This window comes from Carettochelys insculpta, chromosome 10 (genome assembly GCF_033958435.1).
Source record: "Carettochelys insculpta isolate YL-2023 chromosome 10, ASM3395843v1, whole genome shotgun sequence".
Lineage (NCBI taxonomy): Eukaryota > Metazoa > Chordata > Testudines > Carettochelyidae > Carettochelys > Carettochelys insculpta.
In genome coordinates this window covers 9300847-9429976 of record NC_134146.1, presented here as the reverse complement: position 1 = coordinate 9429976, position 129130 = coordinate 9300847, and the positions used below count along the sequence as shown (strand labels likewise).

Genomic DNA, 129130 nt, shown 5'->3' with positions numbered 1-129130 from the left:
CTGCGGCTGCAGCACCGGGCTGCTCGCCCTCTGCGGCCTCACCAACAAGCGGGTGAGGTGAGACGTCCTGCTCGTTATCCAGTGGCCGCCAAGAGAGGGAAGGGAACCCGCTAAGTTCGTGCGGGCAGTAAACTTCTGGGCTTCCCCAGACACTTGATGCCTGGTTCCTCCCTTTTAACGCTGCCACCTTCCTTGGGGCTGAGCTACTGCAGCTCAGACAGCGACGGAGGGAAACGCTCCCTTTGAAATGAGGGCTCCAGTCTTGCCATACGGGTTTTTTATTCTGCAAGCTAGAGATGCTGAGGCGAGCAAGAGGGACTCAGCTGGAACGGGCCGGAAGGACCAGGGTATTTGGGGATTCTTTGTCAGAAAGGTGAGGTTGGCTCCTTCGCAGGGCTGCCAACTTGACAGACATCGGATGCTGATCCGTCCCGTGACTAATCCATCTTTCCTTGTTGGGTTCGCGCTACAATCATACAGTCAGTGGCTCTTTTACTTGCAGCTATTAATCTCTCTGTATAGGCTGCAGCTTGGCTGGACCGAAACATAAATCAAACTAATCTTTTCTTTTGAGAAGTGACTCTGATTGGTTTATTAATGGTTCAGGCTGGAAAGGGCTGGCCTACAGTAGAACATGAGGTCAACCTAACTATGTTGTTCAGGGGAGTCTGAAGACTTAGGTCTTGACTACACAGGCAAGTTATAGTGCAGTAAGCCAGCTCTCAGGGCTGAAAGTCCTGATGTGTCCACACTGGCAAGGCACTTAGTGCACACTAACTCCACAGTTGCCACACTGTATGTAAAACACCTTGGTGAGTGGCATAGAGCTTGCTGTGCAGTGACTGGCTCCCACCCAGTTGAACCTGGACCAGCCCCAGCCTGGGGCACAAGTACCCCTTCCTCATCTATGCCCACTGGAACTGCAGGGGCCATGTAGATGGCCCCAAGATGCTGTGGTGAGAGAGGGCTGGAGCTTGTCCTCTCTCTCCAGGACCACTTACACCCCAACCCCTTATCCCTGGCCCCACTCCAGAGCCTGCACCCCTAGCCAGAGCCCTCACACCCCTGAACCCAAACCCTCCACCTCTGGCCTGAGCTCCCTCCCATACTCAGAACCCATCCCCGCCACATGAATTTTGTTATGTGCACCAATATGAAATCACCTCTATATTGATGCATGTAATAAAATGTTTTCTGCTCAGATTTAGGAAAAATGAGAGGGAACACTGCTGAGGTGCAAGTCCAAAGTGGACTGAGCCAGGAGAAGACAATCCTAAATGAGGGTGCCAAGTGGGAGAGGCACCCAGAGCCAGAGGATGGCTCAGTATCTCCAGAAGAGACTAGTCAGTCACTGCCATCGGAGGTTAGGGATGTAGAGGATGCACCTGGTAAGAAGCTTTGATTTCAGGCTGAAGTGAGTTGTTTGGGTTGGGAGAGTTGCAGAAAGCAGGCATGGGTTTGTGTGGTCCTGGTACTGCAATAGATGTGGAAGAGGGTGTTGATGGACTCTTATCACTGCCCAGTAATTAGCTTCACACATCAATCAGAAGTGCTATGCAGGTATGGGGCAATCCACCTGCGCAGGTTCCTTGGCAGAGCTGCTGTGTTTATTGCTCATTGTCCCACACCACTGTGCCTAAGAGGGGTGGGGACACAATGGCTGCAACCCTTCCACCCCCAACAACTCGCTTCAGTCTCACAGAAGACCCTCTCTTGCTTCACTTTTCACTCTCTGCAGCGAAGTATCTTCCAGGAGGAGCACAGCCTACAGAAAATGTGCAGATGTAATAAATTATAGGGCTCCCTTGTAACGCTGAATCTCCCCTGGACACATACCTAGATTACAGTGAGGCCCTGCAACAGTCATCCTGCCAAGAGGGCAGGGAACTTGCCTCGATGACACCTCGAGGTCCCTTCCAGTTCTATGATTCTAAGATTAACAATGACTTCCCCTGCTCTAATGGTTAACTCACCATTTTGGGGGATGATCTTGTGTGCGCCCCCCCGAGACAGCCAGTCAGTGATAGATATGGGAACAGTGCTTGTGTTTACAGTGGTTCATGTCCGTGCTCAGTCTAGCCTTAAAATGGTCCCTCTGTAAAGTGCTGCATTTTAGCTTCACAGATCTAACCTTAGGATCCCAGCTTTCCTTGTTATCGAGGGCTGAACAGCTGCACAGGGAAAGGAAGTAGCCTCAGAAAAGTAAAAGTGACTATGTGGGAAGTTATGCTCCAGGCTGCTGCTCAGAAGAAATCACTGAAGGAGTGGCAGGACAATGAGAGGTGGGAACAGGACAGCGTCAGCATGAAGCCACAGAACAACTCTTAAACATTATGGAGCACCAAACTGACAAGTTTCATGTGCTGCCAGCACTTCAAATGGAGCAGTTCCTTGATGACTCTCCCTCTCCACCCCACCCCACCAAGGGTGTCCCAAAACTGTCTTCCATGCGCCCCCCTGTGACCAGCAACACATATTGGCCACACTCCTGTCCCCAGTCAGCATCTGCTGCACTCCACATGTATCCCGTCACATCTAGTCTTGCAGATTACCATAGGCACCCAATGTACTCAGCCCCATGCACTTTAGCCCTGCTATTCTGCAGCACCCTTTGGAGCACATCAGATGTCAGGGTTCCATATGATACCTGTGTGATGGGGTGCAGTTCTCCGTGTGCGGATCAGGCCGGTGACACTTGCCTTGCTTTCTGAGGCTCCCTACCACTCTCCTGCGGCGCCAGATCCTCTGGTCGCCCCCAACAAGGCACAGAGATGGAGTTACCACCCCGTCAAGAGCAATGTGGATAGTGTTTAACCACAGTGCTCGGTGGATGCAGGTCTAGGGCAGATCACCCAGGAAATCAGTCCCCAGAAGGTATCAAACCCCCAAACAAATCCGTCTCTGTGCAAAAAAATTTCATGGGGGCTCAAGGGAGTGTGGCTCATTAGGTAAGCTATGTGAATCATGTTGCTGAAATCAACGTACTTACTACAGTACCACTGACACTCTCCTATCAACTCCACTTCTCATTTTGGTAGAGTACCAGAGTTGAGGAGAGAGCACTTGGTAGTTGATTTGTCATGCCTATGCTAGACGTGATGGATCAACCCCTCAGGATCTATCGCTGTCCATCAATCTAGCCCATAGTAAAGACATGCCACAAGAAGTGTTAGCTAGGTCAGCAGAATTCTTCCATCGACTTAGTGATGGCCACGCTGGGGCTTAGGTCAATTTATATTGCTGAGGACTGTGAAAAATGTCATGCCCTGTCCAGTCTAGTTAATCTCACCTAACTTTGTAGCTTAGACTAACCCTCAATATCTGCATCTCTGAGATCTCTGCTGCTTCTTTTGCCCTGCACTTTCCCCTGGCATAGCTGCTGGCTTGTGACTCCTCTGGCTGACAGACCTGCCCAGCCTTCTCTTTCCAGCCCTCAGAAGAGTTTTGTTCTGTGCCATTGCTTCCCACAGGCTGGCTGTCACTCCCACGATCAGTTTTAGTTTAACTCACATGTAAGTAATAGTCCTTTTACTTAGGTTATCTTAAAATTACAGCACGTCATGGACTTAAAATAAATATTTCAAGAGTTCATACTAAGCCTTTAAGACTGGCTCCAAATGCAAAAAGGGAACACACAAAGAAAAGTCATTTTGAGAAGCTCGTTAAGTGAGTTTAGCACTGACTGGATAGGGTTTTTTCTTTAACATAATCGGCAGCACATAGACTAGAATCTACTGAAATTGATGTACTGAGAGGTAGGGGAGGCAAATGACACAGTTGAGACCACGACAGTATTTTATGTTTTTTTAACCAAAAGGCAGGATTGGTGGAGATCAGGTCCATCCTTAGTCATATGCATCATACACAACTGCATATGGCATGTGGTGCCCTCTGCAGTGCATTCCTAGGGATAGGATGTTAAGCAGCTTTGTATAGCACCAGTTCCTCCCACCCCCACAGCTGTTCCCCCCATGGTCTCAGTACTGGGGCTCCAGCAGTTCTCACCCCCAGCCCTCAGCTGCTGCCCCAGCCCCCAAGTTCCCCTCTCAGTAGGTTGCACCCAGTTCCTACTCGCTAGTTAGTGGCAAGCAGTATGAGCACAGGCTGGAGGACTCCTGAAGAGCAGAGGGCAGCCATGTATCTGTGGCAGCTGGACAGAAGTGGTGGTTTCCCCTTCAAAGCACTACGACTCTCTAGCTGTCAGTGCAGCTGCTCTTTGCTCCTTTGGCTTGTGCTTGTGCCACTTACCACTGCCTGCTCCTCCCATCTGCTGCCCTGAGGTCACAGGCAACCATCCCTCCCTGCCTTGCTCCAGAGTTGCCAATTCTCCTGGACCAGATAGATTGGATGACATTGCAACAAAATGGTCCGGCAGAATTGGCAACCCTGCCTCTGTCCACATAGCCCTCTTCTTCCCCTGGTCCCTATTCACCTACCTTCTGTTCCCCAGGGATCTGTGTAGGGCACCAGCAGTGGTAGGGACCGCCCTGGTAAAAATAGCCTGCAGCACAAAGGTTTCCACCATCTTGGAAAATGCATTTATTGGGGCTATCAGATTATTTTAAATATTGTGATTAAGTGCACAGCTGAACAATAAATAAAATGCCAACATATTTTGGATGATTTCTACATTTTCAGATACACTGATTTCAATGACAAAGCTGAATACCAAGTGTACAGTGTTCAGTTTATTATTGAATACAAATGCTTGCACTTTAAAAAGCAAAAGAAATAGCATTTATTTATTTATTACAAGTACTGTAGTGCAATCCCTTTGTCATGGAATTTGAACTCACAAAGACCAGAGAGGTAGCCCTGTTAGTCTGTATCTTCAAAAACAACAAGAAGTCCTGTGGTACCTTATAGATTAACAAATATTTTGGAGCATAAGCTTTCATGGGCAAAGACTCACTTTGTCCTACAAAGAATTATTGCATTAACAAATAAAACAATGTAAAACTTTAGAGACTACCAGTCCACTCAGTCCTACTTCTTGTTCAGCCAGTCACTGACACAGACAAGTTTGGTTACATTTACAGTAGATAATGCTGCCTACTTCTTGTTTCCAGTGTCACCTGAAAGTGAGAGAGAGAAATTACTCACCTTTGTGCAGTAACGATTGTTCTTCAAGATGTATTTCCACAGGTGCTCCACATCTGGTGTTGGACTTGCGCCGACACCGCAGTTCGGAGACTTTTACAGCCATGGTCAGCCAAGACTACACATGTATGCCCAGCGTGAGCCTCCTTTCGCACTCTTATAGTCATGTACATGGTCTGGATGGAAACAGTTCCTGGACACTGCCTCAGAATCTGAAAGATATGAAAGGAGAAAAATTCCAGAGTGGGGAGGAAGGGTGGGTTGTAGAGCACCCACAGGTACACATCTTGAAGAACAAAGGAGAGTAACTCTCCTTCTTCTTCAAGTGATCCCCATGGGTGCTCCACATCTAGTGACTGAGTAGCAGTACTCCCCCCACAAAGAAAACATGGAGGAGGTAGCGGAGTTAGTGCTTGCCAGCCACAAAGAGCACAATTGTTGAGAGCAGAGCATCCCTTGTCAGCTGGTGCTGAATGGTGTAGTGTTTGAAAGTGTCGTGCAATGACCATGTCGCTGCACGGCAGATGTTCTTCAGTGGGACACCTTTGAAGAAGGTTGTGGAAGCTGCCATTGCTCTCATGGAATGGACTTTAAGTTGGCTAATTAAAGGCATATGGCTGATAGAGCAGCAAGTGGTGATACAAAAAGTGATGAGGCTGGAGAGCCTCTGAGATGATATGGCTTCCCTTTTGGTGTGATCAGCAACTGATACTATCAACCTATCCATCTTACAGAAAGGTCTGGTTCTGTCAGTGTGAAAGGCCAAAGCCCTTCATACATCCAGTGAGCGTAACCTTGCCTCATGAGCAGATGCATGAGGCTTCAGGTAAAACAAGGGCAGGATTACAGGGTCATTGATGTGAGAGTCAAACGAGACCTTGGGGATGAATGCTGGGCGAAGTCTGAGTACACTCCCTCCTTAATACCACCCCCTCTTGTTCTTGGTCAGGAAATAGTGAAAATAAAATCCTCTTCCTCTGAACTCCTCTGGTACTTGCTCCACAGCTCCTATGGGAAGGAGGTGATCCAACTCTTCTCTTGTAATAGTCTCATGAGAGGATCCCTGAAAAGGGATGGGGTGGGAGGTAGAACGGAGAGGAGGGGGATGGTGCACCCTGACGTAATTATTTCCAAGACCCAACGATCTGATGTGATCTCAGTCCAACAATTGTAAAACGAGTGGAGACGGTGTTGGAACATGGGTGTGGAGGTTGGTGAGACAATGGGAATTCACAGAATCACAGGGCTGGAAGGGACCTCAGGAGGTCATCTAGTCCAGCCCACTGCTTCAAGCAGGATCAACCCCCACTAAGTCATCCCAACCAGGACCTTGTCCAGCCGGGACTTAAAAACCTCAAGGGATGGAGAATCCACCACCTCTTTAGGCAATGCATTCCAATGCTTCACCACCCGCCTGGTGAAGTAGTTTTTCCTAATATCTAACCTATACCTCTCCCTCTTCAATTGTCAGGCAGTCCTCAACCAACCCGTCAAACCTGATGTCTTGTGGGTTGGGCTGGCTGGTTACGGGTTGGTTGGTTACGGCGTCTGCCTGTTGCGATTTTGATCAAAACCCTTCTGTTCACACTGCGGGCAATGGAAGGAGTAATATCTGCTTTGGAAGGGATGATAGCGTCTTTGGTGGTATGGCAGTGTGTATGTATCCAACATACAGAGAGTCACTTGAGAGTCCTTACTTGAGTGGAGGATATTATCTGTGGTCGCAGCAAAGAGCATGAGTTTATCAAAGGGTAAATCTTCCACTTTATTTTGTAGCTCTTTCAGCATTCCTGAAGACTGTAACCAGGATGCACGACACATAACGATTGCTGTTGCTGTGGAACGTGCTGCGGTATCAGCAACGTCCAGCACGATCTGAACATCGGTTCTGATTGCCACATATCCCTCCTGCACAATAGACTTTAGTACTGGTTTTTTGTTTGTGGGAGGTAGTCCATTAATCAATTTTGTGTAATTGTTGAAATTGTGATTCAACAAGTGGGCCAAGTAGTTAGCCATTCTGAGCAGAAGAGCAGAGGAGGAATAAACCTACATGCCAAACAAATCCAGTCTCTTTGTGCCTTTGTCTGATCCAGTAGCTCTATACTGAGGTGTTTTTGCCCTCTGTTGAACCACCTGTACCACTAAGGAGTTGGGTTGATGATGGTTGAAAAGAAAGTCCATGCCCCTGGATGGAACAAAATACTTTTTATCCACCCTCTTATTGGTGGGCAGGGCTGAAGCTGGATTCTGCCATATGTCATCTATAGCTTCTTTGTTATGGTGTCATCCAGGGGTATTTGAATCTTTGAGGAGGTGGCAGGCCTTAGATTTTTCAAAAGGCGGTGCTGCTTTTGTTGCACCTCTGCTACCTGAATGTCCTGGCTGGATGTGACCCTTTTAAACAGCTCTTGAAACTGCTTTACATCATCAGTTGGTGAAAGGTCACCTGGAATCACTGCCTTGTCTGTGACGAGGATGACAGGTGAGGCCTGGGGTGGCTCATTGGTGAAAGGTCACCTGGAATCACTGCCTCATCTGTGAGGAGGATGAGCAGGTGAGGCCTGGGGTGGTTCGTCCTCAGGTTCTGGAATCTGACTCTCCTCTGGCTCAGATGGAGGGGGCCTGTATAGAGTGGGTGGAATGCCTGGGGGACTAATAAATAGAGGACCACTCCAGGGATCTAGTAGAACACCGGTAGTCATGAAAATAGTGACAGTCATGAGGGTGACGGTGTAGATGGTGGTAGTGATACCTGTGAGGTGATGAATACTCGCAGTATATTGGTAATCATGACCATGGTGGCAAGGTGAACAGAGCGCACAGGACGATCTAGAGGAGGGTGGAAGAGACAAAGATATACATTGTGAGTGAGGAAAGGCTCGGTCAGGCTGATCCGAAAATGGAGAGGGTAGCCTGTGAGAAGGAGAAGGAATGGATGGAGGCCATTGAGAAAGAGCAGGAGAATGTAGTGGAGGTGGAAAAGAAGAGTGCTTAGGAGAAAAGGTCAACTCGGGTAGGACTACGGTGCTGTCGTTATGAAGCGGACTTGTGTCGTGGAGGGGAAGACGGGTCTCTTTGTGGTGCCAATGAGGTGCCTCTGGTTCCATTGAGTCTCCTGCCAGTGCCTGGAGTACTGGTGCTGAGGGTTGGATTGCCAGCGTCAGGTCTGTCAGTGCTGATGGTTTTGTGGCCGCTGGTCTGACCAGTGCCGATGTTTTGGGCGGTGCCGCAGAATACACAGGTGGTGCTTGCAGGGCCTGGCTAGTTCCATTGGAGATTTTGTTGACAGAACTGTAGTCAAAGGCTCTTTGGATTTTGGCCACTTTTCCAACGAGCTGGATGCAGCGGTGTCGTTGTCCTCTGTGACACTCATCCTGCCTCTAAGTAACACAGGCAAGGATGGAGCGGGTAAAGATCTTGCCTTTTTATGAGACCCCATGTCAGTAGAGGAGGCTCTGCACTTGGGAGTAGGTTCTGGTTGGGTAGGCGTGACTGGAGGCTGAAGCACCTTATCCAAAAGATCAGGGGGTAGCTGAGTTAGTTTGTATCTTCAAGAGCAACAGAAAGACCTGTGGCACCTTATAGACTAACAGATATTTTGGAGCATAAGCTTTCGTGGGCAAAGACCCACTTTGTCAGATGCATGAGCAGGGGGGTTCCAGAGGAGGGTTTAAAGAGGGAGGCTCAGTCAAGGGGAGGGCCAAAGCTGACATGCATGCATCTGATGAAGTGGGTCTTTGCCCACGAAAACTTATGCTCCAAAATACCTGTTAGTCTATAAGGTGCCACAGGTCTTTTTGTCCTTTATCAAAAATAATAATTTTTAGGTGCATCTCCCTATCCTTATGAGCTCTGGCTGTGAGCTTGGAACAGCGGGGACACTTTCGTGGTACATATCACACACACAAACAGCAGATACATCTTGAGTGTCCATTCAAGGCAGGCATAGCCTCGTGGCACAAATCACATTTTTTAAATCCGTGTGACCCTGGCATGATTAGGAATGGTTAACTCCAACAAGTTGGTTTTTTTTTCTTTAGACGGGGAACTAAACAACTACTGAGTAATCACCTAACACTAACAACTATGATAAGAATAATAGGAAAAATTAACAGCAATTTAACAGGTATTTAACAGACCTGAGGAGAGAGAACAAGAGCCCCAACAGCATCTGCAGGTGGTTGGAAGGAACTGGTTCCAGCTGGACTATGCATGTGACTAAAAGCATGAAAGGAGCCTCACGCTGGCTTTGCGTGCACAGTCTGGCCAACCACGTCTGTAAAAGTCTCAAAACTGCGGCGCTGGAATGAGTCCGACACCAGATGTGCAGCACCCCTGGGTACCACTCAAAGAAGAACAGGTGTTTGCATGGCCTTGTTGTAGCCAGCAGCATAAGATATTTATGTGCTTGATGCACTAGAGATTCATGTGTTCCTTTATGCTTCAACCACCATTCACTGATGTTGGGTTCTGCTCAATAATGATAGAAAGCAAAATGAACCTATGTATGTTCATTGTCCTCATCTGAGTCAGATGCCACCAGCACAAGGTTGACTTTCTTTTTTGGTGGTTCAGGTTCAATAGTTTCCTCATTGGAGTATTGCTCTTTTAAGACTTCTGAAAGAATGTACCACACATTGTTCCTTAGATATTGGAAGGTATTTCAGATTCTTAAATGCTGGGCTGAATGTTGTAGCTATTTTTAGACTTCTTACATTGGTATCTTCTTAGTGTTTTGTCTAATATGCTGTGAAAGTGTTCTTAAAATGAGCATGTGCTGGGGCATCATGAGTCTGCTGTAACATGAAATCTATGGCAGAATGTGGGTAAACAGAGCAGGAGACATACAATTCTCCCTCATGGAGTTCATTCAAAACTTTAATTAATCCACTATTTTTTCTTACAAATCATCATCAGTATGGAAGCATGTTTCTGGAACATTGGCTGAAGCATAAAGGGACATAATTTTTAGTGTATCTTGTATGTAAATATCTTGCAATGCCAGCTACAGAAGTGCCATGCAAACATATTTTCTCACATTATCTCCCATAAATGTATACAAATTTCTTTGTCCTAGTGATTTGATAGAAGTAGGACTGAGTGGGCCTGTAGGCTCAAAAGTTTTGCATTGTTTTGTTTTTGAGTGCAGTCATGTAACAAAAACATCTACATACATATATTACACTTTTCAGAACAGATGGCACTGCAGAGTTGTCATGAGGTGATTGAAAAAATCTGTTTCTCATTTTACAGTGTATTTGTACAGATAATATAAAGTGAGCCGTGTGCATTTTGTACTCTGTGTTGTAATACAAATCAATATATTTGAAAATATAGAAAAAAATCCTAAATTTAATAAATTTCAATTGGTATTCTATGGTCAAACATGTCATGATAAATCATGATTAACTGCAGTTAATTTTTTGAGTTAATTGCATGAGTTAACTGCAATTGACAGCCCTTGTATTTATCTACGCAGGAGTAGGTCAAATTAGAGGAGGCTTATATTTCTGCACCGCAAGTTCTGTGTGAAGAAAAACTTCAGACCTTTCTGCTGTCTCCCATACAGGGGAGGCATGCTCCTATAAACATCTGCTAAGTTATCGCATTGTCTTTCCAATACGTCCTCAAACTGTCTTCTGACATGAAATATAAAACCTAGGACAGTGGTTTAGGTGTCTGCTGTGTTGTGACCACTGCTTTTCATTGCTGACCACTGTTGTCTCACTGTTACCTTGTGTGACACTTGCCTCATTGATGTAACCACTTGTTTCTTTATGGCAGGAATAGTTTCTTTGTTCTGTACTTATAATACACCACGGTTGCTATCACAATACATGTGAGAAGGGACAAATGTTAACACAGCCAAAATGCATAAGGTATCTGGCAGCTTCTACTACAGAATAAAAACAAGCAGTCCTGTGGCACCTTATAGATTAACAGATATTTTGGAGCCTAAGATTTGGTGGGCAAATACCTGCTTCGTCATTTCCTTAGTACAGAATAAATACCTTTAATAAGGAAATGGTATTCACCTCATAATATGTCACCCGTGCTTTTCTTTGAAAAAAAAAAAAGAGGAGCCAGTACAGCTCCTCACCCCCCATCTTTCCACCCCACCGGATTTCCATGGCTTAGGCTGCCAGAGGGGCAGAGGGAGCTTCAGCTCCTAGTCCCTGTGCTGCTGTGGGACCGCGGGGGCGGGGACTCCAAGCCCTGCTATGAAAAAAGGTGATGGTGCACTGTACTGACGAGTACCTTATGCCACAGTTCAAGACCAGAAGCGTCAACCTGCATTCATACTGTCAAAAAATACCACAGACACCCTGAGCTGGAGGCGAGTTCTAGAATTAAATTTCACCAACCCAGTAACAAATGTGAACTGGATCACAGTAACAGTTTTATTTTGTAGTCATAACAAGGAGTCTGGTGGAACCTTAAGGATTAACAATTTTGTTATGGCATAAGCTTTTGCCAGTAGCAGCTCACTTTGTCAGGTGCATGAAGTGAAAGAAAAAAAAAACTTGATAGTAGGGGCATAGATCAGAGCTAATTCAAGCAGGGTGGGTGTGGATAAGAAGATGAGAATACCTAAAGTGGGAAATTACTTTCAGTAATGAGTGACCATTCCAAGTCCCTATTCCAAGATTGTTAAATTTGCATATGCATTCCTGCTCAGCAGTTTCATGTTGCAACCTGTTTTTGAAATTTCTGTTGCTTGAGGATGGCAATTTTCAAGTTTGTAACTGTGTCCAGGGAGTTTAACGTATTCTCCCACTGGTTTTTGTATGTTACCCTTCTTGATGTCTGATTTCTGCCCATTTATTCTGTTGTACCCAGAGTGTCCGGGCTGTCCAGTGTACATGGCAGAGGGGAACTGCTGGCACATGATGGCATCTGTCACATTAGCAGATGTACAGGTGAACAAATGGTATGTCTGATGTGGTTAGGTTCTATAAATGTATTGCTAGGTAAATGTGTGGACAGAGCTGGCTATGGGGGTTATTGCAGGACAAGAGTAGGTAAAAACTATTCTGTAGCATAATAAATATCATTGAAGAGCAGAAAAAGGAAAGTAAAAAATAAATATTTGGTTTGGATATTTTACACATAAGCATAATTTCAAAAACATCAATTTTGTTTTTTTAAACACAGAAAATAGTGAAAGAACATAACTGTTAATGCATGATTATTACAGAAAAGTAGGTCACAAAATAAAATGTAAACAGATCAAGCTGCAAGACAGAAAACCACTTAGGATATGAACAGTAAAACCTTGTTATTTCACTCATTATAAATTTCTCAAAAAGTAGGTTTCTAGTTTGTCTGCAAAGATTTATTAGCAGCAAGTTGCAATAAACTCAGATTACAAAGATTTGTTTCCTTGAAAAATATGCTACACAATGGCCGTGTCTACACTACAAAATACGTTTGAAGGTGAGAGTCTCCACGCACCCTACTTCTAAGTTAAAATATCCAAACCAAGTAGACTTATTATTTTTACTTTACTTTTTCTGGTCTTGAATGATAATTATTATGCTGCAGAATAGTTTTTATCTACTCTTGTCCTGCAATAACCCACACTGCCAACTTTGAAGTAGGATAATACTACTCCATTCCAGGAAATGAAGTAAGGACTTCAAAGTTGGACTCCCTTAACTTCGAAGTAAGGGAAAAGTGTGCGGATGACCTGCAGGCTCCTTCAAAGTACCCCCTAACTTCAAACTTAACTTTGAAGTTAGTTCCTAGTGTAGATGCATCCTATGTTTACTAGTTTTAGTATTTCATGATACACTAAATCACAACTTAAATCACCAAAATAAATCAAGGTTAACATTGCCACATCCTCTTCTTTCTTTCACCTAGGACCAGGTTCCAATACCCACAATCATGTCAAACAGTAATCTTGCTTCACCAATAGTCCCACCAATAGTCCCAACAGCACTAAAGGAATGAGTATCAGGACCTTGTTTGCTAATTTGCAATGGGGATCAGCAAAGGTTCTGCTCCTTAGAGCCTGACCTGGAAACCTTTCATCTAGGCCAAATGTTTTTTTTTAAGTTCCGGCCCTTAGGCCCTGATCCGGCAATCATTCATGTGATTATTCCCTATGAAGTCAGTCAAGGTTAATGGGACAACTTACATGAACAAATGTTTCCAGGATGGTCTTTTTTCAAGTTTCAGAGAAGAAGCCGTGCTAGTCTGTATCTGCAAAAACAATGAGAAGTCCTATGGCACCTTACAGAGTAACAGATATAGTGGAGCATAAGCTTTCGTGGGCAAAGACCCACTTTAGCTGTGTCTACACATGCACGCTACTTCGAAGTAGCGGCACTAACTTCGAAATAGCGCCCGTCGCGGCTACACGCGTCGGGCGCTATTTCGAAGTTAACTTCGACGTTAGGCGGCGAGACGTCGAAGTCGCTAACCCCATGAGGGGATAGGAATAGCGCCCTACTTCGACGTTCAACGTCGAAGTAGGGACAGTGTAGACGATCCGCGTCCCGCAACGTCGAAATTGCTGGGTCCTCCATGGCGGCCATCAGCTGGGGGGTTGAGAGACGCTCTCTCCAGCCCCTCAGCTCACTGGTGGCCGCGTGGAGCGGCCCCTTAAAGGTTCCCTCCCGCTCCCTTCCTCTGCAGGAAGCTGAGGCAACGTGCAGGCTGCAGCCTGCACACGCGGGCAGCCTGCAGCACCCTCAGCCCCACAGAGCGGCGATGGCTGGCCAGCAGCCCCCCCAGCGCCCCCAGGGGACCCCCCCCAAGGGGAGCCAGGGCAGCCAGGCTGGGAAGCTGCAGCGGGGCCCCTTCTGGACGGAGGCCGAGCTGCGGGACCTGCTGGGGCTCTGGAGCGAGGAGGAGGCGCTCCAGGTAATGGGGAGCAAGAGGCGGAACGCGGATGCGTTCGCTCGGCTGGCCGACGGCCTGGCTGCCCGGGGTCACCCTGCCCGCACTCCTGACCACGTCAGGAGTAAGGTCAAGGAGCTGCGGCAGGGTTACGCCCGGGCCCGGGATGCGGCCAGCCGATCTGGGGCCGCCCCCGTTACTTGCCCCTTTCACAGGGAGCTCAGGGACATCCTGGGCTCTCGGCACACCTCCTCCCCTCTGGCCACCCTTGACACCTCGGCTGACGAGCCCCAGCAGGCCCTGCAGCCGGAGTCCGCCCCAGAGGCAAGCCCCGCACCCCGGGGGCCCCCCCCGGAGGCCATCCCCGGGACATCGCGGCAGGAGGAGGAAGAGGAGGAGGAGGGGGGCTCCTCCTCCGCAGAATCCAGCCTGCAGATCCTCCTCCTGCCATCCCGGAGCAGCAGCAGGGCCTCCAACCCCCGGGGATCTCCGGACCGTGGGAGCGGACCAACAGGTAGGTACCCCTCTCTGGTGGACACCTCTGGGCTTGAGGGGTGGGGGTAAGAGAGATGTGTCCAGGGCCCCCCACATGCTCACATGGCCATGGCCCCAAGGACACCAGGGCCATGGCCCTCACAGCACTGCAGCCATCAGCCCCTGCCCGCCCCCACCCTGCACGACAGTGCCATGCCCCATCCCCGGGCCAGGGGGGAGCGGAACCTCGAGGGGCCCCCGGGAGGAGGGGGTGGGACACCCCGCAGCAGCAGCATGTGATGGAGTGGGGGGAGTGCCAAAGGGAGACTCAGGCTACATATGAGCCACAAGAGCCGAAGAGCTCCCAGGGCCAAAGGAGGATCCTGGCGCTACAGCTGGCAGGTGACACCTCTGCCCTGAACAAACAGGAGGGAGGAGCCGAGCTGGCTTGGAATTGGGGGGCGAGGGCGGGGGCCACAGGTAGAGGCTAGGGGAAGGGAGAGCTGGTAGGCAGCCAGCCTGAGGAGGGGGAAAGCTGCATCCCAGAGGGGCCCCCCTTGGGGTCTTCTCCCCACGACGGGTTGGAAGGACTGTCTCTTCCGACAGCTGGTGCTGTCACTCCTGCCAGAAACTGGGCATCTGTGGCCTAAGAAACCTCTCCTGCTCTCAGACCCTGCGGGGTGAAGTGAGAGTCGCTCCCACCAGGGGACGGGGTGCAGGGCAGGGGGACCCCTGAACCCCATCCATCACAGCAGCATCTCCCGGGGACGGGGATGGGCAACCAGCAGCACAGGGCTGGGGGGACAAAGGCCACGGCTCGGGGCCCACACTAACGCCTGTCTCCATTCTTCTTCCCCCCCTCCTCTCCTGTGTCCTGCACCTGCACCTGAACCATCCGAAGGACCGGAAGAGAGCGCCGGCGAGGCGTCAGTCATCCCGGAGAGCCCTCCGGGACCATCGCTCCAGGGCAGCCCCTCGGCCGAGGACCGACCGGCCCCGCGGCGGGTTAGACGGCGGACCCCGCACCTCCAACCGCCGCCGGCGACGGACCCCCAGCTGCTGGCCATCCTCCGCCGGCAGCTGGAGGTCTCGGAGCAGCACCTCCAGCTGCAGGAGCGGGCGCTGGCCTGGCGCCAGGAGGCATGGGGGGCCTATATGCAGACATTTAACCGCCTGGTGGACTACCTGGCCCCCCATGCCGCACCGGCCGACCCATCGCCCGCCCTGCCTGCTCCTGCAGCCCCACCACCAGCTGCTCCACCCGTCGCTGGCCCGTCTGCCGTCGCCCCGCCACCCACCCGCGAGGGCCAGAGCGCTGAGGGACCCCTGGAGCCACCTGACACTCGCTGGCCCCCATACCTTCCGGTCCAGCCCGCTCCCACCCAGCCACGGACCAGGCTGCGAGCGTGGCGGGGCTCCCGGCCGGCCACGCCCAGTGCGGGCTATAGGGGCGAGGGGCCCAGGACGTGGCCCCCCCCTTGTATATAGTTGCACCCTGTTTTTTTGGTCCCCCCGTTTGCCCCATCCCCCCCATGTAAATAGTTCTCCCCTTTCTCCTCCCTGGTTTTCTTTTTATTACTTATGGCACACAGTTGTTTCTTTGGATTGTTTTATTTTTGTACATATTGCTTTTGTTGAACGTTTGTACCTAGTTTTCTGTTTGTGGTTCACATATTTATTTACACCCCAAAAAAAAAAGGTTCGGCAAGAAAAAAAAAGTTTACGTTCAGCCACAAGTGCGTGCTGTCATTTGTCCAGGACAAGTGGGGGGGGGGCGGTGGGGTGCTCCATGGTGTGGGCGGTGGGGCAGGAGTGTGGGGGAGGAAGGGGCGGGCAGTAGGGGGCCTGGGCAGAGTTCACCCCGCGGCCTGTTCGTCAAAGTGGGCCCGCAGGGCCTCCCGGACCCGGGTCCCCTTGGGGTCCACCTGCCGACTGGGGGCAGCAGGTGGCTGGACGTGTGCCCTGCCGGCCTCCGCAGCCCAGCCCTGCAGAAAGGTCTCCCCCTTGCTCTCGACCAAATTGTGCAGGGCGCAGCAGGCACCCACAATCTGGGGGATGTTGTCTCCTGACCCGCCTGGATGCGGGCCCCAACATCTCCAGCGTCCCTTCAGGTGGCCAAATGAGCGCTCCACCACCTGGCGCGCACGGTTCAGGCGCTTGTTGAAGCGCTCCTGGCTAGCGGAGAGATGGCCCGTGTAGGGGTGCATGAGCCACAGCCGGAGGGGGTAGGCCGCATCTGCGATGACGCAGAAGGGCATGGTGGTGTCCCCCAGAGGGATCTCCCGCTAGGGGATGTAGGTCCCCGCCTCCAGCCGGCGGCACAGGCCCGAGTTCCGGAAAACCCGGGCGTCGTGGGTGCTGCCAGGCCAGCCCACGTAAATGTCCTGGAAACGTCCCCGGCTGTCCACCAAGGCCTGCAGGACGACAGAATGGTAGCCCTTGCGATTGAGGTATCATCCGCCACTGTGATGCGGGGCGCGGATGGGGATGTGAGTCCCATCCAGAGCCCCGAAGCAGTTGGGGAAGCCCAGGGTGGCAAAGGCGGCGATGGTGGCATCTGGGTCCCCCAGCCTCACGAGCCTGTGCAGGAGCATGGCGTTGATGGCACGCACAACCTGCAGAGAAAGCACATGGGACAGCACCAATGAGGGGTGAGCAGGGTGTGCGTGGCCCTGCCCTGCCCTGGCCCCCCTGCCCTGCCCTGCCCTGGCCCCCCTGCCCTGCCCTGGCCTCCCCCTGTGGGTTCGCTTACCTCCATGAAGACAGCCCCGACGGTGGCCTTTCCGACACCAAACTGCTGCCCCACGGATCGGTAGCTGTCCGGAGTGGCCAGCTTCCAGACAGCGATGCCGACCCGTTTCTGCACTGTGAGGGCATGCCGCATGGCAGTGTCCTGGTGCCTGAGTGCGGGGGTGAGCCACTGGCACAGCTCCAGGAATGTCTGCCGCGTCATCCTGAAGTTCCTGAGCCAGTGGTCGTCATCCCACTCCCCAAGCACCAGCCGCTCCCACCAGTCGGTGCTGGTGGGGTAGCTCCACAGCCGCCGGCGTGTGAGGCGGGGGGTGGAGCGGGGTGCTGCAGGGATAGGGGTTGAGCCCTGCTGCCCTGGGGGCATCTCCTCCCCTGGGGCAAGGAGGTGCTCAGCTGCCTCCCACATGGCATGGGTCAGGGCAAGCCCTGCTCCTGCCAGGAGGGCTGGGTGGACCTCTAGCAGCTGCTGCTGCTGCTGCTGCTGCTGCTGCTGCTGCTGGGGGTCCATGACTGCGGCGCCCAGGGTCTGTGTGCCTATGGCTCCTCAGACCGCGTGCTGTGCAGGCTGTGTGTGTCTGGGAGGGGCCCTTTAAGGGAGCAGCTAGCTGTTGCCCCGGAAGCGCTAGTCCGCCCTGTGACCCTGTGTGCAGCTGTGCCTGGCATCCCTATTTCGATGTGTGCTACTTTGGCGTGTAGACGTTCCCTCGCTGCGCCTATTTCAATGTTGGGCTGCGCAACGTCGAAGTTGAACATCGACGTTGCCGGCCCTGGAGGACGTGTAGACGCTATTCATCGAAATAGCCTATTTCGATGTCGCAACATCTAAATAGGCTACTTCGATGTAGGCTTCACGTGTAGACGTAGCCTTTGTCAGATGGATTGGAGTGGAAATTTCAGAGGTAGGTATAAACATAAAGGCATGTGAAAAGAAGGGGGTACCAATCAAAAGGAAGGCCAGAGATGATGAGGTTAATTCAGTCAGGGAGGATGTGGCCCACTGCCAGCAGCTGATGTGAAGGTGTGAACACCAAGAGAGGAGAAACTGTGTTTGTTGTTGCCCAGCTATTTGCAGTCTGTTCAGTCCTGAACTGATGGTGGCAAATTTGTAAATGAATTGTAGCTCTGCAGTTATTCTTTGGAGTCAGTTTTTTGAGTTCTTTGAATGATTGTTCATGTGTATTTCAAGTTGGGCGTGCGCTGGTGCATGCCCAGTTGCTGGGAGCTTTTTGCCCTAGCGAGTAGCCATAGGGGCGGTGTGACGCCCCTTGGAGTAGTGCCGATATGGCAACCAATATATGCACTGCCCGCTCTGCCCCCCGCTCAGTTCCTTCTTGCCTGTAGTTTAAGTAGTAGTAATTAGTGTAAATACTTTTAGATAGCTGTAATTAGCTGTAAATAGTTAGTATTCAATTGCGAGACAGCCAGGGTAGGACTTCTACCCCTCTCAGTGCTTTGGCACCAGGGGATGCCCGGCTCTCCATGTTTTAAGAACTGTTCAAAATGCGGCAAACGGATGCCCAAAAGTGACCCACATTGAACTTGTTTGAGTTGCCTCAGTGAAGGGCACCTAGGAGAATGTTGTTCCATCTGCAAGACCTTCAAACCTAGGACTCTCAAAGACAGACCACAGCACGTAAAAATCTTGCTCATGGAAGCGGCCTTGTAGCCAGACATGTCTGCAGTGGGAGCTCAGAGCGGTACATCTTCAGGGCAGAGCACTCCGGCACTATGGGTGCCATCGGAAAGCTCCCTGCACTGGGACCAGACGGCGGCACCCAGCGTTCTAAGATGACATAAGAGCCAGTCCCTGGTGCCTCGTGAGGAAAAAAGGCAAGATCGGGGCAGGTCCCCAGAGAGGGTTGAACACTGGGAGTCCTCCAAGGTGTCTGCCAGGTCATGCCATGAACTGGGTCATGAAGCATGGGGATCAACACTGGCATGAGGTGGGAGCCCCTGCTCTCCAAGTTTGCCCTCAACACAATAAGCTTTTAGCACAGCGCAGGACCTCTTACAAATTAGCATGGTGGGCCTGGCACTGGAGGAGGAGACTGCACCACTGCCTGAGGCGCTGCGCAGGCGCAAGTGCGAGGCACCGTGCAAGCACCTCCATTCACGGCATGAACATAATTCCTGGTGCTGAACCAACTTCAACAAGCCAGTCTGCTGGTGCTGACCCTGCTTTGCCTGTCTTACCAAATGGCGGAAGGGTATGAGCAAGAGTCCGTGCAGGCTCCAGGTCCTATGGCACTGCCCTGGTCGTCAGCTTTGGAATCGGCATTGGAGTCGGACTCGTGTCACTCCAGCTCAGTGAGGAGTGGGAGCACAAGGATGTCATACTGCAGCCATCATAGGCACTGGAGCTGACATTCTGTGGACGATAGGTGGCAGATGTCCTCACAAGGGGCACCACAACGGCTCTTCTGGACCCCAGGGGCGTTTCACAAAATGCAGGGGCAAGTCGCAGGACTCCTGTCCAGGGCATCCAGCACTCCCCAGGTCCCACGTTCAACACTGTTGGCTTCTTTGGGGGTGCCCCTTCTGGAACAGTTACAAGGGCTTATCGTGTTGGAGGCCCCCTCAGTATTGGTGCTGACAATGGCACTGTCCCAACTGGCACCATCCCAACTGTGGGTGCCACCCTCACAGACTCCAGGACCTATGACACCATCATTTCCATCACTGGTGGGTCAGGTGCCGAGCCACGTTTCACTCCACCAAGACTCACCCCAATTCAGCCTGCCACGATTCCAGGCAGAACCAGAGCCCGGGCTCTTCGGCAGACCTGTTCAGCATCTCCTTGTCAGGCCCTCTGCTTTACACTTTTTCTCTGGTGCCATTCATCCACAGGACCCCTCATCCACAGGACCATCCTCAAGATTTGGTCAGACCGGGCATCGGTCATCCTAGTGGCTCCAGTGTGGGCCCAGCAGCACTGGTATTCAATCCTCCTGGAACTGTCCATCTGCAATCCAATGACACTCCCATTACACCCGGACCTGCTGACACAAGAGGAGCAGAGGCTGCAGCACCCAACCTTTGCTCCCTGAACCTTTTAGCTTGGAAAGTACATGACTGAAAGTTGTGGAGCTCTCATGCCTGGAACCTGTGAGGGAGGTGCCGCTGAACAGCAGGAAGGGCACCGTATAGAAATGGCCAAATAGAAAAGGTTCTCTATGTGGGCATCTCAGAATGGGTTATCCCCAGTACCGACTCTGATACCTGTTATTTTGGACTACTCACTGTTCTTGAGTCAAGATCAGTTGTCACTATCCTCCACCAAGGTGCACTTAGCAACTTCATGGCTATCTCAGCCTTTCCCCCTGGTCCAGGTATGTTGTCAGTTTTTACAGACCCAGTGGTAAAAAGGTTTATGAAAGGCCTGGAGAGGGTCAGACCACAGGTGCGAGCCCCTTTGCTAGTCTGGGACCTTAACCTGGTATTGTCAAGACTTATGGTGGCCCCCTTTGAACCCCTTGTTTCCTGCTATTTCTTAGTTACAAAACAGCATTCTTGGTGGCCATTACCTCAGCCAGGAGGGTGTCTGAATTGAGAGCACTGATGGTGGACCCACTCTGTACAGTGTTCCCCAAAGACAAGGTCAGACTGAGACTCCAGCCGGCATTTTTCATATCAACCAGAGTATTTCTCTACCAGTCTTTTACCCAAAATCTCATGCCTCCCCTAGGGAACAGAGCTTGCACACCCTGAATGTCCGAAGGACACTAGCCTTCAATATGGACAGGACAAAACCTTTTAGAAAGTGTTTGCAGTTGCTCGTAGTGGTGGCAGACAGGATGAAGGGCTTTCCAGTCTCCTCCCAGCGGATCTCCTCCTGGATAGTGGCCTGTATTAAGGAATGCTATACGCTGGCCGGGGTCCTCCTTCCCCCATTCAGAGCTCACTCTACCAGAGTCCAAGCTTCCTCAGTGGCATTTTTGGCCCAGGTTCCCATCCAGGACATCAGAAGGGAGGCCACCTGGTCCTATCCACATGTTTTTGGCCCACTACACGCTGACACAGCATGCTAGGGACAGCACTGCAGTAACAGGGCTGTCTTACATTCCATCCAGAGCACTGACCCCGCCTCTTGGGCACTGGCTTGTATTCATCCCACTTGGAATGCGCATGAGCAATCACTTGTAGAAGAAAAGACAGCTACCTGTTTTGGTACTGGTGTTCTTCGAGATGTGTTGCTCATATCCTTCCCCACTGTTGGAGTACCCAGCAAGAAGGAACTGAGCCGGGGGGTGGGTCAGGCAGTGCATATATTGGTTGCCGTATCAGCGCCACTCTAGAGGGTGCTGCACTGACCCTATGGCTACTGGCTAGGGCAAAAAGCTTCCAGCAAATGGGCATGCACCAGTGCACACCCAACTTGGAATGCACACGAGCAACACATTTTGAAGAACACCAATTACGAAACAGGTAACTTGGTTTTTGTTGCAGGATGGCTACTTTTAAATCTACTGAGTGTACAGGGAGATTGAAGTGTTCTCCTGCAGGATTTTGTTGTTACCATTCCTAATATCTGATGTGTCCATTTATTCTTTTATGTAGAGACTGTCCAGTTTGGCCAATGTATATGGCAGGAGGGGCATTGCTGGCACATGATGGCATGTATTACACTAGTAGATATGCAGGTAAATGAGCTCCCAATGGTGTGCTTGATGTGGTCCGGTCATGTGGTTAGGCTGATGTGTTTTTTTAAGTTTATACCTTTTCCCTCAATGTTATGTATACATTTTAGTTTGGTTTTATTCTATTCCTATTCTTTGCTTACAGGAGAAGGACGGGGAAATACAGTGCATGTTGAAATTATTAATATTGTGAGCCTGCCATTTTCAAGGTTTAAGGTATTCTCAGAGCAGTTCCCAGATGCCTTAAGATATATTTACTTTCCTTTCTTTGTAGTCTGCTCTTTCATACAAGATTACTTTGGCCAACATAGTGCTCACTCATTTTTGGAAGGTTTTAACCCATTTTCAGTGTCTGAGTAAAATTAATTTGGCCCTTACAAATGATACAGGAAATGCTTTGGCCCTATTGTGAAACACAGAAGGGGCAGCTAGACTGCTGACACGGCAAACTTTACAGTCCCATTTCAAAACATTTATTTCAATATGCTATTTACCTGAAGGGTAAAATAGTCTCACACATTGTTAGAGGGCCTGATTCAGCTCCACAGAAAAAAATGAGAATATTTAAATTTTCTTTGAGGTAAGTTTGGATCAGGCCCTTTATCTGCTCATGGGTGTGTGGACGCTCTCTATAGAAAGAGTGGATCGATCTTTCAATCTGATTTTTCATGCGTGCACTCTTCGAAAGAAGATTTTTCAGCAAAGATCTTCTGGAAGAATTTCTTTTGAAAGATCACCATTGTAGACGTAGCCCAAGTGATCCCTCTCCTTTCATCTATATCCGGCATCTAACAAACCAAGGCCAGGGATACCATTCCTACCCATCCTGGCCAATAGCCATTGATGGACCTAACCTCCATGAATTTATCTAGCTGTTTCTGGAATTCTGTTAGAGTGCTCGTCTTCACAGCATCCTCTGGCAAGGAATCCCATAGGTTGACTGTGTGTTGCACGAAGAAAATACTTCTGTCTATAAAGCTGCTACCTATTAATTTAATTTCATGACCCCTAGTTCTTGTGTAATAGAAGAGAGTAACTATGTTTTCCTTAGTAACAGAGAGGTATCTTTTCCTTGTTGTACCTTAGTTCAACGTTAGTAATATAATCTGCATCCTCCTGGAATCAGTCATTCTTAAGGCAGTATCTCCCATTTGCAGATGAGGGCTAAGCCTCAGAGCTCCTCTTACTCACAAAGGCACAGGGCGTCATTTGCGTTTGCACCCTGGTCTCTGAGCAGATGGGGTATGGAGCTGCACTGACTTTTCTTTGCTCACTCCCTTTTACGTGTGTGTGTGAGTGAGTGAGAGAGAGGCCAAGTACTGCAAGGAAAGTCATCCTGCTAGGGAGACTGAAAAGAGGAGGGACTCAGAGATGGTTGACCATCACACTAAACAAGCAATGGGCAACTACGAGTCAGTGGGTTACATGAGTGGCTCTCCATCTCAGTGGGGTGAAACAGCTCATTTGTGGTGTTTAGCTCTTGTGGGGGGGGTGGACAAGTGGGGACAGAGTCTGAACCAGCCATTAATGCCACTTTGAAATTGCTGGGAGGGAGGGTGAGGAGTAAAAAATGCAGAGCTCCAGCACCCCAGTGTGCGACAGGCAGGGTAGGGAGGGGGCAGACAAGAGGTCTTTAGGCTGCAGATGGATTCCCAGTGGGTCTCGTGGCCCATGGGTCACAGGTGCACACTGCTGTACTGAACAAATTTGAGATAAATTCTACCAGTGAGATCTGCAGTTTCTTCCCTCCCTAGCCAAGCCCCACCTGCGCTTTCTTCATTGGGTTAAGAACAACGCACAAAGCAATATTCAAAAGACAAGTGTTTATTAGATACACTGAACTTAAATTTTTAAAAAAGGATTATCCAAGAAATACCCTTAAATATAACAAGTACGTACAATGTTACTAAAATTCTGTGCTACATAATAAAACAGGCATCTTTTTTTCCATTGCCAATGTACAGTGATGATCTCTAAAACTGGCTTTCTGCAAGATAATACTCAGCTGGTACACGTTAAGTGGTCTGCACTTTTGTTCAAATCTGATTTGTGCTGTACCAATTTGTTCCTGAAAACGACATTAGCTCTTAATGGAACAAAATGTTTGAATATTCTGTACATAAGAAAACTGGCCAAAATGCCCCACTCCCTGCAAATCCAACCCAAGCCCCCAAACCTAACAACCACCTGCTTCCAAAAAAGAAAAAAGCTAAACAATCCCAGGTGAGGAAAGCATGCCTGTTGTTAGTGGGTGTATTCCTTTTCACTGAAGACATAACACCTATTAACATGATTTAAAGTTATTATATGGGTTATTATATGGGTGTGCACTGAAAGGAAAATGCTCACCCATGCAAAATGGATACCAATACATGCTATTCAAGTCTCTTGGTCTCATTTATTGCCCTGCTGGATTATACAGTTGTTTGTTCCTATATACTGGGGTTCATGGATGATATAGTTATCATTGAGGAAGATGAGGAGAAGCTAGCGAAAACGGCGCGGGTGTTAAACGAAGAAGGGAAGCGGTACGGACTGATTAGGAACATAGATAAAAACAATGGTATTTGGAAATAAGGAAATAGGAAGGAAAATCAGTGTCAATGGTATTGAACTAGAAAATATAGAGAAGTTCACATATCTGGGAAGCAACATAACGTATGATCTAGACTGTAAGAAGGAAACAGCGAAAACGAGCGAGTTTGAAGGCAATGGATAAGATCTGGAAAAGCAAAGCAATTAGCTTAAGAACGAAGCTGGGCATCTGGAAAAGGTGTGTATTCAGCAGCATGTTGTATGGATGTGACACATGGGTGATAACAAAAGATTCAAAAAGAAGAATATTGGCATTCGAAAGGCATTGTTATAGAAAGATTCTGAGAATAGGATAGATGCAGAAGGTCACCAATGAGGAATTATATAGGAAGATACAGCTGAAAGAGAACCTGCCGCAGAAGGTTATAAAACGGAAGCTACAACGATTTGGACATATTTGCAGAATGAACGATGAATGAAAAATCAAAACTCTAGTATTAGGCATAATGGATGGTTCGAATAGGAGAGGCAGACCCCCACAGAGAATGGACAGATGATATAGTAGAAACTAAGCCACTCTGCACTGGATAGGGAAAGATGGAAAGAAATAGTGAGAGAGGCATCAGACACCAACGGGCGCTGAGCCCAATGATGATGATGATGATGTACTGGGGTTGGGGGACAATGTGTTGCCCTAAATAAGATATTTCTGACAGCCAAGGCAATGTCCTAAACCAGGATACTAACAAAAACTAGAGATGCACAGTGCATACTACAAATAATTGGCTAAAACAGCAACATTACAGTTTCCTTTTCACAAGGGGATATTCTAGAAACAGAGAATTGAGAAAGCAGACAATTACATCCCCCCATCAATTATATCATATATCGCTTTAAAAAACGTTACATATTCTGCATGAATTGATTTAATTGTGCTTTAAATTAATAAATGTAGAGATTGTTGTTATTGATAAGGACATTACTGTTCGGTGCAGAAAACATGACCTTTATAAAAGATTCAACAAAAGCAATACAAACTCACTACGTCTACGCTAGAGAGTTTTGTAGATAAAACTGGGGTTTTGTCAACAAAACTCATGGATCATCTACACACAATATGCGTTTTGTCAACAAACTCAACAAAAAAGCCATGTAGATGCTCCAGAAGGCCCTTCTGTTGACAGAGCAGATCACAAGGTCAATCTGCTTTAATGTGTACACACCATCTGTTGACAGAAGTTTTGTTGGAACATCTCTTCTGACAGTAACTTCTGTAGGCAGATGCTTCTAGTGTAGATGTAGCCATAGAAATTAGATGACATATTATTGAGTGCAAGGCACAAAAATTTTGGCAACATTAAACACGTTTTTAGTTTGCAACCAGAGGTACAAAAGAAGCTGCAATTACACACCTGCCATCATTACATAAGTACAGCTACCTACATGCTGCAAACAGTTGCTTTATCATTTTTGTAAAAGATGGTCATGAACACTAGCACAAAATAAGCAAAAAATTTAATCACACACATAATACATACACACAAATAATTAAAGATATTGACTGAAGCATTATGATATGATAAGGAGATTTTTGTAAATCAAATTTTAAGGTAATGTTATCTGAGGATACACACACTGTAGGTTACCTGGACTCTTGTACATAACATCAGTTATCAAAAACTGCTTCTATGCATTGTCAGTGCATTGAGAAACCTTGTTGTTGGCATATCTGAACTGCACGGACAATCGAAGGTGCACTACTATTTTTGTAATCATGTTGATTGTAGCTAGACATTCAGAAAAAGCTAAAATTGCAGAGAATTTTTACTGAGGCTACTTGAAATGTACACTGTGTAAAAACAAAACAAAAACCACTAAAAGCAACTTGTATGCCCAGATGTGAATATAAATATTTGGCTCCATGCCAGACTGTTAAATGAAGGAGGGAAAGCATAAGCAGGACTCAATGGACACTGCTACCCAAAATCTCATTAGAGGCACAGGGGCACACATACACCTACAGTGGAGCACCCACAGGGACACTACTCGAAGAACCTGACTAATCACACAAGATAAGCTCAGTCTGTCTACCAAATAGCTCACAATCATCAGTGCATCCTGCCTGTAGCACAGAAGTCCAAAGTTTCCTCTTTGAACTACTCCTCTGTGAAGGTGAACACTTCATTTTCGTCCATCATCAGCCTCTCACTGTTCAGAGGGAAAAGAGTGCTTAATCCTTGGAGCATACAGGATATGTACAATGCAAGTTGAGCTATCCAATGGTACAAATGGAAAATGTCCCACAAGCTCAGCCTACTCTGACGGCCTATGGAGTTTGAGGGAATCAACTGGAAAATGAGTAGCTACTAAAGCAAATATAATATACTGATGTCTTTAAAACTTATGGCATGCACTGTGTGTATAAAAAGCAAAAGGTTGTATGAATCTCTCTAGGGCCGTGTCTACACTTGGGCAAAAATTCTGAAATGGCCGTGCTAATGGCCAAAATCGGAGAACACTAATGAGGTGCTGAAATGAATATACAGAGGCTCACAAGCAGGCTGCCAGCTGCAGCACTTCAAAAGTGTCGCATTTTGTTCATGTGCGGCTCGTCTACATGGGGGTCCTTGTTGAAAGGATCCCCATGTAGATGAGCCACGCGCGAGCAAAACGTGGCATGTTCAAAGTGCTGCGGCCATTATCATAGCCATTTCGAAGTTTTGCCCAAGTGTAGACGGAGCCTAGGATGCACTACTCAAAATGCTCAGATGGTACCGTGGACAGATGAGTTGCAAGCAAGTACTAATTTTTTTCAGCAATGCTAGGATTCCAAAAAGAGTGGCATGACAAAGCTTATGAACATCAAAACTCAGAAGGAAAACATTCACTTTCTTTTAAAGCTATGATAATTAAGGAAATTACTTTTCTCTGTTAACTATTAGGTAAATCTTAACAGTGAGTTCTTAGATGGATGCAACAAATAGAAAACATTTTACTCTGCTTCATAAACATGGCTATTTTGAAATTACATACTTGAGCAGATCTCATTCCTTGGGAGCTTGCACAGATTGTGACGTTTCATCATGAACATCTTTTGATTACAATGAATAGCCCTCCAGTATATTTTCCCTCAAGGAATCAGGGCACAAAGGATCCAAACAAATGGGGTTGCATCACTGTGGAAGTCTTAAGTCTTTTACTCCATCTGTCCCGAAATAAAATATCTTGAAGAATAAGAGACCAGCAAAGTGGTTCCACACATAATAGATGGCTCTAGAACATGTTACACTTTCAATAACAAGTAGTTTGCATCTACATTTAAAAAATATTATTTTGACACCATGTGTGATAACAAACCATATGTACTGAGTCAAAAATACAAAACATTGACCATTCTCTTTAAAAGAAATGGCTGTGTAAATAATGTCTACAACTTAGGCTATATTGAACACAAACGCTTCCATTACTGGTACAGGATCTAATGAACTGCATGCAAAAATGCTTCTTCTACAGCTAAATGTCAGCATTTACTGGTACAGTAAACAGCTACTTTCAAAATTAATATGTAACAGTAACAAGATACACGTAAATAGTTAACATAGAAAAGACGACATTCAAGACTATAAACCAACTTTTCAGACACACAGAAAGCAATGTATTTACAAATAGGCACAGAATCTTGTGAACAAAAATCAAAAATAACCATCACACAAATGACATTATATATCTATAAAAAACAATTCAGAACAGCTTACTATAAGGATCAACATTAAATATATTAATACAAAAGGGAAGGAAGTCAGGGAAAAATGGAAATTAGCATCTTATTAGAAATTAGGTGCTCCTTCCATAATTACATTTTCACTTACCATAATGGCACAAGCTAGTGACCATGTTACTATATACAGGTACTGTGCAACTATCACTGATCTCTATGGACCTTATTCGCAGGTGCTGGAATTACATTTTCAAAGTCAGGTTTGGTGAACAGAGGCCCAAGAAATCCAGAAAAGAATTAATTTATCTGATTCACTTCTCTTACTCCATTTCTTCCCAGTTGGGTGTACACACTCCGGGACTGATTTGCTAGCTACCTCAGTAATATGCATATGTTTTTATTTTGCATATATCTAATATACACTGTCAATGTTTGGAATTTAGCTAGAAATTAAAATCTGCATACATTCCTGAGGTTACAAATAAACTGGGGGAGAATGTACAGTTAATGCTCAAAGCTTCTTTACAAAGTCACCATTACTCTGTAGTGAAAATAATGACTCTCTAAGGCCAAGTCTGAAGGGGGCATAGTAATCAGGCTGATGGGAGATTACTAATAAAATGCTGCGATGAATATGCAGAACTTCATTCAGCTAACTCTCCCCCACAGCAACTTTGAAGTGTCAAACTTCAAAGTGCCAGCATGCCAACTCTCCTTTAGGGAGTGAAGACACTTCAAAGTACCGCGGCTACATAGCATGCTGGCACTTTGAAGTTTCCACGGGGGGAGTCTTAGCCTAATGAAGTGCTGCATATTCACCGCAGCACTTCATTAGTAATCTCCCATCAGCCTGATTACTCTGCCCCTTTCAAAGAACGGGGTAAGTGTAGACATAGCCTAAAGGCATCATATCCACACCAACAGCCAGAATGCCCACTTTATAGAAAAACTTCTGGGCAGGAGATGGAGAAGAAATTCCAAGGGGAACAGATTATGTTCCAGACATGCAGTTTGCTGTTTTTCCCTACAGACTAAACAAGGGCTTCAGTACCAATAAAACTCCTGGGTCTGCTACAATTGTCCTTGAAGAGGCCCTTTGTGTTCATCTGCATCAGTACTGACTGCTTTCCTTGCTGGCAGCTATCTTCATGGTATGGACAGGCTTAATAGGATAGAGGATATGATGTCACTCCATGCTTTCTGGTAGGACACTGATGTATGGAGCAAGCATCCCTTCCTCATGCAAACTCTGAAGTTCTATGTACAGTGTCATGAATTTGTGCCCCAACTGTACAAGTGTATATTGGGTGCAAGATGTCCTGTTTCAGAGATCAAAACAGGAATGGGAGAAACATATTCCTCAAGATTTTCAGCTTCACTGATAACCAGTGGGCCAAAATGAAGCCATTCAATTTGTGACCTTACAGAGTCACATAGCTAAATGGACAACTCCCTCTATAGCATTTTGGGGAGACGGGTGAATTGTCAGTTCTACACATGTCCCCTGTGTGATTTACAGCTCAACAGCACTGAAAAAAAAGTGACTGTCTCCAGAAATCTGTAGAAGCAGAGCTGGTAGATATCCTGAAACTTTGCATAATGAGGTACTGAACAATCAACTCAAACAGCAGAGTTAGGCCTGTGGTCCTTAGCCCTTTCTACCAATGGAGAATTTACATTATGGTATTAATAGAATTAGAAGATCTCCTTGACCAGTGGATCTCTATTTATGCAGTAGAATTATGGATGATACATCACAGTTAGCAAAGAATGATACCAGGAATTAGCAGATGTCAGCTTTACAATTCAAGGTGGTCAGAACTGGGATAGAAAACCACTTCACAGTGTGCCTATGCTGTAGGGTCATTATTTTTCCAAATGCAGACACAGTCCCATATTTGTAGGGCTTCTAATCAATAACTGGCAACACTGTGAGTAAGGTCCACAGTGAAATGTTAGGTCTGATACTACAAAAAATATAGTTACTGCAACTTTTTGCAGTAGCTCAGTGAACAACCATGACACCAGTGTATTCCCCTGTCCATTTTCAGAGGAAAATTATATCTCAAAGATATTAATCTTCTGGTAAAAGATCAGGCCTGTGAGATAAGAGGTAATGGAATATCTTCTACTGGACCAACTTCCCATAGTAAGAGAAACAAGTTTTCAAGCTTCTACAGAGCTCTTCTTCAGCTCTGTGTAATCTCAAAATCTTGTTGCTCTCACCAACAGAAGTTTACCCACTAGAGTCTACCACCTGCACCCACCCAGTCTCTCTAATATCCTAGGATCTGTACGGCTACAACATCACTGCATCATGACGTTAATCAGAATGATATGTACTCTTTTAAACCAACATATTTTTGTAGGTTGACTTGGTTAAATGTTTTCAACTACTAGACACTGAAATAGTTGAAAAAAATAATACAGATAATCCTTAAGATCTAGGCAAAACTACTTCTGAAGGCAGATTCCCTACACAACATCCAAGATCTTAATTGCCAATCACAAGGAGGTGGAAACAGTGTAAATAATATGAGTTCACCGTTATTGCACCAGAAATGACTGAACAATAGTTATTGGATATGTTTGTAGATTTTTTTTTTTTTTTTTTTTTTTTTTTTTTACATTTGAATTAATTGAAAACAGTTTGTTTTAAAAGGCACATGGTTGTTTAGTTTCATATGGCATGGAGGGAAAAGTCAGTTTCCCACGTTAGGAATCTCTGAAATCCTGTCTTGTATCAGGGCACTGCAGCTATTCATATGATTTCCCTTCTTTACAGTTTAAAGCCTTTTTCATTGTATCTGTGAATAGTCACACAGCCATGATATGATACTGGCCTGGGCATGGCTGCTACTCCTGTGATGATGCCTGTTGCAGGGTCATAACAAAGAATGGTGTCTGTGGCTTCTCCGTTTTCTCGTCTTCCACCAAGTATATAGATTTTGCCATTACATACAGACATGCCACAGTTTTCCTGTTTGTCAAATATACAAACAAATGAATTAATATATACCAAATCCAAGCCCTATTCAAGGTTGGCGAGATGGTGCAAGATTTTGACCATCAAAAAGAGATAGTTCAGAGCTGTACTATTTCCTTCTGGTACTACCACTGGAGAAAACAGAATATTGCTCCTCTGGGTCAACCCTGGGACATGCTAATCCTAGCGGCATAATAATCCTGAAGACTTGGGCTACTCCAGCATAAGGCTCTCTACGGGTTAAAGCAGCTAAGCATAGCTTTTTCAGAACCTGTCGATCCAGTGTTTGGGAACTGTACAATTAAGCAGCTGAGATGATGAAGAGAGTTTTCTAGAAGAGAGAAAAGTGGAATGACTAAATGCAACAAATATAGAATGGAATATGGAGAGGGAGGTTAAGAGAACAAAAGAAGGTAACAAGTAGTGGTTAGAGAAAGGGGAAGGAAGACAGAGCAAGGCACAGAATAAATAACAAAGAAAGGAGATGTGTGCTAGTGGAAAAAAGGGAGGCTCTGAGTTATTTTTTCCTAAAGGAGAGGGAGTCATAATGAAAACACTACCCAGAAAATTGTAAGAGGAAAAGATAGAAAATGAGGGGACAGGGTAGGACTAAATATCTTTTAGGGCAAAATTTTTAATTTCATAGTATTGTATTAGCAATTTTTTTTAAAAACAACATACAAAGTGAAATTTATTGCTATCGGATGACATACAAATAGCATACCATGGGAACGCCCATGTCACTGAAATTCTGCTTACCAGGGCTTACTTCACACATTCGTATAGAACTCTGCTTTCTGCCGTTTTTCATTCTACACTGACCAATTTCATACTGTGTTTAAAACATTTTCCTACAATATTGTCTAAAGACTTTAATTACGTTCAATCAAATAATGTGATTAAACAAACGAATCCAAAGGAATTTAGCAGAAATCCATATTTTGGATGTGTTAAATTGGAATAGTGATAATTTTCTCATAAATAGACTGCTCATATTAGCACACTGGCGCTCACCTGAAAAGTTATTTTTAGATGTTTCTCTGTTTTTGAATGTCTACATATAGGAGAGTAAAGATATGATTTTGTCACAGAGGTAATGGATTCTGTGACTTGAACAGACCTCCATGACTTCTTTGGCTTCAGTGGTCACCAGAGCAGAGGGGAGCAAAGCAGTTCCCTGGCCTTGCTGCAGGAGCACCACCAGAGTTGGAGCAGCAGCCAGGGCATTTCCCAGGACAGGAGCAGAGACTGGGGTAGAGTCTAAGCTGGAGAGGGAGAGCAGCAGTGTTGTCTGGTCCGGGAGCAGAGCAGTGGCGAAGTCTGGGTCCAGAGGAGGAGCAGCTGCCTTGTGGTTGAGTCAGCCCACAGGACTGGGGCAGTGGCAAGGGATAGAGCAGTAGCAGTCAGTCCCCACCGGAGGAGCAGCAGCAAGGCTACAGCAGAGGCCCAGCCATTAGCACTGCTGCCATATAGTTTTAGTAAAAGTCAGGGGAAGGTTGAGGGCTTCCATGAATTTTTGTTTGCCTGCAACCACTCCATGACTTTTACTAAAAGTACCCATGACAAAATTTGCATCTTAATAAATGTCACGTAAGAGCTAATAATCTGAAGGTTGCAATTTAAAATATCAAACTTATTTCATATCACATTATTAATACGAGGAAGATAAAATACATTTTTAGAGGCTTCCAAGCATTGTTAGTGTTTATTACCTGTCTGCTGAATGTATTTTGTACATGCATCCAATAATCCTCAACTGGATCGTAGCAGTAAATTGCCTTGGTGAGCCCTCCCGCAACATAGATTAGATTGTTTAGAGATACAGCTGTTATGCATCTCTTTGCAATAGGGATAGTTGCACGGAGCAACCAAGAATTAGTATCAGGATCATATGATTGAACCTGAAAACAAGTAAACACATTTAAAGTTTTAACACCCCATGTAAATAAAAATCAAACTTATTACCTAAAGTCCATATAGAAGTTTGATGCAAAGAGATTAAAAGTAACACTACCTATCTGGAGTGCCTCACAACGCGCACCCCCCCAAAGTAACAATATATTGCAATGTCATATACCTTGTTCCTACTGTACATCTCCAACATTAAAACCAAGAAATACTAAACAGCAGCAGTTTATATAAAAATTATAGTTTTACATTATTTTCTTAAATATACTGTTTCATTGAGTACTTGTATAGCTCCTAATGCACAAAACCAAAGATGATACAACTATGATAAAGCCTATACTAACAGCATAAGTATGCCTGATTTCTACTATGAGACATATTCTTTGCATTCAGGCAATAGACTGGGTTTGGGGGGTTGTAAACCAGCCCAAAAATCTCTCTGTATGATTTATTTACATTTTCAGCAGTATTATTAAGATACATAAAAGGAAAATAAATATGGTTAACTGACCTTGTCAGAGCACGTGTTGTCATCAGGACCTCCACCAATCACAAACAATTTGCCTATGCAGCTGGTTACTGCTGGAGAACTCACTGCTTCTTTAAGTGGAGCTACCTCTGTCCATCGATTCGAAAATGAATCATAACATTCTACACTACTGAGTCGGTTTTGTCCATCATATCCTCCAACCACATACACCTATTCAAAACACAGAGAAAATAAATCTTTCTTCAGTTTTAATTAAGCAAGTATAGGAACAAATTCACTGAAAGCTTCAGAGCCTCACTTTTGATTTGCTGTATTTCTGATTACATAGGTTTTCCGCCCAAGAAAATGTCTATGCAGAAGAATAGTGCCCTTTGAGAGACTCGGTTAAAAAAAAAATCTCAAAGGAACAATCAAGCACTAGTATGCAGGGATATAGGAGCCAACACACAGACACTTGAGCATACATTATAAAAAGGACATTGGATTTACTTTTTACTTGAACATGTTCTATAAGACATCTCTATGAGTCTCTTCACTGACCATTACAAACTATAGTCAAAAATAAAAACTTAAACAGTCTTCTCAATTTTTTAATTCTCAACTTCCTGTTGTCTAAAATGACATTCTTTCCCCTAGTTTACTTTTTGGTCATGCTGATCATATTTTTTAAAAATCTGGTTACCTATTATACAAGTTACAGTTTAAGATAAAGCAACTCAAACATATTACCACTGGAAAAGTGACATATATGCCATCTTTGCTCAATTTGTTCACCGCAGATCAAATCCACTTTAAAGAAGGTGCTGTTATCTCTAAGAAGCTATATACTACAGTTAATTGGTGTGTTTAAATCCACTTACACTCATGAATGAAAACTGTGGGGATCACTGATCTCTTTTATTGTATTTGTACAGAATATTAAAATAGGGTTTTGGAAATGTAGCAAGAATAAAAGTTTCTTTATTGATTTGTATTTTGACTGCAATGTTCAATATGCATGTGGAATGTTAAATAAAAAGGCTCAGGTATGCAGCTAAGCTCACAATCGAGTTAGCGGATGCGTAAGTACAGGACTTGCCAATAAAAGGTGTCTGTGGCCAAATTTGGGATATGTGCTTAACCTTTGTATTTAGTAAAAGGTGTAATTTTCTACTTGTTTGTACCTTTGTCTCCCTTCAGATCTGAAGGGAGACAAAGGTACAAACAAGTAGAAAATTATCAGAACAGTGCTCTATTGCAAAGAAACAAAATCAAAGTGATGTAACATCAGTTTAACTTCTATGGACACTGCCAAGGTCAAAATTCATTGACTATTTAAAGCAACAGAAGTTGATGAGGAATGCAGTCTGAACTTTAAATAGTTACATCTGACTTTACACTTAAGTTTTGCTTATGATTGGGAAATATATTAGACACAATAAGTAATAAAATACTTCTCTTACTTTACCAAGAAGGACAGCCATTTTATGACGCCATCTGCCTTTGTTTAGAGAAGCAACTCTGATCCAAATGTTAAGTTGAGAGTTGTAAATCCACACATCACGGCTGTTAATTCTTCCACCTTTAAAATTACAAAAAAAAAAGGGCAGAAAAAGAGGAACAATGTCTCTTTCATGAAGGGAATTATTAAGTTATTAAATAAGAGATTCATACACCTCTTCAATAGGCCAAAGAGAAGGTCACATCTTTTACCTCTGAGATAGAGTCTTCTCTAAGTATAGGAACTTCTTTAGATAGAGGGTCACTCACTGTGCAGAAAAAGTGGTAATAAATAGTGCATCTCTTTTGAACTAAGGCAGAGGTGGGCAATAATTTCTGATGGGGTCAGCCACACTAAGAATTTGGAAAGTGATCTAGGGCTGCACTCTTCCATGATATTAATGAAGGAGGTGCAGGGTCTTAGAGGGAGATTGGGTGAAGTCTGGGATGTAGGAGGGGGTGAAGAGGTCTGGGGTATGACTTAGCACAGGAGGGGGCTGGGATGTGGGGCAGAGGATTGTGTTGCAGTGTCTGATAGGTGGTAGGGGTGCAGGAGGAGAGACAGAGGGTTAGGGTTATGTGGGGCAGAGGGTTGGGGAGAGGGAGGGACAGGGGTAGCAGAGACAGGTTCTGGCCAGGAGACTTACCTGGGTAGCTCCCAGACAGCAGCCCTGTGGCAGGCTCTCTACCTGCTGCAGCACCAGACCACTCAAACTGCTGCCTGTTCCAGGTAGCTCTCCGCTCTAGACGCTGGATGGGAGGGGAAAGTTTTGTGTGTTGCTCTCTCCCTTCAGCAAAATTTCTGACCTCCTATTTGCTGGAACCCATAAATCAGTCAATGGGAGCCGAGACATTTTGCAAGGGAGTGGGTCCAGCACACCAAGCCTTCCCCTCCCTCCTGACCTCCCAAGTAGAGAGCTACAGGGAGCAGGAAGGCACTTAAAGCAGAGTCTGGCTGGTCTCCACGTGAGGCAGACTGTGGGCTGGATCCAACAGCTTGGCTGCCAGGGTCTGGCCCATGGGCTGTATCTTCCCCACTCCTGAACTAAGGTCACCTAAAACAATAATGGCTTTCTATGCGCCCCGCCCCCAAATACCATCTACCATAGTGATCTACACCAGGGGTTTCAAACTCCCAATCCACAGGTCAGCCTCACCTGGAGCAGTTTTGCAATCTCACCCAGGAGTACTGGTGGGCTGGGGGAAAAATGGGGACTATCCATGCCCATCACCCAAGTCACGTCTCTATCTGCCACTGCCCCACCCTCTCCCCACCACGGCATGCCAACACCCAAGGGACCCAGCCTCAGGGATTATTGGGGGGGGCCTACATGGTCAGACCCCCTTGCATTCCCTATGGAAGCAAAAGCTACAGGGAGGTGTGGTGCTCTCTCTGAGCGTGCTTGTTCTGCTTTGCCCTGCCTCCCAGTGGCTCCTGCTGCTGTGGGGAATGCAGGGGGGGGCCAAATGCTGCTTCTGCTCAATGCCATCCCCTCCTCCCCAGTAAACCCTGAGGTTGGGGTATCCCTAGGGGCGAGTGCAGTAGTGGCAAGAGGTGAGGGTTGGGCGACAGGAACAGACAGATTTCACAGAGGAAGCCGTATTAGTCTGTGTCTTCGAGAACAGCAAGAAGTCCTGTGGCACCCTATAGACTAACCGATATTTTGGAGCAGAAGCTTTCATGGGCAAAGACCCGCTTCTTCAGATGAGTCAGGACTTCTTGTTGTTCAGGAACAGACAGAGTCACCCACCACACCATACTCCTGGGCCAGATTGCAAAACTCTTTTGTCTCGGAATGGCCTATGGGTGGCGAATTTGAGACTCCTGATCTACACCATTTTTCTTCCCACCCGCTACAAACCACATCTATCTTATATAAGCCACCCATTGCTGTGGTGTCTTCATGCTACACAAAAGTTGTAGAGATGGCAATTCTCAAAGCTACTTTTGTTCCTTATGTTCATGTTTATTTCCTATTGCCTTTTATTCAGTAGTTGCTGGTTGTTCCTTAGAAGACATCACTACTGAGGAAAAGTCCAGCTTAAGAGCCAGGCTTGCATTTTAATCTAAATAATCACTGTCTTCATTTTCAGATAACAGATCTTTTATTAATTATAACTTAGACAAAGAAAAAAGCAGTCAAGTAGCACTTCAAAAAGACTAACAAAATAATTTATTAGGTGAGCTTTTGTGGGACAGACCCACTTCTTCAGACCATAGCCATACCAGAACAGACTCAATATTTAAGGCATAGAGAACCAAAAACAGTAATCAAAGTTGACAAATCAGAAAAAAATTATCAAGGTTAGCAAATCAGAGAGCAGAGGGGCGGGAGGGGATGGAAGTCAAGAATTAGATTAAGCCAAGTATGCCAAAGAGCCCTTATAGGCTACGTCTACACGTGAAGCCTACATCGAAATAGCTTATTTCGATGTAGCAACATCGAAATAGGCTATTTCGATGAATAACGTCTACACGTCCTCCAGGGCTGGCAATATCGATGTTCAACTTCGACGTTGCGCGGCACCACATCGAAATAGGCGCTGCGAGGGTACGTCTACACGCCAAAGTAGCACACATCGAAATAAGGGTGCCAGGCACAGCTGCAGACAGGGTCACAGGGCGGACTCAATAGCAAGCCGCTCCCTTAAAGGGCCCCTCCCAGACACAGTTGCACTAAACACCACAAGATACACAGAGCCTACAACTGGTTGCAGACCCTGTGCCTGCAGCATGGATCCCCAGCTGCCGCAGCAGCAGCCAGAAGCCCTGGGCTAAGGGCTGCTGCACACGGTGACCATAGAGCCCCGCAGGGGCTGGAGAGAGAGCATCTCTCAAACCCCCAGCTGATGGCCGCCATGGAGGACCCGGCAATTTCGACGTTGCGGGACGCGGATCGTCTACACAGTCCCTACTTCGACATTGAACGTCGAAGTAGGGCGCTATTCCGATACCCTCATGAGGTTAGCGACTTCAACGTCTCGCCGCCTAACGTCGAAGTTAACTTCGAAATAGCGCCCGACGCGTGTAGCCACGACGGGCGCTATTTCGAAGTTAGTGCCGCTACTTCGAAGTAGCGTACACGTGTAGACACAGCTATAATGTCCCAGAAAATTTGCATCCCAGTTCAAACCACGTGTTAATGGGTCGAATTTGAATATGAAAGAGAGTTCAGCAGCTTCTCTTTCTAAAGCAGACTGAAAATTCCTCTTCAGTAAAACCCAAACTCTTAAGTCATTAACAGAATGGCCCACTCCATTAAAATGTAGACTAACTGGTTTGTGGATCACGAATGTTTGGATGTCTGTTTTGTGCACATTAACTCTTTGTCTGAGAGAGTTTGAAGTCTGTCCAATATACAAAGCATCTGGGCATTGTTGGCACATGATGGCATATATGATGTCAGCTGAGAACATGAGAATGTGCCCACGATTCTGTGAATAACCTGGTTAGGTCCAGTGATGGTATCACCAGAATAGATATGTGGACAAAGCTGGCAGCAGGCTTTGTTGCAAGGAAAAGTCTGAGGACTGGTATTCCTGCGGTATAGACTGTGGCTATTGGTTAGAATCCTCATAAGGTTGGGAGGTTGTCTGTAGGAGAGAACAGGCCTGTCACCTAGGGCCTTCTGGAGTGTGGCATCCTGATTAAGGATAGGCTGTAGGTCTTAAAGACAACCTCTTTCAAACTCTCTCAGACAAAGAGTTAATGGGCACAAAACAGACATCAAAACATTCCTGACCCACAAACCACCCCTCAACCTTCTGCTCTCTGATTTACTCACCTTGATTATTTTTTTCTGATTTGTCAACTTTGATTACTGTGTTTGGTTCTCTATGCCTTAAATATTGAGTCTGTTCTGGTATGGCTATGGTCTGAAGAAGTGGGTCTTTCCCACAAAAGCTCACCTAATAAATTATTTTGTTAGTCTTTAAAGTACCACTTGACTGCTCTTTTGTTTTGATAGTATACAGACTACCACAGCTCCCTCTCTGTTACTATTAGACTTAAAGAGTTCTAATAAGTCTCTCAAAGATAGTTAATAATAAAGAGTAACACTTTTCACTTAATTGTTAAGTCAGTAACAGGAGAATATCAGCTATTTTTGAAACTGGATCTCATTCTGCTGGGTCATGTATCACCACATTTCAATAGGGCAGTTGTTCAGGAGTAGACTTACAGGTAGACTCAGAAATGCTACATTATGTGGCATGTACCCAACATTGGCCATTTCTATGAGGCAGCCCGGAAGATGCTAATGAGGTGCAGATGTAAATTTTCCACACCTCATTAGTACATAGCCACATGATTTGGAGTCCAGAAGAAGCTCTTCTGGACTCCAAAATAGCTGTGTAGACATGCGGCCCATGGGGATCCCCCGAAGGAAATCTCCTTTCTGGAAGCCTCCTCTTCCTCAAAATTACATGGCTATTCTGGAGTCCAGAAGAGCTCCTTCCAGACTCTGAATCACATGGCCATATGTTAACCAGGTGCGGAAAATTTACATCCATGCCTTATTAGCATTTTCTGGGCTGTTTATTACAAGCGGACACTGTGTAGTTTCCTTCACATAGGCTCATGCCTGCCTCCCCATCAGTTCCACTGACTGCTGAAATGAATAAGGATGATATATACATAGATAGATAGATAGAGTGCCCATTTACAAAAAGAGGAACAAGAATAACCCAGGAAACTACAGGCCAGTCAGCTTAACTTCTGTGCCAGGAAAGATAATGGAGCAGGTAATTAAAGAAATCATCTGCAAGCATTTGGAAGGTGGTAAGGTGATAGGGAACAGCCAGCATGGTTTTGTTAAAAACAGATCATGTCAAACCAATCTAATAGCTTTCTTTGGTAGAATAACGAGCCTTGTGGATAAGGGAGAAGCGGTGGATGTGGTATACCTAGACTTCACTAAAGCATTTGACACGGTCTCACATAACGTACTTATCAATAAACTATGCAACTTAGATGGGGCTACTATAAGGTGGGTGAACAACTGGCTGGATAACCGTACCCAGAGAGTAGTTATTAATGGTTTTCAATCCTGCTGGAAAAGTATAACTAGTGGGGTTCCACAGGGGTCTGTTTTAGGACCGGTTCTGTTCAATATCTTCATTAACGATTTAGATATTGACATAGAAAGTACACTTATTAAGTTTGCAGATGATACCAAGCTGGGAGGGGTTTCAACTTCTTTGGAGGATAGGGTCATAATTCAAAAGGATCTGGATAAACTGGAGAAATGGTCTGAGATAAACAGGATGAAGTTTAATAAGGACAAATGCAAAGTGCTCCACTTAGGAAGGAACAATCAGTGTCACACATACAGAATGGGAAAGGACCGCCTAGGAATGAGTACAGCAGAAAGGGATCTAGGGGTTATAGTGGACCACAAGCTAAATATGAGTCAGTGTGATGGTGTTGCAAAAAAAGCAAACATGATTCTAGGATGCATTAACAGGTGTGTTGTGAACAAGACACAAGAAGTCATTCTCCCGCTCTACCCTGTGCTGGTTAGGCCTCAGCTGGAGTATTGTGTCCAGTTCTGGGCACCGCAGTTCAGGAAGGATGTGGAGAAATTGGAAAGGGTCCAGAGGAGAGCAATGAGAATGATCAAAGGTCTAGAGAACATGACCTATGAAGAAAGGCTGAAAGAACTGGGCTTGTTTAGTTTGGAAAAGAGAAAATTGAGGGGGGACATGACAGCAGTTTTCAGGTATCTAAAAGGGTGTCATAAGGCAGAGGGAGGGAACTTGTTCTTCCTTGCCTCTGAGGATAGAACAAGAAGCTATGGACTGAAATTGCAGCAGGGGAGGTTCAGGTTGGACATTAGGAAAAAGTTCCTAACTGTCAGGGTGATCAAACACTGGAACAAATTTCCAAGTGAGGTGGTAGAATCTCCATCACTGGAGATATTTAAGAAGAGGTTAAATAGATGGCTTTCAGGGATGGTCTAGAACGTGCTTGGTCCTGCCATGAGGGCAGGGTGCTGGACTCGACGGCCTCTCGAGGTCCCTTCTAGTCCTACTCTTCTATGATTGTACGATTTTACACTTGGAAAGGTTGCCACTTTGGCTAGATCTACACTAGGGCAGAAAGTCATTTTCTGATACACAATTCTAGCTATGCCATTAGTATACTCTAGGCCTTTTTAGGCTCACACAGATGTCCGTTACTCCATGCGATAGTTTAGAGTATGGGGTTGATGGCCGAATCCAGAAAGGTCGATTTAATTAAATTTTTGAAGATCAACTGTGGAGCAATGTGGTCGATCTTCTCTTAAGTACAGATCAGCCCTTTGACTAAACAAGCAACTGTAATGGGGGAAATAAGTCATTCCAGGACAGGAGTTAATATTTAGTTAAGTCTGTCACCATTGGATCCAGATGACAGACACTGGATCCAAATAATTTTATTTTCTAAAGGTCTTAGACTGAGAGATGCTGTGCATCCATGACTGCCACTGATCTCAGTGGAAGATGAAGCTGCTCAACATTTCCAAGCCATGATTTAAGGGCAAGATTTTGAGTCTTATTTGCATTTCTATGGTGAAAAGCTTTGATCTGTTTTTGCTGCAGAATCTTGTACTAATATTTAAAAGTTACTTACTTAACTGGTGTGCAGGAGGACATACTGGATCATGGGTCAGGTCATATAGTCATTTGGCCAGAAACACCATTCATATCAATATTACATCCCAAAGCTTCCTTCAACTCAGATGACACTTCAGCCATTTTTGTAATGATTAATGGTTTTTTTTGTTTGTTTGTTTTTTTTAAAAGAGAGAGAAATGTTTGTGGATACCAAACTATACACATAGGTTTATGCTCAACGCATACTGAGGGAGGTAATTTGGTAAGCCACACAGAGGCTAGAGGGGGCAAACCTCATGAAATTTTCATTGCAGCAGGTTCTGGAAGTTAAAAGAGCAACCATCTCCCAAAGTACTGTAAATTACCCAAGGATATTACTGCTACCACCACCCTATTTAAGCTTGCTGGAATTTACCTGAAACAAGAATATCATTCCGAAGAGCACACACTGCATATTCAGACTTGGTAAATTCTGGGAGTTTAGCCAGGGACTTCCATTCTCCTGTCACAGGATCATAGCATTCTGTGTATGGCAGATTAAACCCCCCCACTCGTTCACAGCCTCCGACAATGACTATCACCTCAGAATAACCAGTCGATCTAGAAGAATGAAAACAAAGACAAAACAGACGTTTATTTAAGTACACATAGCAATCAATAGCAGCTTATAAAACAAAGATTGTGTAGCTTTAAAATCTATTATTTAATGAGACACTGACTTCTACAGCAATAATTATTTCCTTATAAAATGATCCAGGGTTCTCACAATATTTCCAACTGTCCCATTGTGTGCCAGGTAACTGTGCCTTAAATAAGTAACCATTTTGTATAAAAGATGAGGTTACATTATAAGAGAGTGTAAAAAGCTAATTTTAAAAACAAAGCCCTTCAACTTTAACATTCCTCTGACTGAAAAATGCAGACATATCAGAGGAAAAGCTGAAGCCATGTGTGAGAAATTTATTTTGGAAGTTTTATATAAAATGCAATTACGGTGAAAGGAGTCTTCTACAAATTATAAATCTCAAAGATTCTTATGACAGTTTACACCCATAATATTTCACAAATCTAGAATTAAACATCGTCAGAGTGTTACAAGAAATTTCATTTAAGAAAAGTTTATGACCTATGAATCTCTCAAAATCTTCGATAGACAGGACATACGGTTGTAAATGTGTATCAGTAATATAAAACAGAATACAATAATGGAGGAAAACTTACAGAAATTTGAAATAAAGTAAGTGCCAAGACAGCAAATTCAAAGTTATGTTACATATAGACAAAAAACAACACAAAATCCAGTATCAAATCTAAACATCCAAAAATATGGAAACAGAATTAAAGCTAAGACATTAACTCTTCCATATTCCTGCTCACATTCCACTCAGACTCATAAAATATCCTTGCAGATTATGCTTCTTCAATATGTATAATATAAGCCACATACTTCTCACTACAATATATCATTCAATGTATGAATGCACAGAATGAACCAACCAGTTACTGCATATGAGCCTACCTCATAAATCCCTGCCTCAAATTCACCTTTGCTCATAAGCCACCTATAAAAACCTCTCTCCATTTAGGGGTTTTCCAGTTTAGGGAAATTTACACCTATTTAATTACATCAATGCACTGGTGTAACTAACCACATCAAGATACATATGAAATGATCATTATATTTCAAAAAGGGGCAGCCCCATCAACATGGGGCAGGAACCATATGGCAGCCCAGGGAGCCTGGAGTCGCAGGGCAGTTGGAGGCTGACGCCACATGGGATCATGTCAACTGGCCATCCAACCTCCCAAATACCAAACCGCCCCACAACGCCAATTAAATCTGGGGAGCCCCATCCCCCATTCCTCGTGTTGGCAATGCCTGTGTAGTGAAGAAGAAAAACAAAAATCTTTTTTTCCTAACTTTTTCTATACTCTTTCTTTTAACTTTGAAAACCTTCATGCAGAGAACAGTGGGTGGAGAACCAGTTGAAAATACAGACTGTTTATAAAAGATGTGTAATGGACTGGGAACCCAAAGCCCTCCCCTCAGCAACTCTCTTTTTTCCCAAATCTTAATATTATCACATCTTTCTTCATGCTTCTCATTGTTCCTGTATTATTTTCAGGGATCACATATAATCACGAGTGGGGAAACAGTCAGTGGTGGGCCAGTTGAGAAGACACAGTTATAGCTACAATTTTAAAAAATAATTGAGTTATTGAGGAAAGATTTCTGTGCCTTTGGTGATCTTTGTTGATGCACTAGTTTTCCTTCCTTCCACCTGGAAAAATGGACCTTTGTTTACCACAGAAGGGAAATGAGGACAATGAAATGTGGGAAGATTATGTCAAATACGAGTGAAAATACCCAGCCTGCTACAGGGATGAGGGAACTGTGGGACAGGTTCCCATAAAGCACTGCTGCAACAGTCAATGTTTGCTCATTGAGTGCGAGAGCAAAAAGATGACTTTGTGAGACACATGGGAGGTGAGAATAGACAAATTTGAATGTATACATTACAAAATCAATATTAATAAATTCAAATTTCTCTTTCAGTGTAGACATAGCCTTTAAAGAGTATCACCTGGCATTTAGGCCATACACAGAGGTCAAAAGATCAAATTTCGGCAGTCCGCCTCAGAAAGATTGCTGATCACGGTTCTATAGCAACTGCATGATCTGTTCTCAACTTTGTTTATACGTGACAAAATGTCTTTAGGCATTTGCTTAAAAACACATTTTTTCACATTGTGAGGCACCGTAAGTAAAAACTATTTCTGTCCTCTTGTTACTGAAGTCTATACACAAAAATTCTTTTTACTCTAAATATTTTAGAAAAAGCAAAGACAATGATAAATGTGAATGTATCATGAAATTTCATGATATAAATACTTCTCTTAAGAACTATGTTTATAAATTAGGGTACTTTGATGAAATGTCTTCAGTTACTTTCTCAAAGTCTTCAAAAAATCCCAAAGACGACATCCCTTCAGCTGCTCCAACCTAGAAGTGATGTCAGGGCCTGCTTTTTATGTTTTTAACATTTAGCTATCTAAGTTTCTTTGAGGAATTAATCTTGGAAAGAAAACCCTTAAAGGACAGAGGGAAGAAATTTTATCTAGAAAGCATTATTCAGAAAAAGAAACTGGTTTCCTTCAACAGCTAATTATTTGTCTCTCTCACTTTTTCCCTTATATCCAAACACAAGTATATGTACCAAGGATATCTACAAGGGAGAAGATCTGGCTACAGATTTTTTTAAAGACTGCTTTCACGACCTTCCACCAACTAAGAAGCTTGTTGTGCACGACTGCCAATCTTTTTTAAAATTAAGAAATAAATGAGCCAACATCAATAGATGGAAAATGCTGCCTGAGAATAATGATCTTTCTGAAGGAGAATCAATTACCTAAAAGACTTTAAATTCAGAACTGGATTTAAAAACAAACCACAATTCTGGACAGTCATACATGTGAAGATTAAGGTCTGGTCTACAATAGGAAAATTACATTAGAATAACTACGTCACATAATAGCATGAAAAATCCAAACCCCTTACTGGCAGAGATAAGCCAATCTACAGTCCAGCATTTCTGTACACTTAAAATGCTAGAGTGGCACAGCTGCAACACTTCAGTGCAGACACCTCAGCAGAAGGGGTTCTCCCATCAGTGCAGGTTGTCTGTCTATTAATCACAGTAAATTCCAGTTTTAAACACACTGTTAAACGACAGAATCTGAATTGAATTTTATTAAATCTTTTTTGATTTCCTTCTACATTTTCAAATATATTGATTTTAATTACAACAAAGAATACGAAGTGTATTGTGCTCATGTTAAGCTATTGCTTTTATTACAAATATTTGTACTGTAAAAATAAAAGTATTAGGCTATGTCTACACTAGCCAAAAACTTCGAAATGGCCATGCAAATGGCCATTTCGAAGTTTACTAATGAAGCGCTGGAATACATATTCAGTGCCTCATTAGCATGCGGGCGGCCGCGGCACTGCGAAATTGACGCGCCTCGCCGCTGTGCAGCTCATCCAGACGGGGCTCCTTTTCTAAAGGACCCCGGCTACTTCAAAGTGCCCTTATTCCTATGAGCAGATGGGAATAAGGGGACTTCAAAGTAGGCGGGGTCCTTTCGAAAAGGAGCCCTGTCGGGACGAGCTGCACAGCAGCGAGCCGCGTCAATTTCGAAGTGCCACGGCTGCCCGCATGCTAATGAGGCGCTGAATATGTATTTCAGTGCTTCATCAGTAAACTTCGAAATGGCCATTTCGAACTTTGAGCTAGTGTAGACGTGGCCTTAGTGTTTTTCAGCTCACATCATACAAGTTTTGTAGTGCAATCTCTTTGTCTTGAAAGTGCAAATTACAAATGTATACATTTTGTGATATAATTGCACTCAGAAACAAAACAGTATAAAACTTGAGAGCCTACAAGTCCACTGTCCTACTTCTTGTTCAGCTAACCATTAAGACAAGTTCGTTTACATTTTCGGGAGATACTGCTGCCCAAGTCTACAGGCTAACCTGAAGGTGAGAACAAGTGTTTACCTGGCACTTTGGTAGTCAGCACTGCAAAGTATTTATCTGCCAGATATGTTATACATGTGTGTGTAGGTGCCAGATATGTTAAACCCACCTTTCCAGAAGAAATATTTCAATGCTGATGATCCTCATTAAAAAATGTGTTAGTTATATTTGACACTGAACTCCTAGGAGAAGAACTGTATGCCTCCTGCTCTGTTTTATCAGTATTCTTCTGCCATATATTTCATATTATAGCAACTTCAGCTGGCAACCCAGCACATATTGTTCATGTAAAGAACAACTTTATGGCAGATTTGACAAAATTAAAAGTGCCATTATGAGATTTTTAGAGTGATACTGCACCCAAACCAAGTTTTAAAGAATCTGTAGAGCCACCCCAAATCTGAGAGGGTGGAATTGTAGAATATGCTTTCAGGCACTGCAGAACCCCAACCACTGGAAAGGAAAATCAGTCTTCTGCTGATGGCATCTGACTCAGATGACAAAAATGAACATATATATTGGGCCACACTGTTCCAGATCATAATTCAGCAGAACCCATCATCAGCATGGAGGCATATCTTCTGGAATGTAGTTGAAGAATGAAGTGGAATAGGAATCTTTAGCACATTTGTCGCAAACATTTTTGATGCTGGTTTTGACAGTGCCATGCTAACGCATGGTCTCTCTTTCAGGTGAAATGTAAACAAGAAGCAGGCAGCATTCTCTCTTGCAAATGTACATAAATTAGTTTGTCTGAGCAACTGACTGAACAAGAAGTAGGACTGAATGGACTTGTAAACTCTACAGTTTCACACTATTATTTTAAATGCTATTATTTTTATACAGTTGTATATTTGTAGTTCAGAAATTGCACTACAGTACTTGTAATGGGGAACTAAAATATTATTTATTTTGTAATTCTAAGATGGAAATATTTGTAATAAAAATAAATTTAAAATGAGCATTGTATGTTTTGTTTTTGGTATTGTAATAGAAATCAATATGTAGAAAACAAATATTTAAATAAATGGCATTCTATTATTGTTTAACATTAAAATTGATCACAATTAATTTTTTAAAAATTGCTTGGCTTGACACAGACCTTTCATTTGGTCCTCTGCTTTTCCCTCAGTGATCAAATTTACATAAAAATAAAGCAGGAGAAAGAAGAGGCAACAAAACGTGGAACATAGGAATGAAATGCAGCTATCAAACCCCCTATTTAGAAGAAATGACAGAGGAAACCAAAGAAGACAGGGAAGAATCTGGTAACTGTTATAAAACAGTTTTTGCAACAGAATCAAATGACAAGGAACTATTCCTTGAATTTAATAATAGATACAAGGCAAAAATCATTGCTGGGAAACCATCTAGCTTCTCTCTTTAAAAATTACTCCTCTTGCTGCTCCATCCATGGATTCAGAATTTAGTTTCTCCTTAAGTTTAGGAGCAAACGCCCTGCTCAGAAAATGTCTATGTTAAACAGAGGCAGTGGATTGCGTAGTGTGTCTCCTTTTTTCCACTAATGCTCCACTGCAGCATTACAGCTAGTCAACTGAACTTCTCAAGTTCCTATACTATTTTTGTTTGGCAGAATTTCAAGGGTTAAACATCTTAGTTTTCCTTAGTTATTCTTTCAAGAATGTAATGTTTTTAGAAATTACGTGGGAAGGTATATGGCAGAATTCAGAAGAAATGTACCATAACCAACATTTCCCACAAATACCAGCATTGGCATTTTTTCTCATTTTCTACTGGAGCTTCCAGTAGCCATTTCCAGTTGTAGTATGGACAAAGCAATATTTTTGGATTTTAAAAGCCATGTTACAATACTTAAGTTTAACATATTTTCTATAGTATATGTGTTTTGTTATGTCATCTCTGGATCTGTTATATAAATGCAAGAACTTTAAACCAATAAAGTGTTTTGTGCAGTAAGAGTGAGGTTCTCAAAAGCAGATGCTGCTGCACCCAACTCCCTGATAAGTGTACAATACACTATCATATCACACCGTAAAACTTAAATAGTCAAACTATGAAACGTAGTGGATTAATGGCTGCATTACAATGAACCAGAAATAAAGCTGTTGCAATCCTGTAGCTGAACTGGGAAACTATTGGAAAGGGTTTAGGATTTCATCCTGTCAATCTACACTTGTGACTAACTTCCTGATGTAAGAGTCCTTCCTAGGGAATTCAAGGGGACTATTCATATTAGTATAGTTACATATATGTGGGGATAAGATTATTCAAAGGTCAGCTTAAAGTTAAGCATATGCGGTCACTGGACTTTTGTGTGAAGAGAAGGCTGTATTACTGCAGCACTCAGTAACATAAAACAAAAGACACTTGCAAAATTTTCATCTCTGTGTTGGATTCTTGGTTATAGTTTACATCTGCTAGACAAAACAGGTAAAAATCAGGAAACAAAATTATGTTCTTCCAGGACATATGAGAAAAACTGTAAAAAAACAAAAAAAACCTCTTACCTGCGTGGCCTTGTTCGTGGGGACATCATTTCATTTCCAAGGATATGGTATCTTCTTGCTTCATGCAGCAGCTGATAACACTCTGGAGATGTTTGAATCAGCTGGTCCACTTCCACTGTCTGAACAAAGTAGTTAGGATGTAATAAAGGGAGTCTCACATGTGTCAGAAGTTCCTGTAACATTGGCCTCCTCAGTTCAACAGCACGGTAAACCCAGCGCATGACTGCTTCAAAAACCATCTCTTCTTTACTGATCACTAACTCATCACTACAGATATAATCAATGAGTTCATCTTTCCCAAGCTCAAGAAATTCTTCATGCTGAGAAACATCCTCAAATGTCTGCAGTGCAAAATTCCTGCATTTGGTGAAGAGTGTCTTTAGTGAGTGTGTATCAGCAAAACGCTGGATTCCCAGGCAGTTACAAGGATCCAGCTGCTCTTCCAGGAACTTGGCACAAGCATCACGCAGAACACTAATTTGAAAGAGACTTGATGTTTCAAAGAGATATTGTACATTCTCTGTAGTGATTTTCACCTTGCCAGTATATACGTACTGTAAAAAGCAATCCATAGCTTCAGCAAAAATACCGTTGATCTCCACCAACATTTCTCTGCTTTCTCTGTGATCATTGCAAAACATAGCTCTGAAATAGCTACTGCAGGCTGAGAGTACAGCTCGGTGGCAGGGAAATTCTTTTCCTTCCACACAGATAATGACATCTGTGAACAAACAGCTGTCTCTAAACTCGTTGAAGATCTGGAGTATGTTTTCGGCATGGGATGATCCTGAAGAGAAGTCAAAAAACTCATGACCTGATAAGGACTTTGGGTCCATTTCAAAAACTTTACGTTTGGTTGCAGGGGAATCACGGACCCCGCTATCCTCTCTATTCAGTCTGCGTCCCAGTATTAGTACCATTGTTACATCCGTTGACTATAGAATCATTGAGAAAAGATTTCTGTGTGTCTTCTTTACGGTGTTATGGCTAAAAGAAGCAAAACATTTCAGTACCTAATAAATCAATTCTGACACTTAATGAAGTGAAAGAATTAAAACAATTATGAAACTTACATAACATAATACAAATAGCCTGATTAGTCTAAAATCAGTGTAACCCTAGTTCTCGTGGTCCAAACTTATTTAACACATGATATGTAACACCATGTAATGGAATGAAACACAATCTGCTGTAATGAATAAACATAAGGGGTAGAGTTAAGATTTCTGAGGGAAACAATTACAAATACCCTAAACTTTGTTTAAGTAAATTATCACCTTTTTATCACACTTAAAATATCACAAAGCTATATACTAAAATCCTTTCTGTAGAAAACCTCTCAATTGCTATCAGCAGGAGTTTGCCTGAGCAAAGCCCTCAGGATTTTGCAATATAGTTTTTTAAACTACCTCTTACTTTTTCTGCACAGCCCCTACAATGTAACTTTGATCTCAGTTAGGGTTTATAGGTACTCCTGTAAAACAATAAAAGCAATGTTAAAGAAGATTGAAATTTTAAAACTAGACCAACTGTAGAGAGAGGGGTTTAGGGTTGCCAGGTCTCAACTGGAATAGAGAGTCAAAAAGGACCCTAATGGTTTTGGTCATCACAGCTGACTTGGCCACAAAAAAAATCCAATTAGTAGTACAGGACTTGCAGGTTCCATACCCAGCTCTGTATGGCTCCCCAAAAGTGGTGAAAATCTCTCCAGCTCCTAAGCACAGGCTCTATGCACTTCCCCTGTCCTAAGTGTCAACACCTTTGCTCCCATTCCTCATTCACGATATCTCTACAATATCCTGACACTGAGACAACTATAACTAAAATGCATACACAGGTAACCAAATATCAAATTAAATTACATGTAGATGAATGCAAAATAATGTGCACTGGAAAACATAATCCCAACTATATTTACAAAATGATGAAATCTAAATAGCTGATAGCATTCAAGAAAGAGTTCTTGGAGCCATTGTGGTTAGCTCTCTGATAAACACTGCTTAAAATGTAACGACAGTCAAAAAAGCTAATGGAATGTTACGAATCATTGGGAAAAGGATAGAAAATAAGACAGAAAATATCATAATGTCACTATATAAATCCATGGCATGTCCACACCTTGAATACTGCCTGCAGTACTGGTTGCCACTTCTCAAATAAGGATACATTAGAATTGTAAAAATTACAGAGAAAGGCAATAAAAATTATTAAGATATGGAATAGCTTTCAAACCAAGAGAAATTAAAAAGACTGAACTTTCACCTTAGAAAAGAGAAATATGCTAGAAATCTATAAACTCTTGGGCTGCGTCTACACTAGCAAGTTCTATACTAATACCACTCCCAATGTCTTAGTTCATTGGGATTTCCTTGTCACATTTAGTTTAAAATCAGCGGGAGTTTTGACCATGTAACAATGGCAGGACTGGTTTTATACATATGTTTATTCATTCAAATATTTCCATATTAAAAAGATCCCATAAAAACAAAGAAATAAACATAAAAAGCTTCACTGAAAACTGAAAAAACTGGACAAAAGCCAGGAAATTTAAGGCTGATATTTTCCTTCATTTACACTGTTGACTTTTTTCCTGTTTGCAGCCACCTGAGTCAATGGCAGACTCAGGTTACTGGCTTTAGTTTGATTACATCACAGCCCTAATGTTATTTACATATAGATTTTGCATGTTATAAACCAATCGCTACTTCATCTGGTACTGTCAGAAAGATTCTATTTATATCTGTGTGGGGGGGCTAAATGTCTATTAGCACAATTATAATCCAAAAGTGTTTTAAGATTCTTGTGGTATATGAAAGGATTTCAAGGGGTACACATCAGAAAATAAATTACTAAAAGTCAGGAGATAACCACGGGGATGGCACTGGGAGAGGAGATAAACCAATAAGGCTGAAGTCCCAAAAGGGGTATGTTTATATTTCAAGTTTGTAAAACTTGCCAAAGACATTCAGTGTGGGACAAAAAACATTTAAGGATACATCTACACTTACCAGATTAACTGATACAGGATTCACCTTCTGTGGTTTGATTTCTCACCAAGTGAGAACATGTAGCTGCCCAAAGGCAGACTTTAACCTGAGACCTCTGCAGCTTAGTGCAGGCACCTGTACAGCTGGAACTAAAAGTTAGCTGTCTCTCAATTTAGGCTCTAGAAGACACTTATTCTTTCCCTTTGAGGTGGTCTAGGTATCAGTACATGGGACAGTTCATAGAATCACAGAGCTGGAAGGGACCTCAAGAGGTCATCGAGTCCAGCCCCCTAGGTGTGTGGGTTGCAGATCCAGGAAATCAAACTATCTGAGGTTGACAGTTGACCCTTGTACGCTTCATTCTCATGAGAAGCAAGGGAGGCCGAGGGAGACTTTCTCACACTGATATCCCTCAGCCACAGCAGCCAGGTAAGTGGACCATAGGGATATCAGTCACAGGTAGGTAACTGCTGTAGCTGGACTTGTGTACCCAGGAGAGACTTTAATGTCTCGCATAGACCTATCCTTAGTGCTTTGAGAAGTGATGCCCTAGCGAACACAGGTCCTCAAAAGCGGCGAGACGGGAACCCCCGGGGCCGTTTTCTGGCCATTGCCCCTCAGCCCACCTGGCGCACCACGTACAAGGCAGGCTCAGCCGCCACCGAGCTGCTGCAGGTCCAAGCAGCCCGGTGTGACGCTCCTCCCATTTTTACCTCAGGGCACCTGCGACCTGGCGGCACGACCCCCGAGCACCCGCCAGGCCCTCGATGGGCGGCACAAAGGGGGCAGCTCAGCCGAGTCGGTCCCTCCCGAGCCCACTCCCTCCCCAACACCACTCCAGACGGCATGGACGACATTCCCACTCCGGAATCAGACTGCGAACACCGGGAGGTGGTGGGGGGGCTCAGTCTAGCGCCGAACACGACACCGATCGACAGGCGCGAGGCAGCGCCAGTTATGCGCATGCGCTTTCATCCAACCGGCGGCCACGTGCGCACGCGCACGCGCACGCCCTCCAGCTCACCTTCAGCCGGGGCAGCCTTAGCGACAAGCCGCCTTGCCGGCCAAATATTACTGCCCAATCAGACCGAGGCATCACCGAAAGAAGTCCCGCCCCCTGCGCCCTGATAGCCAATCGCCACTGCCTTTCACTCCCTTCCCCCCACCCCATAGCGTTGTTGTTATTAAGAATTGGAGGATGAGGAAGGAAGGACTAAAATTACGAAATACGGGGGTAGTGGGCAGCATCACCCCTCGGTCCCTCCCTTGCGGTTTGCTGCGGGGAGCACACTACTGCCCGGCCTAGGCCTTGCAGTGCCTCGCCGCTGGGGGGGTGTCATGCGATGGGGGGCAGTTCCCTCCCTACAGACGGGGTCACCCCGCTGTGCTCAGACAGTCCCAGGAACGTCCCCCGACCCGTATCGCTGACGGGACGCGCCGCGGCTCACAGCCAGCGCGGTGCGAGCACCCCGCGGGAAGCCCCGTTCTCTGTGGGGTCGGCCTGGCGGCTGAGCCCCGCGCCCCCTCAGCCAGCTCCCCCCAGGCTGGGGATCCATCCGCTCCTGGGCACCGCAGAGGGGCAGGATGGGGAAGGTGACCCCCACCTGTGGAGAAGCGGGGACTGGGAGATCACCCCGCGCCCAGAGATCCGTCACCTCGGCCTCCTGCCTTGGCCCTGAGCGGTGCGGCAGGGTTCTTGGATGTACCACGGACAGATCAGACTAGATGACCATGAAGATCCCTAATATCTATGATCTCTGGACTGCTTCACACTCATCCAGGTTGGCAGCTGGCAAGCCGGTGTCTTCTGGCTTCATCCCTTGGAGCTTCCCCTGCTCCCCAAGGCGCCGGGTGAGTGTGAGTCCCTTACAGCCAAGCAGCGGCAGCCCTTACCTCTCAGTCCAGGCTCCTGTGGATTTCCTGGTGCTGGGACGCTGGGCTGCCCCAGCTCTTGCTCTGCCTTTTTTTGTTTTTAGGTCTGGGTTCTTACCTCCTGCTCAGCTCAAAACAAAGGAGACCCTGAGAGACATGTGACCTGCCAAAGCCAAAACACATGATGTCAGTGACACGCCAGCCAGTGGGAGCCCAGAGGCAGAAGCACTTGGGAAATGTAGTTCAAAGAAACCACAGCTGGGCAAACATCCGTGTCACGTTTGCCTGCCCATTTTAGTCCATGGTCAGTGTTGAAGTTGCTATTTTAAGCCATTAGCATCTGTTAAGGGCCAATTTTCCAAAAAACAATTGCACCATTCACCTAAAGTGGAGATACATCCAGTCATTTGTTGGGAGGAATAATTTACTCATGAATTTTCTGAATGGACCTAGAACTGAATAGTCTTAACTGCAGGGAAAAACTTAGTCCTTAGTTGTGACTGGAGATAACGTTTTCAGGAAGATGGCTCCAAAAATGAGCTTTATCTTGGTGACTGCAAGCACCAATACTCACACATGCTGTGATTTCTAGGTGTGGGCGCTTTTTTCATTTATTCACCCTTTTTAACACATGGAGGAGGCCTTCAGTTATTTGGCCTGTTCTGTCCATTAAAAAGCTACTGGTAGTGTTGAAGACATTATATAAATGATTAATACATGAATTTTTTAAACTAGATTTCTTGTGTGATTGTCAAATTTTCAATACTGGTTTATTTAAAAGAAGAAAAAGAAACTAGTGAAAAGTAAATTGGAAACAGAAGAGGCAAGAAGAAAATATTCTCCAATAGTCATTGATATCCAATACAGCATCCTCACAAAATTATCATATAATTTTAGCAGCCTAAATAAGGCTACTCAGCTCCCTTTACCAAGAATGAGCCCTCACTCTGAGTGAGTATAATTTTGTGACCGGACAGTACAGTATTTTTCAAGTTAAAGCACTGTTTGCAGCTGTTGCATTTTGCATCTGATACTCTGTTTGCTTTTTGAGGCCTAGCCTGTATACATTAAGAAAATGCACATCTCACTAAGGAAAATGACAATGTCTGTACAATCCTCATCTCATAAATAGGCCCCCAAACAGGAAATGGGTTAAAAAAATGAAAAACAAAGAGGACCTTTACTTATCTACTCTAATGTTATCAGTAACCTCCATTTAATTTTGTTTAATGCAAATTTCAGGACTTTTCCTTCTTGGTCACTTTAGGCAAATCTGTAATTTTGGCAAGATTGGCCCAAGGACAGTATGAAAATAACACTGCTCTGACACTAGTGGATTTCTAAGGCATCTGACTACACAGCTAGTTCACTGGGTGAGAAAAATGGACCAAGATACCCCTCCCATTCTGTAGAGATGCAGAGAAGAGGAAGTACAGTAAGCCATCAAAAGGTGCCATTTTGAGTTGCGCTTAACTCGTATTAGTAAAAGTCAAGTGCAACTCAAAATCCCACTCCCCCACCTCCAGTTCAAAACCCCCACCCTGCACAGCTCCAGGTCATCTGGCTCCAGCTCACCCCTGCTCCCCTGTGACCAGCTCTGGCTCGACTCCCCCGCATGGCCCTGGCTCACCACCCATCCTGCAGCCCAAACTCACCCCAGGTTAACCCCCCACCCCCTTCCCATGGCCCTAACCCACTGCCAGGCTTAACCCTCAACAGCTGCCCCCACAAGCCCAGGACTTACCTTTCAAAAGGAGCTCCAGGTGCTGCTGCTGCTTCCTCAACTGCAGAACGTGCGTTGCACTGGGGAAAAAAAGCCTCCATCCTGACTTACATGAAATTTGAGTTACACGAGGGTGTGTGGGAATGCAATGCTTGCATAACTCAAGGGACTACTGTAGTATAATTCCTGGTGATATTTAGGTAATGGTTATCTCTCTGCATGTGCAGCTTCTCACAATCTGAAAAGTCCTCAACTGCTACCAGTGCCATTGAACCAGAAACAGGTGATGGAAGCAGCAGCAGAGGAAGCATAGACCTATGAACATTCATTTCTCTTGGGCTGAAGAAAGCAGTAATGGGTGGGGCTGTTGCAATAATTAGGCCTACAAATTTACTTTAATTGTGATGTCAGCTGTAAACGTATGTAAAGGTTCATAGTCACAATAACCTATAATCATTAGTGTTGATGGGATGAGGTACTACAAGGAAACAGAAAAAACTGAATACGTTTAAATTAAAAGGCCTACTGTGATAGGTTGAAAGACTATGTTAAAGTCATGACTGATGCAAACAGAAGATGTGGAATCAGAAATCATCAAACCAAAATTAGTGTGGCAGAAACAAGGCCTGCTGGTGGAGTGAGGAAATGGTCTGTGTACCAGTCACTTCCTTTTGGGGATCATAAGCAAAGAGTTGATGAGGCGGGCAAATAAAAGAACTAATGGGGCAACAGGAGTGAACTTCCCCATTGCGGCTTCCATCGTCACTGTCTCAGTGCAGACTTAGCATTCAGAGGTGCATTCACAGAGTTCACCTCATCCTGAGTGGGAGGATGGTGGGTAAAGTGGCACCTTACTTACTCCGTTGGATATGTGAAGTGGACATTTGCTGGATTTAAGAACCTGAGAGGAAAAGGGAAACTGCCCAACCTACTCAGAGTGGGACTTATATTCATAGTTATGTTTATGAACCCTGCTTGTGGTGTTTTCCCAAACGAATGCCAAGTTACTTCCCTCCCTTTCATTTAAAGTTCCCTTTCTACTCTCAGACTCTGTGTTTGTGAGTGGGGAAGTATGACCTCACAGAGATGTGCAACGGAGGTGTGTGAATTTCCCAGGTTACGTGGTGGGGGCTTGAGATAATTCTGTGTTGGATGGATGGAGAGGAAACTCGAGATATTGAAACCAGTCCCAGCTGCTGCTGGATCCACCTGGCAGAAGGGTTATAGTGTTAATTCATAATGCTTTTATTGTTTGCAAACTATTTAATCTAGAAGTCCTGTGGCACCTTCTAGACTAACAGATATTTTGGAGCATAAGCTTTCGTGAGCAAAGACCCGCTTCATCAGATGCATGATGCATCTGATGAAGTGGGTCTTTGCTCACGAAAGCTTATGCTCCAAAATATCTATTAGTCTAGAAGGTGCCACAGGTCTTCTTGTTGTTTTTGAAGATACAGACTAACTCAGCTATCTCTCTGATATTTAATCCAGATAAGTGGCTTGTTTCAGTGATCCAGGAGAAGTCCGTTGATGTAGTGAACTGTAGAAGCTTTTGGGATTGGGCTAGTTTTCATGTTTCATTTCTTTATTATACCATAACTTTTTTAGTGTCTTAATGACTACTGGTCATTAAGTCTTAGTCTTAGCTACTGCTTCTCATTCTGCAGGGACATATGCGGGGTCTGCAATCAAAATAGGGAGAAGAGCCATTTTTTTCAAATTGAGCTACAAAATCAATACTTCAAGAGCTACAATGCATGTGAATACAAGGCAGTCCTTAATAAATATCATCAAACTGTACTTTTTGTAACCCTATTTTAAGAACAGCCCACACACAATGATTTGCACCAGTTGGAAAGTTTAAGTTACTTTCACCCCTTGACTGCAGAGTAAATGACAACAAGGAAAGTGCTTAGGGATAGGCTCTTAAGCTGGAAGCCCAATGTTTGCATCATCCTTTCCCACACCCCATTCCCAGGCTGTACCACCTTGGCCCACAAACCTGCCCCGAATCTCCAGGCTTCACCTGCCACAGTCCCCAAATCCACCATCCCATCCCCAAGCTTTATCCCCCTGTCCCACAAACCCACCCCCCTCATCCTTGGGTTTAACCCCTCTCGGCTCCAAAATTGGTCCCCCATCCCCAGGATTAACCCACCTCAGCCAAAGAGCTCCTCCAACTGTGTGCACTGATACTTCTCCTCTGTGGCTGCAACCTCTTTTTTAGCAGGGCTGCACAGCTCCAGCAGGGGCAGACTCAGGGTCTCCTGCCGGCCATTAAACCAATTACATTTAGTTCCATTATTTCAGTGGCAGCAGCACCTGAAGCCGTAAACAACTCCTTAAAGAGCTGCATGGGGCTCAGGAGCTGCAGGTTGCTGATCCTGGGCATGTGTCATGGTGCCCTCTGTCTGTGAAGCTGTATGTCCAGTATGTGGAGCCAAGCCTGTACCTCCTTAGAAGCTGTTTATCTGGCTTGTCTTTGCTAGGGATGCTGGATGCCAGATGATTTCCTGCTTTATCTCTTGGCCTGCGCTGATGATGGCTTGGTTTTCATCATGTCTCAAGGTGACATGCAGTCACTTTGCGCTTGTTCACAGGTGTCCAAGCAATTTCTGTCTGCTAAAATTACCTGGACTAAATAACTTTATGGGGCTCTTGGCAATGCAGCAATCCCCTACTGCTGCTCAACAATTAAAAAGAGGCATGTGTGCGATTATAACATTGGAGATTTTGTTTGGACCTGAACAATGCGTGTCAAGGGACTGGAAAGGGGTTGAGGAGAAGGTGCATGCTTCTTGCTCTGGTTCCTTTCTGGGCTTTCTTTTTTGGGATGGGTTTTGGTTGTTAACAGCTTGAGGCCTCCCCCAAGTCTCCTACTCTGGTTTTAGAAGCACATGAATCACATTTTGGAATGTTTACCACTGCTTACACCCTACTTTGGTGTTCCTACCACTGTAGGTAGTCCGTCGTGTCCGACAATGACGTTTTGAGCTTGCACAGGCTCATTGGTTCTGGACTCTCATGTCGCTGAGGAGTCCAAGCTTTGAATGGCATGGGCGTTCACAGTGGGAGAAAGGGAATTGTCCTGGCTCTGTTGGTGAGGCTGCTGCTCTTGCTCCTACCACTAGATGAGGCTCATTCACCTAACCACGAGGGTGGTGGCGTTTTACCTGTGGTTTTCTTGCACAGTTTCTGTGCTCTGACTTTCTTGCCCTCTCTCTCCTCCACTGTGCTTGCAGGGGTTGGGCTTTGTCCTTCATTTGTTTTTGTAGGCACTTGGCCAAGTATAGAGTTTAGGTTTGCCTCCATTCTTTTTTTAGCCTGTTGTCCTTGGAAAAGACACTCTTTTTAATCCACTTTTCCCCCTCTAAATCTCCTTCCTCCAGGACCTTGCCTTTTTACGTTTTACTCAAGCTGGTTTGACCAAACCATCCCAACTTAATATTACATGTGAGTCATGCTGGAAATAAGCAGCAGCTTTTGCTGCTCAGACCTGAATCCAGTTTGTGTGGGTTTGTTGGTTAAGGTTCTCACTGAATTCCAGGCAGTGCACCCTCAGTGGGCTGCTCCATATTTGCAGGGACTATGCTTTTGTGGGGAATCCTTTGTTCCCCTCACTGTTTTTTCCCACCTTCCATGCGGAGATCCTTGTGCCGCAAGGCAGAGTGTTGTCCTAAAGTGTCTGGTAAATGTTCCTTGTCTGTGATGACGAAGCCACAGCTCCGTGATGTGTGTGCGAGGTGTAGCATTATGCCATCCTGCAGGATGGCTCCATCTGTGGTGGTTCCACAGCTGTGGCTTCAAGGATATTGTAACAACCCGCCTTTGTCTAAGTGCTCTGGTGGCTTGCACTGGAGGGTCCTGCACATCATTGTTGCAACCAAATGTTTTTGAACCGTAGTAATCAACAGCTCAATGTCTGGTTGGTGGTTGTTGTCAAGCTGAGTGTCCCAAGGATTGGTTTTGGGGCTGGTTTTCGTCAATATCTTTATTAATGACCTGGACCAGGGGATGAATGGTACTCTCAGCAAGTTTAAGTTAAGGAGAGAGGTAGAAACACTGAAGGCTAGGGATAGGGTCCAGAGTGACCTAGACAAATTGGAAGATTGGGCCAAAAGAAATTTTATGAGGTTCAACAAGGACTAGTGGGACAGAAGTATCCCAAGCACTGCTACTGGCTAGGGACTGACTGGATAAGCAGTAGTTCTGCAGAAGAGGACATTGGGATTACAGTGGATGAGAAGCTGGATATAAGTGAATGGTGTGCCTTTGTAGCCAAGAAGGCATCTTGGGGTCCATTAGTAGCAGCATTGCCAGCAGATCTAGGGAAGAGATTATTCCCCTTTATTTGACACTGTTAAGGCCACATCTGTCCAATTCTGGGGCCCCCATTACAGAATGGATGTATCCCATTGGAGAGAGTCCAGTAGAGGGTGACAAAAATGAATAGGGGGTTGGAGCACATGACTCATAAGGAGAAGCTGAGGGATTTGAGCTTATTTAGCCTGCAGAAGAGAAGAGAGAGGGGATTTGATAGCAGCCTTCAACTACATGAAGAGTGTTTTCAAAGAGGATGGAGAGAGGCTGATTTAAGAGGTGACAGATGATAAAATGAGAAGGAGCAATGGTCTCAAGTTGCAGTGGGGGAGGTCTAGGGTAGGTATTAGGAAAAACTGTATCACTAGAAGAGTAATGAAGCGCTGGAATGGATTATCTAGGGACATGGTGGAATCTCCATCCCTAGAGGTTTTTAAGTCCCAGCTTGACAAATCCCTGGCTGGGATGACATAGCTGAGACTGGCCCTACTTTAGCAGGGGGTCAGACTTGATGGCCTCCTGAGGTCTCTTCTAGCCCTAGGATTCTGTGATTCTGTATCATCCCAGAGGTGTCCAAGTAGCCACCTTTCTGTTCATCTTCAGACACTGTGTTTCATTTTTGACTTCACTGTTCACATTTGATTCCTCTGATCTGTTTGTTCTGGGAGCGAGGTATGGTGCTGGTTTCCTTCCTGGCTAACTTTCTTCTGGGTCAGGCACAACCAGCTCGTCTGAAATCTCATCAAAACAAGGGCAGAGATATGTGACATACTACCATTGATCCATACAATGATCATGGCCTGGCTGTGAATTGATTACTCCTTTTATAAGCTGGCCACTTTTCATTTGACTTGTATCTTAATATTTGAGTAAGCTCAGTGATGGTGGTGCTTCAGTGACCCATGTTGAATGTTTACTTAATATGTGTTTTATTTTGTTTCAGATTTATCATTGTGTGTGTGTGTGTATGTATATATATATATATAGATAGATAGATAGATATATTGTGATTTTATAACATTTAAAATAATTTTAATATGATTTTATATGAACAAAGATGACTTTATGTCCACACATGTCCTGGGAGGCTGTCTGAAGTTACAGATGCTTCTTCTGCAGTAAATATCTTGTTGGGTTAATATTAGCTGCTGATGGCCTTTATTATTGCATTACCAAGCTTGTTTGACATTTCCCAAGCTGTCTTTAGCTTTTCTCTCAAAATAAATTTTTGTATGTTGCCTAAGAGGTTGAAGCCAATGATTAATAATTACTCATTTCTATAATGCTTCATAAACTATTATTTTTCAATGATCTAAGTAGGTGCTAAGCATGTAGGCCAATATTTTTAGGAGTGACCACTGGTTTTGTGGCTGGCCAGCTTGAGACATCTACTCAAGAAAAAAACAAAACAAAACAAAAAAGCATAGCACATTAATGATACTCCTTTAGCATTTTTTTTCTGGGTAATTAGCTGAACCCAATACTTACTGCTTTTGCACAACAGTATAATTGGTTGGCTCACATAAGCATGATAAACAGATACTTCCAAATGAAACAAAATTAGCAGTCTGACCTAGTTTGAGGGTACAGTTAGGGTCAAGAAGTACATTGAAATAGTAGGATTTAAGCATCCGCTTTGCTGAATTTAGGCCTCTATTTAATTTCCTGGATCTAAAATATTTCCAAAGAAAACAATGATTTGCTTCCCTCAGCTGATTTCAAAATGTAATGCCAGACCCTAGTCACTTCTGGACTTTGCTCTTGAATAAAGTTTTGTAATATAGAGAAAAGAAAATAGCAGTTCTATTGATCCTAGAAACACATTTAACAAAAGTGTAGATAAGTCAGTGCGTCTTGCTGCCTTTAATATACTATGGATTTTGTGTTTTACTCTCTAATTCTATTTAGCCTTTGGATCTGTCAGATAAAGAAGCAACCTGTTTAGGCAGAAAAAGTGGTAAAAATAGGATCGGTGAGACGAAATGGATTTCTGACAAAAAAACACTACTTTGTGCTAGCATGTTGTTCACTGAATGGCTTTTCTAATATAAATCTAATCACTGTGTTGCTGACCCTGTACAAGGAAATGGAAGATCAATTTTTTTAATGGGTAGGCATCATAGAATTCCTTGGCCATTTAAGCTATAGAATATTAACTTTCATGTACAGGTGAGACAGGAGTTTGTATTAATTTTAGAAGGACAGGGGAAGTGAAATGAGGAACAGGTCATTAGTGTAGACAGGAAGCAATAGAAAGGCAAATAAATTGCTTTGGTGTGTCTACTTTCTTTAGATGGTTGGAGTTATATTTTTATTTCTACCAGTGTATTTCTGAAAAAACAAAATATTAAAAAGCCTAATAGTAGTCATCTCTTCCCCAATAAGAAAGGGTAAAGAGGTTATGTGTCAAGGTAAGAGTCTCAGGTTTTTCAGGTTTTTTTGTAGACAGCGTGGAAACAGAACAGCCATTAAAAGACTCTCTTACTTTTCACTGGGAAGAGTAGAGTGGTATTATTTTTGTAAATCAATTTAAGATGGGAGGAGAATTTTTGTAGCATTTTAAGTGTGATACACAGATTAGAAGTGACGAGCCATCAAATATTAAAAACATTTTCAAGCCTCTCGTGATACTTCAGTCATCATTCTCTCTGGAATGAAACGTCTCAAAACCACACCTAGTCACACCTCTGATCTCTTCAGAGCATCAACAGCACTTGGCATAGCCAGCTGGGCTCCATCTTCATGGCCCTCGTGATTCCTGTACTGTTGGAGGGATCCTAAATTCAGTGTACTGAGAGTTCCTAAACTCCATAATCTTTCCTTTACTTCACAGCCCTTCTAGTGCCCCAGTTTACCTTCCTATGGGCTTCTTGAATGCACAAGATCTGGGGAACCTGAACCTGTGGACTTCAGAAGGTCCACAAGGAAACCAAGGTGGGCAGGAGGTATAACAAGAATTAACCTGTGGCACTTATGAGTAGGCATTCTCATGATAGTGGTCTCTTCTAGCACTGGAATCTATGAGTCTATATTCCATAGGATAAAAGCCACTTATAATGAGCTAAGGTTACTGTAATCAAATTAAAATATTTAAATCATGCCTTACAATCTGAGGAATATAAAGTGAAGGAATTCTCCCATAATTTTCTTATGACAAGAAATGGTTCAACCATTTTTAGCAATTCTCCCTCTCATTTTTGTACCATTACACTTCCACCACCAGTGGTTCTAAACTATTGAATTATATATATTCCGTGATCAACAGAAAATCAGAATTATGTATCAAGATATTAACATTTCTATTATTTTGATAATTGGTAAGATTTACATTATTTAATTAGTGTACTTAGATTTCTCTTGAGACTTTGGATCTATGGAGTTATGAAGTACTGCAGTTACTCAGTACTTTGTTCCACTGTTTTCCAATGGTATGTCTTCACTACAGGGAAGCTCAAACCTGCCTTGGTCAATCTTCTGGTGTTTGTTTCAGTGTGCCAAGTAGGGACATGCTAAATTGAACTTACAGGGCGCTTATGTTGTCGCTGTTACTCCTGGCCCCGTTAGGAATAAGGGAAGTCGACACGAGCACATGCGTCCCTTGACCTCCCTTAATGGAGACAGTGCACAAGCCCGAATTAAGGTACATTGACTCTAGCTATGTAAGTAATATAGCTAGAATTGTGTACCTTAATTCAACCTTCTGCTATAGTTTAGACCTGCCCTGAGTGCAGAGTCAGAGTTAGGACGATAGGCTGAAATCCACAAAGGTATTTCAGGAGTGAATGGAAATCAGGAGTTAAAATACTTTGAGTATCTGTCTACAGATACCATGGATGCATATAATATTCAAGCACATGAGGAGCAACAGTGTAATCCAAGGTGTAGTCTCAAGCGAAAACACTTATTTTTCAACAGACTATTATAAACCTTCTGGAACTTTTTCCTTCTAGAAGTTGTATAACTAAAACAACAAAAATCCACAATTATCCATGGATTGTCTGTTTTCATTGCACTAAGTTGTTATTTGTATTTTCATAGTGCCATCAGTGGCCCATGGACTATTCTGTTCACCATCAAGTTGAATGTCTTAAACGCATAACATTGTGCTAAATAAAATAGCTTTACAGGTGAAAAGAAAGGAAAATAAACCATAAGAGTAGGGGTTGAGAGAGAAAGAGAAACACAACATCAAAGCACAAAACCAGTGGTTCTAGTTTATAGTTTAAAATATTTTAATTTAGGCTCCATGGCAGGGGACACATTCCTTCTTTGCTCCTGTACTTTTCCCTAGCAATGACACCCCTACAGCTTTCAACAGTCAGTCACCACAGTTAGGAATCTTGCAGTTTTCACTCTTAATTAAACCAAAAAGGAAAACCTGGAACATTAAAAAGCCAAAAAAACCCATAAAAACCTGTGTAATAGAAACAGATCAGGCACTTTAATGTTCAGAGTACGAGGCTGGAATTATGTGACCCCCCCAAGTTCATTAGCACCATGAGTTAACTTCACTCCTACTGGGGATGGCTAAACTTATAAGTTATCATTAGTCACAGGGGCTTATGGTTTTCCTGTTGCTATTCTTGCAGAATAAGAACACTTCCATTTGGCTTTCGCAGTGCATGATTGGGCTCCATATTACCTTTTTCTCTGGTTTTGATACATGTTTGTTTGCACCAAGGCAGATTCAAGCATATACAGTAGTGTGCCTGAGATGAGGTAGTCACTGGTGTTCCAGCCTAGATTTTGGTAAGTGTGATGTTCTGATAGCAAATGGAGCATTGTACTGGCCTCCCCTCTTCGTGTTTCCTCAGCAAGTCAAGGCTGTGTCTAAACAGCCTGAATGAGCTGGAAAGTCTTGTTATAAACTTCTGAAATTCTGTCATCAGGGAACAACAGGTCCAGCATGTCTGGGACACCACTTGAGCTTGTGGTCTCACCTCCCAGCCAAATGAACCCTGCAAATCTAAGCAATTTGCAGGCAAAGCTTCTGAGTTTCACTTTGATACAAACTCATTTGTCAGGTCAATTTGCTCAGAACAGGCTGAGGTTTACAAACAGCAATGCAATAGTAAAATGCAGCACAGGATTAATTCTTCAGGTCTGCCATGAAATCTGAAACTGGGTGTGTTTCCTGTAGTTTGGGATTCCATTGCCAACCTTTCACATAGCTGTTTATCTTACAATAGAAGAGACTCACCTATTGACGTTTTAGTGCCACCGGTATCTCTTCCCCTCATTTATAGCACACGTCATCTTTTATTCACCTAAAGAGCTGCTATCCCTGGTCTGGTGGTTACGTTCTAGTGAGCCACAAAACAGATGACGAAGCTATACTTACTCTCCTCACTGGAGCTGTCTTCCTGCAAGTGAACTCTTGGGTCCAGAGCCAGCCTTCAATGAGAGTGTGAGGTGCACAAGGAATGCACAGTAAAATTGTTCTTGAGAACAAGAGTCCTTGATTTTTCCAGCATGGCCTCAGCACCTATCCATTTACAGCAATTAGAGGTGTCATTTATTTGGAGGTCAGGCTATTCATGCACAAATGGGCCTGCTCCAGCAACCAGGAGAGAAAGAACTGCTTAGAAATCCAAATAGATGGCATGGCAGGTAGCACTAGCCAAGTGTTCAGGCGTGCCAGTTTTGATTGGATGTATTCCTGGAGGTTTTGTTGCATGATAATATTTAATACCTGAGCCCTCCAGGACAAGCCCTACAAGTGTCCTGTACAACTTGCTGTTTGTTTGTTTATTTCAATAAAGGAAAGCAGGATGGAGCTGGATGTTGAAGAGAGGTCCTGTCTGTGACTCACAGAGTGCAGAGATTGTTAGACCCACCTTAACACTGAGGACTGGTTTAAAGCAAGAGACACACTTTTTTTTAATGTAATCCTTGCTTTAAGGGTCTCATTTCTCTTCCTGTTTGCAAGTACAAGGCTCGTTTAGCCTGTCGTATGAGAGGGTCGGGATAACAGCTGCTATTCCTTCACTTTTAAAGACCCAGTGCTGTACAACAAGTGTGCAAAGTGGTAGTGTGGGTCCCCTTGGGGGGGGCATGAAATTTCATAAGGAGAGTGCAGCATGATTACCTTCTAGGTCTCCTACTCATCCATCTCATTACAAATGTTGAATGATGTGACTGTTTTTATGTCTGTCTATTCAAATTTGTATACCAATTAATAAAGCATTTACATTCTACAGACTTATTTTCTTACACGTGCCAAAAGGATTTTTTTAAATGACCATAGCTGAAATTTCCATTGGGTTGGATTACATTAGAGGGGCTGGGGAGTGGGGCTGCTAATTGCAAGGATGAAAAATGGTGCCCAACGTAAAAAGTTTGCTTATCCCTGCTCTAAGAGACCCACGGCAGGGGAGCATCCATGTATCCTTCTTAAGAATCTGTAGAAATCAAAGGAATAGAGAACATAACCTCCTGTTCCCAGGAGAAGGGACAGACTAGTCTAAATGAGGAAGGCTAGTCAACAAGGACCTCTGCTATCATATATTTTGCCTATATTGGAACATTTCTTGTGACCATTTCCCTGATCTACGCCCCCAAACCCTTGTTACACTGACGCAATTGCTGCATCTTCTCTGGGATGGTAAATGCTTCAAACACAGGGAAGACTCCCAACTGCATAGCATTGAGCACAATGGTCCTGGCCCTGAATGTGGCTTCTGAGAACTGCTATGTGGCTGATACAGCAACTAATAACGCTATTCTGCTTCTTTAAATGTTTGAAGTTTGAAGCCGTGTATTTTATTTCAAGAGCAGCTTTTCTCCCCACCCAAAGTGCTCTGCATGCCGTACGACTGAATAAAACAAATACTGTGGAATAAAAGCTCTTGAAATACACACAGAAACAAACAGGTGGTAGGACTGGCTGTGCTAATTGACACTTTCTAAAAAGCTGTGTGCTTTTCAAAAGTGAGGCAGAGAGGCCCAAAATGAGGTGCAAGTTAGGGCCCACCCCGCCAAAGCACTATTGCCTGACAACTTCACACAATGGCCACAGCTGTAGCTGGGCCAGGGAAAGGTGCAGAAACTCTCTCAGTCTATGGCTGCATTGCAGCTTATCTTAGACGGTTGTTTCAGTCGTCACTTTTAGCCATGGTGAAAAGAAGCGGCCACACCTGTTGGATGCTAACTCTCATATAAGGCCACCCAGAAGCAGTTCAGGCAGGGCATCAGCCTGGCAGTTCCTTCCTGTGCTTGCTGCTTTAGGCTATCTGAGGCTTGTGCTTAAAGGGACTCCCCGCCACTCCAGACAGCCACTCCTCAGGTTTTCCTGCTTACTTGCCTACCTCCTCAAGGGACAGCCAAGCATTCTCATCACCTGCTGTGGTTGCCCTGCCCCAGGACGGCATAGCAGCTTCTGTTATGGAGCCCCAGCTGGTCTCCCCCTCCTACTGCAACTGCTGCAAGCTGTGGGGGACATGCTGCTGCCCGACTCCCAGGACCTGCAGGATCCCCACCCCAAGCCCATATTGCAGACTCTACTCCCCCAACTGGGAGCTGATCCACTAGCTGGGGATCGCCCTCCAAGAACTGGTCCCTGTGCCCCACTGCATATGGCAGCTGGACACCAATGCAGACTGGTGGGATCACATCATTCTGGAGCAGTGGGGAGACCAGCAATGGTACAGAACTTCAAACTTACAAAAACCACCTTCCTGGAGCTCTGCAACTGGCTTGCCCCTGCCCTGGGACACGCACCTGAGGCCCACCATCTCCCTCCACAAGCAGGTACCCATTGCACTGTGGAAACTCGCTACACTGGACAGCTATTGATCCATGAGGAATCAGTTCGGCCTGGGGAAGTCAACTGTCGGGATCCTGCTTATGCAGGTAGGGTGCGCCCAGCCCAGCAGGATGCACTGCAGAGAGGTGGGGGATAGGATAGGTGGTTCTGGAGAACAGGGTGGGCGTGTTGCAAGCCCCTACCCCGGTAGGGTTCCCTCCATGCTGTCCCCACAAAGCCTGGCCGGGGTGGGTACAACTGCTGGGACTTGCTCTTGGTGACAGGCAGGAAGGGGACAGAGGAGAGCTTGCAGGTGCCCAGGGAGCCCTGTGATACCCACTCCAACTTTGCTTCTGCAGGCCTTCAACACCTGGCTGGCCAGAGCCGACATAGCATTTGAGAGGCGGCTATTGAAATAAAATACACTGCTTCCACATTTAAAGAAGCAGACCAGTGTTATTAGTTGCTGTATGAGTTGCCTTTGGCCACCCCAAGGGACATTTCCGGTGCCTCCTCACCTGCCTGGACCTCAGGGAGCACTTGCATCCCACAGGTAGTGGCTGTATGCTTTCTCCTCCATAACCTGTGTGAGACAAAGAGGGAGGCCTTCCTGCCTGTGGGAGGCCAAGGCCGAGCACCTAGCCAGGGTGTATGAACAGCTACTCATGGCTGCCATCTAGGATGCCCAATGAGAGGCCATGCGCATCCAGGAGGATCTGAGGGAGAGCTTTACCCTGGGAGAGAAATGATGCTGTTCCCTAGGCTGGCCCACCGGGGGCTTCAGCTACACTCATCCATGCCATCCTTCCATCCTGCCCCCACACCCCACTTCCCAAAGAAGCAATAAACAGTCTGTAATTGAAAAAAAAAATAGGTATCTTTATTTACAAGGGTGGGATAGGGAAAATGGGGAGGGGGTGTGGAGGCGACTGGGGAGGGAAGAGGGCAGGATGGGGGGTGCTATTAACTACAGTGGATGGGGGAGCTACAAAAAGGGGCCAGGGGGCGGGATGGTCTGGGGGTGTGCCATGCTGTCTCGAGTACAGGGGCCTCAGCGCTCTCAGCGGGGGGAAGGGGAGCTCAGGGGGAGCAAGGGAGTAGGGGGAGGAGCAGGGTGGGTGAGGGGGTGAAGCCTGTGCTGGGCTGGGACACCAGAGTATGCACCAGCAGGGCCCATCTATGCTCCTGCTGCATCTGCAGGGTCTTGCAGCAGATGCCCTCGGCCACCCAATCCCACAGCATGCTGTGCATGGCCTGGAGCTGCAGGAGGTTCTCAGTGTCCTGGGTGCCTGGTCAGGCTGTGGAGAGCAAGGATAGGTTGTCAGTCATCCGAGGCAACGTGGTGCCTGGAACCTGGTCCCCATGTACGAGCTGAGAATCACAGTTCCCGGCTCTGCCACAGCCATTGTGTGGAAAGCCAGGCTGTGTGTGCACATGCTGCTGGCCCCTGGTGTCCTGTGGAGTGGGATCTGGCACAGGGTTGCACGCATGCCCATGTGCAGGACTGCTGGGTGTATGTGCATTATGCTGCCCTTTGCCTCCCTCCCATGGTGGCCTGTGGGAGCAAGGTGTCCTACTCAGGGGCTGGGGGTATGGCAGGCCTCTCCAGCCACCCTGTGCCCAGTAGCCCAGGAGCTGCACACCAGGGAGCAGCACAGCATGTGGTCCCATGTGCTCTGCGTGCACCACAACCAGTGGGGTACAGATATGGGGGTGAGGGGTTCCTCCACCTGTCCAGACCTTCCACTCATGTTATGGGGAAAGGAAGTGGCACTTACTGGATGACAAGTATCAGAGAGGTAGCTATGTTAGTCTGTAGCTTTGAGAACAACAAGAAGTCTTGTGGCACCTTATAGACTAACATATTTTGGAGCATAAGCTTTCGTGGGCAAAGACCCGCTTCACCAGATGCATGAGTGGGGGTGGTGGTTTCAGAGGGGTATTTAAAGAATGGGGTCCCAGTAAGAGGGAGGGCCACTTACTGGCTGATCTCTCTCCCACGTTATGTGACTCCTTGGATGGCTCCATGGACAGGGCCCCTAGCGGCTGGCAGCTGTTCCCCAGTTCCTGGTCCGGATCCTCCAGTAGCTCCTCCTCATCCCTGCTGTCCAGTTCCAGCTCCATGGTGGGCAAGTCACAGCTGGCCTCCACCAGGAGTGGGGAGGGCACTGCCCTGCCCCCTCCCCCAGGATGCACTACAGGTCCTCATAGTAGGGACACTGCCCTGGACCTGCCCTCCCTGGCCCTGGCATAGGCCTGGCGGAGCTCCTTGACCTTCATGCACATCTGCTCCTGGATGCACATGTGGCCATGGGCCACCAGACCCTCCATCATGTGGCCAAAGACAGCTGATTCCTGTGCTGGGTGTGGACATTCTGAGAGATGGTCTCATCCCCACTAGACTGCAATGAGGTCCTGGATCTCCGCCCCTGACCAGGAAGGTGCCCACCTCTTCTGGGCCAGGGCAGGTTCCTGGGGTGCTCAGGCACACTCCAGGCGAGCTGTTGAGGGAGGTTGGGGCCCTCCCTGTGGCTTATGTCTGGCTCCATGCTGCTGCACAGGAGCAGGCTCTTGGCTGTGCAGGAGGCCCCAAGCACAAACCCTTTCTGCCAACGGTTTGAGTTGTGCCTTTAAGGGCTGGGAGAGCGGGGAACCATGGAGGGTTCCCTGATTGTGGCCAATGAGACCTACTGGACAGAGCAGGGCACCCTGGGGGTCTGGAGGCCCCTTAACTCAAAATAACACATATATCCCGGCCTAACACAGATTAGTTTGAAATATCTAATTTGAGCTAAGTGTTATTCCTGGTGGAATGAGAGTTACAAATTTCAAACACACCCACTATTGCAAAGTTATTTCAAAATAGCACGTGCGCAGTCTAGACGCCAGCAAAGGTATTTGTAGTGTAGCCCTAGCCCCAGTGTATGGCTCAAGAATCAGGTCATGAAATGGACAGTAATTCCAGGTTGCAAAGAGTAGGCTATAAAAGGCCACCAGGAGGAATCAGCAAAGGCTCTTTACTATTAGTTCATTTAAAGCTTAGTCCACAAGTTAATGGAGTAATTTTAATCCCCCCACCCCGCAGCTCCCCAAGACAATCCCATCAGTTTCCTCCTGGTTTAAATGGAGATTTCCTATTTTCAGCTAGTGGATGTTGGACCAAACCTTCTGAAAACACAGGCAAGGATTCCATTCAGTTCTCCACTAACAAGACCATCTCAGTTTCTGCTGAATTAACAGGTTAATTTAGATGGCAATTAGTTAATTCATTCATGGCAAAAGGACAGCTAGCAGAGCAAGTTATGAAGAAGAGAGAGAGAGAGAGAGAGAGAGAACACTCTTTTTGGAAGCCATTACTAGAAAGTAACCACACAATGAATGGACCAAGATTAAGGCATGTATTGCTGTAGTAGTCTAGGACTTTTTACATCAGGTCTCACTTTTTGTCCTTGCAGTTAGCAAGGTCCCCACAACCTGCCTAATGTAATCCAAACTGACAGACCTTTTGGTTATGTTCATGTGGAAAAAAAAAACCTTTTGGCATGTGTAAGAAAATAAGTGTGTAGAATTTTAAAACTTTATTAACTGGTAAATGAATGTGAGTACACAGATGTAAAAACAATGACCTATTTCAACATTTGTAATGAGATGGATAAGTCTGAGACCTAGCAGCTGATCATGCTGCACCCCACCTTATGAAATTTCACAAACCCCCTGGGGGTGCGCCCCCCACTTTGCGCACTCCTGGTCTAGGATGACCTAAAGGGTCTCTTGCATTTAAGTTACTGGTGGTCTATTAAAACGTTAATAACCAGCCTGTTTTAAAGAGATCAAAGTAAAAACAAGTGCATGGGTGACTTCAAATACTTTAAAATAGCTCCCTGATTATTTTGTTCCATTAGCTGACTGCCATCTGAATACACTGCACTTGCCTCAGCTCTACATTTACTGCCAGTTGATGCTAAAGCCCATGCGAATAATGACAAATCACCAATAACCAACCACTTGATTTGCTACAAGTCTTTCCTTATGGATCAAGTGATTCTGGCAGTACAGGTTGAACCTCTCTAATGCAGAACTCTCTCGTCTGGCAAACTCCATAATCCAGCATGATTATAGTTAGCTGGATGACCACTTATCTTGGCATGGCCAAGTTTCCTGTGGTCCCATAAAGGTTGTTTCCAGCCACCAGTCCTGGCTCTCATTGTTCTGTGCTGTTATATAGCTTTAATTTACCCCTAACTGTGTTACAAGACCCTAGTAAGCAGTGGAAGTGTTGGTAATGTGCTAACACCATGAAGTCCTGTGGCACCTTATAGACCAACAGATATTTTGGAGCATAAGCTTTTGTGGCCAAAGACCTGCTTCATCAGATGTCTTTGCCCACGAAGGCTTATGCTCCAAAATATCTGTTATTTTATAAAGTGCCACAGGACTTCTTGTTGTTCTCGAAGATACAGACTAACACGGTTATCTCTCTGGTAATGTGTTAGTCAATTTTGACTTCCTGTGGTCCAGCAAATTCTCTCGTTTGGCACTGGTGAGGTCCCGAGGATGCTGGATGAGAGAGGTTCAACCTGTATTAGGCAGCTGGAACCGTGAGGAGGAAATAGAGGAGAGCTGCTCGGAAGAAAAGATAAGATTTGTAAGAGTTCAAGATAAACAGGGTTGGCAACAGCACAGGCAGAGATAAGAATGGAGATAGTGATCAACATTAGTGCAATTCAAAACAGCAGAAGCTACTAGGGCATTCCCCAGGTCTCCCCTAATGGCTGGTGAGCTAGTAACATCACAACTGTCCGCTGACATAGTTATGGCATGATTTTATTTTGTAATGTTAATAGGACCCAAACCCAAAGGTTGTATTCACCGGTACCCAGCCTGACGATTCAACCCTAAGGCTAACTATGTTTGGTAGTTTTCTTAAAGTCCCCTCCTGGCCTCAGGTGCTCACATGAGAATCTCAGTTTTGAACCCTAGTAGCATAAAGAAAATGGGAGCCTTAAAGGAGCCAGAAACCAGAAGGCAAACCAGAAGATTCTAATATTTATTAGGGATAAAATATGATTTTGAAACCAATCTTGTGATTTTTATGGGATTTACTCATGAGTTTTGAACACCTGGAGCTGGCAATATTGTGCATTAGTGACACAGACAGAGCATAAGAGGAGAGGAGTTCACAGACACTAAAAGCAGCAACACCGACAGCTGTGTTCTGCTCTGGGATCATGAAGGAGCAAACAAGGAATGAGTGATTTCAGCAGAAATGACAATGAATGTAGCTGACGGGCAATCAGGAAGGAGATTTTTGACTTCCTGCTTTCCACACCTGCAGCCTGCACAAGAAACACCCAGGCTGTCTACACTAGAGGGTTTTGTCGACAAAACCCCGGTTTTTAACCTCTTTGTTCATGAAGGCCCCCCTAACAGAAATCCCTTTCTTAAAGTTCTTTGTGTTAGGGATTCTAATGGGTGAGGCTTTGCATTTGATTGAAAAAACTTTTATCATTCATGGATGACAGTCACCCATGAATGGCAAAGTTTTGCCAGAGCCAGTGAAAGTGTGAATGCTCCTTTATTGGTGGGAATGCTTTGTTGTTGTCAAAACAAAACCATTTTGCTGGGGGTGGAAGTCTTTTATCTGAAAAGTGCAGACAAACAGCATTCACACACTTTAAAGGAACAGGCTTTCACTTTCACTGCCAATGACAGTGCAGCTGGGAGAAAGAAATCACATAATCATTCACACATATCAGAGGGGTGGGTGTATTAGCCTATATCCACAAAAGCAATGAAAAGTTCTGTGGCACCTTATAGACTAACAGATTTATCAGAGCATAAACTTTCATGGGCAAAGACCCTCACTGTCAGATGCATGAATAATCATTCACAGGTAGCAAAATCCATTCCTTGTTCTCTTTACTATATTCTTTTGCATGACCAGTCCTTGTCATTGCTTCTCAACTGAGAAATCACATTTCAGGGTTTGTTGGTCACAGATCACTATAATCGCTAGATGAGGAAGAGAAACTTGTGAAGGCTAATTAAATACTTTTACTGAATCCAGACCCATTTTGGAGAGAGCAGCACATTAGCCAGGGCTTGTTTTTATCCAAGGGTGTTTGTCCTTGCTGCTCTGCAGCAGGTAGCCCATGCTGTGGTTCAGGGAAATATGACTAAGGAAGCAAGCAGGGCAGGAAAGGCATGTTAGTGAGGAAGGCAGGGATGAACACGGGGGTGGGATGAGACTGGGCCATGTTCCCCAATAGGGCAGAAGACACTGTGCCTCCAGGGACGAATCCCTTGTTACCGGCTCAAAGGGCGAACTACCTTGATTTTGTCTCCCCTGTACTCCTTCCCCACAGGGTTTAGCTGTTCAGCTGTTTCCAGAAATCAAACCCTGGGGGAAAAGTCCAACCAGAAGTGTGTGTGTTGATCAATTGCTCTAAACTCACGTGATTAACTCAAAAAGCACACTTAAAATGAACCACAATTAATTGCCGTTTAATTACACGATTAAACAATAGGACACCTGTTGAAATATTTTATATGTTTTGGATGTTTTCCTATATTTTCATTGATTTCTGTTATAACAGAATACAAGTGTACAGTCTCACTTTATATTGTTATTTTTATAACATACGCACTGTACAAATGATAAAAATAGTATTCTTCAATTCACCTCTTACAAGCACTAAAGGGCATTTATTTGTCTCAAAAGTGCAATGTACAAATGTAGATTTTTTGTTAAAACATTGCACTCAAAAATAAAACAATGTAACTCTTTAGAGTTTACCAATTCACTCAGTCCTACTTCTTGTTCAGTCAATGATAAGACAAAGAGGGTTGTTTACATGTATGGGAGATAACGCTGCCTACTTCTTATTTACAGTGTCACCTGAAAATGAGAACAGCTGTTTGCATGGCACTTTTGTAGCTGGCACTGCAACAATGTATGTGTCATGCATGCTAAGCATTTGTATGCCCCTTTCTGCCATATAGTTGGTGTTAGAGCCATCTTGGGTAATGACCCAGTACATGCTGGTTTTAAGAACACTTGCACTGCAGATTTGACAAAATGTGCCTGAATGATTTCTCTAAAGATAGCTACAGCTCTTCACCTAAGGCTTAAGAACCTGATGTGCCTTCCAAGATCTGAGGAGGATGAGATCTGGCACATGCTTTTAGAAGTCTTAAAAGAGCAGCAGTCACCTGCGGAAACTATACAACCTAGGGTGACCATATCCCCCATCCCAAATACAGGATGGATGGCAGGGGAGGTGGCTCCCCAGCTGCGACTGCCAAGAGCTGCTGCCCTGGAGGATCTCCCCAGCTGCCCCACTCCTCAGGGCACCGGGAACAGTGTGGTACCCACACAGGTGGGCTCCTGGCTTTCCCGCACTTTGGGAGCTGAGATGCAGGGAGATGGGAAGCAGATTGCAGCCTCATGGGTGGGCTCCCAGCTCTCTGCACCTCGGGGAGCCAGGAGCCAGGTGGTATCTGAGTCATGTGATGAAAATGAGCATGCTTCAGTCTGTACTGCACTGGATAATTACCAAGCATAACCCATCATCAGCAGGGGCACATGTCTTCTGGTATAGGGCTGAAGCACGAAGGGGCACATGAAACGATAACTCTGCGTGTTTGTCTACATATACAATAATTGGTACTACCATAGCATATGTAAGCCCCAGTCATGGACCAGGGCTCCCTTGTGCCAGCTGCTGTATAAACACAAAACAAAAGATGGCCTTTGTCCCAAAGAGGTTGCAGTCTGGGTATAAGCCAGGAGACAATAGGTACAAATAGTCAGATCAAGGAATGCAGTGAAACAGAAATGTTTGTGTGTGTGTAAGCTCTCCAAGTTCTTTACAAAACTTTAAGCCTCACAGCCTTGAAAGGTATTATACCTAGGTTACAGATGGAGAAGCTGAGGTACAGAAAAGCTAATTGATCTGTGCAAGGTCTAACAGCACTTTAGTGGTAGGGTTGGGAATAGAATCTGTATGTTCTCAAGTTCCAGATCTTTTCTTTACTTCCTTTGGCAGATTTACCATCCTCACCATTCGGAGAGCTTTAGGTATCTCTTATCCAGGCATATGATTGTACGGTGATGGAGGACAGCTGAATAATGTAAAGACTGAATCACAAATAAACTAAACAGTCTCAGCCCCGCAGCTTCATAATAGTAACATGTAAAGTGACAAATTTACAAAAAAATCAGTTAGCTTTTTTTTGAAGATTTTCTTGTGCTCTGTGGCTCAGGTGGTGGGAGTCAGCCCAGTTCCATTGATTTATTTAGGTTTGTAAAAATGCTACAAAGTGCACATACCTTATGCTGTGGATCAAAGGTCCCCCGACTATGGTACATGCCTGCTTAGTGGACACAGAGGCCTTTTTGGTGGAGATGCATGGTGTCCGCCCCCCAGGGATGGGGAGAGAGTGCAACATAGCCCCACTGTGCTCCCACTTCTACCTCCAGCCACAGCTGCAGCTCTGCATCTGGCTATGGTCCCAGCCTCAGCCCCAGGCTGTGGCTCTGTTCCTGGGCCCAGGCCTGCTCCCTCCTCGTCCATGTCCCTCCCCTGCCAAGAGCTGCAGCCCAGCTCAGAGGGAAGGAACATGGTCAGAAACAAAGGGGCACATGACTCTGAAAATTTGAGAACCACTGCTCTAGACACACTAGACATAATTTTAAAATCCATCCTAAGTGCAGCCATTTCAAATAATCTACTATAGCTTTCCCTTGCAGAGTCCCTTACCCCTAAAAGGGCAGTTTTCCCCTTCAGCCCCCATTTTAAGATAGCTAAAGGTGAAAAAAAGAAGTAACACTGTCCTTCGACTTTGAGTGAGTTATGCTGGTTTACATCAGCTGAGGATCTAGCCCCATATAATTCTTGTTTATTCACATTCTTCTTTCTGTGGAAACTAACAATATTGCTGACATACAGCATCTATTACCTCATGGGGGCAGCAGGTATCAGTCAGTATTTTTGAGTGTCTGAGTTTAATTGGGGCCCTACCAAATTTATGGACCATCTTGGTCGAACTCATGGCCACCAGATTTTAAAAATAGTTAATGTCGTGATTTCGGCTATTTAAATCAGAAATGTCATGGTGTTGTAATTGTAGGGATCCCGACCTAAATAAAGCAGCATCACAGATGTAAGGCCAGCATGGTATAGTATTGCCACCCTTACTCCTACGCAGTCTTCAGAGCTGGCCAATGGTCACCACTCTCCGGGTGCCCAACTCTGAAGGAAGCGTAGAAGTGAACAAGGCAATACTGCGTCCCCCTAAACTAACCATGTGATACCTCTACGGCTCCCTTTTGGGTGGGGACCCCAGTGAGAGGAACATAGGTCTCCGTGGTGAAATCTGTATACTGTAGCGTAATAACAGACAAAAGACCCAATTTCATAGAAGGAGACCAGATTTCACCACCTGTGACATGTTTTTTTGTGGCAGTGAATCTGATCGTACCCTAAGTGTACGGTAAACATGGTATAGATGGCAGGTCAGGTATTAGCATTTAAAATGATAAAGTGTGTAACTGTAAAAGTGAGAATTTATGTCTAACAACAGAAGTTTCTCACTGGCTGCACTCACTACCAGTGGATGGGACTTGGAATCCACAGAGTATTCCTTTCATTTTGGGTAAGTGGATCCAGATAATTAAAGGGCCAGTTTCAGGATGGAGAGAGCCCTTCCTCAATCACTTGTAATTGTCGTACATTCAGAAGCATCTTAAATCTTTTTAAAACCCATTGGTATTGCCTGAAATTCACAGAAACCCCCACCCTCCCACCCTTTGTTTGTGTTAACAGGATGAGAAAGTGCAAGGCTTCCTGTTATGTGTGTGTGACAGCTGTAGATAAGCGGAGAGCCCTGGACAGGAAATCCGCTTAACTTCGGCAGCGTAACTCATCTGAAGCTTAGGAACTCTTTCAGAGCGAAGCCTCAACGGAATGACACGGTCTGGTTCAAACATGGGGGACACAGTGGAGAAAAGTTCCAAAGAACCTCTGGTCTCGTTGGACAATGAGTGCTCTAGGAAGATGGGGGACCTTGTGGAAGTCTCAAGTGGTGACAAGGTTAAGTTTGATGACACTGGGCTCTCAATGGTGCTTCAGAACGGCCTGGAGAACCTCAGGCTGGAAAACTCTCTCACGGATGTCATCTTGTGTGTCAACAGCATGGAATTCTCTTGCCACCGTGTGGTCCTTGCTGCAGCAAGCAATTATTTCAGGTGAGGCAGTTTTAAAAACAAAAGCCATTTTCCCTCAGTACATGTAGGATGGGGACTTCTGAAGAGGCTCACTTTGGGTGAACTTTCAGTGGGTGTTGGACCCCTATCTCTTACCCCCTTTGAAAGCTAGAGCCTGAAATTAGGAAAGTAACAAAGTCAAACTTTTTGTGTCTACCTGAGATAGACAATCTGAAGGAAAACAATTAGCAGGTGAAGTGATGGACGGATAAAATCTTAGCCAAATATTCTGAGAGTTGTTGGTGCTTTACACCTCATCATATGCATCCTTGTTTCAGGAGAAGAGGGATTCACTACAATCATGAGGTAATTTTATTTCAGTGTGACTCCATTTGTGGAAGTTGTCTTTTTTCACTATTACTATGTGGTAGGGCACATGGTCTGTAAACTTGTTGAGAAGGAAAGAGGATGTGTGTCCTATTTCCTGCCTTTCCCAGGACTACTGTAAAAGCATTGGAGAGACGGGAATCCCCGTGCAGAGAAATTTTACAAATCCCATAAACTCCACTGTCATTCCTTTTAAAACTACAGTGAACTGCCCTCTTTATGCTACTGAGTGGAAAGAACAAATTTTGAGACTTCTGGAGAAACACAGTATGGGTTATAACATTTTCCATTATCATTTAGATCTTCACATTTGCATGGCTGGGATTTTTTTTACACTGTTGAGATGGTCTGGTGACTGATTACAGTGGAAACAAATCTGCAATCATTTGTGATCTGAGTAGGAAGTGCCAGTTTCATGGAGGCTTAGTGGTTTGACTCACAGAGATCACAAGAGAAGGGCTATTTTAGGCAGCTGAGACTAAAGCTAATGCAAAATGATGTTTACATGTGAAATGCGTACAGTGGAGAGCAGTGTAGCAGTAGCAGTCATGTGGAAAAGGGAAGCAAAATGAACAATTGAAAAATGAATTAAAATAAAGTCAATGAAAAATGGTTAACTGTCAAAAAAGTATTGTGCATTATTGAGGGATTACAGATTGACTCCCGCCAGCCAGTGGGATCCCCAGTGCCACACCAGCAGCTGTCGTCATCTCACGCAGCTGATTGCTATCAGCCAGACATCGGCTGTTGGCAGAGGACTCTGAGAGGATGAAATACCTCTTTGATATAAGGTGCCCCCTCAGCCCTTTGGGATATGTCATAAGATGGCCCCCCAAAAAGAGGGCAGGAACCGACCGGGTTTTGTCACGTTAGCGGGAAAGAGGGTTTCTTTGGATATTCAGTGTCTTCAGGGAGCACAGAGAGTCTAGAATTATTTCTGTGCTATTTGAAACCTCGAGATGTACGTATCTCATGAGCTGGCAGGGACCTTCAGAGGTCATGGAGTTCAGTTTCCTTGTGCTCACTGCAGGACCTACCACCATCCCTGACTGATTTTTTTTGTTTTTAATTTAATCTGCCCCAGAAACTTGAAAGCCCCCCCCCACCCCAAGGACTGAGCTTGTAATTTTGGGTTTACCAGGCCAATGCACTAATCACTGAGCTATCCCTCCCCAAACTGTTGCTGTTTTCTCTGAGAAGTAGGTTTAATATTCCACAGAGCTGGGAGGGACCTCCAGAAGTCTTCAAGTCCTCTGCCCTCATAGCAGGACCTGTCTTCATCCCCCACAAACGTTTATGTGTTTAATCTCACCTGCCCCAGACCAGTGAAATGTCCCCTCAAGGATGGAGCTGGTAAGATTGTGTTTACAAGGCCAGTGCTCTAACCACTGAGCTATGCTTTTCTCCTCTGCTATGCTGGGCTGAATTGGCTACATTAGGTCTGCACAGGGTCTGATACATTTTGAATGCTAACATAATATAAAATATTAATGCTAAACAGGGTTTGAGCAGAGGCCTGGCAGAGATATCAACTTCCAGTCCTCCCTCAGTTATCATTTCAGAGCCTATATAACATAATGCTTCTCGTGGAGTTCTGTATCCTTAACAGTAGTTTGTTCTCCACTCCAGCTGCTCAGAATAGATGATGTAAAGAAGGCATCAAATCAGAAGAGAAGCATTTTATCCCTAATTGCACAAGGTTGTGGAGAAAAAAAAGCCCACAGAGATTAGGGTCAATATTTTCAGAAGCAATCACTATTTGTGGGAGTCTGAAATTTGCCAAAGTTTTCAAAGTGGAAGTTACTGCCATGGGGGGTCCAGTGGACCCTGAAAATGTGGGGAAGCAGAATTGCCTGGCCCCAATAGGAATGCTGTGGGAGACATGAGCATTTCTTGATTTTACATCCCTGCTCCTCCCCATCCCTACCTGCTCCAACTTTCAAGGAGTGATGTTTTCCAGCTCCAGGGCTCGGCATGCCTCACACACAGTAAACAAGTCACCTCTCACCCCACAAGTGGGGGAAGTATTATGACCCCCATTTTAAAGACTAGAGGACAGGTGCAGAAAGGTCAGCCGCTTGTCCAGGATCCAGAAGTCAGTGCCATAGCTTGGGCAAGATGTCAAAAGTGAGGTCTGGAGCTCACCTATGGGAATGGAAAACCACAGGAACTCCACTGAGTTACTCTAGTTTCATTGTGATGATGTAAGTGAGATCAGAGCTGCATCTCCCTTGACAGTTAGTGCCACATGCTCACCACAAGACCACAGTTCACAGATCTAGGAGATAAAGGAATGAAGGCACAGAGCAGCTGCACCCTAGGACAACAGCCTGTTTCTCACTCCTATGAGGCACAGTCATCACGCAGACTTGCTGAATCGGGCCCTGAATTCTTTATCTTTTTGTACAGACCTCTTCTCCCTGTAACACATGACAGGTGTCTTTGTACTCAGGTGTCTGCCTGCCTGGATTACTCCAGATTTAGGCCAGATTTACACTAGACTTTACAGTAGATTGTAGATATGCATTTCTAGCTGGAACTGACATATCTACAATCAACTTATCTGGCTGTCTTCACTGAGGGAGGACGACGGGTGGTGCTGTCCTCTTGCAACTCAGGTCCCTGTCAGCTCTTTAAATGGCTCCCTGCTGGCTTTTGCTGCAGCTCTGCCAGCTCTTGCTGGAGCTGCGCACCAGGGCAAGCATCATATCTGCACCAGCCCTCTGCTCAAAGGCTATGTCTTCCCTGCCAGACACAACTAAGACCAGTTGTCCACCTTGCTGTAAAGCCCAAGTGGAGGCAAGGTACAGGTCGGTTTATTGCAGTGTAGCTAGTAGAGGTCAACAGCATAGGCCCTGCCTGTGGCTCACCTCACCGAGGTGTTTTTTGGTAAGAACTACAGTGCCTTGCCCCCACTTTCCATAGGGATCATTCATCTGTGTTTCTTATGCCCCTGGAAATACACCTTTCCTGGCAGTGAAGACTTTGGTTCTTAAGACGATTAATTCCCCACTTCGAACGATACACTGTTCTTCTAACTTTGCACGCATATGTAATCCTCCCCTAACAGAGAAAGATTTGGCAATCAAGGTAAAAAGGAGATAGAATTACATCTGAGATGCTCACACACATTTTCCTCTAGCTGTCGTCAAAAGCATGTTCGGGTACTTCTTACCTTACTGTTGTGATTGAATCTTTGGAATCTGGCACATGGCCTCTAAGAGATAGCTGAACTGAGTGACATAGCAAAACAGCAGCCATGGAGCTCTTTAAAGACAGACAAAATGATGTATTACTATTCAGTCACATAGATAATGAGCCAGCATTTAAAGTGCATAAGCCAGAATTACATTGGGAGTGAGAAGTCATCCACCAGTAGTAAATTCATCTTACAGAAGAACACTGCTGGAAGAGAGACTCACTGTTAAGAAATAGATTAAAAATTAAAGGACCATAAATGTGCGTGATCAGCTAACAGCAGTGAGGTAGCAAAGTGCATTTAGAGGGCTCTTAGTTAATTCTGTGATTTATTACTCTGTTAGGAATAGGCTTTGTCTACACTACACAGCTTTTAATGACACTACCGTGTTGCTGAAAGTCAGGCAGTGCAGCCACTGTTTGTCAGCATTTTTGCCAACAGACTTGCACCCCAAGGAGCAGCGTTCACATTGTCAGCTGGAGAGTGCTCCTGCTGACAACACACAGTTCACACTGACACTTCTGCAGCAAAACTTTTGTCTTTTGGGGAGGGGAGTTAACATCTCTGAACAACAGAAGCTTTGTCACTCAGTTGCCAGTGTAGACATAGCTTAAGATGGTGCAAGTGTGTTTCCCTTCAAACACACCATTATCAACAGCCTAAGGAAATTGCCAATATTAACAGCAAAGACAAACACAATTAACAGCAAAGACAAGATTCATTGCTATTGGCATACCCTGGTATCCAAACACACAGACTCCTCATCTCCACAGCAAACTCCAGGAGGTTCATCAAAGGGAGAAGCTATCTGGGAAGCAGAGACAGTAAGCCTGCCCTAAAGGCACCTGCAACTGTAAAGATCCCAGTCCTTGCTCTTCTGTATTCATAGGGTCTAGGATAGCCTGGAGCACAAGCAATAGCTCAGCCTCACCCCCAGCTCCCCACCCCAGGCAAGCAGCAGCTGGTCCTGCTCCTTGTTCTTCTCGATTACTGCTGCCTTCCTCCCAGCCCCCGTGTACCCTCCTCCCCCACACTAGCTCCCACCCCTTTATGTGCCTACTTCAGCAGCCACTGCTTGCTGGGCCACACTGTCCCCTGCCACTGGTCTAGGGCATAGTGGGAAACTTTGGCCTTATCTACGCTTATGGGAAGACTGTCACAGTGGCTGTAGATCCTCTGGTGGTTGATTTAGTGGGTGTAGTAAAGACCCACTAAATCGACAACAGATCACACTCTCTTCAGCTCTGATTCTCCACCAGAACAAATAGTGTAAGGGGTGTCAATGGGAGTGTTTCTCCCATGGTGCCCCCACCCCTGACAGTGGGGATGCCACAGTAACTCGATCTAAGGTGCATTGACTCCAGCTACGTAGCTGGTGTTGTGTACCTCAGTTTGACATCAGCTTGTAGTGTAGACCTGGCCTTAGACACGGTTACCAGCCACATGGATTTAGCAGCAATTTCTCTCTCTGACCAGTCTCCTGAGGTTCATCAACAGTACTCCTGATCAGGCAGGCCTGGGTGCCTATTGGATTTGGATTCATCTCTTGAAGGAGTAGCAGTGTATGGGCTGGGAGCTATGTGATGGGAAGCAGAGCATTCCTGTCCATAGGATGAATCAGGGAAGCCACCCCATGCTTTCGGGAGTCCTGCAGTGGCTGCCCCAACCATCCTATGGATGGGGTGCAGGCAGAGCAGGGGCAAGGCTTGGGGAAGGGTTGGGAAGGGGGTGGTGAGCGATGGGGCCTGCGGCAGGGGGATGGCCCCAGGCCCTGTGTGTGTGTGGGAGGGTGTTGTCCCAGGCACTGTGCCTCCCACAGGATGGCCTTGATGGTAAGTTAGAGTGGGGCAGAGGCTGCCACTGAGACTGGGGTTTCATACTGGAGAGTGAGTTGATGACAGCAGTATCAGCCAGGCTCCCAGGTGACACCTGCTGCCTACTGAGTCCTCACCTCTGTTCAGAGGCCAGTGCATTGACCGAAGGAAAGCCCAGCATCCTTGGGCCTACCTCTATCCCCCAGTCCTTTAATTTGATGCCTGTCCCTTTCCCAGAGATGGAAGAGAATGAAGTTCCGTATGTCCCATCCTACACCTGGACCAGCCTCAATTTAATCCTAAATGTTCATACAATGTTTTGGGAAGCATAGGTAAAATATTATCAACATTTTTACTGTTAATATTTAACAGATCTATTTGCCAATTTTATTTCACCTTCTGATACAAGGCCATTCTTTTCAGAAGTTTGTTCCTGAACCAAATGTCTTTTTTTAAATACACTACTTGTGCAGACTGTGTATTCATTTTACAGAATGGGCAGTATGTATCTTTAGCAGCTTTTATGTTTTTATCATCAGATACTCTCTGTAGATTAATCTTGCAACATTTTAAAATCTAGTTCTACAGTAGTAGGAAAACAACTGACAAAGAATGTTCTTTGTAGTTTTGCCACAATATTACCTGTGTAAATACAATGTAATCAGAAGAGCTCTGCATTGATATTGGCCGGTTGAAACCTGATAGCCATGCTTTTTTCATACTAGTCTTTCTTGGGTAACCAGTGACCAGCTCTTGTTTCAGGGCCATGTTCTGCAATGATTTAAAAGAGAAGTATGAAGAAAAAATCATAATTCAAGGAGTTGATGCAGAAACCATGCGGATGCTGTTGGACTACACGTACACCAGTCAGGTGCTGATCACGAAGCAAAATGTACAGAAAGTCTTGGAAGCAGCCAGCCTTTTCCAGGTTAGTGAAAAAGCACTTTCGGTGCTCATGAACTAATCCAAAGAGCCTGCTTCAGTTTTGGTGCCAGGACAACAGAATTCAGCACATGTGATCCAAGCACCACACACTTCTGTGGTGTGTATGGTTCATTAGAGATCTTTGGCTTCATATTTTTTATTTGCCTTCGACTCCTGCTAGGCATTTGTACAAACACAGAACAAAAAGGCAAACCCAGTCCCAAAGTGTTTTGGACACGTGCTGCCTGAAAGCTTATTGTATAATACTCTTAGGCTATGGCTACGCTAGTGAGTAATTTTGACAAAACTGGAGTTTTCTCAATGAAACTCGCTGCACATCCACCTACAGAAAGTGTTTTGTCGACAGTGTCAACAAAAGTCAGCACTTCCGCTGGCAACCTTCTGCCTCTCCTAGATAAGGAAAAGCGCCTTTGTCTACAGATTCTGTTGATAAAAAGGACGTGTGGATGCTCTGAGGGGGCCCTCTGTTAACAGACAGGGCTTCCAGGACACCGGGAAGCCTTGTCTGCTGTGTTTCTGATTGGTCGTTCTGTCAAGAGAGTGGCCGGTCAGTCCAGCCACTCTTGACAGAGCGGAGTGCTCTTGCGATGTGCTTTAGTTCATTGTCACACTCTGTCGACAGACATTTTGTTGGAAAATCTCTTCCAACAGAAACATCTGTTGACGGATGCTTCTAGCGTAGCTAAAGCCTTAGAGGGATTAAGTTCTAATCTTGATGAAGACAGACCTATAGGTGGCCTGCATTCTTCCAGAGGTCCACCTAGATGATTATAAAGTCCCTTCTGTCCTTAAAATCTCTGAATCTCACAAATATAAAAATCTGTGCACTGAGATTAGCCTGTTACCTTTATAATAATAGGAGGTAATACTTTGGAGAGGTGTGTTTGGTTAAAAAAAAAAGTACCCCACAAAGCAAAAAGTCATTTAATTTTAATAAAAGGTAGCTTTTACTTCTCTTCCCTCTCCTCCTCCATCCCCATGGTCTGAGTGAAATGGTTCACAGATGTTTTTGGCCTTCCTGTACTGTAAACTGCCAGCATTACAAAATCAAGACATTTTTTAAAAAAATTGCACAACTTTTATTCTTTTTCTGGGTTTTTTGATAGATCAGGATCAGTTTTCAGGCTTTACTCTGGAGCCATGAGGCCTAGACGTTTTTTTTTAATGACACTTGAGATTTGGCTACAACTGACTACATCTGCTTGGGCTTTAAGTGAAATACCCAACAGTCTGAGGCGCGTGATAAAATCCTGAGAACTGACAGCACTGAGTGAAGCACTAGCATGTTCAGCTGATAAGAATGCAGATCCTGGCACTGCTAAAAAACTCTGGAAATGTCTCCAGCCATCACCCCAACCCGGATGCACCTCTATTCTACACTGATGGGTGCTGGACCATTACTGGAGAATATGCCAGGGTTAACACAATGTGTTGCACAACATTCCACTTTTCGCTCTGTCTTTTGGCATTGTCCCCGCCCCTCAACAGCCTCTTAGAATCATAGAATCCTAGGGCTGGAAGGAACTTCAGGAGGTCATCTAGTCCAACCCCCTGCTTCGAGCAGGACCAACCCCAACTAAGTCATCCCAGCCAGGACCTTGTCAAGCTGTCTCTTCACCCTCCAAGTCTGACCCAGGCCCTACCCCTTATCTCACTGCCATGGGTAGGACTATGAGCAGCTGGTGGTTTTATCTATGTTAGGCTGCCACAGCCTCAGCTGCTCCTCTATGCTGTGACAGAAGACTCCTCTTCACCCAATCTCCCTGAATATTGACCCTTAGGCCCCAGCCAGCTTATTCATCACCCCCCACGCTCATACCCAACATGCATCCCATCTCTCTGTTAGAAGGGCTGGCAGCAGGTGTCCTTTCTGCTCCTAATGTAACAGCTTAGAGATGGTCCGGGTGTTGCCAGGGAAATTGCTTCTGTGCAGATGTGAAGAAAACAACCTTATCCCTGAGAGCAGTGCTGGCTGAGGGTGGCCTGCATACTCATTCCCCTAAGTGTCCACTCAGCCTCCCAGGTACCACACGAGTGTCTACAGAGTCAACAAGTCAATAGACATCAATATTTTTTTGGGATTACTTTTTAAAGTTAAGGCCCTAGTGAAGCTGTGAAATCCAGATGGCAGGGTTTGTAGCAATGGGCAGGGAGCAACCCTGCTCCAAATAATTTTGACCTGTTACAGATTTGTAGTTTTCTATTCCATTCCTTGTGTGTGATTTGCTTTCACACCACACGCTTCTGCTTCTTCCTGTCAATAGATGGAACCACAGAGGGTCATTCATAGGGCTCTCTACCCACTCACGAGCCTTTGAGGATGGAAGCATAAGCTATCTTGTTGCTATCTTGCCTGTGAACTCATACACTGCATTTACGAGGCTATGTAGAAATAGACTGAACATAGTTCAGTGGTTAGCATACAGGCTGTGGAGTCAGGACTTATAGGTTCTTTCCCAGACATACTGAATGACTGGATGACTAATCTTGGTTCTGCAGTGAATGAAAGCAGAGGACTGGACGTGATGACCTCTCAAGGTCCCTTCCAGTTCTAGTGTTCAGTAATCTTGGATAGGTCACTCATCCTCTTTGTACTTCATTTTCTTCCATCTGTAAAATGGATATAATGGCCACCTTACAGAGGGTAGCAAGCAGGTGAGGCTGTGAGGGTCAATAGGTATTTGCCAAGTGCTTTGAGATCTTTTAAAGAAAGCACTACTGTAAGGGGAAAGTATCAGTGTTAATAGCAAGTGGTAGGTCAATACAGAAATTCAATAGCCCTGGGACAGATAAGGTAGCATTGAAGCCACAGAGCTCTAGAGCAGTGTTGTGGCACCCTGTTGATACTTGCAGAGGAAGAGCTGTAGCAACAGCCACAGTATTTTGATTTGAATGCAGCTCTGTTCACTAGGCAGTTGCATTTCTCTAATCTCTTGACCACATGTAAATGCAAAACAGGAACCAGACAGTCTGTAACCAATGCCTGTCATCTTTCAACTTTGGTAAACAGCCTGCCTATGTCAACAGGATACAGGCCTGCCCAGAAAATTCTGCCCTCATCACTTAAACAAATCTAATTACGATAGCATTTAAAGTGGGTTTACTGTGTTTCACTTCTCTTTCCCCTTCAATCACAGCTATACAATGTTCCCCACAGGGGAGAACAACAAAATTAAATGGCCAATCTATTGACACTAAATAGAAAAAAATGAGGACGCTACTTTTAATTATTCACATTATGCCCCTTTATTAGTCTTTCCTGGGCTTTGTTCTTTCCTAGCTGCCTAATCAGAACAATATTAAATGCCAGTGTGCTACTCCCCTTTCCAAAATCACTGAGGCAAGCCAAAGTAAGCATGAGGGGTTACTATTAACCACTTGTGCTCCAAAAAGGTTCTCAGTGTATTGGGTTAATCACCCAAAGACTAGACTTGCTCACATTGTAGTCAGTGGATATGGGGATTAACAGGATTGGGATGGGGCTCTAATGTAATGGCCATTAACAAAAGTCGAAATGCATCTGTTATAGCAGTTCTGATGGTCTATTTCCAGAATCATTTTTGTTAATTTAAAAGGAAATGCCAACAAGAGAATTGTATTTCTGTCTGACTTTTAAAATCTATTGTGATTACAAGACTTAGAAGTTACTGTTTTCCTAATAGTGTCTACTCGGTGCCTCTGACTTTGGTAAGTCACGATCACTGTCTTGCTGATGGTTAGTCTTGTCTCATCCACAAGGAAGGTGGTATCACGATCACACTGGGCTGGGAGGGAGCTTCCTTGCAAGCTTGTTTTTCCACAGGCCTAGCATGACTAGGATTATTGGACAAAAGTTTCCTTGCTGGGCTAGCAATGGTGACCGGGAGTTGGTGCTAATGTAGGGAGGGTATTGGCAGCCACCTGCTTTTCCATCCTCATCTCATCTAGACCTGCTCTGAGTCCATGGGAAAGACCAGCCTGCAGCCCTGAGAGTCTAGACTACTCGACATCTCCACCTGGAAGAGAGGAACTGGTGGCACCAATGGGGACGGAGGGAATTTCTCAAAACACAGTCTGAGTGGATGTTTTAGCCAGTAACAAAGCAGCAGTGCTGCTACCATTTCAGAGCTTAGGGTCAGGAAGGTGACCCTGGCATGGAGCAACAAGAGTCAGGGAAGGTGGCGACCGAATGGCTGTCACCCATCAGGGAGGTGGGTTAACGACTGGGACAGGAGAAGGCCTCTCAGTATTGTCATGCATTTCTACATACACCCAAGCACTGCTGCTGTGTCGCTGTAGTGTTCGAGGTATAGGCTGGCCCTCAGGAATGGTGGTGTGGTTGTCGATCAGTTGGGAGCCACAGCCGTGAAATGGTTTCTGCCTATTTGTTTTTGATTCTCACTTACATATGGCCCCCTAACTGAATTTTCTGTGGGTCAGTGTCCCCCGACACAAAAAAGGTTCCCCACCCCTTGACTTAAAGGGAGCTGTCTCTGAAACATGGATTTTTTTTAAAATTAATCAATTTAAAACTCTTCAATCTGGCAGTATCCTTTTAAGTTACCATGAATCTCAAATGATTAAAGCAGAGCTGAAGCGAAGTAGGAGAAAAGTCCCCACAAAAGCACTGCTGTAAAACAAACAGCAGTTTCAGAACAGTGGGTCAGAGGTTCTTGTTACTCGGTGGGTGTAACCGAAATCAGAATCTGCCCCTCTGCAGACATTGTTCTTAATACCTCATGAGACAGGCAACTAAAGTTCTAAGACTGTATGGCTTCCTCCACCCAGATCCTGGCCATAGTCCCAAGGGACGTTTAACTTGATGGCCTCATCACCAAGCTGTCACAGAACTGACAGAACTGGAACAACATGGGTTGTGTTACTCTCACAGCTTCACCTGCACACTCTCCACCCCATGACTTAAAGGCCCATTTATTTCTTCTCCTATGCCACTCCCAATGTCTGGCGTTCTCTCCCTCTCTTTGGCTCGGTCTCCCCTAGACCTGATTGTAGATCCGCAATTCTAGGTGCAGCAATTGTACAGAGGGAATCGACTTATCTACAATTGACTTGCCTGGGCAACCTCACAGAGGCAGGTTGATGGGAAAAACTCTCCTTTCGACCTTGCTTACGCCTCGTGATATTGAGGAGTACAAGGTCGACTGCTGACCCCAGATAATTTGATTTTGCACATCTCTACTAGTTGTGCAAAATCGAACCCCAAACCCTGGACTGGGTCGATCTTCCAAGGAGTGTAGACATACCCACTGTGAGCTGACTGGCCACCTTTTGCTCCTTCAGATCTCCCATCAGGCTCACGCCCTTCAGTAAGGCCTCACACGTGTGATAGGCCTGGATTTTCAGAGGTCCTCCAGCATCCTCCACCAGCTTTTACTGGCGTTCTCAGTGCTCAGGACTTTGGAACACCACTCCCTAAAATGCCAGTTGATTGAAATGTTTAGCTGCTTGAAGCAGGACCAGGTCCTGTGTTTTCCCACAACACCAGCATACAAACAACACTGAGGTTAGGAAGGATGCTCTAGCAGATAGGACTGGCACTCAGAAATTCAGATTTAATTTCTGGGTGAGCCACAGTCTCCTCAGTGGATGACTTTGAGGAAGTCACTTAAGCTACTCTGTGCTTCAGTTCTCCATCTATAATAGGGATACCTACCTCCCTACATCAAAAAAATGTTGTGGGAATAAAAGCCACTCATAGCTACTCTCATTCTGTTGTGTGGAGGGCCATATATGCTATTTTTTATTTTATTCCTTACATGGTCTGTTATGATGCCTACCAAAAAACCAAACTCTGGACATTTGGTCGCTGGTGTGCTGTCTGAGATGCTGCTACTCATACTGTATTGTCCCATTATTTTCTTGTGCTCATCAACCTGTATCTGTGTATTTTTTCTTGTATGCAGATTGTAAACCCTTGAGGCAAGGGTCTTTCTTTGGTTTGTGGGGGCCTTGGCCCTTAGTTGTGGCTCCCACACACAGTCCCCAGTAGAAATATATAATAACTGCATGGTACTGAACATTTTCTTTGTAGTTTCTGCGGATGGTGGATGCCTGTGCCAGTTTCCTCACTGAAGCTCTCCATCCAGAAAACTGTGTTGGGATTCTGAGGCTGGCTGACACTCATTCTCTGGAGAATCTGAAGCAGCAAGTCCAGAGCTACATTATCCAGAACTTTGCTCAAGTGTTGAACTATGAGGAGTTCCTGGAGATCCCTGCTGACATTCTCTACAACACCCTAAAGAGTGATGACCTCTTCGTCACTGAAGAGGCACTGGTTTTTGAGACTGTTATGAACTGGGTTCGATACAAGGAGTCTGAACGGTTTCCTCTCCTTCCTTATGTTCTTGAGAATGTCCGGTTACCCCTTCTGGACCCTTGGTACTTTGTAGAGACAGTTGAAGCTGATCTGCTCATTAGACAATGTCCTGATGTCTTCCCACTGCTTCAAGAAGCAAGAATGTACCATTTGTCAGGCAATGAGGTAAGAAACAAATGAAAATGCTAATTAGGAGAAAGGAGGCTGAACCGATTCTAACTGAGGAATATATCAGACTGACAATCTCAGAGCTCAAATTTTGGAGGTGGAAATTGATATTTACAAGATGGCTTCGCAAATTAGTACTTCTGAAAAATAAGATAATTATGATCACTTACACTGGAAATTTAATTGTGAAATCTGAGATTTTTCTAGATAGCTTATATTTGAGAGTATTTGTTTGTTTATTTGTAAGTGAGCGAGCAAGCAAGTCTGTCTGTCTGTCCATCTGTTTGTTCAAGAACTCCTCCTAAACAGTAAGAACTAGGACCATCAAATTTGGCACGCAGCTTCCTCTTATGATAACTTAAAGCAAGGTCAGAGGTTGGTTGTACCAGGGCTATTGGATGTGCTTGGAATGCAATTGGTTTTCATAACACGGAAAAGGACCATTATACTGTGTAATGACCACAGCGGGCAGCAAGGGGCCAGAGATGGAGATTGTGGCCACCGCCAGCTCCTGCACCCCTCATGCCTCCAGTCTTGTGTCCTGAACCCCCTCTCATCTCCAAAACTCCCAATACAACAATCCCCTGCCTGGAGCCCCTCCTCATTCCCCAACCCTGACTTCTGCCCCCCATCCTTAGAACCCTGCCTGGAGCCCCTCCTCATCCACAAAATGTGACTCTTGCACCCCCACACACCCAGTCTCCTGCACTGATCCCCCTATTCTAACTCCTGCACCCCCTATACCTCAGCTACCCATCCTGAGCGCATCCTCATCCCAAACCCTGTCTTCTGCATCCCCTACCACCAGCCCCTGTCCCCTGCCTGGAGCCCTCCACATCCCCAAACCCCTTCTGTGACTCCTGCATCCCTGTGCTCCCAGCTCCCTGCCCTGAAAGACCTGACCAATGTCAGGTAAATCTTCTATTTTTAACATAAAACCATTTAAGAAAATACTCGTGACTCTCTGATAGGAGAGAGACCCCCTCACGCACAATTCCGCCTAATATCAAACCAAAGTTAATCAATATTCCTTGATGTTTTCCTAGTAAAAGGCAAATCAATAGTATTATTTCAGACATTGCTTTCTTATTTAATATTAGTATCCCAATTAATATAATCATCTATCGCCTAAAATACTTCAAAGAACTCCAATGGATCACATAGGGTAAGCAGTATGATACTGTCATAAACTGTTCCTTACATCTGCTTTCTCTACTAAAATGTCCTCTTTCTGTTGTGGTACTGTTGAGCCTCAAGGTTCAATTGCCAATAACATTGTTAGGGGTTTGAAGCAGGGTGAAATTATCTGAACTGGTTTTCATAGCAGGTCAGCCTGGATGATAATAATGGTCCCTCTGACCTTAAAATGTCAGAGGTATTAAAATATAAGTGAGCAGGAACAGCCTTATGTATACGGAGATACATTTGAGCTGGGTTTGCTACATGTCCAGAAGCATCCCCCGTGTTCTTGAGAATGACCGTCTGGCCACGCCTTGCCTCAGATCCTCTAGATCTAGACTGAACCTCACTTGATATGAAATACTCCTGTAGTTTCAGCTGAATATGTTATTCTTTCGTTCCCCTCCTAAATAAGTGTGGGATGGTCTTACGGACTTGTGTGCTCCACCTCAAAGGTGTCTGGGAAGCAATTCTCATTTGTGGGATGCTGTACTCTGTGGTCTTGGGTGAATGGGGCAGGCTACATGAAATCATGATTCTGGTAATGGTTGGAAAACCTGCTGCTATACTTTTGTGTGCCATATGCCCTTCTGCAGATAAAGCAAGTGCAACCCGCCTACTCAAGCAGTGCTAGCTGTCCTTATAGTATGAAAGAGGCTGAAGTGCAGGGCCTCTATTCAAAGGTGTCCTGAAATGGGCCCAATTCCATGCACCGGAGGCACTCAAGAATACTTGAAGTGTGGGTGTGAGCAGGTAGATTGTCTACCTTTTGTTAGTCCCCATAGCGACGTCTACACTTGCATTCCTCTTTCAAAAGAGGAATGCAAATGAGGGAAAGGAAGAACTGGCTGTGAAAAACACAGCTGGGTCTCAGAGACAGAATCCTAAACAGAGGTCAGTATGGCAGATTAGCACAGGACTCATGACATGCATGTGTGCCTAACTTCTGTGCCTCAGTTCCCCACCTGTAATGTAGGGGTAACAGTGTACTTGCACTTCATCTTAGAAGGAAAAACTCTCAGAATAAAGAATTGGGAAATCGACTGACGGGCGGTTATTGCAATCAACCTGGCAAGTCCAATATTGGACAGATAAGCCATGAGAGTAGCTGCAGATTCAAACACTGCCCATAGATCCTCACTGCTGCTGCTAACCCCATCTCTCGAGATGAAAAGGGGCCATAGTAGTACACCCCTGCCTCCTTGAGGTGTTGAGGTGTTCCAGGCATGGTCCCATCTACCCTGGGCATAGCAGGCGGAGATGGAAGTGGAATTCCCTAACTGAGCTTCTGCCCTACTTTGAAAGTTACACTCCTGCCCTACCTCCTGGCCCACAAGAGGTGATCGTCAGATGTCACAACTTCACAGCCACGAGTGAGAGAGACTGCTTGTGCTTCCTCACAGCCAGAGGAGTATCAGGAGAGGGCAGCGGGCAGGCAGAGGTGTGTCATGAGTGTACAGGGATTGGTGGAACCCTGTTGTCCAAGGGGAAGGGGCTAGATGGGCTCCCTGGATAGGAATTGCTTAGGGCACCACAAAACACTCCAAATAGGATTGACCCTTGGATGGGTTAGGTTTATGTGGCCCTGTGGCAAGGCCCTGTACAAACTTGCTGGAGAGCTAGGTTCAGATGTCGATCCCAGTGCCTGTCTGCCTGAGTGGGCAGTGTTTCTGGGACAGTGGAATTGTGCAAAAAGCATGCCTGGATACCCAAGGGGCCGAATGTACACTTTCAAAAGCCCGGTCTGGTGCTGACGGCTGAGAGTTGAAGGACTGTGAAGGACTGTGAGAGGGGGATTGTAGCTCTGACACAGATGCTCAGACTTTCTGACAGTGTAGTAAGTTATACTGAGCGAACACAGAAAGGAATTCCGCCCCGCTCTGCTTTTTAATTTACATTGGTTATGTCAGTTTATAGAAATACACTGTAAATTAGTTTCAAAAGTCCAAGAAAAACATCTTGTGCTCCATTTGACAGGGCAGAAATTTCAAATAAATGATAAATTCTTGCATGCTATGAACAGCTTTCCTTGAATTTCCCACTGCATTCACTCCAGTGGGACTAATGACGTATCTACTGGGAGCAGCACATGAGAACCGCTGAGCTGAAACTGTGACTAACTCCCCTTGTGAATATTCTTGTAAGACCAGCATAGCGCTTCAACGCTTTTATCAGCAGCATGGAAATTTGACTAGAATCAGTCTCACGCTGCACCTGGAACCTGCATTTAGACTCGGGGGAGTTTGTACTGAGGTTGGATGGTCCAGTGGCTAGCGCACTAGCTTACAAGCCTTAGCTTCAAGTGCCCGGGTAGCAACGTGCTTCCTGTGTCACCTTAAGTGAGTCATTTGGCCCCCGTGCTCAGTTTCCCGCCTGTACAAGACGGATAATAGTATGCCCCTGCCTTGCTGAGGTGTTGACCAAATAAATGGATTAAAGGCTGTAAGGTGCTCCAGTACTGTGCGGTTAGGGGCCACATAAGTACCTAAAATAAACACGTGAGTGCTGACTGCCATTTTTCTGGGAGGGTGCCCCACCCCTATTCTGCCTTGACATTATGCCCCGACTCGATGCTGTCCACAATGCCTCATGACTTCCTCCTCCTGCTCTGTCCCCTCACCTGAAGCCCCATGGTCACTCCACCTCTTGCATCCACTCTTTACTCCCTTCCCCCCATATTCTGCCAGCAGCTGAAGAGCTGACAGGCAGCCTGTTGCACCACCATGGTGGGGAGGTGCTGAGAACCCAGTATTTTTTTCCAGGGGTGTCCACCCCTAGAGCCCCCACAGAGTTGGCACCTATGGATAGACAAAGGTGCTCTTGGGCATGGTTAATACCAGGTGAGAGGAGACTCCATTCAGTGTATCTACCACAGGGAAAAGTTGGCCCATTTACTGAACCAATGGGAGGTAAACTAGTGAGCTCTTCACAGCACAGGGTATAATGCTACTTTCTAATCATACATGTGATGCACCCTGTGTATTCCTTCTACGTTGCTTGTGTCTAGATTATTTCTGAAAGAACAAAGCCCCGGATGCACGAGTTCCAGTCGGAGGTGTTTATGATCATAGGCGGTTGCACAAAGGATGAAAAATTTGTCGCAGAAGTTACTTGCCTGGATCCTTTGAGACGAAGCCGTTTGGAAGTGGCAAAATTACCAATCACCGATCAGGAAACAGAGAGCGAGAATAAAAAATGGGTGGAATTTGCATGTATCACACTAAAAAATGAAGTCTACATATCAGGTAAGGAGCAAGGTGATACCGGTGGAGATCAAAGAAGGGAATGTAGGAGTCTCACAAACAAAGGAGAGGAAACAGTTGCAGCTTTTATGTGGATCTGTGGCCCTGAACCTTTGCGGACTACTGTTACCCCTTCCAGGAGTCTGATTTGTCTCCCAAGTCTCATCTCCCTTAAAAACTATTTGTCAACAAAATTAGGCTTAAAAATATAAAAAAGACATCACAGCCACACTATGACTGAAAAATGGCTGACTTTCTCATTTTTACCTTATACTTATCAAATAAATCATTTGGAACACAAATATTGTGCTTAGATTTCAGCGTGCAGTGTACAGAGCAGTATAAAGAAGTCATTGTATGAAACTGTAGTTTGTACTGACTTGACTACTGCATCTTACATAGCCTGGTGTAACATTAGACAAATATCTAGATGAGTTAATGTTCCCCCTGAAAGACCTCTGTGTACCTCCAGGGTTACATATACTCTGGTTGAAAATACTGGTGTAGAATATATACTGTGCTTTGTAAATTTACATATACCCACGAAATCTTGGGTGCTACAGGACTGCTTGTTATTCGTAAAGCTACAGACTAATATGGCTACCCCCTGAGACTCCTTGTAGACGGTGAGTAGTAGAGCATTTCTCCCGTTGTCTTTGAAAGGGACTCCTCACATACATTGCCATGGTTGAGAGACAGGCTTCTGAGAAGGACTGGGTTAAGTGGTAGGAACCCTGAGCCTTTTAGAATATTAATGAGCTCATTTTTTGAGCAATTGCATAGTGTGTGGGTCCAACGCTCGCATGCCAACATGCCAGGACCAATAGTTATAGAAGGGCCTTTTACAGCTGCCTATGCAGCATAGAATCAACAATAGCTACTGCCAAGCCTTTCTGGAAGACCTTGAGGGGAGTTCTGCATGAAGAAGCAACAGTCAATAATTTGCAAACAGGAATTGCGCTGGTTTTGCTTGTGATTGATAAGTCGACGTTCAGAAGAACTTCAGTAGTGCAGATGATGAGACTCTAAAAAGCAATCATTTATTGAAAGCAGAGTAAATTACCATCACCACTGGGAGGCCCAAGAGGCATTGCACAAGGCAGCTGTGTGTATTGTGATTGTGAATCACACAGGGCCATCAGACAGACAGCCTCCAGTCAAAGCCCTGCTCCGGTTCAGTCAGCATGTCCTGCGAATCCTAGGTGGCCAAGTGCAGTTAGCAAAACTACCCATCCCGGGAGACTGTCCTGATTATGACAATCTTGTGGCCCAGTGAGATGAAGCAAGGCCATTCATGTGACTCACTCCAGCTGCGGTTGCCCCTTGCTGGTTTAGGGGATTAGCAATGGAATACAGAGCCTTTTATTTTGCACTCACAAGTCCCTAGGCAGGTCAGATCTGTAGTGACTCATTACAATCTGAGAGCTGTTTTGATGACCTATTGGGAGTTACTTTGGTGATCTCATTCTGCTTCCAAACCATCCTCGCCTCAGCCACAGGGCACATCCTAACTGCCAGTCATGTGGAGAGGCTGGAGTGAATGGAGGCTGCAGGTTCCCCAGCAGGGCATGAAGAGCGAGGTTGTGTGGGGCAGCTTGCTCAGCCAATGCCAATACTTGCCGGGTGCTTCACTCTGCAGATTTCTTCATCAAGCACCTTGCCTAGCTGTGACGTTTACTTCAACCATGAGTGAAACAGAATGGTGGGAAGAGCTGGGTGGTGGAGTCAAATGGGAACATTCTGCCCAGAAGATGACAATGGGGTAAAATATCTCCCATGGCATCTGCCTTTAAGGCTACAGAGTTTTTAACAAGCTCACTTCAGCTTAGCCTGTATTAAATCTCCGTGTTCTGGGGCCAGGGTTCATGCTCCCACACCCCCCGTTAGTTTAAGGGAAAGAAATTTTCTTTTCATCCCACCATGACATTCTGCTCTTTATTACTCCTGTCATTCAATTGTCCTTAGTGGGGGAATTGAAGCCACAATTCCACCTGGGAATATTTAACAAACATGTCTCCCCAGTCCTTTGCAGCTGACACACACACAAAGCTGTTTACTGCCTGCCTCTCACTGCTCAGTCTGTCTCCTTAGCCCCAGGCCTTTTTCCTTCCATCACCTCTGGCTTCTCTGGTTCTCTCTGTCCTCTTTAACTGCTCTGCCTCTGGACACGCCTGGACATGCCCTGCTGTGAAGGAACTGCTTACTTTGATCAGATGGATACTAACACACTTCCTCCCCTTCATCTCCTCTGTTCCTGACTACTTTATCTCCTTGGTCTCCTCCCATCTGCTTTTCCCCTTTCTACTCCAACAAAGCGGCACTGGCCAAGGTTATTAATTGTTTCCTTCTAGCTAAATATGCTTGTTCTTCCTGATTAGCCTGCTGTCTCTGAGACTATCACCTTCTCCTTTTCTATTTGCTTTTGTCTCTTGGCTTCTATGACTTGGTTCTTTGCTACCTTGCTGTCTGTTCCTCCAGTATCCCTGCCTCCTTATCCCGTGCCCCCTCCCCGCTTGCTGGTTTCCTTCCGGAGATCTGTTGGAGATCTCAGTCTTCTAATGACTGCACTTACTGCTCTTAATGAAGAGAGAACATTGTGTCTCCCTTCCCATAAAGCTTAGGGCATTATTTCTCAACCAAGGGTACCTGTACCCATAGGGGTGCACTGAGGTCTTCCATGGGCACATCAACTCATCTAGAGATTTGCTTCGTTTACAACAGGCTATATAAACACACTAGTAAAGTCAGTATGATCTAAAAGTTCATTGAGGCAATGACTTATTTCTACTGCTTCATATGCCTTACGCTGAAATGTAAGTACAGTGTTTCTATTCCAATTAATTTCTTTGATAATAAGATGGTAGAAAGTCAGCAAGTTTTCAGTAGTCATTTTGTGTGTGTTTGTAAGGAATCAGTTTTTAAGTGAGGTGTAACTTGGTGGTCTGCAAACCAAATCTGACTCCTGAATAGGGTACCATAATCTGGGAAGGTTGAAAGGCACTTATTTCAAGACCTCAGGACCGTGTTTCTGAACTGGTGGTACACATACCCTGAGGGGTACATGAGAAAAGGTGGGGGGGCGGTACTTTTACATTTTCTTACGTCATAAGAAAAGGTTGAGAAACACTGGCTCAGGGCAAGGAGGTTAAATGCCTCCCGTTCTCTCAAAAAATCTCTCTCTCTCGCAACCTGTAGGCAGAATTCAACAGTGAGGTTTAGTTCAGATTCTTGTCAGGGCTGATTTCTAATGCAGGAGAGGACAAATTGTAATGTAAAAGGGAAAGTTGGTGCAAAGTGTGGACAGAACGTTGCTGTCTCTGAATGCTGCTGCAGATAACACCGGCGTTCTGCATTCACACACTTCACCAGTCTGAGTGCAAATAAAATAACATGCACATGTGAAAAATTCAGAGACACAACGACATCAGTGAACCTTTCTAGCATGCTAAGTATCTCCTAGTTAATCTGTTATTCGTCTCAGAGACGTGTGCCCTCAGTTTGCAGTGATCTGCCTGTGTTGTGCAGCATATAAATGAGGGCAGACAATTCGGTAATGGAATATGAATCCTGCGTGCAGTAGATTCACTGGTGAAGTGAGTGTGTAGCTGGATTGTAGGTTATGCAGTGAGGGTCTCAGGCCGTGCAATGGGTTGCACATTAACTAGTTCTGTTCATATTCCAGTTATGTGTTCGGAAATCAGTGGACCAACCAGATAGAACTCTTCTACGTAACAGCAGCTCCCCTGGTGCAAAGCTGTTTTGCATATCCCCAGCAGAATGTCCCCAGCATGGGGGACTTCTCAGCCTTGTTTTTTTTATTGAGATCACGTTTGTTCATTCACTCGTTCCTAACCAAAAGAAGGCTGAGAGGGGATGTGCTTGCTCTCTGCAATCACATCAGGGGATAAATACCAGAGAAGGTGAAGAGTTACGTAAGCCCCAAGAAAGGTGCTGGCACAAGAACAAATAGGTCCAAACTGGCCATCAACAACTTCAGGATTGGAATCAGAAGCACTGTCAGAGGGGTGAGGTTCTGAACAGCCTCCAGGGGGAACTGTAAGGGTAAACACTATAATTAGTTTTAAGAGCGAGCTGGACATATTAGTGAATGCAACTGAGGAAGTTGCCAGAGATGAGTTGAGGGTGGCCTGGGCTGCCTTGGGGGCTCACTTCTGTTTTGCATCTTTTCCTTCTAAAGCTCATGCTTCAGGGTTCCAGCTGGCCACCTAGAAGGGATCAGGAAGGAGTCTCCCTCTCCCCACTTATAATAATGCTTTTTATTATCTCCTTCCTCTGAAGTATCAATGGGGCCATGGCTGGAGATAGGACCTCTCATGTGGAGGTCCAGGGCTTTGTGCTGGTACAGACCATTCTTTCCCTCAGGTGCTCGGCTGGCTGGTTTTTGTTCACATGCTCAGGGTCTGATGAACCATCATCTCGGGTTGGGAAGGAACTTTGCTCCTGGGCAGATTGACAGTGACTTTGTGTTTTGTTTTTGCTGCATCTTATGAGTGTGGGCAACCTTCCAAGTACAGCTGGTTATAATTCAGTTCCTCCCTCTCCTACCACAGAGGAGCTCAGTTTTGGTTCATATTGGTTCTTCCCATTCTCTGCCTGTGGCACATAATAGTCTAGTCTCCTGTGAGTCTCATTTGTGTTGTTAGATTTAATGTACAGGTGGACAATAGACAAGTCAGACTAGATGATTGGGTGACCCCTTCTGGCTTTAACCTCTACAACTAACATTCTACAAACAGCAATGGGGCTCATTCTTGAGATTCTACCACCATCATTTCAAGCAAGAGGCCACTGACTACATATGGAAGTTACGAAAGCCAAAGAATAGGTGATAGTACAGCTGAAACACAAATAGCGATTGATGTCTATTGAAGAGATGACTTGCAAAACAATGTTAAGGAATTTTCCTTCCCTGTCCAAAGTATAGCAATGCAAATTTAACTCAACGAGCCTTAAGCATACAAGTTGTCTTCTTCTAAAGTAAATACTGGCCACTGCTAGAGATGTAATTCCAGAGCATATGTTGTGAACCATTATTTTTTCTTGTCTGACAAATCCTCGTGAAAAATAGAACATACTAGAGCTACTGAGCAAATATTTGTCCTGCCAATCATGTCACTTATGTGCATTGTCTACCCTGCAGGTGGGAAAGAAACTCAACATGATGTCTGGAAATACAATTCCTCCATCAACAAATGGATTCAAATTGAATATTTAAACATTGGGCGCTGGAGGCACAAAATGGCTGTGCTAGGTGGCAAAGTGTACGTGATTGGAGGTTTTGATGGCATACAGAGAATCAACAGCTTGGAAACATACGATCCTTTTCACAACTGCTGGTCAGAGGTAAGTTATAGTCAAATTCTCCTGTTTCATGCAGCACTATTGAACCTAATTGACATCAGGGAATTTTGTTAGGCATTTATTGTCTCAAAATAAATAAAATAAAATCTATGCTACATACACATCAATCTATTAGTTGTGCATTCCAGCTGAAAACCCAGACTTCAAGGAAAGCAGGATCAAAGTAAGAATCAGTTCTGCCATCCTGCTGAACGATCTCATCTACAACTGTTTCCTTGAAGTCAATGGGATTACTCACAGAATAAAGTCTAATACTCTATAGGAGTCAGGGGGCAGAATGAGCCCTAAATTTGTGGAAGACAGACATAAGGGAGCTGCAAGAAGGCCTGTGGCACCTTATAGACTAACAGATATTTTGGTGCATAAGCTTTCATGGGCAAAGACCTGCTTTGTCAGATAAGGGAGCTGGTAATCCATTAGTTGTGAAAGCGTACATGCAGACCAGTATCTCAGGGTAGGCCCTAACTACACAAAAGATTGACCTGGTCAGGGTCCATCTTCCAGGGTTCGATTTTGTGTGCGTGGTAGAGACGTGAAATCGAACTATCAGGGGCCAGCAATCTATCCCTATAGTCTTCCCCCGCCTTATGAGGGTAATTCGTTCCTGAAAAATACCTCTTAGGGTGAATTCTCGTAAGTTGAAAATGTAATTGCCATTAATTTCAATGTGAAAAAATTTTATGTGTTCCTGAGCCCCAAAATTTACACCCATTTATGCTAAAACAACACCAAATCCCATTAAAATGAACACAGTTACTTCAATAGTTAATATTAGTTATCATAACACAACCTAACAAGGGATTTTCCCTTCATTAAATACTCTATAATATGGCTGTTTGCCTGCTTTCGGGGGGCTGGCCCAGGTGCAGAGACAGGGCTGCAAGGGGAACAGAAATTGAAGAGCACCTGGGCAGGGCGGAGGGCTCCAGGAAACCACGGCTGGGCGCTCCGGAGAGATGCACCAGGTGGGATGCAGCTGCTGGCAGCCGTTGCCTGGAGCCATGGCCTTTCTCCCGCTGCAGGACGACCGTGTCCTGCTGAACAGCGTGAAATCCAACTCAGTCCTTGTAAATGCGAAGAAATGCCTCATAAGCTGAAGTAGGGGAATTAAATTAAATTCCTTGTAAAGTCGAATTCTTGTAACGCGAATGGGTGTATCTCGGGGTATGACTGTACTCCTCAGTCTTGCGAGGCTTAAGGGACGTTGACAGGAGAGTCTGTCCTGTTGACCTCCCTCTGTGAGATAGCCAGGTTAGTCGATTGCACATAAGTTGAGTCTAGCTACGCAATTGCCATAGCTAGAATTGCATGCCTACAATCGACTTACCTGTCTAGTGTAGACCTGCCCACCTACATTTCAACACAGGTGTAAAACAGCCTTGGGGATTAGAAAGAACCTCAGAGGATAAAACAAATGGGCCAACTAAAGAGACACCTGAACAAGGAGGAGTTGCTGGAAGTGGTGAAATGCAGACCCAGGAAATCATTAGCAGGAGGGTGCATTACAGATGCATTGTGCGGCATAAGCTGGAGAAGAGACCAGAACCTGTTGTTTTTATGTACAATTTGCTAGGGACCTCAGTAACCTGGCAGTGTGGAAGATTCCTCTTCGCATCGTATTGTGCTTCCACCTGAGACTCTGAAAGCACCTTACAAATAAGTGCCTGGTTGTGTTTAAGGCCTGGCTTGTGCTGGAGAGGGGAAGGGATTGCATGGCATCATAGAAAGCCAGGGTCACACTGCAGCCACAGCTCTGCCACCCTGTTCTACAGCAGGCCAAATCTGCCGAGTAGGCACTAAGTCCTCTTTTCACAGCTTGCACTAGGAGGGTCAGAGCCTTTTGCTCATCTGCAGGCTTGTGCCTGAGCTTGCAGAGAGATGCCTTGCACTCTGCTCTACCACACCCCTCATTTTGCACCCACAAAGGACTGACAGCAGGGAGCTTTGGTCAAAAACTAGGATGGTGGTAAGAATCCAGAGACAAGGTGGGCCAGTGGATTGAGTTGAATAGAAAGGCAATGGTGGTAATTATGAAAGCAAAGATGGATAACGGGCCAGGACTCAAATTTTCAGGACGATAAAGATGAGGGTGGTCATAATGCCAAAGCACTCAGAAGACAAAAGGAAAAGCAAGAGAAGTAAAGCAAATTTGGGCTGGCCCTTTCAGTGCAGAACATGTCATGCAGCATAAGTGGCCCTGACCAAGCCTAGGCTGAAAAAGAGGAGCCATGGGATGACAGTTTCAAGAGGTCCCATAGATAGATGGACCACTTCCTGTATGTAAATGTACACTGCCCTGTGATTGTACCTGATTGTGGGCTGTTGGTAGAATGGGGCTGTATTTTAGGCCTGTGTCTCAAAGGGCCATAGCAGATGTTAAGCTTCCTTGAAAAAGAAACTACTGTCAAGACCCTTTATGCTCAGACACCATCACTTGTTCTACTTTTCTTCTCTTGTGCTGCTCCTTATGGGATGAAGAAAAACATTGGCTACTTAAGGTAAGCTGTGCGTACTCAGGTTTTGCTATTACTATGTTTGAGGAGATGAATTAACAGCCCTGGGGAATCACACCAACCACTTCCCACACAGTGCCCCCTGCCAGCTGTGTAACCTGGCTCTTTGGCACAAGGAAGATACAAGCAATCAGATTGTTTCATGTCGGTGGTTGTCTCCTGGAACCTTCTGACTCCCCACTGTAGCTCAAAGATAGCTGAGGTTTAGGTGGCACTAATGTCTTGAAACCCCCATGAACTGAACTCAATAGCACAGATTTGAACTTGGGGAAATCAAAGCCATTACCTTGCACCACAGGAGCCTGCACAGCATCATCGTCACAGTCCATCATAGTTCCAGAAGCTCTGTGCTCTCTGCCACTTCCCCGTGCAGTAAACGCCTATCCCACCACCCTCTTCCCATTCCCAGAGCAAGGGGCTGGTCTGACACTTCCCTGGGGAGGATGATGGAGGCTGCAACAGTTCCAACCTCTGAAAAAAAATCCCTTACACACGCAGCACCCACTTAATAATCCCCTCAGCTGGAGTCCAGCTAGAGTTCATGCCTTTTCTAACAGGTTCAATTGGAAAAGGTTTAGTGATGTTTGTTTAAAAGAAGAGCCTAATAAGCCACTCAGATCTCTCAGTGTTCCAGTCTGAGCGGAGGACATTCTCCTGCCATTGCCCATGGTAAGTTATGTACCTGGAGACACACCTATATGGCTCATTTTACAAATCGCTCTTCTCTGAGTCGCATGGGCCACAGCTCCCCGGCGTAGGGCAGGTGAGATGCCCACTGTTGCTCTGTCTCAGGGGTTCCTCTTTCCCTGTGCTTTCACAATAGAAGCTGGATGCTGATAAATCCCAGTAAAGAAGATGGGCTGAGGCAGGGGGTCAGGCTGCCCCACATCAGTGTGTCCCTGGCTGCTTGGTGTTGTGAGCACTGGCTTTATAATCCAAGGGTTGTAAGTTCACTCCTTGGGAAAGCCCTTTAGGAGTCTAGAGCAAATGGATCACAAAAAAATCTTTTGGGATGGTGCTTGGCCCTGCTGAGCGGGACTGGACTTGATGACCTCTCCAGGTCCCTTAGGCTACGTCTACACGTGCACCCAACTTCGAAATAGCTTATTTCGATGTTGCGACATCGAAATAGGCTATTTCGATGAATAACGTCTACACGTCCTCCAGGGCTGGCAACGTCGATGTTCAACTTCGACGTTGCTCAGGCCAACATCGAAATAGGCGCAGCGAGGGAACGTCTACACGCCAAAGTAGCACACATCGAAATAAGGGAGCCAGGCACAGCTGCAGACAGGGTCACGGGGCGGACTCAACAGCAAGTCGCTCCCTTAAAGGGCCCCTCCCAGACACACTTTCATTAAACAGTGCAAGATACACAGAGCCAACAACTAGTTGCAGACCCTGTATATGCAGCACGGACCCCCAGCTGCAGCAGCAGCAGCCAGAAGCCCTGGGCTAAGGGCTGCTGCCCACGGTGACCACAGAGCCCCGCAAGGGCTGGAGAGAGAGTATCTCTCAACCCCCCAGCTGATGGCCGCCATGGAGGACCCCGCTATTTCGATGTTGCGGGACGCGGATCGTCTACACGTCCCTACTTCGATGTTGAACGTCGAAGTAGGGCGCTATTCCCATCCCCTCATGGGGTTAGCGACTTCGACGTCTCGCCGCCTAACGTCGATTTCAACTTCGAAATAGCGCCCAACACGTGTAGACGTGACGGGCGCTATTTCGAAGTTACTGCCGCTACTTCGAAGTAGCGTGCACGTGTAGACGCAGCCTTACAGCTCTGTGTGATATGTATATAGCTTCTGCTAGGTGTTTAGTTTACAGTAAACCCTCGAGTTATGTGGGAGCTGCATTGCTACAACCCCCATGTAACTAAAATTTTTGCGCAAGTCAGTGGGGAGAGATGGGAAACTGACCAGCCCACCAGAGCTGGTCAGTTTCCTGGCTCCCCAAGTGGCAGGGAGCCGAGAACCTGGGGGCAGCCTGGTTCCCATCTCCCCATCACTTGTGGGACATGGAAAACTGACCAGCTCATGGCTGGTTTGTTTCCCAATTCCTGCCAGTGCAGGGCAGCTGGGAACCCGGCTGCTGCTTGGTTCCCAGCTTTCTGCTACTTGGGGGACCTGGGAAACTGACCAGCCATGAGCTGGCCAGTTCCACAGGTCCTGCAAGTGGTGGGGATCTGGGAACCAGACAGCAGCCTGGCTCCTGACCTTCTCCTTGCAGAGCTGGGAAACTGACCTAGGCATCAGCCTCAGTCAGTTTCCTGGCTCCAGCCAGTGGAGGGGAACAGGGAATCATGGGCAGCCTGGCTCTTGGCTCCCCTCCACTCCTTGGAGCCAGGAAACTGACCAGCCCACCAGGCCTGGGGGAAGGCAGGGAGAAAGGGCTGTTAGCTTTTCTAGCTGACAGCTGCAGAGCAGCTTCAAGTGGTGCTTAACTCGTTACCTGCAACTTGAAGCTGCATATTTCCAGGGTTTATTGTGTCTCAAAATATATGAACCAAATTGTCTACTACACACACATCAGTCTATTAGTCAACATTCCTCTGCTCTCTCCCTATCACAACAGAGCAATTTTGGCCACAAACTCATGCACCACTCCATTGCAACCCCCTCTGCTGACACTGCAGGTTATTGACATTCACATGTTAATTTTTCATAGCTGACCAAAATGGGCACTTTGTGGAAGGGACACTGTCATAGCTGATGAGCTTATGATCATGCCTTTTTCTTTTGGGTCAGGTTTCAGGCAAAGCATGGCCTCACCAGGATGACAACCCCTCCCACCATTCTATTTGCTTTCTTGCACAATTCCTGCAATCACACAAGGTCTTGGCACCCCAATTTCACTCTCCAGGGTGAGAGTGTTTTAAAGGTAGTAGCTTCTTGGTGCACTGGGAAGAAATGTGATGGTTCAGACCCACCCCAGCCAGAGCCGGCTCTCCAAAAGTCGGACTTGCAGGGAATTCACTGTTGCATCTCTTCTCCTACAGACGTGGTACAGACAAGTTCAGTGGTGCATCCCCCTCTCATGATGGCTTCTAGGAACACCAATGGCTGGTTGGTTTCTCTGAGGCTACATCTACATGTGGCACTTCTTCTGGAAGCGGCATGGTAATGAGCAGTCCAGAACATGCTAATGAGGCACAGATGTAAATTTCCCATGCCTCGTTAGCGTATGGCCACGTGATGCAGAGTCTGGAAGAAGCTCTTCCAGATGCCAAAATACACATGCAGCTGCGCAGCCCACAGGGATCTTCCAGATGGAAACCCTCCCTCCAGAAGCCCCCTCTTCTTCAAAATTATGAGAGCTAAAGATGCAACATTTTGAGGAAGAGGGGGCATCTGGAAGGAGGGTTTCCTTCTGGAAGATCCCCGCAGGCCGCACTTCCACATGTGTGTTTTTGAGTCCAGAAGAGCTTCTTCTGTATTCTGAATGACATGCCCATATGCTAATGAGGTGCAGGAAATTTACATCTGTGCCTCATTAGCATCTTCCAGACCGCTCATTGCCATGCGACTTCCGGAAGAAACAGCACGTGTAGATGTAGCTTGAGAGACTACAGAGTACTGCCTGAATGTTGCTGACATGCAAAGGGAAAGCAAGTCACCAGTCTATATGCCATGAAACCCAAAGGATTTTTCAGGGGTTGGTAACATTTTTTTTGTGTTTGTTTTTTTTTATGGTGCTGTAGGCAGCTCCTCTCATGGTCAATGTAAGCTCCTTTGCCACAGCCAGCTACAAGAAGAAACTCTATGTGATTGGGGGAGGACCCAATGGCAAACTGGCTACAGACAAAACTCAGTGTTACGACCCAGCGGTGAACACCTGGAGCTTGAAATCACCTATGCCGGTTGAAGCAAAATGCATCAATGCTGCAAGTTTCCGTGACCACATCTATGTTGTGGGTAGGTAAAGCAGTGATGAGGCTGGTGAAGCACTGGAATACATTACCTAGAGAGGTGGTAGAATCTCCATCCCTAGAGGTTTTTAAGTGCCGGCATGACACAGTCCTGGCTGGGATGATTTAGTTGGGGTTGGTCCTGCTTTGGGCAGGGAGCTGGACTTGATGACTTCCTCAGGTTTCTTCCAGCCCTAGGATACTATGATTCTATGACATCCTTTTTGTCTGAACTCAGTGCAGCTTATTTTTTTTTTTTAACTCCAAGAACCTTGGAGAGAACCTTGGAGAGAAGCATAATCAAATGGCTATTATCCTATGCTGTGCTTTCGGGTTCTAGGTGAGGGAAGGGGAACCCTGAGCACTCAGCCACTGTCACACCCACTCTAGTCTACAGTCCAGTATAGATGCAGGCTGTTGGCCATAGGAAGCGTATTGCACAGGAGCTGCGTATCTGGCTGTGAATTTTTTGTATAGACTTCAACGGAGGACCCACTGCTCCAGCTCCCATCACAAGACGACATTCAGGGTTGATTACATTTGTGGGCAGATTCGTGGTGCAAGCTGAAAGAGGATCTGTTAAACTGTATATGATCCTTAAACGGCAGAGGGTGCACACCAAACATGTACAGGTTGGACCTCTCTAATACAGCAATCTCTCATCCGGTAACATCCGTAATCCAGCACGATTTTAGTTAGCTGGGTGACCACATATCAAGGTGTGGCCGAGTTTCCTGTGGTCCCATAAAGTTTGTTTCCAGCCACCAGGCTTCGCTCTGTGTTCTGTGCTGTTATTTAGCTGTAATTTGCACTTAAATGTCTTCTAAGAGCCCTGTAAGCTGTGGGAGTGTTGGTAAAGTGGTAGACAATATTGATCACCTATGTTCTGGCAAATTCTCTCATCCAGCACCGGTCAGGTCCCGAGGGTGCTATAGTTCATTACCTTAGCAGAAAAAGCCTACTCTCCAGATCATCACCTCATCGTGGTGAATGGGCTTGTGTGTTCCAATGATCCTGAGAGCAATGCCACAGGGAGTCTTGTGCTCCCAGTCTGGTTGTCCATGGTAGCAATATCAAGGAGGAGTGTCCATACAAAGAGCAATCTTAAAAGTTCTCAATGGCAGAACAGGTAGAGGATAGCAAAGGTAATGCTACAATGTCTGTGATGGCAGAAGGCTGAAGTGGACAGGAGACTCCCAGTTGTCATGGATTCCACGCCATTGGACCTGAGTTTTCTATTCATCAAGAACGGTGTGGTGGCTGCAGTGCAACAATCCCCCCATGTTAAAAGAAGTCACGCACAGGTGTCTTCCTCTGTGTAGTACTCTCCTAAACTTAAGCCCTACGGCGAGTGGCAAATAATAATGGGAGCAGGATTGTGAAATCTGGAAGCTTTTAGTCATGAACCAGCATGTAGGCAGTGGATGTATGTATCAGTCGTTCCGTTTCGAGGACCAACATGGTAGAATGGTTTGGCTGGTGCATCCATGACTGAGCCACCCTATTTAGGATCCATTCTTCTCACCCCATGTGGGGAAGGGGCTAGCAAAGGTGCCCTAAACATAGTCCACCTCAATCCCCCTGACTGGATAATCACGTCCAGTGGGTTCAACTCCATGCAGTCGAAATTGAAGAGTAAACTTTGGAACATGGAATATTTGGACTGTAATGGACAACCCAGACAGTGAACAACCCAAAAGATGCACAGCAGTTATCACCCATGAGCTACGATGATTCAACATCGATATTGCTGTACTGGCAGAAACACGTAGACCAGAAGAAGGACAGCCAAGAGAAGATGGTGGAGGGTACACATTTATCTGGAAAGGAACCCCAAAGGAAGACAAACGAATTCATGGAGTAGGATTTGCCATCAAGAACAAACTGACAAAAATCCTATCTGAAGTCCCTGCAGGCATCAATGAGCTCAAAGCTTGCCAAAAACCAATAGGCAACTGTCATCAGGGTTTATGCACCAGCTCTAGATGCAGAAGATGATGTGAAGGAGAATTTCTACACCCAAATGGACACAGTCCTGAAAGACATACCCAAAGAAGACAAGATTATTGTCTTGGGGGATTTTAATGCCAGGGTTGGAAGAGATGCGGCTCTCTGGCAGACTACCATTGGGAAAGGAGTTGGCAACAGCAATTCCAATGGAGTGCTTCTCCTTACAAAATGTGCAGAACACAAGCTAGTCATCATGAACACTCTGTTCCACCAGAAAAACAAATTTAAGACCTCATGGCGACATTGTTGATTGAATCACTGGCACCTCACAGACTATGCCATCATCTGCGCTCAGGATCAGTGTGCTGTCCTCACACATGCAGTGACTAGTGCTGATGACTGCTGAACTGACTACCACCTTATTTGATTCAGAATGGTGATTAGGACTGTCACCAAATGGAGAAGTCAGAAGAAACAGATTCAATGAAAGATCAATGTACAAGGCTTGAAGGACCTCATCACATGAAATGACTTCCAGATAACACACAAAAGGAAGCTGCTGACAGTACATCCAGTAGATGTGGAAGAACACTGGTGTCAACTGAAAAATGCCATAATTGGAGCTTGTGGAGAAACCATTGACTACCAGACCAGGACACATCAGGACTGGTTTGATGAGAATGAAGTGGAATTTGAACTCTTGATTGAGGCAAAAAGGAAAGGCGTTAGGGCCTGGCAAAGTGACATCAATTCCATGATGAAGAAAGAAGCACATGCCAAGGCCAAGGCGAAAGTGCAATGTAAAACAAGGACTCTGAAAAACCAGTGGTGGACTGAGAAGGTGCAAGAACTGCAACATCTCACAGACTTCAACGATACAAGAGGTTTTTTCAATGCTACCAAAGCTGTTTATGGACTGAGAAACCACAGAATCAATCCCCTGAGATCAAAGGATGGCACACAACTCTTTAGACAATAAAGACAATAAAGCCATTGATTCTCACTGGAGGGAACACTACAATGAGCTCTTGAACTGCCCCTCCACCATGCTCCTAGAATCCCTTGACCAGAATTCTTCAACAGCCGCTTAGAGATGATCTTGCAACACTTCCTATCCTGAGTGAGGTCCAAGCTGCCATCAAAGTGATGAAGTGCAACAAGGCAACTGGACTAGATGGAATCCCCACAGAAACCTTTGGAAAAGATAGGCCAGAGCTCCACAAACAGCTCCATCTCCTGATTCTCAAGATCTGGGATAGGGAGAAGATGCCACATGATTTCAGAGACACACTGATCATCAGTTGTTTCAAGAAGGGTGACAAGTCGGACTTTGGAAACTATCATGGCATCTCCCTCCTGGCAACAGCAGGGAAATTCTTAGCTTGAATTCTCACAAACTGACTCCTGCTACTCTCAGAAGAAACTCTCCCAGAATCCCAGTGTGGCTTCCAGCCATTCCAAGGAACAGCAGACATGATCTTCACTGCCTGGAAACTGCAAGAAAAATGTCAGGAACACAACTAAGTCTTATATTTGAGTTTCATTGACCTGACCAACGCATTTGAGTCAGTCAACCATAGCACCCTGTGGACCATCCTCTCAAAGATCCTCTGCCCCCAACAATTCATTAGCATTTTAAGGCTGCTTCATGACAACATGACTGTCCCAGTATTGAGCAGCAACAGATCCCAAACCTCCTTTTGAGGTTGAAACAGAAGTCAAGCAAGTCTGTATCATTGCCCCATCACTGTTTTGCATCTTCATCACCATGACCCTTCACCTCTTTGATGGCAAGCTTCCAGAGGTTGTGAAGATTGTCTTAGAATGAATGGGAAGCTTTTCAATCTTAGGAGACTGAAGGCTAAAAGCAAGACCTCCATTATCTCGATCATGGAGCTCCAGTACACTGATGACAATATGATTGTTGCTCTTTCTGTCACAACCCTTCAGACCATATTAAATGGTTTCTCTGAAGTATATGAGAATCTCGGCCTCACACTAAACATCAAAAAGACCAAGGTGCTCCACCAACCTGCACTGGCGGGACAATCTCATGTACCTTTTATTGAAGTCAGTGGAGAACTGCTGGAGAATGTGGAGCACTTTCCATACCTTGGAAGTCATCTTTCCACTAAAGTCAACATTGATGTGGAAGTCCAGCATCATCTGAGCTGGGCAAGTTCTGCTTTTGCCCACCTGAGGCAAAGGTTCTTTGAGAATGGGAACATCTATCCCAAGACAAAGCTCTTTGTATACTGTGCAGTGGTTCTTCCTGTGAAAATACAAGCATCATTTGAAGGCACTTGAACAATATCATCAACACTTACTCAGGAGAATCCTAAATATCTCTTGGGAGGATGCGCATGAACAGAAGCGTCCTGGAAGAGTCAAATATGACCAGCATTGAAGCCATTATCATTCATCAGCAACTTTGTTGGACTGGTCACATGGTTTGTCTAATCAGTGCCTCCCAAAACGGATTCTGTTTTCCGTATTGGAGGAAGGACAGAGGAACATTGGGGGCCAGCAAAAATTATGTAATTCTGTAAAATTTTTCATGTGTGCTGATGGCACACATGAAAAAGTGCAGCATTGGTGTCAACACCTAGGAGAACCTTGCCCAGGACTGTCTCAAGTGGAGAGTGATAATCCGTGAGGGGGTGGCGCAGTCTGGGAGGTCCTACCACAGTACAGACGAGGAGTGGTGGAGAAAAAGAAAAGAGCATCAAAAACTGCCCCATTCCCCTCCAACAGCTACTCACACCTGCCTCTTCTGTGCTAAGATCTGTGGCTCCAGAATTGGGCTGATCAGCCATCAATGGACTCACAAATAGGAGGGTTACACAAAGATGTCCTACTTGTTATCAAGTGACTGCCAAGAGAGAGAGCAGGAAAAGGTGTAACAGGATCCAGTGGTTCTGGAGAAATTCTAGTCAGAGAAATTCTGACTAGAAATAGGACAGTTTTTAACTGTGAGGGTAATTAACCATTGTTACAACTTTCCTTGGCACATGATAGATTTTCTTATTGGCCTGTGTTATGCAGAAGGCCTGACTGGATGGTTGCAATGGTCCCTTAAGATCTAAGGAACTATGAAAAACAAACGGCCCTTTGTAGATCCTGTTGTGCCCTGTGTAATTTTGTTTTGACTTCACATTGGGGGTAAAGTGTTCTCATCTTTGACATTTGTAGTGATCTTAGGAAAGTCACTTAACTTAATAGACATTTGCAGTGACTAATTTTCTTTTCCCTTCATCCTCCCTTGCAGCGGATTTGTCAGTTTTCATTTCATTTTGTTTGTTTTCTATTTCTCTGTTATATATTCATTGTGCCAGTTCACTTTCAGCACTATTTCCAGATCTGAAGAAGTGGGTCTGCTCTGCGAAAGCTCTAATAAATTGTAATAAATTGTTAATAATAAATTATATTGGTCTTTAAATTATTTAATTATTAAGTTAGCCTTGAGTCTTTAATAAATTATTGTGTTAGTCTTTAAGATGCCACAGGACTGCTCTTTTGTTTTCTGAAGGTACAGGCTAACACAGCTACCTCTCTGTGACTATTTACAAGCGTCAGTGCGGGAACGTTGCTGAAATGTCCTATCTGGTTAGGAACTCCTTGAGGAACCAACAAGAGCAAACTAATTTCTGTTTCTGTTGCAGGGGGTGCGATGAAAGCTCTGTACTCGTACAGCCCACTTCATGACACTTGGTGCCTCGTGACTCAGTTCACTCATGAGAGAGCAAGTTGTGGGATTTCCCCTTGCAACAATAAATTGTTCATCACAGGAGGCCGGGATGAGAAGAATGCTGTCATTGCCACGGTGCTGTGCTGGGACCCCGAGAGCCAGAGGTTAACAGAGGAGTGCGTCTTACCTCGTGGGGTGTCCCATCATGGCAGTGTGACTCTCAGGAAGTCCTACACTCACATCCGCAGGATTGTGCCTGGAGCGGTTTCTGTCTGACTTTGGGAGAAAAGAGAGAGCCACAGATGACAGCCAAATACCTCAGTTTCCTTAAGGAGACAATGGCCAAGTAGACTGCATTGAAAAGATAGCTTCAAATGCAAACAGTGTTTGTTGGAGCCACTGCTACTAGCGTCCTTTCACAAAATAGCTACATGTGTGCTTGGCATCTTTAAAATCAGGAAATCTCATTTCCTCTGTACAGAACATGCCTTAAATTATGTTAATCCCTTCTCCTCCCAAAATGTGATGGGACAATCTGGAGTTTACTCCTGATGTACAAAACCTCCAGCAATACAAGAAAACTTGATTGCTTGGTGTCTGTCTCTGCTCCTACTGCAGATAGGAGAGTCATGCCAAATTTCAGCCTGGCCCATGTCAGATGTTGCTATGTTATTTATTGCTATTACCTCAGACTATGGGGCTTGTGGCACCACTCAAAGAAAAGGACAAGTTTTGTATGGAATGGAAAAGTTGCATCACTATCGAAACTCATGCATCAGCCTCATAAGTTACGCTTCTTTTCAACAAAGATGGAGCCACAGGATGTTATTTGAAATAAATAGACATCATCTTTTCATTTCCCAATGCCAGAAAATCCTCCCCAGCTGACTCCCTGGCTGAAAGAGTGAACAGAGCCTAATTCTTTCACCCAATACGGACGAGCCCTGATTGGATTCCACTGTAAATTTATCATAACTCTTTTCCAATAAAACCCACAGCAATCTCTTTTGCCTCTGGACTTGTTTACTCTTCTGGCTTAAAAAAAACCCTACAAGACTAGAAAGATCATAAAAACAGGCCCAAAACATTGCAAAACAATGACTAAACAAACCCAGGAAGGATTGAATAGCCACGATCCTGTCAGGCAGGGAGGGAGTTCCTATGTCTCCAAGATGACATGGACCATGGTTAAAAAGCAGTAGACACCATTTGATCTTCTCTCTGCCAGTGCTTAGAGACAGGGATGACCAGATTCAATCTGAAGTCCATGTTTCTGTTCAGCGGTTGCTAGAGCTGATGTTACTAATCAGCTGGGCGAGGGAGATTGAACCTAAAACCTGGTGCATGGCAAGTGTGGGTAAAAGACAATGCAGAGGATAGAGCAGATGAAAAGCTGTGTGAACCGGGCTCAGGAGTGGAACCACAAAGTTCCATTGCCACTAGAGGCAGAGCAGCAGACAAAACAGTGTCCCTGCTTAACTCCTGCTTTCAGGAGTGGGAAATGCACACCCAGGATGGCACCCCTGTATTCTGGGACATCGCTGACCTCAGGCAACCCATTGGGAATGCTGGGAAATCAATGGAGAGGCAGGTGACATGTCAAGGGGACCTTTGTCTGTTGGACTTTTACACTGCAAAGTGGGGAAACTGAGGCAATAGACCAATGCCCAAGTTACTGTGGGGCAAGTGTTGACTTACTGGCTGCATACTTTGGAATCACTGTTGGGATGTTTTCCCAAACTGACGCTATTTTCCCTCTCCTTTCAATAAAATTGTTCTCTTGATACACTCACTCATTGCTGGCCAGTAGGGAAATGTTGTCTCATAAAGGTGCCTAGGGCAGAGCTTAGTTTTCCCAGCTTCTTGGGTGGAGCTCGAGACAGTTCTCTATAGCAATGCTAAAAAGAAAGTCTTGGTAATGAACCTAGTCCTTGCTGTCCCTGGAACCAGCTGGCAGCAGGATTAGATCCATAATGCACTCCATGCCACTCCTAGCAGAGTTCAGATTCATTAAACTTCTGGGCTGTAGGCTCCTCATTCCTCCAAGGAATTCTATGTGAGGTTGGTTGTTCTTTGTGGGCTATTGGTTTTGAGCTACAGCAGGGGTGAGCAAGTGTTTTACGTTAGGCTCCACTTTTGTCATTGCCATTAGCAGCTCTCCCTGCCCCCAGCTGTCTAACATAATCCAAACTGATGGAAATTTCAGTTATGTTCATATGGAAAAAAACCTTTTGGCATATGCAAGGAAAGAAGTCTGCAGAATGTAAGAAACGTTATTGATTGGTGCATAAATGTGAATACACAGACACGAGAGTAATAGGTTTCAATATTTGTAATGAGATGGATGAGCCTGACACACAGCAGCCAATCACACTGCTTATGAAACTTCATCCCCACTCCCTCCCGAGGGGGCCTGCCTCCCACTTTGCTCACCCTGAACTACAGGCTACTGTCCTGGCAGGCTGGCTGCATTGAGTTCTTTTGGGGGTATTATCCCTGTTTTTCCATTTAAATGTTCTGTACAGCATCTAGAATTGCAGGCCCCAAAAGACAATATTTTAGGGATGGAGCACTGCCTGGGGGAGAGCATGATTATACATCCAAATAAAAATCTATGGCGATGCCTTTCAGTGGAAACCAATTCCTGCGTGTCTCAGTTTATTTTCTACTCTGTTGGTCTGTCTTGTAAAATGTGCCCTCTCTGCCTCCTGAGTGCTCTGTATTCTCTGCTCACCCAAAAGTCCTTGTCTCCTCATCACTTTCTCCCGGATTCTCTGTGGCTGTTTGCTCACAGCATCACCTCAGCAGAAACAGAAAGCAATGCAGCAGCTGAGCGCAGTGTGATGGTGAGGAGAAGAGACAGGCACTGGGAATTAGCTGGGGAGACATTCAGAAGGGCCTGGACCTTACTGGCAGGACAGTGAAGCTGTTCCCCTTCCCTGGCTGGAGGCTAGGGGCTGTGGACCATTTCTTCAGCTCCTGTCTTCCCCTCTGAGTGCACTTTGACTTCTAAACAAATGGGCAAATACGGCGGCAAGGTTAACCTTGACAGCTTGGCTGCTCCAGAGTGGACTGTTCCCTCTGCACCTTGTACATTTATTTGGATGATGAGACTGTGAGCGTTGGGTCCCATCTCCAAATTTTGCCCCGTAGATGGCAGCATTACGCCAGCTTTTGTTTCCTTGTAGGACTTTTTTTTTTTTTTTCCTGGAATGCATCTGCACAGAACAATCTGTCAAGAAGGAAAACAATTCCTGGGAGCTGCATGCAATTTCCAGGAGATGGACAAAAGGCCACAGGCAGCGCTGGCAGGTGGGCAGAACCTCTCAGGCACAACACACTGGACAGGTCTTCAGAAACAAAAATAACGGTGGCAGGGTCAGGGCCTATGGCTGGGAACATTGTCAGATCATTTCCTTCCTGCTGAAAACAGCCACGTCACAGTTAAATCAAAAGACACAAAGCAAACGATCTACGAAATACTAGATTAGCAGCTACACTGGCAGCCGCTGTCCTCTGCATTTAAACGTCTTCTCCTCTTTTTCTGTCCTCCCTTTTCCTATAAACACTGCTGCACCTTTTCAGTTATTTCTGCCCATTTGTCTGGTAACACTCCGCCTCCTCCGCTCCTCCGCTCCTCCCTCCAGCTGCCTGGGCTGTAGCAGTGTCATGGCGTGAAAATCATGTGTGCTTGCAACTCTTACTGGTGGCAGGAAAACCCTTTTGCTCCCAAGGGACAGTTCATTACAGCAATTTTCCACAGAATGTCAGTTAGAAACGTTTGTTTTCATCCTAAAATCCCCCTTCTCCACCATTCCGTCTCCCCAGTATTTTCACCCTTAGTCTGCTCTTCCTCCTTTTCTATTCTAATCTCCTCTCTTTCATCCTCACTTCCTGGGGTCCCCTTCTTTCTCCAGGGTCCCCAGGAGCTCTCTCCCTCCTGACTCTTTCCACCCACACTACGCCTAACTCGGCCAAGCCCTGTGCTCTCTGCAGTGAAGTGGTAGCAGCACCAAGCTGCATATGGTAAATACTCTCCAGCCCCTCAGCTGTATGGCCCAGACGCCAGTCTGGGCCAGGCCTGTCCCGCAGCTGGCTTGGAGACACCGTAGCTATGGCTGCGCTTCCACCACGGAGGTCATGGATTCCATGGTTTGCTGCAGCTCCTGTGACTTTTGCAGCTGTAATGGCCAGTTGGGCGGACCCCAGTTGCTTAGATGCCCCGTGTCCAGCTACACCCAAGGGAGCATCCAAGTGGCAGTCCAGGGTGGCTGGCCCCCGGAAGCACCAACCTTAGAGCAGCATTCAGTTCTTTTGACCTATGCAGGGGACATCCATCCTCCCCCAGTATCTCCAGAGCAACATCTGGGGCCCAAGGAGCTGGTAAATTATAGTAGGGGGTATTTATACAAAAAGTCATGGACAGGTGAGAACCATGACCAGCCCATGACTTTTACTAAAATATCTGTGACTAAATGCTAGCCTTCGTCATAGCCAAGCACACAGAGCTAGCCTTCCCTTCACGTTGGTAGCCTGGCTAACACATGGGTCTCCCCGAGGAGAGCTGGGCTCCATTCATAGCTGTGCAAGAAGTGAGCTTGAAGAAGACTACCCTGCTCCAAGAGGCTGTGAGTGATACTGGCCTCACTCCCAGGACAGGCGCATGAGGCTTTGGGAGTAACACAGGCTGCAAAGTACAGAGGGCTGTTAATGCTGCTTGTTGAATGAGGTGCAACTAGGATGCCTGGCTTCTGGCTTCTGGCTCCTCCCCCTAAGGGAAAGATATTTTTATAGGACTAAGTGGTGTGTGAAGTCCCCCTCTCATGGGGACTTTTCCATTACTACCTCCAATCCACAGCTAAGGGCAGAGAGAACTTTCCCTCAATCTTACCGGGCTGGGGTAGCTCAGCTCCTTCAGACTTCTTGGCTAGGTAAGGGAAGAGTCACCAGGCAGTGGGGGCTTAAGTGGGATCCGTCAGGATGAGCCAGAGTCTGCCCGTAGGCAGAGCAGCAGCTGACAGGTGATACCCCATCTGGGAATTGCCCTGCTGCTCTCTGGCTCCCTCTGTTCTCTCCAGGCAGAAGACCACAAATGAAAATGCTCCTACACTAAATCTCTTAGTCTTGGCTCTAGTTGCAGGAAACCACATCAGGTATTACTCGTTCCTGGGCAGTCCTCACCCTACCCAGATCCCATTGCCTTTTGTTTTGACGTCAGTACAGATCAAGGCTAAATGTGGGCGTTTGTAGCACCAGGCTAGGAGTGATGCACAGCCACACCCAGCTATGTTTGCGTGACTGGCTGCTGATCTGCTTCCTAGAACTTGGGTGCTGTTCAGCTTCGTTCGCTGTTCACACACTACACTGATCATCCTGGCATAAAAGAATAGATAAGTCAGATTAGCTGTTCTCATTCTCTTCAGCATGTTGCGTTCCTTCCCCACAAGATGATGCAACTCCATGTCATCTGAGGAGGCCGGAACCTGCAACAGACATAGGTTGGTGTGCCTTTTTGGATCTCCTTCCATGGTACCCCTCCAAAAGCTCAGGAGCTGTGAAGTCTCCCTGTTTGGCTCACATGACACCATCGTGTTAGCAATAGCAACCTCCAGCTGTTGAATAATTCAGTTGCTTAGAAAGAAGCTTCCAAGCAAATCCCCAAACACTAATTCATTCCTCACTCTGTTTAGCAGACAAACACAAAGCAAACCCCACAGAACCCCATTTTAGCAAGCCGCAGCCTGTTTAATTAATGAGTCTTTAATTCTTCACTGGTACAGTGCCAGGGATTCTTCTCCATGGCAACCTGTCTTTGTTAATGTAGCCCCTACCTCGAAGTGGTTTATGAGTCTGCTATTAGCCTAGTCCTGTGTGTCAACAGAACATTATGAATGCATGTATGCACTGCCTCCTGAAATGGATCAACCCCCAGCCAATTTACTCTCCATGTGCTGCAGTTGGATTCTTAATACTGCTGGGAAAACTAAACTATATGACCAACGATTAGAGGATGAGCAAGCCATTCACTTTTCTCCTTCCCACTAAAGGAGCCTATTTTTCTTATTGCTTTGAAAGGACATTCAGTTGCAATCCAGCATCCTTTTCATTCGGATTAATATTGTCTTTGCGTAACAGTGCAATTTTAGCTTTCAGTTCTGTGCCTGCTGATGATTTTTGTTTTGATTTCAATATTATTATTGGTAACAGAACAGAACTCTGGTCCTGGAGCAGAACTGTGTCATGCCAGAACCACTATCAATGCCCTAAAGAGGTGGCAATCTCAATAGAAGCAGGGTCTTAAAGTACTCTTTGCCTAGTCATATGTTACATTGATGAATTCAGGTGTCAGGGCTGTCTCCCCTCTCTGACAGTCTGAGTTCAGAAAGCAAGGGCCTGCAAAAACCTTCAAAATACCTTGCCACTATGGGCTCTGCTTAAAAAAAGCTCCCCAAGGTCACAGATGCTCTGACCCTGGTGGGTAATTACTGCCACCACCAAGTGAAAAAGCCCAATTAAACCTAAGAAGGCACCTTTGGATATTTCCCTGTGGGGTAACCCCCAAGCTTCACTCTTTCTTCAGCAGATAGCTTGGAAACAAAGAGCTGTAATCTGATGGCAGACCCTTTGGTCTAGGCATGATAAAGAGCACAGACACTCCTCTAGGACACAGGAATAAAGCAGTTGCCTTAAAAAAAGGAGTTTATTCACAAAACAAAAGCTGGAAAAATACCAAGAAAGTAAGTAAACATATTTGGTTGCTGGATATAATACACTCAAAACATCCCGGCTGGAGCATAGAGAATTACTTCCCTGGGATTCAGTTTAGAAGTTACAGAGTAAAGGGGAAAAATCATCAGCCTGAGAAGTCTCACACCAGATTCAAAATAAAATTATGCTGATTGTGCCTAACTGAACTATGATCATGATGTGGCCAGGTTATTTACTGGATTAATTCAGTCATCAATCATTTTTGTTTGTCTTCTCTGCATCAGCTGCACAGACAAAGACCCCTCACACTGCAATTGTTTTCAGTTCAAAAATATTTCTCTTTCTCCCATTGGCTGACCTGGCTGCTTTCCAAAGGGACCTCCATCCCTCTGGGTTTAACCCTTTACAGCCATTCATTCATGACCGCAGGCATTTATCTTAGCTGAAAATCTATCTTTTTGCTCGTCTCAGAGAGGTAGCCATTTTAGTCTGTAACTTCATCAAAAACAAGTAGGTCTGTAGCACCTTAAAGACTAAAAATGTTATTTATTTACATTTCACATTCACAATCTCACATTTAAGAAGTCGTTAGTCTTTAAGGTGCTACAGAACTGCTCATTTTTTGTTTAAGTTTAAAAACCAAAAGAGTTTTATTTGTCGAGCTGCGACTGCAGAATTAGATAGAAACAGGCATTTGAAAAATATTTAAGAAAATCCACATTACCTATGTAACCTTTCTGCCAGGTGGAACCATCAGCAGCCAGGGCCATGTTACTATCTCGGGGTTCCTGTCCAGCCATCCAGCACGGAACCGGATCAAGCCCCCAGTAACCAGGGAAATTCACACAGCTTCCCGGGCTGCTCTGAGAGGCAATGCTTCCCCACTCACAAGCACAGGGTGTGAGGGTAGAAAGGGAACTTTTAATGAAAGGGAGGGAAGTAACTTGGCATTCATTTGGGAAAACACCACAAACAAGGTTCATAAACACAAAGTGTGAGAAAAAGTCCCACTCTGAGGAGGCTGGGCAATGCCCTTTTGCACTCAGGTTAAGTCCAGCAACACGTCGCCATTGTCATTATAGACCAGAGTTTGGCAAAGTGGCTCCCAGCCTGTCACTGTAAGCCACTGGGATGCTGGGACATTTTGTGTACCTAGAAAGTCTGCAGGCACAGTGCCTCGCAGCTCCCAGTGGCTGCAGTTCGCTTTTCTTTGCCAACAGGTGCGGCAGGAAATCATGTCACTTCCTACGGTTTTCTTTGGCAGGGAACAACAAACTATAGCCACCAGAAGCTGAGTGGCTTCATGCTTTCAGATGCTCCAGGTGCACAAAATGACTGGCACGTCAGCAGGTCACCCTGACAGGCCAGGAACTGCAGCTGGCCATCCCCGGACATAAAGGGTGGCTTATGAAAGGGTGATAGTTTTGCCATTTTTACCTCTCCATCTTAGGAGGAGTGGGGCTGTCACCTTATAAATGAATGGGATAATGAACAAGTATGTATGGTAAGTTGATTACAATGAGCAAAATACCACCCTACCTGCTGACTATTTAGAAAATCTAAGCAAAGCAGGAATAAAGTGTATTTAGATAGACACATCCAGGGTCTCCCGCTTCCAGCTAGCTATGAGGGAAGCATTCCTTCCGCTCTTGCTTACTTCTACACTACCTCAATGCTGACAAAGCCAACTCTCTTGGGTTTTTTCTGTTAAATCTCCCTTCAGAAATTAGACAATAGATGGAATCAGCCATTTATGGAACAGACATATTTAATATAAATTAGTAAAATTGCAGGAGTTTACTAAGCTTAACAGAGCAATTAGCAAAATTTTAGCAAGTGTATTTTTAAAATATAGCACGCTTGTGTGACTGTTATAAACACCACAGGACACTGAACTGGATCTAAAATTTGACACATTACTCTAAATACCAATTTAATTCTTTTTCAAGTCATGGATGACACAAGATCAATTCTCCAAATTCAAGTCTGATCTCATTCAGAATCTCCACATTATAAAGACAATAGTCAGGTGCATTAACCATTTAGGAAGAAAAATCTATGAATTAAACTTATTCAGATAGATTGTTTTGGGCATTCTAGAACCTTTATTGACTAACCCTCCCCTCCAATTCTGCACATCTCTAACACTGAAACCCATTGAAATGCTTAAAAAAGAAACACTGGTGTTATTTGTCAGTCGCAGGAATGGAATTTGGCAAACTGTCTCTGCAATGAGTCTCAGAGACATAGCTGTTGTAGTTTGTATCTTCACAAAACAAAAAAGCAGTCCTGTAGCACCTTAAAGACTAACAATATTATTTATTAAGTGACAGAGACAAAGCCATGTTAGTCTGTATTTTACCAAATCAAAAAAACAGTCATGTAGCACTTGAAAGACTAACAAAATAATTTATTAGGTGATGTGCTTTCGTGGGAGAGACCCACCTGTTGAGACTCAATAGATAAATCGCAAAGGTCCAAAAATTGTTATCAGGTTTGACAAATCAGAAAAATTTTTGGTTTTCTGTGCTATATATATTGAGTTTGTTTTGGTATGGCTATGATGTGTAGAAGTGGGTCTGTGCCATGAAAGCTCATCACCTCATAAATTATTTTGTTAGTCTTTCAAGTGCTACATGACTGCTTTTTTGTTTTGATTTATTAAATGATGAGCTTTTGTGGAACAGACCCACTTCAGAGCTGGAACATAAGAGAATCAAATTTTTTCTTTAAAGTGTTTCAGGCCTGCTTTTTTTGTTTTGTCTCCACAATATATATCAAAACCCCAAAGGAATGCCATGAGTGATATTAAAATTACCTCAGTGCAGAGGAGTAGGAAGTATGGTGCTTGGTATCCCAGTGCATGAGAGGTGCATGGGATAAACAGAAAGTCAATGGATCACAGGTCCACTGATAAAAATCCACTTTAAAAAAACCAGACAGCCATGGAGTGGAAAAATCTTCAGCTAGAGAGAAAAACTCTTCTCCACAGTAAAACCCATACAATACCAGCTTCTTACTAGGCACGCTCATGGAGTCCATTAATATTTAGGGTTCAGGAAATCCTAATTTTCAATCAGGAGTGTGCACAACATGGAGTTCAAACATTTGGCTGACTGTTACTGCTTACATGACGTAAGAACCATATTAAACAATAGCCTTTTTTATGAAGGTGGCTGGTGCAATAAATATCTGTGGCATTGATAGTGAAGAGAAAATAAAAACATACAGCAGAAAGCGTATAATAGGCACTTTTTATTGAAGCATTTATGGAAATGGGTATTTGCACCGGAACGAGACTTGTGATTTTTTAGGTGGGTTTTAGACAAGATATTCAGGGATACAAACAGCCATCAGCAAATGAAACTCTGTTATATCATGAAATGGATTCACTTTAAAATATGTTAGGCCTTTTTTTTCACTGCCTGCCCCCCCCTTGGGGCAGTTCTTTACACAGGTGTCAAATGACTGCAAAGTACATATTAGTTGTAGTTATGTTTAGCAGTGGTTCGTTAGCCTAGGCACCAAGTCTGGGCTGCCTGGAAGAATCACAGAATCAAAGGGTTGGAAGAGACCTCAGCAGGTCATCAAGTCTACTCTCCTGCTCAAAGCAGGTGTTAGGTGCTGCATGATCGGTATGTCTACACAACAGTCTTATTTTAAAATACGCTATTTCAGAAGAGCTATTCTGGAACAGCTTATATCAAAATAACCCTGCTAGAAACAAACATGCATTTCAAAATAGCACTTAGATATTCCCCTTTCGAAAGAGGAATGCAAATGTGGGAAATCAAAAAATGTAAATTAGGCACTGACTTACATATCTCATGCTTCATTTGCATAATCTATTTTCAGAAGAATTTATTTCGAAAGGAAAAAAACAGTGTAGACAAGGCTCTTTCAAAAATAAACCCCATCTTTGAAAGAACCCTTCTTCCTGATACAAAAAAGGAAGAAGGGTTCTTTCAAAGATGGGGTTTATTTTTGAAAGAGCCTTGTCTACACTGTTTTTTTCCTTTCGAAAGAATTTCTTCCAAAAAGAGATTATGCAAATGAAGCACAAGATACATAAATCATCACCTCATTTGCATTTTCGATTTCCCTCATTTGCATTCCTCTTTTGAAAGAGGAATGCAAGGGTAAACACAGCCCAGTGTCCTAAAACCAAAATAGGATCTGTCAAGCCCTCCATGCTGGGTATGAGTTGTGCAGTAACTCCCTGGAGGTGAACACAGTAGTCACTATGCACACAGTAACATCACAAGGCATGTTTACACTGCAACAAAAGCCCAGGTGAGTTAGCTGACCTGTGCTAGGGAACCCTGGGGCTGGAGAGGTTGCATTGTATTTAAATCATATGTTAAAGCTTTTCTAACCCATGCTCAAACCTCTGGCTCAGGCATCCACATGGCAGTATGCACACCCATGTCAAAATAACCACAGCTGAGGGTCTCTCAGGGATGCACTCCACCCTCCAAACTACTGCTGTTCTGGCCGTAGGATCCTGATGTACTGTAGAAAAGCTTTACTGCCTGCCCTGCATGTTCCAGGAAGCAGCCTGTGAAGCCCATTGCCAACCCAGGAGGCGCCTTCTGAGAGTGTGTTTGCAGATGGGTGGTCAGAAGAAAATGGGTTATCATTGACCTGAGCTGCTGCTATTTGCATCATCAGGGTGACTTCCATTTTCAACAGACTGGGTTGTGGGTTGCTGGGAAGTTGTCCCAGGGTTTTGTGGGATACTTCTGGATGATTCCCAGGACCTGAGTCAAGTGAGGCTACATCTACACGGCAAAGAAATAGGGCTCACACCTGAGTCCTGGCTGATTCGAGCATGGACCCCTCAGGACCCAAAGTGTGAGCTCCAGGTACCTCAATTGCAATGTACACACAAGTGGCAGCTTAGCCTTGGCCCTGGGCTCAAGCACTGGCTTTTGTTGTAGTGTAGACATCTCCCCAGTGACAATCTTAGGTAATGTCATTTTATCAAGGGGCAATATCAGCCCAGGCAGCCAAGGTCAGCCACTGGTCTTTGTGCCATTGACTCTTTAGTTTTAACATTGCCCCCAACCCCCAGCGAGGCAGAAACGATCTTGGTTTAATGTTTGCTCCAAAGAACCCCTCTGCCAGGAATGGCGCAAGCTCCAGATATATAAGCAGTGCAGCCCCTATTGTTGGGTAGACATCAAGCTGTCTAACCCTCTGGCAGTGAGGAGACAGTGTGACTATGCAAGGCACAGCAATGCATTTGCCACCTACAAGTAAAGAGCTAGTGACAGGCTTACCTATTACAACAGGGCAAATGCAGCCCCTTGGCACTTACGCTAGTGTGAGTGCTTTACGGCGATACAATGGGCGACACAAGACTAAGGCGCTTCATTCTGAAAATGAATTTGAGAGAGGACAATATCTCCCTGTACCGAAGCCCATAGAGATAAGGTGACAAGGCCTTGGGCAGAAGCATCAGGACATTGCAGATGGTCAGAGACACCCAGATTCCAGTCCTTAGTCCAATGACAGCATTGCTGGAGAGGAATGCCTCCACCACCATGGCCAGCAGTGGAGAGAAATAAAAGAACAATATGGTGTGATGCATCAAGAAGGTGATGCGTGCTCTCGAGAAAATGTTCATCCATATACCCGACTGCCTTGTTTTAAAATACAGGATAATATAACAGCCATGTATTAAAGCCAAGCAGAGGAAGAGGGCAGTGACTGAGAGCACATAACAGAGTTTCACAGCACTGTCTCCATGCAGAGTCAAGACCAGTATTATTGGCACGGAGCACGTGTCTATGGGACACGGTGACGGCTTTTCAGTCACCTTCAGCACCAAGTAGATGATCGCTGGGAAAACCCCGGAGGAGACCCATATGAGCACAATCACTTTTTTCGTCCGCGAAGAAGGCAAAATGGTGATGTAGCGCAAAGGACACAAAACGGCCAAGAATATATCCAATACCATGGCAGCGGCGGTGAGCAATCCCCCACAGTAAGTCATGGCCAGCAAAAACAACAGGAGCACACAAGCCTGCTTGGGCAGTGTAATGTTCATGCCATTGAGAACTACGGAGAGGGTGTAGAATATCAGGTATATCAAATCACAAAGCAAAGTGTTTCCCAGCAGCAGGTACCTTGTTTCCTGGCGGATGCTGGCGCTAGAGAAAATCACAAACAGGATGGAAGGAATGACCAGGATGGCTGCCAGGAGACATACAATTGGAGGGATCAGGAACATTTTCATGTCTGTATATGGAGGGGAGATAATCCACTCTTGCAACATGTACCTGGAACGTTCATCCAAATACAAGGACCTGTTGGACTCCATCTCCCTCTCGAGGTGCAGGGTTGTATTCAGAATCCTTACAGAGGTGCAGGATGACAAGTTCATTTCTGACTGAGTGACTTGCTTTGGATTCAGCCTGGCAAAAGCAGGTGATGCAGTGGCTGTAACAAGCCAGGTAAACCACCAAGCCTTTTGTGGATAAGTTGATACCACTTACCCCTGGTATAACCCAAGGACAGATTGCCGAAAATCTGTAGTCCCCCAAGGTGCTTCCACAAATTTTCTTTTCTTTCCACAAAAGGTAATGCTGCATAAGGAAACAAAACAAACCCTCATGTGCTTTGAACTTCCAACTCTCTGAGAGCTCTTTGATCAGGAAATGAGCCAGTTGCTCATTATTAGCAACATGAGTTTGTTCTCATTGCGCGACCATGCCATAGAGCCAGATGGAACATGGCTTGATTAAACAGCTGTGATAGGGACATTCCAAATGTACTGAAGTAGTAATGTCATAAAAGCAATCAGATGCTGCTCGTATTGACTCACAGACAATAGCACAATATACTGCGGATCGATAAAAACGTCTCTCTTAATCCCTGTTGTAAAATAGTGTCAAGATGGGTTTGTTTAATGAAATCATCTTATTTATAGATGGCGTACATTTTTGACTGGCAGCTCTTTGGCTATGTTTTGTTAAGTATGATATGAAGAAAGTGTTCCTTTTGGTGATCATGAACCTTCAACCAATGTATCAGAGAGGTAGCTGAGTTAGTCTGTATATTCAAAAACAACAAGAAGTCCTGTGGCACTTTAACAGATATTTTGGAGCATAAATATTTTGGAACGTAAGCATCTGATGAAGCAGGTCTTTGCCCTCAAAAGCTTATGCTCCAAAATATCTGTTAGCCTATAAGGTGCCACAGGACTTCTTGTTGTTTTTCAACCAATGTGTATGGTTGAAGAGCTGGAGAGATTCATGTATAAGCAGTATCACCTGTTCACATGTCCTATAATATATGGGCATCATTACAGTTTGCAATCCCCATTCAGGTATGAATTCCTCATTAACTGCCCTGCCCTATAGACCAATTGCTATTACTGATCTTGATCTCCGTTAGGTGGTCTTGAAGTATCATGAAAGGAGAGTGTACAGCCCCGGGTTTGTGAGAAGGGAACCCCCAGGTTCCCCACCTGGCTGAAAGAGTGGAGTAGAGTCCAGTTCTTCTCTCCTCTGTCAGAAGGACTGTAGTTGATAGGTGGTGTTCCAGGTTTTGTAGTGTAAAGTGGGGACAAGCTGGGGCAGGGCCGGGGGTGGCTCTATCCCTTGTGCATAGTTCTTCATCTCCTAAGGGAAAACCCAAATATATGTTGTGTGTACAGGTTGTATTTTATATACAGGTGCTCTAAGTGGGAATAAGCAGCCATTAAACAGCGCCCCCCCCACCTCACGCCTTATGCTCAGACAGTGCAAAATGCCACCAGGGAAAGAAAATGTCGGAAAGATAAGAGACGACTTGTAAAATCTCATCTCACGAGGAGCCGGGTGAGTCAGAGGTCACCTTTTCACACCAGTGGCTGGGGGGGTCCCAACCTTAGGAGGAGATTGAACAATGGGTCTCAACATGACAATTTACGTTGGAGGCTGACAATGAATTAAGGATAGTGCCCAGACCAGGGGTTGGCACCCTGTGGCTCTGAAGCTGCCTGTGGCTCTTTAAAGACTTCTTAGTGGCTCCCAACACTGTAATTGCAAAGCGAAAAAAAAAAGCTTCTGATTATTTTCAAAAAATGGTGAATAACAACTCATATCTAACTAGCAAATGATTTGTGATCTCGAACCATTGGGTAACTCCCCCTAGCATCCTCCAGAGAGAGAAGTTTCGGGAGTGAAAATCAGGAACATAGTGGTACAAACACACACGTAAAGTGTGAGGAAATACAATAAGTAAAAAGTTTGTGAATGGCATGCAGTAAACAAGTAGCACATTACAAATCAGTGTGTGTGTGTGTGTGTGTGTGTGTGTGCTGTTCTTAAATAGGGGTTACAAAATGTGTGGTTTCATGTTATTTATTAAGAACCATCTCATATTCACATGTATTGCGGCTCTTGAATTGTTGAGTTTTTTTACCAAATCTCTCTTCTTGCTATTTTGGTTGCCGACCCCTGGGCTAGGAGTCCCAGTCATGGGGCAGGATCCCATTGTACTGCACGCTGTAAAAAGACAGAATAAAGAGACACGCGCCTGCCCCACAAAGCAGAAAGGCTTCCCTCTTCACACTGGTAGGAGAGGGGTTTCAGGCTGTTCAGCCACTTTGACAGGGAGGAGGGGGTGGAGGGCCGGTTTTTCTCTCATCTTGAGCAAACTGCAGAGCATGCAGGGAAAGAGGCAGCATCTGGTGGTCTTAAATACAATCTTAAATTTCCATTTTGGGAGGAAACCCAGGAAGAGCAGAGACAATGCAGGTGGCTGGAAGAGACAGCTCTGGGAAGGAAAATTAACTAACGAGCAGGGATTAAAAAATGGATGGAGAGAGGAGAAAAAACCTCCCTGTATTTTAATGGGAGCATCACTGGCTGGTCTGTGATATTTACTGATACGTTTTATTTGGATTTGTGGCCAGACTCATCCCTGCTATGCAGTCATTTACCCTGTGCAAAGTAGGAGTAACTGGTACCAAATTAGAAGGACATAATGTACTTGCTTTGCGTAGGCATAAGTGACCATACAAGGTACAAGAACATACAAGATACAAGGGGACTCACTTCTCTGAAAACCTCTAAGTTCCTGTATCAGAGGAGTAGCCGTGTTAGTCTGTATTGGCAGAAACAATGAGAAGTCCTGTGGCACCTTATAGGTTAACACATTTTTTTGGGGGGCATAAGATTTGTGGGCAAGGACCCACTTTGTCAGATGCATGTCATAGAATCATCAGAGACATGCAACTGACGCATCAGGTCTTTGCTCACGAAAGCTTATGCTCCAAAAAAATCTGTTAGTCTATAAAGTGCCACAGGACTTCTAACTTCCTGGTGATTCATGATAACCCACTGTGTGGGTGGTTTGCAGGGGCAAGCTGACACATTTTAATACGCATTTAGCAGAGAATGATAATATTCATTATTCACATAGCACCAGCAGGTTGCTCAACGCTTTGTAGACAACATGAATAGCTACAAGAAATTGTACCACCCCTGGAAGACGATGCATAGTCTTAACTAAGCAAGCCCTTGCTTGTGCAGTATACATGTTCTGGTCAGGCATGCCAGGTGACACAAGGCAAAATCATCTACAAGGCACCCAATGTCTGTGACTTATCCAAATGTATGTAAGTTTTGCTTTTCCTAGCATGCTGATAGGCAGCAAGCACTGGGCAATGTGTCAGGGCATCCTAGCAGGTTGCACCTTACAGGACAAAGTGGGTAAGGGGAAGAGTGACCCATGGTTAACTATATAGGGGATCTTTGTTGTGATGGTACCTGGTAATGAAAGCAGGTCATCAATAGTCTCTACAGGTGTGATCTGACATGTACCAAAGAAGATGTGATCAGAATTTTGCCGTTACTTAAACGAATTCAGGCTCATACTTGCCATCTGTTAATAAGCACTACAACTAACCTCATAAAAGACAAGCAAATTTAGTATGTAAAATATCCAAACTTGTAATATTTATACCATCGCTGAAAATAGAACAGGAAGAGGAACATGACTCAGGCCAGATGAAATCACAACCAACTAAAAGCTCTTTCATTATGACAGTAAATTCTCTTTACACAGCAACAAGAGAATCTATCATTAATCTGAAATCCCAGGAATGTTAATTCACAAGAGCATTTTCCACCAGCTGCTTTGCATTAAATGCGACCAAAGTAGCTCATTGTCGTCCCAGCTGCTAATTCTTAGCTGGAGGAGAAAATAACACAAATTTGAACAAAGTTGACCTGTTGCTCATGCACACAGTCCTACGCAGTGTTTACAATGGTGCCTTTATTAGCCCAGTGCTTCACAAGTTGATGGTACGTCACATTCATGAAAATTAT

General features: G+C 45.1%; 3 protein-coding genes across 6 annotated transcripts; 1 reads left to right on the top strand and 2 right to left on the bottom strand.

The window, feature by feature from the left end:
* Window positions 1-23620: 23620 nt before the first annotated feature.
* Window positions 23621-53574, bottom strand: KLHL24 (kelch like family member 24). 3 transcript variants are annotated; one of them, XR_012646841.1, is made up of 9 exons: window positions 53435-53574; window positions 48555-49541; window positions 41941-42125; window positions 34892-35010; window positions 33471-33659; window positions 32764-32952; window positions 30909-31045; window positions 27381-27552; window positions 23621-26555 (listed from the first exon to the last, which is right to left on the bottom strand). XR_012646841.1 is itself a non-coding variant. In XM_075004395.1 (8 exons), exons 2-8 carry the CDS (start codon window positions 49472-49474, stop codon window positions 27486-27488), a joined length of 1806 nt encoding a protein of 601 aa, XP_074860496.1. In that variant the 5' UTR covers window positions 49475-49541; window positions 53435-53574; the 3' UTR covers window positions 23621-27485. The 3 variants fall into 3 exon arrangements, 2 of the variants coding, with proteins under 2 accessions (XP_074860496.1, XP_074860497.1); XM_075004395.1 differs by having other exon boundaries at window positions 23621-27552; XM_075004396.1 differs by having other exon boundaries at window positions 23621-31045.
* On the top strand, window positions 52770-114729 carry KLHL6 (kelch like family member 6). Of its 2 annotated transcripts, none has more exons than XM_075004394.1 (8): window positions 52770-53392; window positions 77028-77449; window positions 83570-83735; window positions 89784-90233; window positions 94423-94660; window positions 99819-100021; window positions 106256-106469; window positions 112075-114729. In XM_075004394.1, exons 2-8 carry the CDS (start codon window positions 77169-77171, stop codon window positions 112374-112376), a joined length of 1854 nt encoding a protein of 617 aa, XP_074860495.1. In that variant the 5' UTR covers window positions 52770-53392; window positions 77028-77168; the 3' UTR covers window positions 112377-114729. The 2 variants fall into 2 exon arrangements, with proteins under 2 accessions (XP_074860495.1, XP_074860494.1); XM_075004393.1 differs by lacking the exon at window positions 52770-53392 and adding an exon at window positions 53590-53717.
* Window positions 114730-124143: 9414 nt separating this feature from the next.
* On the bottom strand, window positions 124144-125133 carry GPR148 (G protein-coupled receptor 148). The gene has a single exon (XM_075004597.1). It carries the CDS (start codon window positions 125131-125133, stop codon window positions 124144-124146), a length of 990 nt encoding a protein of 329 aa, XP_074860698.1.
* Between the last annotated feature and the right edge of the window lie 3997 nt (window positions 125134-129130).

Excerpts from the sequence above, each read along its gene's own strand:
- KLHL24 (XM_075004395.1), bottom strand. The coding sequence starts at position 49,474 with ATGGTACTAATACTGGGACGCAGACTGAATAGAGAGGATAGCGGGGTC. Across the intron at positions 42,126-48,554 it reads CCACGAACAAGGCCACGCAG|ATCGACTGGTTATTCTGAGG; the intron begins GTAAGAGGTTTT and ends TCATTCTTCTAG. Across the intron at positions 35,011-41,940 it reads GAATGATATTCTTGTTTCAG|GTGGAAGAATTAACAGCCGT; the intron begins GTAAATTCCAGC and ends GTAATTTTAAAG.
- KLHL6 (XM_075004394.1), top strand. The coding sequence starts at position 77,169 with ATGACACGGTCTGGTTCAAACATGGGGGACACAGTGGAGAAAAGTTCC. Across the intron at positions 94,661-99,818 it reads AAATGAAGTCTACATATCAG|GTGGGAAAGAAACTCAACAT; the intron begins GTAAGGAGCAAG and ends TCTACCCTGCAG. Across the intron at positions 106,470-112,074 it reads TGACCACATCTATGTTGTGG|GGGGTGCGATGAAAGCTCTG; the intron begins GTAGGTAAAGCA and ends TTTCTGTTGCAG.
- GPR148 (XM_075004597.1), bottom strand. The coding sequence starts at position 125,133 with ATGGAGTCCAACAGGTCCTTGTATTTGGATGAACGTTCCAGGTACATG.